Source organism: Lagenorhynchus albirostris, chromosome 2 (genome assembly GCF_949774975.1).
Source record: "Lagenorhynchus albirostris chromosome 2, mLagAlb1.1, whole genome shotgun sequence".
Taxonomy (NCBI): Eukaryota; Metazoa; Chordata; class Mammalia; order Artiodactyla; family Delphinidae; genus Lagenorhynchus; species Lagenorhynchus albirostris.
In genome coordinates, this window is record NC_083096.1 from 70,394,096 (window position 1) to 70,536,175 (window position 142,080).

At 44.0% G+C, this 142,080-nt stretch overlaps 6 protein-coding genes and 1 non-coding gene across 15 annotated transcripts in view; 4 read left to right on the top strand and 3 right to left on the bottom strand.

The window, feature by feature from the left end:
- VANGL2 (VANGL planar cell polarity protein 2) overlaps positions 1-7,575 on the bottom strand; it is a 24,342-nt gene extending 16,767 nt beyond the window's left edge. The window contains exon 1 of the mRNA XM_060142256.1: positions 7,291-7,575. The gene's annotated coding sequence lies outside the window, so the exon portion shown is untranslated. The remainder of the gene's footprint in view (positions 1-7,290) is intronic.
- Positions 3,385-3,493, top strand: LOC132516655 (U6 spliceosomal RNA). Its single transcript, XR_009539462.1, has one exon. It is a non-coding gene; the product is annotated as a U6 spliceosomal RNA (small nuclear RNA).
- Positions 7,576-30,048: 22,473 nt separating the features above from the next.
- Positions 30,049-30,538, bottom strand: NHLH1 (nescient helix-loop-helix 1). Its single transcript, XM_060142257.1, has one exon. It carries the CDS (start codon positions 30,536-30,538, stop codon positions 30,137-30,139), a length of 402 nt encoding a protein of 133 aa, XP_059998240.1. The 3' UTR covers positions 30,049-30,136.
- A 10,995-nt stretch (positions 30,539-41,533) lies between these two features.
- NCSTN (nicastrin) lies at positions 41,534-54,479 on the bottom strand. 3 transcript variants are annotated; one of them, XM_060135157.1, is made up of 18 exons: positions 54,322-54,406; positions 53,816-53,843; positions 52,981-53,085; positions 50,937-51,060; positions 50,384-50,572; positions 49,812-49,957; positions 48,908-49,058; positions 48,504-48,613; positions 48,092-48,244; positions 47,315-47,419; positions 47,054-47,131; positions 46,014-46,186; positions 44,439-44,541; positions 44,229-44,324; positions 43,835-43,922; positions 43,416-43,570; positions 42,964-43,176; positions 41,534-42,335 (listed from the first exon to the last, which is right to left on the bottom strand). In XM_060135157.1, exons 4-18 carry the CDS (start codon positions 50,986-50,988, stop codon positions 42,213-42,215), a joined length of 1,935 nt encoding a protein of 644 aa, XP_059991140.1. In that variant the 5' UTR covers positions 50,989-51,060; positions 52,981-53,085; positions 53,816-53,843; positions 54,322-54,406; the 3' UTR covers positions 41,534-42,212. The 3 variants fall into 3 exon arrangements, with proteins under 3 accessions (XP_059991140.1, XP_059991131.1, XP_059991151.1); XM_060135148.1 differs by lacking the exon at positions 53,816-53,843 and having other exon boundaries at positions 50,384-50,505; positions 54,322-54,479; XM_060135168.1 differs by lacking the exons at positions 50,937-51,060; positions 53,816-53,843; positions 54,322-54,406 and having other exon boundaries at positions 50,384-50,505; positions 52,981-53,074.
- Positions 54,480-54,517: 38 nt separating this feature from the next.
- On the top strand, positions 54,518-104,625 carry COPA (COPI coat complex subunit alpha). 2 transcript variants are annotated; one of them, XM_060135124.1, is made up of 33 exons: positions 54,518-54,671; positions 57,429-57,542; positions 57,731-57,804; positions 61,546-61,626; positions 63,418-63,494; positions 64,225-64,334; positions 69,515-69,624; positions 70,973-71,072; positions 71,671-71,806; positions 72,487-72,569; positions 84,155-84,305; positions 85,242-85,308; positions 86,256-86,331; positions 88,224-88,306; positions 89,127-89,266; positions 89,831-89,916; positions 90,005-90,170; positions 95,906-96,068; positions 96,171-96,317; positions 97,085-97,274; positions 97,397-97,492; positions 98,651-98,739; positions 98,933-99,056; positions 99,926-100,015; positions 100,196-100,305; positions 100,706-100,783; positions 100,947-101,015; positions 101,577-101,713; positions 101,975-102,161; positions 102,260-102,370; positions 102,689-102,850; positions 103,512-103,706; positions 103,970-104,625. In XM_060135124.1, the coding sequence occupies exons 1-33, from the start codon at positions 54,632-54,634 to the stop codon at positions 104,027-104,029; spliced, it is 3,702 nt and encodes a 1,233-aa protein (XP_059991107.1). In that variant the 5' UTR covers positions 54,518-54,631; the 3' UTR covers positions 104,030-104,625. The 2 variants fall into 2 exon arrangements, with proteins under 2 accessions (XP_059991107.1, XP_059991116.1); XM_060135133.1 differs by having other exon boundaries at positions 90,032-90,170.
- Positions 104,626-107,788: 3,163 nt separating this feature from the next.
- Positions 107,789-114,634, top strand: PEX19 (peroxisomal biogenesis factor 19). 2 transcript variants are annotated; one of them, XM_060135280.1, is made up of 8 exons: positions 107,789-107,868; positions 109,265-109,374; positions 109,807-109,972; positions 110,410-110,495; positions 110,709-110,870; positions 111,601-111,777; positions 111,944-111,988; positions 112,122-114,634. In XM_060135280.1, exons 1-8 carry the CDS (start codon positions 107,799-107,801, stop codon positions 112,230-112,232), a joined length of 927 nt encoding a protein of 308 aa, XP_059991263.1. In that variant the 5' UTR covers positions 107,789-107,798; the 3' UTR covers positions 112,233-114,634. The 2 variants fall into 2 exon arrangements, with proteins under 2 accessions (XP_059991263.1, XP_059991253.1); XM_060135270.1 differs by having other exon boundaries at positions 112,157-114,634.
- A 12,426-nt stretch (positions 114,635-127,060) lies between these two features.
- DCAF8 (DDB1 and CUL4 associated factor 8) overlaps positions 127,061-142,080 on the top strand; it is a 45,003-nt gene continuing 29,983 nt past the window's right edge. The window contains exons 1-3 of one of the 5 annotated variants that reach the window (XM_060135218.1): positions 127,061-127,132; positions 128,192-128,264; positions 141,791-141,865. In XM_060135218.1, the coding sequence (XP_059991201.1) occupies positions 141,817-141,865 (49 nt within the window). In that variant the 5' untranslated portion in view covers positions 127,061-127,132; positions 128,192-128,264; positions 141,791-141,816. The other 4 variants (XM_060135208.1, XM_060135244.1, XM_060135226.1 and 1 more) reach the window with 4 other exon arrangements.

Sequence of the window (142,080 nt, forward strand, 5' to 3'; positions counted from 1 at the left end):
ACCTGTCCCTGACCCCAAGAGACCTTCAAAGCCTGCTCACCCAGGGCCCGCCTCGGGGGGAGGGGGGGCGAGTAGAAAGCAGCCCCTCGGGATGAGGAGTCAGCCAACCTTAGGTCTGCACGTGGACGGGGACAGCTGTGACGTGGGGACCCTGGCAACAAAGGTCGGTTTGTGTGGGGAAAGCAGTAGGGAGGGCCTAAGGGTGCAAGACGCAGTGTGACTCGGGGTGCGGGTGGCAGGCCTGGCTCTCCCTGGGTCTCCCCGTTCTGAAAACCTTCTCCTCCTGCTTCACTCCAGGGCCTCTGACCTGGTAAATCAGCCGGTTCTTATCTAGGAAAACCGAGCCAGCTGAAAGGCCCAAGCACCAACCAACCCCCACTGTCTTGACAAACCCACCACCTGAGGTTTTCACTCTTTCTGAGGAGCCTCAACATCCCCCACCCCTTAAATCTGCCACCCCAATCTTGGAGTAAAGCAGGGGACAAAAATAAGTGTTTCTGTTCACACTCGGTTGCTTTCCAAGTTACTGCATTCACACCTCGGGCTCAGCACCTGTTCCTGTGTACCTCCACTCACCCTAAAAAGCCAGAGCCCCCTCCCCAGACCCTCACACACAGACACACTCTCTCTGCTAGCCAGAATGGGGGAGCCACGAGCTCTCTGGTGAAACTCTCTGGGGTCTGAGGGATATTGTTAGGGCGTTGCTGGAAAACTCTACCGACAACGAGGGCCAGGCCCTTCCAATCAAAACAAGACTCCATGGGTTATGGTGGCCGGAGCCCCCACGTGTGAAGTGACCCAGCAGACAGGAACAGGCCAGCCCCCCGGGGATGTTCTGCCCAGGTGGCAGGCCTGCCCCAGGCTGTGACAACAAGGTGCTCCTCCTAGGAGACCCCATTCCTCCAGCAGACTGACACCCTCCCTCAAGGGTAGAGTTCTCTACTCCTCAGGCTGACATCTGGACTCATGTCTGCTTTTCAGGAGGTAGGGGAATTATTCAAGTTCGAGATGAAAGGCAATAATGAACAAAACCTGAACTAAATGAAATGAGAGGAGGGAAAGGTGGAAAGAGCACTTTGGGAAACGGAAGAGAAACGACATCAGATAGACCTAGCATAGCCTCTGAGGAGCTATGTAATCTTAGATGAGTTGCTTGCCCTCTCTAAACCTCAGTTTTCTTATCTGTAAAATGGGGATAATTGTGCCAACTTCAGAAGGTCGAGCGTTCAATGAAATAATGTATACAGAATATCACGGAGTCAAGTATGTAACAGATGCTCAATAAAATGTTAGTTTCCACCTCTTTCTACTATAGAGGGTGCACAGCCAATCCCCTTCACTCCCTGTTCCCATAACCTCATTGTGAGAAGTAAGACCCCACCCAGAATAAGATGGAAACAACACTTTGGCTACAGTGCTGGCCCCAGCCCCCAAATGACGGTCCCTCTCTAACTTAGACCACACCCAGGTCTGAGAGAGCAGCCAAAACCCCTCATCACACTCTCTGCCTCTTTCCTCAGGGGCTCCTGGATCCTCCAGCCTCTCTCTTCCCCTCCCTCCTTCCACATTTACAGTGAGGCAGGGCCTGGGCTCTAATCACCTCCTTCTCTCCTGCAGGCGCTAAGCTCAGCTGTGTGTGGAGTGGCAGGAGAAGGGGGCCCCAAGCCTCCCGCCCCACTCCAGCCCCCAACTTCCCACTCTCCCCTCTCACTGACCCACCCTGATTACCGGGAAATCCTCAGCTCTGCTGATTCTAAGCCCACTTCTCCCAAACCCGTTCCCAGCTGTCATGTCTGTAATTACCAGCCTTGCCAGGGGCATCAGACAAGCACAGCAACACCTAATTTCCAAAGGGCGCCACCACACAAGGCCTCTGCCTCCTACTCTGAACCAAGCAGTGTGGAGAAAGGGATGGAGAGAGTCTTCCTGACCCACCTCATTTCTCTCCACATCACAAGACAAGAGGTGACAGAAGGTTGCCCAAGGGCTTCCCTGGTGGTGCAGTGGTTGAGAGTCCGCCTGCCGATGCAGGGGAGGCGGGTTCGTGCCCCGGTCCGGGAGGATCCCACATGCCGCGGAGCGGCTGGACCGGTGAGCCATGGCCACTGGGCCTGCGCGACCGGAGCCTGTGCTCCGCAACGGGAGAGGCCACAGCAGTGAGAGGCCCGTGTACCTCAAAAAAAAAAAAAACAACAGGGAAGGCTGCTGGGGAACGAGTGTGAGTAGGATTTACTCCCAGGCCTTTTCCTTCACCTCTGCTACCAAAATCTCCCCATGAACAGGGTTACCCACCTGGAGAGCGTGAGAGAAATTTCAGGTCAATTCAGAGAGAGGGGAAGTCAATGCCCAGTAAAACAGGAAGACGGGTACCCACAGGGATGAGGGCAGATGCATACTGGAGGGAGCTGCCCAGGAAAGAGGAAGAAAGAGCAAGTTTTAAAAAGTCCCATCTGCGACCCAGACTCTGAGAAGAGGCAATAAAATATCCCAGCCTCTCCTCTCCCTAATGCCTCCAGCCCCAGCCAACCACAAAGGACTTCATTTTATAGGCAGGGAAACTGAGGCCAAAACCCCAGTTAATACTTCAAGATCCAATAACACCAGCAGCATTTGGCTCACCAGCACCCCGGGTTCCTTCTAGCTCATGCTCAGCCTCTACCTGCAGCACCCTCCCCAGGCCCCTCCCTGCCTGCCTAACTCATCCTTTAAATCCAGCTAAGGTTGGTCCACACAGTGGAATATGATTCAGCCACGAAAAGGAGTGGAGGTGTGATGCTACAACGCGGATGAACCTTGAAAAAATTATGTTAAGTGAAGGAAGCAAGACAGAAGGTCACACATTGTATAATTCCATTTATATAAAACAGCAGAATAGGTAAATCCATAGGGACAGAATGCAGATTGGGGGTTGCCAGGGGATGGGAGGTAAGGAATGGGGAGGATACATTAACTTGTATCCTTAATGGGTACAGGTTTCCTTTTGGGGATAAGGAAAGTGTTTTTAGATAGAGGTGGTAGCCGCACAACACTGTGGGTGTACAAAGTGCCACTGTTCACTTTAAAATGACTAATTTTAGGGAATTCCCTGGCGGTCCACTGGCTAGGATTCCGCACTTTCACTGCCGAGGGTGCGGGTTCGATCCCTAGTCGGGGAACTAAGATCCCACAAGCCGCACGGCGTGGCCAAATAGATAAATAAATAATAAAATGGCTCTTTTTTTTTTTTTTTTGCCCACACCACGCGGCATGCGGGATCTTAGTTCCCCGACCAGGGATCGAACCTGCACCCCTTGCAGAGTCTTAACCATTGGACCACCAGGGAAGTCCCTAAAATGTCTAATTTTATGTGATGTGAATTTCATCTCAGTTAAAAAACATCCAACTGTGCTCACTTCGGCAGCACATATACTAAAAAATTGGAACGATACAGAGAAGATTAGCATGGCCCCTGTGCAAGGATGACACACAAATTCGTGAAGCGTTCCATATTTTTGAGAGGCCCGCGTACCGCCAAAAAAAAAAAAAAAAATCCAACTAAGGTCACATCTCCTCCAGGAACCCTCCCTGACACCCATGCCAGGACCAAGCACTCTTGCTCTTCCGGTGGCCCCCTGAACACACCTCCATATACTACTCACTGGGTTTCAGTGAATTGGCATGTTTATGCACATTTTCCCTAGGAAAGCCAGTCTTATTCACCCCTCCATCCCTTGTGCTTCACACAGCACCTGGCAAACAGTAGGCAGTGCCCAATATGGTCTGCCAGAAGAAGTGCAGAACCAAGGCCTAGCTCTCCTCCCCAACCCAGAACTCATGCCTTTAATAATCATCAGTCAGAACCCAAACCATTCCAGGTAACGTTTACTGAGGGCTTCCCAAGTGCCAGGCACTGTGTGAAGTACTCTCTCTATATTACTTCATTTAATCCTCATAAACCTAAGAGGTAGGGCCTATTATTAACTCCATTTTACAGGTGAGGCTTCAAAAGTTATCTACTCTATCTGAGGTCTCAGAACTAGGAAATGGCCAAACTATAATTTAAGAGCAGGCTAAAACCCAGGGAAGGAGGCCACTAGAGGTTCCTGGAGGAAGGCCCAATCTGGGGAGGGAGGATAGTGCCTTTTTTTTTTTTTGTAAATATTTATTTATTTATTTGGCTGCGCCAGGTCTTAGTTGCGGCAGGCGGAATCTTTGTTGCGGCGTGCAGGATCTTTTAGTTGTGGCATGTGGGTTCTAGCTCCCTGACCAGGGATCGAACCCGGGCCCCCTGCACTGGGAGCACAGAGTTTTAACCGCTGGACCACCAGGGCAGTCTTGAGGATAGTGTCTTAAGACATCTAAGAGGCTGAGGAATAGGTTTTAAGAACCTGCCCAATGTCACAACACTATTAAGTACTAATTCCAGCCAACTCTGCTGGACGCTTCCCTTTGGCCTCACAGTGTGGGGAGCTGCTCAGGGAGGAATACCAAGGAAAACTGAAGACCCTCAAGCTCAGGGGATGATGGGCATCCCAGATCTCTTCACTGTTCCCCACAAAGCTTCTGTTAGTCAAGTTGATCCCCCTCTAACTGAAAGGACCTCTTGGAAACCAAGTAAGCAGATAAAAGTCTGTCCTGCTCTAGGGACAGGGAAGGGGGCCCTTCCTCAGATCTCGAAGGAGCAGAGAAGCAGAGGGGGCACACCAGAGAGGCCGGTCCCAGAAGAATTAGGGGGAGAGAGGGCAGAAGCAAGACAATGGGGGAGGAGGGGGCAACGCGGCCACTAGTTCCAGTATGAAGTACTTTCAGAGGCGGCCTTTCCCAATGTCTGACCACAAGTCCTCTCCTCCTTGGAAGAGCCCCCCAACACACACCAGTATAATACATCATGCATGCAGTGAGAGGCCAGGAGCAAACAAGGTACCCTGGAAGGTACCCCAGAGCACACCATCCTAGATGCAAGAACCTCACTCGCCCTGGGAACCTTACCCATCAGATAGGTGTCAGGTTTGGGGCAATCATGCATTTTTTTTAATCCAGTCTTTTCCTTCTCTGCCCCACCCCTAGTCCCAACATTTTCTGCTCTTAATCTGGGGGCTTAAGAAAGGTGGGGAGCCCTGAGGGCTAAAGAGGGAACATTCCAATTGCACATGCCCATTAGGAACTCCCATTAGGGAATTACCCAGAGACCCTAATGGGCCTGTGCATTCACAGCCTCAGCTCCTAAAACTGGGTGCCTCGATCTAACCTCTGGCAGCAAAAGGAAAATGACTGAGAGTGAGATGGGCAAACAAGGCATGCATCCCAAAGATGGCCAGCCCCTTCTCTTCATCCCAAAAGAGAAAGAATGAAAGAGAGAGAGAGAGGGAAAGAGACAGAGAACGTAGATGCTGCTTCTCTGGGGACAGATACATCCACTTCCCACCGCACCATCATGACGGTGAGTACAGCCCTGGATGAGTGCCTGCCCCTTCCCCACCACAGGGACAACTGTCCTCCTGGCAAGCTCAGCCCCTATTCCTCACCCTGAGACCTGGTCCCAGACCACAGCTCCATCCCAGTCATGCTTCTCACCAGCAAAAAGAAAGTGTGATAAACCACACAGACACACCTGCAGACACTCCTGAAGAAACACCCTCCACTGCCCTCCCCAGAGCTCCCATGCTACCTTCTCAACCCCTTCCCTTCCCTTGGGAAGGGAACCCAAGATGTTACGCACCGGCTCTCCTTCCTCCGGCCTCCATCCCATACCAAAATCCCAGACTCCTCGGGAACTATAGGATCCTAGAGGCAGGGCAGTTTTTGGACTCTGAAACAGCAAACTCCAAGATGGCTTTACAAGAAAACTGTGGCCTGAGGGGCCTGAACTTGGGCTGGGAAGCCAAGAATGTAGCCTCTCCAAGCACTGGAACCCTATCTATAAGGTGGAATAAGAGGATGTCCCTCTTTTTCTTCTCCCTGACTCCTCCAATCCCCCAGATTCCTCTAGGACTACAACCTGAACCCCTGTTCCCTATTCCCCACAACACACACCCTTGTCCAAAACAGGCACCTCATAAAATGGCCCACTCACTCCCACCCATAGGTCTCAGATACTTAAGGCACTACCCTCAAAACCAGGGCAGGGCCATCCAAGAAGCCTCAGGATCCTCCAGGCAGCCCTCCTTTGGGGCTCTCTGCCAGGAAAATCTGCCTGCAGAGGCAAGTGGCAGTACCCCCAATACACACTCAGAAATACACACACCACCTGTGTGTGGTGTGGCAGGCACACGCTGGTACTTATCTATCAGCACAGGTTTTACACACAAGAGAACACATTCACTCGCATCCCTTTCCAGTACACAGATGCACACACACCTATCCAGGTATGCCCCATTCTGCCCCACACCCACCTTCCTCAGTACCTGTCTATCTCTTTCCCATAAACCCCCACCCAGTTCACACACATAGATACACACCCCTTCCCCACAGTATACCCATAAATACATATCCAAACACACCACAGATACATGGTCAGCTCCTCCCTGGGTGCACACACACTCAGGCACAGAAAAACACCTTCACCTCCAAACCCACCTGCAGGAACACGCAGCACGTCAAGGTGCACACACACACACAAAAACAAAGAATCATGCACATTGATGCTCCACCAGGCCTTTAAAACTCACCAATGCAGAGCCCACAGCCCCTGAAATGGGTAAATATGAGTGGAGAGAGGGATGCCGGCGCCTGTCCTCTGGGCCCCTATAGATAACACAGTGTCCGGGTCTCTGGCCTCCATCCCCATCCTCGACCTGCACGAACACCCCCTATACTCTCCTCGGGCGGGTCTCCCCAGACTCCACATCACACCCTCACTGCATACCTGCCCCCGGCCCTCCCCACACTTCTGAGGTGTGCATGCACCCCTAAACACCCTCGCCTTCCAACACCTCCAGATTTCGATCCTTCCACTGCCTCTCCCCCCACCTCCAACACACACTCCCAGCCTTTGACTTCAACCGGCTCCCCCGGTAACATTAAGGCCCCCGCCGGGCGCCGGACCCCGGGCCCAGGAAAGTCCCCGGCTCTCCAGGCCCGGGCTCCGCCCCCTCCCCACGCGCCCCTTCCTCTCCCCAAAGTTGGGGGGCACTCTGCTGTGCAGTGGGGGAACGGACCGGAAGGGGGTTATCCCGCGCCCCCCTTCCCCCATACGCCACCCCACTCGCTGGGGGACTGGGCACCCCCTGGCCCCTTGCATGATTGTCCCCTTTTCTGTTTCCTTTTTTTTTTTTGCAAACTTTGCCCGCGCCCCTTCGGCCCGGCACTCACCAGCCGCTGCGAACTGCCGGGTGGGCTCCGCCGGCGCCCCACTCGGTCCGGCGCCTTTGTATCCGCAGCGTTCCGGGTCGCTACGAACTCCGCGCTCCCGGACGGGCAGCGCGGACGATGGGGGGTGTAGAGGGGGGCTCCTGAGTCTGGTCGCCCCCTCTCCGTCCCAGATCGCAGTCTCTTCCCCCTCAGGGCCCCAGGGGCAGGGGGCCGGGGGGAATGCGGGGCGCTTAGGCTCCCATGGCGGGACCAAGGATCAAGGAATCAGGGATCAGGAATCAGATCGGGAACCGGCGGAGGAGGGGGAGGGGGCGGAGGGGGAGGGGACGAGAGCCGAGGGGGTGCAGGGGGCGGGGGAGCGCGCGCTCCCGGGTGCCGCCTCCCGGCTGTTCCCGCAGGCACCGCCCCTCCCGCCGCCGCGTCCATTGTCTGCGGCCCCGCTCTTCCAAGAGTCGGCGCCCCCCCCCAGCCCTTCGCCTTCAGATTCCTGGCGGCCCTCCTGGATCCCGGGAATTGCCGGCGGGACTGTGACCCCGGCCCCGAAAGGTGGTCTGGGGGATGCCTCGATTCCTGTCCTGGGCCCACCCCGCAGCAACTCCTGGGGCTGTTTTTCTCCACCCGCCTGTCGGAGACAGAGCCCCCCGACCCCGAGGGGTGGCCGTGTTCAATTCTTTAGGGCCCAGACCCGGCTACACGAAATCCAGTGCAATCTGGGACGTGGAGAGATTGAGTTTTTCCTCCCTCTAGGGCTGCGAGAAGAGAAAGTCATCCCTGATTTTAATTAGTGGCGAGAAATGCTCCCTTCTTCCCATGCATACGGGGATTTCCCTGACACAGTCGCCACCATATCCCCCGGCTTCCAAAAATAATTTAATTACTTGGTGTTCTAGCTGCGAGCGGCGACCGCTCAGTCAGTCTGGGACGCTCTCTTCATTAACACTTTTTTCCTCCCCTCTGGTTTGAGCGTTGGGATTAATTACAAAGGAAACCCTGCCCTGGGGGAGTGGGGGAAGGGAGACGACGAGGGCGCCGGGAAGTTTGGATGGCAGGGGAGAGAGGCCCTTCTCCCAGGAAACCTCCAAGTGTAAAAATGCGTTGGCCTATCGGGTCCCTAACCCCAAGCAGGCAGAGTTCTTGGCCCCAGGGTTTCACGTACACTGGAGTTGATGGCGCTACGCAGGGATTGTAGGGTATCACAAGTATCCGACATAATCGGGCATTTCTGCTTTAGAGTATGCCAAGAAACCAGTTGAGTTTCATGAAGTGGGGCAATAGCTTTGAACCCACCAAGATTGACCCCCCACTATAAAAGTCTAGGCTTGTGAAAAGTACATGTACTCCTTGGAGTGAGTGAAAGCAAAAGTATTATTATAATGTCATTAGTATTGTGTGCAACCCGCACTTACCTAGAATAATAATACTTCAAAAGCACCTTTGCACACTTCACCTCTGGCAGGGCAAGGCTCTCTCAACATCTCAGCGTCTTAGGGCTTCCAGTCCTGATACCTTCTCACCCAACCCTGTGATTAAAAAGTCTCAGGGTAGGAGACTCCCAGCCTCTCTGTTCCTGACTTGTTGGGGATTTTTCTCCTCTCTGATGAAAAAATTTTTTCTGAGACATAGTCTCAGACTTTTTGGTCATCCATTCTAACCTGACCAAAGATGAGAACAGAGTCATCTTCACCTGCACTGTGACCATTCCAATATGTCATTCTTTAGGTCTTAATAGAGCCTTAAGACAGACTTCCCTTCTTCACCCAAACCCTTGCCTTTCCTCATACAGTACTCTCTTCCCACATCATGGGTCAGCAAGTGACTCAGCACCAAGGCTGCATGAAATATGCAGAATCATCATTTCAGGTACCCAAGTCTCTGCATGCATTCAGGTGTTCATTTGCTTGGCGCCTATAATATGCCGGGCGCTGGGCTGCAATGGAGGTCCTGCCGGTGTGGGGGACGTTGGCAGGAGAGCTGGGGAAGGGTAAAGGGTGGTAGAGAGGGCTTAGGGTGCTCCCAGCCCCGCCCAGAGCACACCCCCGGTGCTGGGCAGCAAGTGTGTAATTTGACACAGTGTGGGGAATGTCCTAGCTGCCACAGCCCCAGCTGACTATCCAGCAGGTTTACTGTGAACTGTGTTCACATGATGGTAGCCTGTTTCACAGACCTCAAAAGGGCCCAAAGAATAGGAAACACTGCTTCTGATGCCAGAATTACAGATAGCTCTGTAACCTCCCCCCACCTAAAGCTTGAAACCTAAGTCAGGATGTCAACAAATGAAGCGTCAGGATTAGCAGAAATCAGGCATCAAACTGCAGTAAGCTCTGACCCTCTTTTCTCTCTCTGAGGGTGAGATTGGGGGCTTTCTATTATATCTCTATAACAAAAACACTGGATTTCAGAGGAGAGGTCCAACATTAAATCTAATTGGTGTGGTGTGTCCCATGCAGCTATTCTCTGAACTGTCCTCCACCCTCACCCCTAGGATGGAAACCCATCTGGACTTCACACATCCTTAATTCACAGAATGAAGAAATGGATACACAAAGAAGAGGCCCATGTGCCCTGGGGCCCAAGGGAACTAGCCTAATTCTTTAGGAGGGAGGAGAATGCTGAGGTGACATCCAACCAGGATTTTCCCAAAGACGCCAACCTACAGTGACAGAGGGAGGACAGGAGCCTGAAGGACAGCAGAGTGGAACAGGTTGAACTTCAAAGGCACAGCTCTTGGCTTGGAGCACATGGGCAAGTTTCTTAATTTCTTCAAGCCTCGATTCCTGCATATAATATGGAACTAATAAGGAAACAGAAGGAACCCCCTCTGCATACCCATAGTGCCCCAGTCAATTCCCAATCAAACTTCCCCTCTCTGTTATATGACTTGGGGATTCCTAGTGCTTTGGGGAATCCTGATCAAGGAGGGGGGCTCCCAGCCAAAAGCCGGGGTCCTCAGTAAAATCTCTTTCAAATCCTCACCAGCTCATGGGCCCGGGGCAGCAGTGATGGAACAGGCCGACCACAGGCCTCTCAGGAGCCCTGGGAGGTTGAGTCTCCCGGGGAGATGCAAAGGGCTCAAGACATGGCAGTGGACACTCTCCAAGGGAAGGTCCCAGCTCTGAAGAATTGCCTGCTTCCCGTACACAAGAAGCTGTTCCTTGAAGTAAGTCCCATACCAGAGTGGCAAAGGTTAGGTCTTCTAGTCTGGTGAAAAGTAGAGCCCTTTTCCAGCTCCACTGCTGAGAAAGAGGAATCCTTAGTATCTTGCTCAGACATAGAAACTTCACAGCCTACGGGATGGCCATGAAAGTTTTCCAATGTGAGTGATTAGCAATTTCACCCACCTCCCAGGTACAGGGACCCCAGTGATGAACCCCCCATGTGGGACAAGAACCACCATCTTCTTGTAACCCTGTTGATAAAACTGGGGACAGTTCAACCTCTCAGGATAACTTGAGCTCTCTCCCCAGCACCCGCTTTCCTAGAAAGGCTGTCTCAATGCTTACAAAAGTATTCCCAGACCCAGTTTGTACTGTGAAATAACTGGATTTTTTTTCACTTTAGTGAAAAAGGAAACAAAATAGAAAAAACAAACAAACAAAAAACCCTTAGCTGATTAAGAACTGTAGGATGGGGCTTCCCTGGTGGCACAGTGGTTAAGAACCCGCCTGCCAATGCAGGGGATATGGATTCAAGCCCTGGTCCAGGAAGATCCCACATGCCGCAGAGCAACTAAGCCCTTGTGCCACAACTACTGAGCCTGTGCTCTAGGGCCTGTGAGCCACAACTACTGAGCCTGACTGCCACAACTACTGAAGCCCGCGTGCCTAGAGCCCATGCTCTGCAACAAGAGAAGCCACCGCAATGAAAAGCCCGTGCACTGCAACAAAGAGCAGCCCCTGCTCAACGCAACTAAAGAAAGCTCGCGTGCAGCAACAAAGACCCAATGCAGCCATAAATAAATTAATAGATAAATAAATAATTTTTTAAAAATAAAAAACTTAGGGCTTCCCTGATGGCACAGTGGTTGAGAATCTGCCTGCTAATGCAGGGGACAGGGGTTCGAGCCCTAGTCTGGGAAGATCCCACATGCCGCGGAACAACTAGGCCCGTGAGCCACAACTACTGAGCCTGCGCGTCTGGAGCCTGTGCTCCGCAACAAGAGAGGCCGCGACAGTGAGAGGCCCGCGCACCGCGACGAAGAGTGGCCCCCGCTTGCCACAACTAGAGAAAGCCCTCGTACAGAAATGAAGACCCAACATAGCCAAAAATTAAAAAAAAAAAAACAAAAAAAAACCAAATAAAATAAAAAACTTTAAAAAAATTTAAAGAAAAGAACTGTAGGATGTAATAGGTTTGTTTTGAGGTGTCTCTCTCAGATAAGCTGCTGATCTCTTTGAGAACAAGGACCAAGCCTCACTCATTTCTATATGAATGGCACATAAAAGTCACTAAGTTAGGATTAGTCCCCTTCCCTTCTAACTTCCTTCACTTTCTCTATTCCTAACCTATCCCCAAACTTTACACCTCCCTTGCCTAGGACTAATCCCCCCAGGTTTCATTAGATCCTATCCTTTCCCACCTCCATTCGTTATCCCCAGTCTCTACTGTATCTAACTTCAAACTCTTGTAGCAAAATAAAATAGCTCCCTCCACTCTGCACCCTCCTCTTGCTTCAGCCCTCTCTTCTTTTCTTATCATCCAGTCTTCTCAAAAGAGTAGGTTCCTCACCACTATCCTTCATTCCTCAGCTCCTTGCAACCCAGCCATCCTCTCAATATCTTTCCTCTTCCTGACTTTGAATATCGATATTTCCCAGAATTCAGCATTTGGCCCCTTTACTTCTCACCCTACATCCTCCCCCAAAGTAATGTCATTCTCTCCCTTGCCTTCAGTCAGTGCTTACTTATTAATGCTCCTAAATCCAGATCTCTCTTCTGAACATCAGACTCAAATTTCCAGCTTCCTATTGGACATTTTATTGCCTATTCTTTTGGGTACTTTAAATATAATAGGTTTAAAGGGAACATATTATCTTCCCTCCCCCATCCCAAATCCCTTGGCTTATTCAGACCTTTCTCACTTCCAAACTTGTATCATGCCCTTCTAATCTATCTTTCTATCTGTTGCCAGTGTGATTTTTCTGAAAGAGAAATCAGACTGTCCCTCCATTGCCTAAAACACTTCAATGACTCCCCACTGTCTACAAGATGAAATCGAAACTTCTTGGCACTCTATGCAAGGACTTTGAGTCTCCCCCTCCAGCCTTATCTCCTGTTGCTCCCTGGGCATTCAAATCCCAAACATGCAGCATACGTTCTAACTAGACCCATCTACTGGTTGTTCTGCCAGCTTAGGGCTTTGTTACTGCCTCTTCCTTTCTGAGGTGTTTTCTTTGCCTGAAATCCCATCCCTGTCCTCTCTGCCTAGAAAATTCTGTACATCCTTCAAGACTCCACTGCGGTCTCCTCTCTGATTCCTCCCCAACTTTCCCAAGCAGAGTTAGACGCCCCTTTCCCCAGAGAGCCTCCTTTGTGCTCCCAGAGTTCTGCATTTTATGGCATTGTATGGTAATTTCTTATTTACATATCTGTCAGCCCAGCTGGTTCTGTGAGCTTCTGAAGTGGAAGAAACACAGTGCTTTAGGTATCTTTCTACCCTCAGAACTTGGCTCAGTGAGTGGGACACAACAGTAAATGTTTGTCTACTGAAACCTAACAGAGAAGAGACTGAGAGGAGATAAACTGGAATATTTGATGTCAAAGGAATCTTTCTGTATTTTACAGATAAGGAAACAAGGGTGGAGCAGGTAAAGCCACTGCCCCCAAATCGTACAGCTGATTAGTTGGCAACACCAAAATTGGAACCTAAGTCTCCCGATTTCTTGTTCAGTAGTCTGTCAACTATATCATATTAACTGAGCATTAATTGTTTCACATGAAATAAAGATACAGGGCAGATGGACCTTAGCTTTTTGTGGACCGGTGCTCTCTTTGAGACTTCGATGAAAACTACAGGCTCTCTCCAGAAAAATGCACATAGAATTTCCCATCCATTTTCAGGGGATTTAGGGAGTTAGTTGTTGAGTGAGGGATGATTGGAAGCAAGAAGGATCTAGAAATGGAGAGACCAGTGAGAAGGCTAATGCAGTAGTTGAGGAGAAAGACAGAGCAAGCAGGCTCTAAGAGTAGGGGGATAGAAAAGAAAGTTCAAATTTCAGAGGTGCCCTGCAGGTCGGATGGATAGAGTTGAGGAACAAGGAAGCATTTAAGATGACTCTTAAAAAAAAAAAAAAAAAGACTCAGGCTTCTGATGTAGATATTAAGGAGGATAGTGATGCCACACATCAAATTAGGAGCTACTGAGGGAGAGTAGGTTTGAAGGGCAGATAATGTGTTTGATTTGACAGGTGTCTTAGATGTCTGCAGGCCATCAGGGTGAGGATGTCCATAGGAAACTGGCAACAGCACAAGTACCTTCCACATCTCCTGCCACTCTTCCTCAGACCATCTGGATGATCTATTTTTCTCTGAATCAAATACATACTTTCCTGCCTCCATCCCCTTTGTCTATCCCATTCCCTCTAAATGGTGTACCTTACATTCACCATCACCCTTACCCAAATTATTTCAAGGTCCAAATCAGGTGACAGTTTCTCTGTTAAGTTATTCCTGACACCACCGATTTGACCAATTTAATCTCTCCCTTCTCTAAAATCCCAATTTTTTCTCTGAACCTCTCTTACCATATTTTATATTTTGAATTTCAGTTATTTGTGTTATTGAGAAAAAGACATTAAAAGAGAGAAAAATAAACCAAGGATAGACAGTAAAAATAAATGACAAATAGCAAGATGAAAAATGTAAACCCAGCTATATCAATAATCACATTAAATGTAAATGGTATAAACACACCAATTAAAAAGCAGCATTGAAAAAAAAAAAAGCAGCATTGATCAGATTGAATTATAAAAGTACTATCTTACTATACACTGCCTACAAGAAACCCATTTAAATATGCGAAAAGGATGGGAAAATATATGCCATGCTAACACTAATCAAAATAAAGTTGGAATGGCTATATTAATACTAGATAAAGTAGATTCCAAGGCAAAGGTATTACTAGGAATAAAGAAGGTCATTTCATAATAATAAAGAGGTCAATTCATCAGGAAGACATAATAATTCTAAACATTTATGTACCTAATAACAGAGATTCAAAGTACATGAAGCAAAAACTGAGCTCTATCAAATCCACAATTATAATCAAAAATGTCAATACCCGGGCTTCCCTGGTGGCGCAGTGGTTGAGAATCTGCCTGCCGATGCAGGGGACACGGGTTCGAGCCCTGGTCTGGGAAGACCCCACATGCCGCGGAGCAACTAGGCCCGTGAGCCACAACTACTGAGCCTGCGCGTCTGGAGCCTGTGCTCCGCAACAAGAGAGGCCGCGACAGTGAGAGGCCTGCGCACCGTGATGAAGAGTGGCCCCCACTTGCCGCAAGTAGAGAAGGCCCTCTCACAGAAACGAAGACTCAACACAGCAAAAATAAATAAATAAATGAATAATAAAAATAAATAAATAAATGAAAAATAAATGAATAAAATTTTAAAAAATAAATGTCAATACCCATCTCTCAACTGATAGGACAAGTAGACAGAAAATCTGTAAAGATATAAAGATCTTGACCATCACTATCAACTCACTTGACCTAATTGACATTTATAGAACATTCCACTCAACAGCAACTTAATACACATTCTTTTCAAGTGCACATGGAACATTTTCTAGGATAGAACATATTGGGCCATAAAAATAGTCTTGATAAATTTAAAAAGAATCAGATCATACAAAATATATTCCCTGGCCACAGTGGTATTAAATTATATATCAATAATAGAAAGATATACAGAAAATCCCCAAATATTTAGAACGTAAATAATACAATTCTAAGTAATTCATGGATAAAAGAAGAAATCAAAAGGGAAATTAAAATTTTTGAACTGAATGAAGATAGGAACACAACATAATCAAATCTGTGGGACGTATCTAAAGCAGTATTGAAAGGGAAATTTACAGCTCTACCAGCCTATTAGTAGAAAAGAAAAAAGCCTCGAGTGAAAGATATAAGCTTCCACTTTACAAAATTAGGGGAAGAGTGCAAATTAAACCCCAAGTAAGTAAAAGAAAGGAAATAATAAAGATCAAGTAGAAATCGATGAAATAGAAAACAGAAAATTAATAGAGGAAAATCAATGAAATCAACAGCTAGTTCTCTGAGAAGGTAGGTAAAATAGATAAATCTGGCCAGACTGATCAGAAAAACAAGAAAAAAATACAGATGACTAATATCAGTAATGAGAGAGGTGACATCACTACAGATTCTAAAGATATTAAAAGGATAATAGAAAAATATTATGAACAGCTTTATGCCAATAAATTTGACAATTTAGATGAATGTAAAAATCCCATGAAAGTACCAAAATGTCAAACTCACTCAAGAAGAAATAGATAATCTGAATCACCCTATACCTATTAAAGAAATTGAATTGAAGTATAAAAGATTCTCACAAAGAAAACACAAGGTGTAAATGGCTTTACTGGTTATTTCTACTAAATATTTTAAAAAGAAACAACACCAATTTTATACAAACTCTTCCAGAAAATTGAAGCACAGGGAATACTTCCCAACTCATTATATAAAGCCAGTGTTGCTCTGACACCAGAATAAGACAAAGAAATTACAAGAAAACTACATATCAATATCCAGTATGAATAGTTGCAAAAAATCCTTAACAAAATTTTAGCAAATCAAATCCAACACTGTATAAAAAGGATAATACATCACGACCAAAAATGCAAGATGGACTTAACATATGAAACGTTGAAAACATTTTAAAAGATTAAAAAAAGAAAAAACAAAAAGAAGGAAAACACATGGTCATCTCAATATCTATCAAAAAACATTTGACAAAAATTCAATATCAAATTCTGATTAAAAAAAAAACTTTCAATAAATTTGGAACAGAAGGGAACTTCTTCAACCTGATAAAGGGCATCTACAAAAAACTATGGATAACATCATATTCAAAGATTGATTCTCCTAAGATGAGGAAAAAGGCAAGGATGTATGTTCTTACCACTTTTACTCAACATTATTCTGGAGGTTCAAGCAAGTGCAATAAGGAAAAAAAAAATGGTATGCAGATTAGAAAAGAAGAAGTAAAATTGTCTTTATTTAGAAACGACATAATCATCTTTATAGAAAATTCAATGGAATATTTTTTTTAAGTTACTAGAACTAATAACTGAGTTTAGCAAGTTTTCAAGATACGAGATCAATACGCAAAAATCAATTATATTTCTACATATATTTATATTTCTACATATATTTATATTTCTACATATATATTTCTAGCTGTATTAGTTTCCTAGAGTTGCCCATAACAAAGTATCACAAACTGGGATGGTTTAAAACAGCAGAAATGTATTCTCTCACAGTTCTGGAGGCTAGGGATCTGATATCAAGGTGTTGACAGGGCCATGTTCCCTCTGAAGGATCTAGGAGAGTATCCTTCCTTGCCTTTTTTAGCTTCTGTTGTTTTCTGGCAAGCCATGGGTTCCTTGGCTTGTAAATGCATCCCTTCAATCTCTACCTCTGCTGTCACACAGCCATCTGTTCCCTGTGGATTTTTACATCATCTTCCCTCTCTGCATGTCTGTGTCCAAATTTCCCTCTTCTTATAAAGACATCAATCATATTGGATTAAGGCCCCACCCTACTTAAGTAAGACCTCATCTTAACTCTAATTACATCTGCTAAGACTCTATTTCTAAATCAGTTGACATTCATAGGTACTGGAGGTTAGAATTTTAACATATCTCTTGCAGTGGAGGGGGGACACAATTTAACCCATAACATTAGCAATGAGCACTCAAAAAATTAAATTAAAAAATACCATTTATAGCATCAGAAATATAAAATATTTAAGGTAAGTGTGACAAACTATGTGCACTAAGGGACTTCCCTGGCAGTCCAGTGGTTAGGACTCTGTGCTTCCAATGCAGGGGGCGTGGGTTCGATCCCTGGTGCGGGGAACTAAGATCCCACATGCTGGGTGGAGCGGCCAGAAAAAAATATATATGTGCACTGAAAACTACAAAACATTGCTCAGATGAATTAAAGATGACCTAAATAAATGGGAAGGTATACATTGTTCATGGATTGGAAGACTCAATATTGATAAGATTTCAATTCTACCAAAAGTGATCTAAAGATTCAATGCAATCCCAAACAAAATCACAGCAATCTTTTCTTTTTTATAGAAATTGACAATCTGATTCTAAACATTAGATGGAAATGTAAAATACCTAGAACAGCCAAAACAACTTTGAAAAAGGAGAATAAAATTGAAAGATGTATATTATATAAATTCAAGATTTATTATAAAGCTACAGTAATCAAGACAATGTAACATATGCATAAAAAAAAGATAAGTAGATCAATGGAACAGAATAGGGAGTTCATAAATAGATCCACATACATATGGTCAACTGATTGTTGACAAATGTGCAAAGGCAGTACAGTAGAGAAGAGATAGTCTTTTTAATATAGGACAGTTGGATATCTACATGCCCAGGGAAAGAATGTCAATCCACACCTTGCATCATACACAAAAATTAATTCAAAATTGATCACAAAACTAAATGTAAAACATAAAACTTCCAGAAGAAAACATAAGAGAAAGTCTTTGTGACCTTTGGTTAGAAAAAAATCCCTTAGATGTGACATTAAAAGCATGGTCCATAAAAGACATAAAATGATAAATTGGACTTTACCAAAATTAAGAACTTGTGCTTTCAAAAGACACTCCTAAGAGGTGAAAAGACAAGTCACAGACTGGGGGGAAGTATTTTCAAATCACATATTTGATAAAGAACTTGTATCCAGATTATATAAAGAACTCTCAAAACTAAAAAAAAAAAAAAAGTAATATATAAAAATATTGCAAAGGAAAAAATAAAATTGCTCTTTTAATTTAAAAAAAGATGGATTGTTCAATAAATGGTATTGGTAGAATTAGGTAACCATTGGGAGAAAGCAAAGTTGGATTCCTACCTCATTTCTTATATCTAATGAAATGTAGATAGATCAAAGGGCCAAAGATAAACAGCAACAACACCAAAACAATAATAATAATATAACTACCAGAAGAAAGCAGTGGAGTTTCTTTTTTTATCTTCTGATCTTGGAGCAGGGAAGGCCAAGGCCCAGAATACAGAATCCAGAGAAGAAAAAAACTATAAATTTGACTAAATAAAAATGTTCTGCATGGCAAAAGAGTTAGTATCCATAATCCTATAGATTTTACAATCCTATAATCCTAGAGATACTGCAATCAATTAGAAAATTCCCAACAATCAAACAAAACAATAAAAGAATACTTATGACTTTACATCTACCTGAACAGCAAAATTTATAAGTTGGATAAATCAGGTGCTAGTGAGGTGGTAGGAAATAGAGATCATCACAAGCTGCCGTGTGCAAAGATGAGTTGATATGTTTTGTAACACAATTTAGAAGTATCTCATAAAATTGAATATGTGTATAGTCTCTAATCCAGTTCCATTCCTAGGCGTGTATGACAAAAATGACCCTGCAGGGACTTTCCTCGTGGTGCAATGGTTGAGAATCTGCCTGCCAATGCAGGTGACCTGGGTTCGAGCCCCGGTCCAGGAGGATCCCACATGCTGCGGAGCAACTAGGCCTGTGCGCCACAACTGCTGAGCCTGCGCTCTAGAGCCTGTGAGCCACAACTACTGAGCCCGTATGCCACAACTACTGTAGCCCGCGCCCCTGGAGCCCCTGCTCCACAACGGGGTGGGGGGCCACTGCAGTGAGAAGCCCGTGCACCGCAACAAAAAGGGTCCCCCTCTCGCCGCAACTGGAGAAAGTCAGTGCTCAGAAACAAAGACCAAACGCAGCCAAAAATAAATAAATAAATTTATAAAAAGTAATAATAATAAATGTTAAAAAAAAAATGACCCTGCAAAGGATAAATGAATTGACTTATTCAAGGATATCCATTGCAGAAAAAAACTGGGGGAGAAAAATCTTATATAATAAATACATGGTATTGATAGAATGCACATATGGTATATGCAGTTAAAAAAAGAACTAGTCAAAAAAAAAAAAAAAGAACTAGTTCACCATATATTGTGTTTTAAATTCCATCTCATAAGAAAAGCAGAATAGAATTTTAAAACACAATGCTCAGTAGGAAGAAAAAAGAAAAGGAAAAGGAAAAGAAACAGACTGAGATGTACATCACAATATTGTCCTGAAATATAAAAACATGTAAAATAATGTAATGTACAGATCACGGATACATACGAGTCAATAAAGGGATGAAAGGGAGATTCAAACACATGCACTAAATAAATGAGTAGATTCCTATTGGAGGAGTGGCAAGGAAAATAGGGTCAAGGATGGGAAGAGGAAGCAACAAAAAGGGAGGCATGGACGAATTATTTACTGTGCAACAAACTGAGGAATTAACTTGATTATAGCAGTTGAACAAAAGAACAAAAACATTTTTGTTTTCCTTAAACTCAATTGTATTTTTTAAAAGAAAAAATATTGCATAAAATTTTTTTAAATAGTTTTTTTCACTCGAGAACCAGAGAAGCTCATGAGGAGACCACCTGAGACTAGATGAAAGGAGTGCAGGTCCTGCGTGCACCCTGATCCTTATCAGCAGCCCCACTCTTGAACTATTGCCATAAAACTCCTCACCAAATCCCCCCAGGTTGGCGCACACAGTTTTTCAGGGCACGAGCCTGCTGTGTCCCCCTTTGCCTGGCAAAGCAATAAAGCTGTTCTTTTCTACTTCACCCAAAAATTTAAAAAAATAAAAAATAAATAAACAGTTTTTTTCAATAGGCCAGTGATATGAACAGGCAATTCACAGAATAAATACAAATAAGCATATGAAATTATTATAAGCATATGAAATTATAAGCATATGAAATAATCATATGAAATTATCTAATAAACATATGAAATTATTATCATCAAGCTCAAATAGGGAAAATTCAAATTAAAGAAAAATTTGATATTTCTTTTGCCCGTAAAGTTGGAAAGAATAAAAAAGAATGATAATATCCATTGCTATGAAGGGTGTGAAGAAATGTAGACTCTCATGTATGGTTGGAAATAGTGGAGGTCGATAAAGACTTTTTGGAGGGCAATTTGGAAGAATCTATCAAAATTTTAAATGTTCATTCTCTTGAATCCAGCGGTTCCATTTCTAAGAATCTACCCTCCGAAAATGCTCACATTTGAGTGAGCAAATATATACATAAGTGCACAGATGTATGCATAGAATGATATACACTGCAGCATTATTAATAACAAAAGATTGGAATTAACCTAAATGTCCATCAGCAGGAGGATGGTTATATGAACTATCATACACATGTCCTATGCAGAAGTTTAAAAAGTGAAGTTAGTCTGTATGTACAGACAAAGAAGATTTTTATAGTGTGTTGTTGAAAAAAAAGTAACAGTACATATTAAGTTAAAGTCTAACAGTAAATGTACAATATAATTTTAAATGCATGCACCTATGTATTTATATACATTTGTAATGTAAAGTTTGGAAAGATGGTTCAGACCAAATGGTTAATACAGATTTCTTTGGGGGAAGGTTATGTAATTCATACCTACACAGTTGGTACATCTACTTTTAACTCTATGTACGTATGTTAGTATTATTTGAATTTGTTACAATAGGCATATATTACTTAGGTAATTTTTTTTAACTTGCCTTTTTAATTTTTTTTAATTCATTTTTGGCCGCGTTGGGTCTTCGTTGCTGCGCGCAGGCTTTCTCTAGTTGCAGCGAGTGGGAGCTACCCTTTGTTGAGGTGCACGGGCTTCTCATTGTGGTGGCTTCTCTTGTTGCGGAGCACAGGCTCTAGGCACTCAGACTTCAGTACTTGTGGCTCGCAGGCTCTAGAGCGCAGGCTCAGTAGTTGTGGTGCACGGGCTTAGTTGCTCTGCGGCAAGTAGGATCTTCCCAGACCAGGGACAGAACCCATGTCCCCTGCATTGGCAGGTGGATTCTTAACCACTGCGCCACCAGGGAAGTCCAGTAATTTTTTAAACGCTTTTTAAAAATGAGTAATCCTATGGCTTCCGGTGGAGTGAAAAGATAAGACACAGCTTCCAGAGGAAAATAACATATGAGAACCCCGTCTGAAATGTCAAATGGACTGGAATAGATGAATACGTATTCTCAAGGTGAATGGTAACAGGTAGATGTTGGGACAATACAGAAAACTGAAGTGGAAGATAATAAAAGCCATAATTTGTCTTAATATAACCACCATTTATTGAGCTTTGTTATGCACTGGCATGGGGCTAAGGGCTTAATATGTTATCTCTAATAAGGAAACAGATGTTTGGAGATTTCAAGTAACCCACCCAAGGCACACCAAAACCCATGTGATAGTAGGTAAATGATTTCAGTACCATTCAATGTGGGGAAGGCAATCATAGAGATGTGCATAGAAAGCTAAGGGGGAGCAGGAAGGCTATAGGAGGGTTTCCTGGAAGACGGGACATCTCTGTTGTCTTGAAGGATGAGTAGGACCTACATAGGTGAAGTAGAAGCAAAGGAACAGAAGTTAGGAACAATGTGGAACGTACCAGAGAGCTCGTTATAATGTTAGAGGACAAAGTGTGAAGGACGGAATAGCCGTCGGGGTGGAAAGACTTGCAGGAGCTGCACCATGAAGGGAATTTCACGCCATGTTGAAGAATTTGGATTTTATTCAAGAAATAATGGGGAGCCATTAAAAGGATTTGAGTCTAGCACTGTCGTGATTAGATTTGCACTGGGGGTAGGTCACTCTGATGGCAGTCTGGAGGGTGGATTTAAGGAGAGGGGGCCAAGAGGCAGGGAGACAGCTCGGCAACTGCGCTAGTCCAGGCAAAGGAAAGCAGGGGTGGTACTGGTGGAAATAAAGAAACGGTTCCAAGTCTCGTTTAGAAGGCAAAATGGATGGATGTTGATGACGGATTGGAGGTGGGAGCCAGGGCAATCGAATGCTGATGGTGCCATTTCGTCATCTGAGGAGCAACAAGGGAGAAGTCGGGATGAGGGGAGGAGAGAATAAAGAGGCCAGTTTGGGGATGTGGAGCTGGAGATTTCTGCGACACGTCCTAGCAAAGAGGTCCAACTCTTTAGTCACAAACCCAGAGAGCCAGCTTCCTTCTGGACACTCCATGGGAAGACTCCTCAACAGCTCTTGTTCAATGTGTCCTTAGTATGTCACCACTGCTGCCACCATCCCCACCACAATCCCTCACAGTTTCTCCTCCTATCTGGTCTATTTTGGAAGGCAGTGCCACTGTTCATCCAGGCTTCCCAGACAGAAACCTGGGAGTTCTCTTCTAGCCTCCCACATTTAATAAATCGCCAAGTTCTGTTGAATCCACATTTAAACAGCTTTTCCTAAATCTGTCCTCTCCTCTCCATTCCCTCTGCCACTGCTTAAACAGACTCTCTTTTTCTCTCAGCTGACCTTGCAATAGCCTTCTAAAACTGTTCCCTGCACAGATCTTACCCTTGCTCATCTGTCTTCAGAATCGTCCTTAAAGTGACATTTCTAGAATGTAAACCTGACGGCATTTATCCACCCTACTCAACAATATTTATTGGTTTCCCATCATTATGTGGTGAAGGACAAGCTCCCTAGGATAACACATAAGGCCTCTCCTGCCTGGCCCCTGCTTACCTCTCCCGCCGTCCTCCATCACTCTCCTGTCCCACCAGCCCCTTATATTTTATGTCCTAACAATACCAAACTGGTTATGGTGTGCACTTGCTCACAAAGCCTCCTCAGGCCTCCATGCCTTCGTACCTACAGTGCGTTTCTACCTGGAATATCGCTGTCTCAGGTAGAGTTCCCTGGGAAAGAGATTCTTACACTCTGAAGTATATGCCAGAGGATGCTTTCAGGAGACAATACCTGTGAGGTGTGAGAGAGGCTGTATTAAGCAGAAAGCTAAACTGAAATGCAATGGGATTGCAGTAGAGGCCTCTGGGATTCCCATGGGGGATCTCAAGCTGGGACAGCCCTTCATGGTTGTCCCTGGAATGGGGCTGTGTAGCCCCATGCACCAAGCAGCCCTTGCATGTACACTGCCTAGGGAGGGAGTGCAGTCTTAAGCAAGGCAGCTTTCCTCCTCCAAAGGCAATTCCTGGAGAGAGACTCCTCGGCTGTGAGTCAACACTCCTGCATCTGGGGAGGTGAACGCCCTGTCCAGTGAAGGAGGAAATTTGCAAAGGGGGTTCCTGACAGCACACCGCAGAATTTTCTGCAAGCACCTTCGCAGACCTGGCAAATCCCTTTCAGTCTTTGAAGCCCAGCTCAGGGTTTACCTGCTCCCTCCTTCCCCAGCACTCCCTCTGAGTTCATACTGACTTCTGATCCTTGCATATGCTTTTCACCCTCAGGAAACGGATGCGTTTCCATGTCTGTCTCCCCAGTAGATACTGAGGAGAGCCTGGGCCTGTATTTCAGAACCTAGAACAGTGTCAGGCACACATTGGCTAGTTAATAAATGTATGGTGCACTGAATAAAATGGGAACGACTGGTGAAGGAGACAGCTACAAGGTTGTAAAAGGAGAAGTCTGGAGTTTAAATGCCAGTAAGGACAGCAGAGAGGTGGATGGCAAAGGGGTGCTGATCTCAGGGCTCTCCCTCTCCTCTCACTTCACTCGGGAAGCAGGTTAAACCCAAGAGTCCCAGGTTAAAGCGGAACAAGGCTCTGCTCTTGGAATGATCAAAGCAGGGCAGAAGCCAGCAAAAGTCTGTCACTTGTAAATAACCATGTGGCTGATGGAGCTGGAAGGCAGAGGTAAAACCTAGAAGGAAGGATGTCATGGTCTATATGGGAAGAGAATCTTAAGAAAGAGTAGATATATGTATATGTATAACTGATTCACTTTGCTGCATACCTGAAACAAACACAACATTGTAAAAATCAACTATACTCCAATAAAAAGTAAAAAACAAAACAAAACAAAAAACCTAGAGGGAAGGAGAGGAAGTTAAACACAGGTCTCTGTGCCATACCTGAAAGTTGTCACTCAGATTCCAACATGAAAAAGGGCACAAAAACAAGCACACTGATGTAGGCGCATACAGAGACCACAGAAGCAGGCAAGCACCCTCAGAGTAGAACACACACACACACACACACACACACACACACACACACACACACACACACACACACACACACACACACCCTGAATGGAATGGACACAGGAAAAAATCAATCCGAAAATTATAAACCATTAATATATGTAAATGAAACACTATGTATCCCTAGACAGCAATCAACCCTCATCCACCTTCCGGAAACCTCTGACAAGAAGAGAACTTTGGATTGCAGGTCCCACCACATCTCCTTCACCCTTTGTCCCCAGTCTAGCACCATCTTCTCATTTCCCATTTCTTAGCAGCTCCCAGCCGGAGAGGGGGAAGAGTGAGAACATCTCTAATCACGGACAGCAGGGGGCAGTGCTCCATAAGCAATAATCAGACCTGGCTTAGAGAAACTCGCTTCAGGGAGGGAACGGGGGAAGAGGAGGAGCAATGGGTCCGCCCAGCACAGCGTTCTGATCATATTCCCCGACCCAGGTCTCCCTCTTTTTCTGTTTCTTCAGCACCCACCGCGCTTTTCCTCAGCTGCTATGTCTCCATCCTCAGTTTAGCAGATTTCAGGGTTTGGCTCTACCCAATTCCCCAGAGAAGCCTGAGCTAAGGGACCCACAGCCTCTTGTCCCCTCCCACTCTATCTTGGTTTCCAAGGTGACCAGGACTCCTAAGTTTTTGGTTGGACTCTTGACTGATGCTCGGGAGCCCACATGAGGGGCTTGATTCTAAGGCCACCTCTTGAAGGATGCATGCATCCTCACTGGCACCAGTGGCACAGCTGGTGTGGTGGAACAAGGGCTGGATATCAGGCCCCTTCACTGCCCTGGCCTGGCACATTGTACAGTGCACAGACTGTGCAACAGTACAGGTTGGCCCTTGTACTTGCTGCCCCTGAGGTACCCTAAGTGAGAACTAATCATGCTAAGCACTGCCACAATGATCTCGTTTAACCTTCATAACACGCCTTTGAGGCAGGTCTTATTATCTTCCCCTTTTTGCAGATGAGGAAGTTGAGGCCCAGGGAGGCATGTGCTTTGCTCATTATGGTACAAAGCGCAAAAGGTAAGTATGGAGCTGGGACACATGTCCTCCGGCTTCCAGGTATGAGCTTTCTCTCTCCTCTAGCACAATGTTGCTGCTTCTGCTGCGGCCACCACACTGCCTTCCTTCTCCCCAACTCCCTCTCTGCTCTCTTCCTTCTTCTCTCTGGCGAACTAGCATTTGAGGACTAAGCTTCCTGTTAGCTTCTTTCTTCTGTCCCCAATCCTTACCCAGCTGGATTTCAAGAGCTTAGGAAAGGACATAAGAAAGCAAGAAAGAGTCAGAAAGATGAAGGAAGGGGGTGGCCTAAGGGGCCTTCCAGAAAGAGGAAGAAGAGAAGGCAAAGAAGTCGGGCACTGCATTGGGAAGGAAGGAAGGTGGGTGAAATGAGGGAGAGGAGCCCTGTGCCCAGACTGGAAAGGGGCACAGGCAGGGCCTCCATTGTGTGGGCACAAAGGGGCCATATGCCTGGCAGCCTACACAGTGTGTGTTTGTGTGTGTGTGTGTGTGTGTGTGTGTGTGTGTGTGTGTGTGTGTGTGTAAGGGGAGGAGAGGGAGGAGTGGCTAAGAAGTCCCCCCCATTCCCTCAAACCCCTGGGGCCCTGCTGTCTGCTCTGTCACTGGGGGTGGGGTTTTCTGAGAAAAAGGTCAGAGGGGAGCAATTATGACAGACAGCATGGGAGGGTCAAGGCCAGCGGTAACTGGGGATGGAAGAGGGCATGGAAGGCTCGAAGGGGCCTGATGGGGAGGGGCTAGAAGAGGGAGGGGTGAGGTGCCAGAGCCCCACTCGCCAGGTGCCCCCCAACCGCCCCTCCCCCACCCCACTGGCCCACTTGCTGGGGTTTGGTGGTTGTGAAATGAGGGCCCCCAGATGCATCCTCTTCTAACCTTCCGTTCCTCCCTCCTCACAGAGTGCTAGACCCGGAGCGCTCTCTTTTACCCTCATCCAGGGACTTCTATCTCCCTGACAGTCTCCTCTCCCAGGGCCTGGTCCCCTGCTCCCTTCCCCCTCCACTCCCCACCTCCTTCTCCCATCCTGTGGAGCAGAACGGCAGCCGAGGCCAATTGATTATCTGAAGAAATTCGGAGCTAGCAGTAGAACAGCTGCAGCCGCCCCCTCTCACCATCCCCAGGCCCTAAGGGATCCCTGAGGGGAGGGGCCCAGTAACGCCTTCTGCTTTCCAGCGGGGCAAAGTGATGAGAGGGAGGCAGGGCGCTCAGCGGACTGAGGCTGCTGTGCGGTGGAAGGCGCAAAGCACTTGGGGCCAGGTAACCCCAGTCCGCCATCATGGGTGAGCCCCATCACCTTTGTGGACAGCATTTCACCTGCCTTTCAAACAGAAGTGTTGGATTCAGCTATTTCTGTGCTCCCCCTTCCCACCCTGGCCCCTTGTAGTCCTCAGATTCTCCGTGGTCTCTGTTCAGCCCTCCCTCTTGCCAGGTTCTGGGCAGAGTACATGTCATCTAAATCAGATGGGGAAGGGAAGATGTCAACCTCTTCCGGTATGGGAGTTCTTCCCTAAGTCTAACTCAAACCCCTCTTGCTGCTGATGTCATTCTTTGCCCATCAGAGATGAAAACAGCACCCTTCAGAGACTGAAGGACATCTCAGCATCTTCCTCCCTGTGTTGGCATTCAGCCTTCTCAGAAGGCCTTCAGCCTTCTAAAGTTTGGATAGCATCTTCAAGTTCACCTAGCCAGGATTTCATCCGGCAGGAATGGCTCCCTGGCAGCTCTGCCTACAGTGTTTTCTTCAGCCTATTTGGACTCCTCCTCCTTGAGGCAGGCGCTTCCACTGCTGGACAGCTCCAGATGTTGCAACGCTTTTTGGAGTTAAAAATCTGTTTCCTATCACTTCCACCTACTGGTCTTTGTTCTGCCTCCTGGGACCACATAGAATGTCTGTTTTTGTTTTTTCTTTCAATATTTGAAGATGGGTATCATATTGTCCCTAAATCTATTCTTGTAAAGACACATATCCTCAGTGTTTCAACTATTCCTTCTGTGAAGTTGTTTCCAGACCTTTTGTCTTCTTGGCCGCACAACTCTGAATACTCTCTAGTTTATCAAAGTTCCTGTTAAAATAGGGAGTCCATAGAGTGTCACCTGTCAGGCTGGCTCATTTCAGAGAAGCAGAGGGGCATTGGCAGTATAGGACAAAAAGAACCTGGGTTTGAACCTTCTCTCTGCCCTTAACTAAACGTGTGACCTCGGGCAAGGTCCTTCTCCTCTCTGGGCTCTAGTTTCCTCATCTATAAATTGATTTTAGAGTCCCTTCCAGGATTCCTTTGGTATTCCTTCAGCACTACTTTTTAGCCCTTTCCCTATTCTTCTCTTAGTACCAGGTCCTCCACTGTGTTCTCTCGAGTATCTGAAAGTTGGGGAACACAAAATGGGCCAAGAACCATGATTGCAAGGAATTTTGATCCAGCTCAGAGACAATAATGGGGAAGGCCATGTTTCATAGCCATGGCATGAAATGTTTCATAACCTAGCAACGTGGACCCACAGACACATGTTTAACTTGGGTTCCACTGGGACACTCAGCTCCTTCCCTGATCCATAGAGACCAGGAGCAGAAGCACAACATCAGAGGGGTCAGAAAGTTTCACTCAGTGGGTGCCAAGATGGAAGTACATGGTACTTTAGGTGGAGAGGCCTGGGACCTGTTACACCCTCCCCTGCACCTCTTTACTCTGTGACTCCTTCTCTCTTTTTTCATTTGCTCACCATAGTGAGCTCTCATGATCCCATCAGGAGAGCCTTCAAAGCTTGGGACCCTCAATGCCCACTCTATCATAACCTGCAGTCCAGCTTCCCAACCCAATTGAATAATCCACAGCTGTACCTGGTGCTAGAACGAGGTCACTTTAATTCTTCTTTTTGTATGAAATCAGAACTGCAACAGGAGGAAATCACACACAGGACACAGGACACAGACCTTTAGGGCCCACTGTTGGGGGTCTTAGGAAGAAGTGAGGGTCATGGGAGAGGGCTGGAGAGAGAAAAGGAGCAGGCAGGACTGGGGTGGGATTGTCTGGGGATGGAGGGAGCTGAAGAAGGATCCAGGAGCCCTGGAAGTGGGGGAGGGGTGCCATCCCAGAGGACTAGGGTGTCAGGACAGATGGATCCCAGGAAGGGATATGGGTGCGGTGAGCAAAAGGGATCCCCACACACACCTGGAGTTACAGAAGGAGCAAGAAAGGGAAGGGAATAACTAGGGAGGAAGCAAGAGAGACCTGGCTAGGACAGCCAGGAGCTCCCTCACTCGACCCCAAAGTGCACGACTCGGCAATAAATAGTAATATTTATAAATAAATACGTAAATAAATAGATGAATAAATAAATAAATACGTAAATAAATAATATCCTTGTAGAGCTAGGAGTTTGGTGCGAGGGAGGTGGAAGCATGGGAAGTGCGGTGAGCTCATCTCTTCTACACAGGTCCTCAGGCCCTTCATTCTGCCACAGACCCTGGGCTACTGAGCAGGGGGCGCTCAGCAACGTGGGGGTAGCGCAGAGAGCCACGAGGTGGGATGGGGTAGGGGGTTATCTTCCCTTGCTAATAAAGGCAGCTTAAGGAAGCAGAAAAAATATAATAAACAGGTCCTAGGGTCGGGAGAGCTGAGCTTTCCCAGAGGGCAACAACAGGGCATCCCCCCTGCATCCGAGGGAGGAATCAGTGTGGGTTTTGCACATCTTTGTGGTGGACTGGGATGGAGGAAGCAGACATGAGATTTGGCCCACTCACTGCCTGGGCCTTTTGCAGATGCTCTGGGCTGATTTGGGGGACATCACCCCCTACCCCAAGATCTAGGTTCCCTTTCTCTAGCTGCACACAAAGAAGAAGAAAATTGGGATGGTTGGGGTGGGAGGAGATAGGGAGGGGGCCAAATAGCTCAGAGAGGGCAAGGCACTCACTACCAAGTAAGATCCGAGGTCTGTATATGCTAAGCCTCAGGAACAAGATAGAAAACAGGAAGAGTTTTTCCATAATCCCCAGCTACTGAGATTCCCCTCACAGGAGTTACCTCACCATGCCCCTGCCTCCCAAGGGCTAGACTGAGATGTCTAAGAAAAAGCCCACACCCTCTAACCCCAGCCTTCCCCTTTCCTGTTCCCATGCTGCCCCTCTACCATGGGCAGGAGAAGCTGCAACAGGGTGCAGACAGGATGGGAGACAGAGTCGGGGTCTGGGGAAGGGGGTGTGTCTCTGAAAATTCGGATGTAGGAGTAGAAGAGGCAGCAGCCCATGAGCAAGCCCAGGGGAGATTCCAAGACTGTATACCCACCACCCAAGCAAAAACATTTCTAACCGGCTGGGTCCCAAACACAAACTGTAGAAGGTACCCACGAGAAGAGCCCTCCGGCTGCCTAGGTGAGTAAAAGGAAGTCTCCTTCGACCAATCGACCAACCGGTGGGCACTCTGCCTGAGCCCAGGGCCAGTGGGTACATGCTATGCCAAGGTACAGGGACTCAGGGAGGAGAGGCCGTTCTAAGCAGTGAGCGGTGAGGAGGGACCCCAGCGAAGCCCCGGGGAGAGGAGTGAATCCAGGGCGGGAGGCAGGCAGTGTTCAGACGTCCAGCACGTGGTTCAGGTAGGAGATGTAGCAGATGGCCAGGCGCAGGATCTCAATCTTGGAAAGCTTCTTGTCGGGGGGCAGCGTGGGCAGCAGCTTGCGCAGCTCGGCGAAGGCCAGGTTGAAGGCTTCCACGCGAATTCGCTCGCGCGTGGCGTGGGCCGTGCGGTACTTGGCTGTGGCGCGCCGCCGGCGCCGCCGCTCCTCACGGCTCAGGTGCTGCAGGTCTTTCCGGCCCGGCTCTCCTGGCTCCAGGACGCGAGCCTGGCCCCCTCCCGGCCCCCCCGGCCCCGCCCCGTCAGGCCCCGCCCCGCCCCCACAGTCGCTGAAGCCTGACTCGGTCTCAGAGTGGGTGGGAGGCAGGTCCAGCTCCATGGTGTCTGAGTTGAGCATCATGATGGATGCCCCTCGCCCTGTGAGATCAGGATCCCCTCCCCACCCCTCCCTCTGGGAGCCTGAAAGCTGGTTGCGGGAGGGGCAGGAAGGGCCTGGGGTGGTGGGGTCTGCCACTGAGCTCAAGGAAGTGAGAGCCACTTCAGGGTTCCATGGTCAGCGTTCTGGTCGGGAGCCTGGAAGAGAGAAGGGGAAATTGGTAAGGGCAGAGGGAGGAAGGAGGGGACAGCTCAGAGATGGGGAGGGGTGAGGAAGGTTTAAGATGGGCTGGGAGAGGGGGAGGTACTGTAAGCTTGGGGAAAGAACAGCAGAAACATGGGGAGGGGTGGAGGCAGTGAGGCAGGAGAGACAGGCAGGAGGCCATGGTGTCAAGGAGTAAGAGGAAAGATGGAGAGAAGGGAAGAGATCCAGAAAGTCGGCAACTCGAAAGGAGAAGAAGCAATGAGAAGGACAGGGTCAGGATAAAACGGAGCAAGAGGATTAAAGACCTAAGTGTAAGACTTAAAACTGCAGCTCCTAAAGAAAACACAGGGGGAAAACTTCATGACATTGGACTTGGCAATGATTTCTTAGATGTCACACCAGAAGCACAGGCAACAAAGGCAAACATAGACAAATGGGACTACATCAAACCTACAAACTTTTGTGCGTCAAAGGACACAATTAACAGAGTGAAAAGGCAATGGGAGAAGTTATTTGCAATTCATATAGATGTAAGGGGTTAATATCCAGAATATTATAAAGGACTCCCACAGCTCAACTTCAAAAAACTAAATAACTAGATTAAAAACTGGACAAAGAGCTTGAAGACATTTCTCCAAAGATGATATATAAATGACCAGCAAACATGAAAAGATACTCAACATCACTAATCATCAGAGAAATGCAAATCGAAATCACAATGAGATATATATGACCTCATACCCATTAGGATGGTTACTATCAAAAAAAAAAAAAACAAAAACCCAGAAAATAACAGGTGTTGGCAAGGGTGGAGAGAAATTGGAACCCTTTGCCCTGTTGGTGAGATTGTAAAATGGTGCAACTGCTATGGAAACAGTATGCAGGTTCCTTTAAAAATTAAAAATAGAATTACCATATGATCTAGCAATCCCACTTCCGTGTTTATGTCTAAGGAAATTGAAATTGGGATCTTGAAGATATATCTGCACCCCCATGTTCTTTGCAGCATTATTCACAATAGCCAAGATATGGAAACAACCCAAATGTCCATCAATAGATACACAGATAAAGAAAATGTGGCATATACATACAATGGAATATTATTCAGCCTTAAAAAGGAAGAAAATCCTGTCACAATGCTACAACATAGATGAACCTTGAGGACATTATGCTAAGTGAAATAAGTCAGTCACAAAAGCATAAATATTGTATGATTCCACTAATATGATATATGTAAGTATTCATCTTCATAGAAGCAGTATGTAGAATGGTGCTTACCAGAGGCTGAGGGGAGGGTGGGGAAGGGGAGGTGTTGCTCAAAGGGTATAGAGTTTCAGATTTACAGGATGAAAAAGTTCTGAAGCTCTGTTTCACAACAATGTGAATATACTTAACACTACTGAACTGTACACTTAAAAGAGTAAATTTTATGTTATATGTTTTTATCACAATGATTTTTTTTTAATAATTAAAAAGGGGTGGGGGGGAACTGAGCGAGACCGGAGCCACAGCTGCAAGAGAGATTGGCTGTGGCTCTAAACCTTTCCCAGTCATGAGGGGAGCATTGCAAGCCTTGGCCCTACCATCCCCTCCCTCCCAGGGCCTGTCTCCACCCTGGCTGCTTCTGTATGTGTGTGTGGAGGGGAGAGGATGATAAACACACAGATTGCCCTTTGTAGAGTGGACTGGGGCATATGGAGCTCGGCACAGCTGCCCAGTTCAGTCCCTCCCAGCCCCCAAACCCCACAACAGGACCATTGCAGACACCAGATCCTACCACCCCGACCACTAGAATCAGGGGGAGGTATCTCCTCTGGCCACAATCCCCCTGCTCAGGACAGTCCCTTCCTCCAGCTCTGTCCTCGACACCCTCAACCCTTGCCATTCCCTGGCCGTTTTGGCAACTCTGCAAGGAAGATTGGGGAAAGGGAACATAATCAGCTTTCCACTCCACATCCTCCCCCAGCCCAAGGCCAGTTCAGATGTGGCGGGCAGAGACGGATAGGGGTAGCTTTTGGAGGCCACCATTTGGGGCTTGGCGAAGCTTGCTTGTCCCTGGGACCAGAGGAAATCAGGAAGAGGCAGCAGGAACATGGTCTGGGGGAAAGCTGGGGAAAGGGCTTTGCTGTGGGGGAATGTCAAGTGGGAACAGTGGGCCACTCACTGTGAGCTCAGCCGGACTAAAGTGGCAGAAACAGAAGCACAGAGGTTCCTTCGCAATCACCATATCCCCTTCCTCACCAGTCCGGGTTCTCCCGCCTGATGGACACCTTCACAGGGGTCAGGACTCCCCAGGCTTGCCCCGCCCCACCATGCAGAAAACAGGCTCAAATGAGTAGTCCACTAACAGTAAGCTCTGAGGTTGGGGGTGTGAGATCATCAACATCTGACAGCATGTACGCACACAGCCATAACACAAAACAGACGGGGGTGAGTGCTGAAATTTAGAACACACCGCATATTCCAGGGTCCAAAGGAACATGAGGGGATGGATGGCAATAGCGTGGGAGGCCCCGAAGTCAGCACCTCCCAGTATGTGTTTAGTGCACCAACTCCCCACCCCCATGACCCAGGAATTCAGCTATGGGGCTCTCGGCACGTCTATCACAGCCCTGCCTGGTCCCCATGTTCCTTCATCCCTGATCACTTGGCCCTCCCTTCCCCTCTTCTGCTCCCAATCTGACCCCAGTCCCATTTCCACCTGGACCCACTGTCTTCCCCAGCTCCAGTCCTGGCAGCAGCTTCTATTCACCCATCAAGTCAGTCCTCACCCCAAAATCCACTTCTGGTTTCAAAGTTGCAGGTTCCGAGGATCAGAATTCCAAGCATCCAGGATAGGACTTCCTGCCCCACTTCTGCCATCCCCAACCCGACTGAGAATAGATAGGCACAAAGAGTCAAAGGGGAGAAGTGGGGAAGAGGGAGGTGCAGGGACAGAGAGAGACACAGCGTGAGAGAAAACTAGAGGCAGGCTCTGGGAGGGGACTTGAGCCAGAGAGTGGGAGGGACACGCCCACCCCTCCCCAGCCTTTGGTTCCCCCTTTACCTAGGAGGAGCCTGTGAGGGGATCCAAGCTGGCAGGACAGGGGGGCAGCGTTGACAGCCCCAGTCTCCTCTGGCTGCTCAGAGCTCATCCGTCTGCAAAGTTATTGACCAGCTTTCTAGACCTCTCCGGGGCAGCGTGGAGTGGCTGTACAGGCTCCGGGGCATAGGAGAGGGGTACACATGTTGGGGATATAGGGCCCAGGTGGAGGGGTTGAGCTTGGCTAGGTACTGGGGACACCCGCACTCACACGCACACACACACCACACGCTCACAGACACATACACACCTGAGCTGGCCCAGCCCTATGTATATATATGGAGATACACACACACCCCCCCAGCTCTCCATTGGCTGGCCCAGCCCCCCCCCCTTATCAATATTAAACAGTAAGGCCAGGCAGCCATTGGCAGAGGGATCTGGGAACCCCCCTGGGAGCTGGGGGTGGGGCTGGCCCTGGGGGGGGGCGAGGAGTGGGGGAGCAGGGACATCTGTTCTCCATGCATATTTCATAAGCAAGAAATGGAGAGCTGGGGAAGGGGTGGGGCTGGGGCGAGAGCCAGGGCAGGATCACAGATGAAACCCCTCAGTCTCCCACACCAGAGGCGGCAGGGACAGAGGCCCCCAGCAAGCCAGGTTTAAGTGCCATGGTCCCATTCTGAGTCCCAGCTGGGCTTTGACAGCCCCTTCCCACATCTCCTTTTCCCTGGGAAAAAGGCTCTCCAAGGTACTAACAGGGAGATCGAGAAAAGGGCAAGTGGACAGCACGAAAACGCAGAAGAGGTCCCTAGAGTCCTTGCCCTCACCAAGCTCTCATTCTTCGTAAAGCTGGTTCCCACCAGCCCCTTTGCCAGGCTGCCTGTGGCTACTGCTCAGGCCCCTGCGCTTGTCACCCTGGGACTCAATAACCCCACACCCTCTTATCCCAGCCTCCAGCCTCCCACCTTCCCAATCACCAGGGGAGGAGTGGGGTCAGATTCCGGACACAGATCCTACAAGGAGTTTTTCTAGGCTGGCTGGCCCAACCTGACCCACTGGGAATTGGGGGCTCTCAGGAGGAAAGAGGTAAAGGCTAAAAGGAGCAGGATACAGGAGTGCGGGGAGAGGAGGAACCAGGGTTGGATGGACACTGGGGGAGGAGGGCAGGGCACCCAGGCAGGCTTCAAGCATGCCGGGGCATCAAATGAGCAATAAGAAAACTAGCTGCAAAATCATATGCAAATGGGCATTGATTAAGTTCACATCAATAGCTCAGCTGCCTCCAGCCTGTGTGTGCATGTGCATGCGTGTCTGAGTGTGTGTGTGTGTGTGTGTGTGTGTGTGGTGTGTGTGTGAGATACAGGCTGGCAGGAGCAGGGAGCAAGGGAAGCACAGAGGCAGTGGGCTACATTTCCGTATCTGAAGTTCTCTTCCCCACTCAGCTGTTGAATGTCTTCGTTGAACCTCTGTGAATATCGAGAAGGAACCATGGCTGGGAGGACTGCAGAGACGGCTACACTGCTACAGTGAAGAAAGCTTTGTCGGCTGTGTGACCTTGGATGAGTAACTCAACCTCTTGAGCCTCAACCTTCCTTCTCTGTAAAATGGGATTAAATATAGCTGCCGCTTAGGTTGCCACGGAGATTAAGCGAGATAATGCACGTAATGGGTCTGGACCTTAGTAGGAGCACAGTCCACCTGCAGGCTTTTGGAAGCATTTGCCATTTCCCTGTTGCCGATCAACCTTTTCTGGGCTTTCTCCAGGGTAAGGCATTCCCTAAGGGGAGTCCTGTAATTCTTCCCCAAGCTCCCCCACCCCCAGGTCTGGGAGGTGCCAACTCCCACCTGGGCAGGCCCAGACAGGTGCCCAGGCGCCAGCAGATTGGCTGAGCTGGAGGGGAAAGGAGGCTTGAGGAGGGGGGCTGGGGGGCAGGGGATCAGGTGGCATCTCAGTTCTTGCATCATCATTGCCATGGTGCTGATTAAAAACCAATCTCTACCTAATGAGCCCCCAGCAACAACAATCCTACCTCCCCCACCCTCTTGCCCTCTACCTCATCCAAGAAAATTGGGAGACAGAGAGACTCAGGAGAGAGGGCCATGGAGGAGAGGAGAGATACGGAACAAATGGGAGATGGAGAAGAAGCAGAGGAAATGAAGGGGGAGACGTGGGGAGATGTCGAGACACACACAGAGAGGAACAAGATGAGAAAACAGAGTCATGAGGTTACAGACATGGGGAAGATACAGAGAAATGGGAAGACTCGTTACCGGGAGATGGAGACGTAGGGGAGACAGAGAGATAGAAGAGAGAAGGTGGGAGCAGAATTGCCAGGTTGCCAAGGCTTTGTGGAAGATTCGGGGATGCAAGATACAGGGGGATAGAGACATGGGGAGAGACATGAAAAGAGGAGATGGTTAGGGAGACACAGACCTGGGTGAATTATGGATGTGGAGAAAACATGGATATTCAGGGATGGACAGGTACTGATACTGGGAGAGGGTCCTGAGGGAAGCCCCAACACAGGGTGGAGATATACAGACATGTGGGAAGCAGAGTGCAGACAGTTGTGAGGAAACAAAAAAATACTGGAGACAGGGAGACAAGGAGGGGAGACACGACAAACAGCTATAGAGATGAGGGACTGTTACTGAAATGGGGAGGCCTGGTTCCCCAAGGGTGAGACATTAAGAAAAACAGAAACAGAACCTGGAGAGACCGCAGAAGCAGAAGGGAACCTTGGTGGGGTGGAGATGGGAGAGAGAAACCAAATCCTTGCTCCCGGCCTCCCTCCTTTTAGGCAGTTCGGCTCAGATACTTCAACCCTGCAACCTCCATCCTTGAAGCACTCAGCCCAGGCTGCGCCCAGTGCAAGCTGAGGGTTGATGGTACATGGGGGTGGGAGAGTGCTCTGGGACCACCTCTGTCTGCTTCCTCTGCATCTGTCATTCCAGGGTCCTGGACTCTGGGGCCCCCAGCCCCAGTGTTCACTCAGGGATTCAGTTTTTGCACCTAGGGGTTGTAGCTAAAAAGGACATAGTGTATGATAAAGAGGAGGAGCTAAAAGCATGGCGTGGTGGGAAGAACTACTAATTCTACTGAACTTGGGGCCAGTAGACCTGCGTCCGAGTCCTGGTGACCTTGGACACATCATTAACCGTTTTCTTTCGGCTGCGCAGCCTTGTGGGATCTTAGTTCCCCAACCAGGGATCGAACCCAGCCCCTCGGCAGCAAAAGCATGAAGTCCCAACCACTGGACCACCAGGGGATCCCCTGGACCTATCATTAACCTTGACTGAACCTATTTTGTCATCTGTGAAATGGGAAAAATATTGCCTTCCTTGTAGGGCTTTTGTCCCACCGTGCGTGGGAAAGTGCTAGGTACCCCAAACCCTTACATTTGTGCAGTGACTCAAAGGTGGCAAGAAATCGTCCATGCGTGTATATGAGGCATGGTGATTGAGGGAGGCTGGGGAGAGCTCTGAGGTCAACTCAGGTTGCCGGCAGCTCCAGGCCCCGCGGGGGGAGGAGAACCCTGGGAGTTGTGTTGGGGTCTTTGCTGTAAGCAGGGCAGGAAGATGCGGAGGGGGTGGGAGGATGAGTGGGGCTCTGTGGTTTATTGTTATTTTGCATTTGATAGGTGTTCAATTTTTCAGATTGTTACTCCCCATCTTTTTTCATCGCCACACTGCCTGCCTGTGAGTTAGATGGTGGGGGAGTGAGGTTGGGATGTAGGGAAGGCATGGGGGCAGGGGGCCTGGTCCTTGAGGGTGGGGGCAGGGCCTGGAGGAGCTGGGAAGCCGTGGGTTTGGCAGGAGAGGGGGTGACATATGTGGGGAGCCCTGGGGACCCAACCAGGCAAGCGGCTGGCAGAGAGAGCAGACGGCATTAACCCTCACTGTGCCACACTGCGCGACCCGTCCTGGGAGTGGCCCGGGGCAGGGGTGTTATCATGTGTGTTCTGGGTCACAGGAGCTCCTGGGCAGGATCTGTTATGATCCTGGGAAGCGGTGGCTCGTCTTGGGTCTTCTTCCCTCTTTGAAGTTCCCTCCTTGTCTGCTTCCACGTGTTCTCCCTCAGTCTGTCTTTCCCTGTCTCCACCTCTCTGTGCCTCTAGGTGACAGCGGGTCTCCACAATCTGTCCCCTTCTCTGCCTCCAGCCCTGCTGGAAGCCCCTTTTCAGCGCCAGGCCCTGAGCCCTCTCTCACCCCCGGCCCCCTAGGCCTTGTCGCCTTTGTCTCCTAAGGCAGCCTCTCCTTTCTTCTCTCCTCTCTGCTCACCTCTCCCCAGCTCCAAGCCCATCCCAATCTCATTAGGCCTCCTCCGACCACTGCCCCCCCACCTCTCCTCCTCCCTCCCCCATCCATCTGTCTTCCCCGAAGCCCTCCTCTTTGTGTCCACCCATCTGTCACCACCAGCTCTGGGCCCACTCCCCCCACCCCCGCCTGGCCTCTCTCCCCTCAGGCTCAGCTCCCTCAGAGCACTCCCAGCCTCCTTCCCTCCTTCAGCCCATCAAGGATTGCCTACTTCCACTTGCCCTTCACTCATTTATTCTTTTTCCAGATACCCTCTTTCATCTCTGTTGTTCCTTTTTCCCCTCCAGTTTCTCTAACTCTTCCTCAGTTGATGGGGGGAGAGACAGGGGACTCTAGGGTCCTGGCCCCCAGCCCCTGAGCAGCCAGCCAGCCGGAGCCAGAGGTTGGTAAGATTTACTCACAGTTGCATCATCTCCTCAAGCCTCCTGAGATGCCCCCTCCGCTCCTGTCCCATGTTCTTCTGGTCGGGAACAGGGGCTCCAGCTGCCCTTCTCAACAACAGGAGTGTGCCAACCCCTCTACCTTCTGAGTGTGGGACTCAGAAAGGAATCAAAAGCTGACCTGAGGCCCACATGGACCCTGACCTTCCAAGGCTCTCTGCTTCCCAAACTCCCACCAACTCAACAACTCCCACCAAGCTTTTTTGAGGATGGGATGCTGAGTTTCAGGATGGCTTTTCTACAACATTATGCCACTACCCGCAGTCTACTGTCCCCGGGTTAGAGGGCAATCAGTGCCCCCCAGGCCTCCCTCTCCAGTGGGAGAACTTTCCAACTACTTTCAAAAGCTCATGAATTGGCCAACCCTTCAAGCCATCCGCTGCCCTGAAGGGTTTAGGATGAAAGGGAGAAGGGAAGAGAGGCTGACTGTCAGAGCAGGGCGGGGCCTCAGACAGCAGCCTCCTCTGACTCCACTTTGTGCAAATGAGAACACTGTGGCCCAGAGAGGGGAGTGCCCTTTCCAAAGTCACACAGGGCATTAGAGGCACTCCAGAAAATCTGGTCCTGAGCTCTTCCCACAACAACATGAAGCTTCTCCTTACTGGCCCCACCCAAAGCAAACCCTCCATCCTTTGAACTCGGGTAGAACCTTTTTATAGCACTGATTTTGCATGGAACATATGCTGCCTGGCCTGGTTATTTATCTCGTGTCATGTCCCATCCAGCCATCTAGACTCTGGATCCTAAGTCTCTAAGGGAAGGTGCTATATCTCATACCCTTTTACAATGCTGGGACAGAGTGCCCTGCCTGTAGTCAGGCTCCATAAATGTTTATTACCACTGTAGCTACCAGTGCAGATACAAGAAATGTTCCAGTCTCTGCTCTAACATGCTGTGTAACCTTGAGCAAGCCACGTCACTCCTCTGGGCTACTGTTTCCCCCATCTATCAAATGAGTTAGGCCATACACACAATTTCTCAGGGCTTATCATATGGTCCCAGGGCTTATCATATGCTCCCTGAAAAAGGTGGAATCTTGGTACAGAACACCAGACTCTGGGTGAAAATTATCTCCTCCCAGGATGTGCCTCTGGGATGTGGGAGACAGAAAAGAGTAAACCCTTTACTCAGAGAAGCTGGGAAAGAGAAACCAGCTAATAGAAAAGCCTTCGGTGCTAGTCTCGAGGGACCAGGTGTCACAAGAGGTAGAGACAGGACAGACTGGGTCCTGGAGCAGGGTGGTCTGTTATTCAACAGTTCACGGGGGTTGGGTGGAAGAGAAGATGCCGTGAGAACTAGCAGTGGGTAGGATTAGGGAGGGAGGGAAGCCCTGTGGGCAGAGGAGGAGCTGGAAAATGACAAATTTCAGGTGGCACAGAGGTAAGCAGGGCCTGGAGCAAGCAGGAAGAGGGAGGCTAACGAGTTAAGTCTGTGGCCCTAAGATGCTGCTAGCCAATCGCATGCGGTCTCCAGGACACAGGAGGTGGCTGGGGAGGAGTTAGACTGTGGTCTCAGAAAGAGGGCCCCAATGGGTTATCTGGGGGTCTATTGCCCCTTCCATGGAGCCTGGTCTCCTCAGGAGACATGTTTTTTGGTTTTGTAATTTCTTTTTTGGGGGGAGGGGGAGGTAGGGGTAGCATGGAAGGCGGAAGACAAGCTGGTGCTGAAGATTCCTCCCCAGGAGGAGACCGGAGGACAGAAAACCCTACATCCTGTACCCTTCTCTTGCCCACCCCATCCACTGATTTTGCCTAACTCTCTGCTTCCCTGTTCAGCCCTCTCACTGGTTCTCAGCCACTTCCTCGCTTCCAGAAGCTGCCAGCAGGATGAGGGAGCTTGGCGCTCTGTCCACTGGGAGACCTGTTGGCCGAGGGAGGCATGGAGTGGGCCCAGGCGATGGTGGCAGCTGTGCTCAACTCCCGCCGGCACGGTGCACAGCTTCTCCAGCTCAAACTGGGAGGGGTGTGGTGGAGGGGAAGCAGCGGGGTATAGTTCCACACCCCAGAATCCCAGACATGCCCCCGAGGGAACTTGGAGAGAAACCGCGAGAAAAATCACCTCCCCTCAGCAGGATTTGAAAAGGTAGTCTAATCAGGAAACTAAGAGGAGTGCTTGGGACTCTGAAAATGGCCAGGTCTTTTCCACCTCTGCTGTCTTCAGGCATGTTGCAGACAGGCCCTTGGCCAGCAGCTAGCGGAGAAGGCTGGCTTCAGGCGCCACTCCCACTGGTTCGCGCCCCCCCTCAGTTGACTCAGCCCCTGCCCATCATCTAGCAGTTCTGCTATCCTCCAGAATCCTGCCTCTGTGAAGACCCAGGGAATGAGAGTATCTCCAAAGAGCAGAGATTCCCTTTCTAGAAGGGTCCAAAACTACCCGTTTTGGTCTACAAAACGCCCACTGACAGCACAAACCACTTAGCGTGCCACCCAAGGGCCTTTGTGACCTGGCCCCAGCCTGCCTGCGGATCCTCACGGCTCGGGAACACTGAACAACCTACCATTCTCAAGCGTGAGCCATGCCTTTTCTTGGCTCGATGCTTCCACACCTGGTGAGCTCTAAATCACCACCCAAGTGCCTCCTCCTCTCTGCAGCCTTTCTAAATTCCACCCCCACTGCCCTGAACCCCTCCATGTGCTACCAAAGCACTCTGGAGAGGCTGCAATTTCTCCATTTACTACACCTAGTTGTGAGTGTATGTTTCTCCCTTTAGCCCAAATGTGAGCTACTCAAGGGTCAAGGCTGCTGTATCCCCTTCATCTCTGGACCCCAGCCCGGGCCTCAGATAAGGAGAGAAATGTCTGTCGAATACAAAGTGGGAAGAAACCGTGCTAACGTCGCTCCTGTAGAGGGAAACCGGGATTCCAGGGCTCCACAAGGAACCCTTCTGCCAGAACTTCCACTGTTGTTGACAGAGCCTTACTACTCGGGCTCTCTGGGGACTCAGAAGAGAGCATGTGAGGTTACGATTCCACAACTCCAATCTGGGATCACTGAACAAGGGGGCTCAGGAAGAATAACAGGCAATGGTACAGGACATGTGGGAGAGTCTGTTTTAATGAGACTCGTTATTTATATATTTGTATACATGTACACATACACACACAAAAAGAAAAAAGAAAACAAAAATAGATATTACAGCTTAATAAAAATTACAACTGAGCACTGTGGGCTGGAGGTGGGATACCCACCCAGCAGCACACCCACCCTGACGTGCCATCTAAGGGCCTTGAGACGGGACAGCAGGAGGGAGACAGGAGGCTCAGCCCACAGATGGCTCCTGTCCTCCTCAGGGCTTCCTTGCACTTTGTTCCTGGCATTCACCCCTTCATGTCCTTCCTGGTCAGGAAGGGGGCGAGGGGCGGGGAGCAGAAGGAGGTATAAGGTGGGACGGAAAAAGAAGAGGGATCCTGAAGAACGGAAAGTAGGATAGGTAGCTAGGAGTCAAAACAGGAGCAAGAAGCTTCTATTTGTCATCCCAGGATTTGGCAGGGGTGAGGAAGAAGACACAGGGAAGGGGAGATGGGAAGGGGAAGATGGGGGCGGCAGGTAACTCGTTTCTCTCTCACTGTCTCTTTTGGGCAGTTCCACTTTATGTTAATGTCAGTCCGAGCCAGGCCCAGAGAGGTTCCAGTGACAAACTAGTGGTTTATGTCCCAGTGGGATAGATGATCTAGGAAGTGAACTGCAGAGCTGGCAGGAAAAGCTGGGGTCCTCTTCAGTAAGACACAGATCCTGGTTCCCGGGGAGCAATGAAAAGGACATCGGCTTTGGCATTGATGCAGTAGGTGACGACAAGAGAGAAGATGAGGACGCCGAAGCCCACCATCAGGGTGATAAACTGCAGGAGGGGGTGGGCAGGGAAGGAGAAAGGTGCTCTCAGAACTCAGTGTAGTTGTGGGTAACTGCTCGGGGCTGGGAGCCAGGGCACTGGAATTCCAGAGCTGGCTCCAAGCACCAAGTACTGAGCAATCATAGGCAACGTCTCCCCATTTGAAAAGAGGAGTAAAGTACCTCTGTCCTTGCTTCTGCCTTTTTCACTTAGATTTTAAGCATCCAGAAGGTAGGGCCCACGACTTTGATTCTCTTGTGGCCAATTACGTGACTGACTCACTTGTGACAGGTGCTCAGTAAGTTATTAGATTGACTCGTCCTAGCGATGGCTCGTGGACATACCGGATGGGAGTGGAGCTGCGGAAGGGCTACATAGGGTCCACAGGGGAAGGCATATCTCTTTGGGTCTCCATGGGAACATATGTCCAGAATGAACACATACGTAAACTATCAGTGAAGACAAGCTTCCTAATGGTGCATGCTGGCTGACCAGGGACAGATTTGCAGCAGGTTTTTGTGGCAAATCTGGGGCAAATGGGAGATGGAAGGGGGTAAGAGACAAGAGGCAATATAAAGAGGTCAAATAGACCTCTGCCACCTCCCCCACGCCCCACCCTCCCCAACCCGTGTCTCACCTCCAGCTCTCTGCTGGCTATCAGAAATATCCGGGCGCGGATGTCTTTCCAGCGGCTCTCAGTCCATGTAGAGTATTCAGTAGAGCCCCACTGCTTCAATTCAAAGGCAGGGGACAAGGCCCTGGCGAGTCGTGCCGTGGAACGCACACACCGGGGACGCCGGTCTGTCTCATTGGAATTCAGAGGGCCCTGAACCCAAGCGTACTCGTACAGCTGCACAGAAGACAGGCCACAGCAAACGGGCTGACAGGATCCTCTCCCTCTCACTCCCTTTACCCTCTAGATGGTCTGTTTTTACCCAGGTTACTGCCTCTTCAATACTCAAGTTCAAAGGGCTACAACCCTCCACCTCTCCTTCCCAATCTCTTGGGTCCAATTGGGCCTAGGAGATCCACCAACTTTCCCAAGGGAAGGGGACCCTTGGGGCGCCTCCAATGTCCACTACCACTCACATCCTTGTTTTCAGTGGGGACTTTACTCGGATCCTGGCACTGCTCTCGGGTAAGGTCGATCACCTTGCCAGTCAAATTTGCCAAGGCATACTGTACAACGTAAGTGGTGTTGGTGGGGCTGGAGACGGCGATGTAATGCTGAAGAGGCCCGTCACCTGACCAGATACCACAAGGGAAGGGAGGATTTGGTGGGTGGAAGGTGGGGTGCAGATGGGCAGGGATAGGAAGAGCCCAGGGACAGGCAGGAGCCAGAGAAGAGAAAGTTAAGAGAAAACGATCCAACAGATATCAGGAGGAAGAAAGGAAAACAGGGGGTAAAGAAAATAGGAAAAAGGAGAAAGGAAAGATTAAATCAAAATGATGACTTTTTCTCTATCCCTTCCCTTCGTTAAGGGTCCCATCACACACCAGGTGCTTACCCAAGTAGGACCTTAGGTCCGGCCTGAGGATAGACTGGAACCACGAGTTGTTGGCTCTAACCAGGAACCCATAGAGCAGGCGGGTAACCTAGGATTGGGACAGGGAGAAGAGAGACCCCTGTGACTTGGAGCCCAAGGAAAGAACTATTAGTGGAGATCCAGTCATGGGGTAGGAACCAGACTGGCCAGACACTGGGGTTGGGGAGACGGTGGCTGGTCACAGGATGCAGATGAGGCTCACCCGAGAGCTCTCTGGGGCATCAGTGATCCTCACCTGCACATCCAGGGCCGCTGAATGCCAAGGTTTGGGAAACTAGGCAAGGGACCAGGATAAAGGATGGGGTAGCCTGCTGTGTAAACAGACGGAAAGGAGCCAGGGCCCACTTGCTCTTACCGTTTGGGGATCGGCCTGAATGGTGTCGCTGAAGTTGGTTCCTCCTGCGAGCTGGTACAGTGCACGTCCCAGCACCGTGGCCACACCTGCCAGAGCCTGTAGTAGGTGAGGAGGTGGCTGAATGGCCCAGGTTCTCTGACCTCCAACACGAACATGCTAGCCGTCTGCACTGTGTTCCCCACGCTCCCACCCAGCCCGGGTGGGTGCTACCTTGGCAGTATCTGTCACAAAGTTCAGGTCCTCTTCAGGGCTCTGCCCTTCAGGGTAGGTCACATTAATGTTCTCAGCAGTGTCGTAAATGCTCTGGTAATAGCTGCCAGGAAAGCCAGCATGAGCCTTGGCTGCACTCAGCCAGGGCCCTGCCCTTTCCTCCCTCAACTGTCCCTTCTGCAGGAACTTGGGATCTCAGTTTTCCTCATACAGGGAGGAGGGAAGAGAGAAAATCAGGATTCCACATTGAAAAGGCGTAGAGAATGGCGAAGTAGGAGTGAGCGTGGGAGTGCTTAAATACAAAGACTCGCCTGACCGACAAGATAGAAAAGGTAAATAAGATCACAATGCAGGAACCGTTCCTTCCTGGGTGATCTTTAAACGTAAAAGACACTTCCGTGTCATTTGGGTCGGAGATACAGGAGGGTGGCTAAGACGACTCTCAGAGAACCCTGCCATACGTTATCAGAGCAATCATATGATTGTTTCAATGTACATTCATACTGAAGGTGGCTGGGAGTAGAGGGGGACGAGCAGGTCTGTCCACAAATATGTAACACTACACTGGGTCAAGCCACCCTGATGCTCCTTGGGAAGCCCCAAGACAGATCTTAGAAGAGAAGCTAAGAGGAGAGCGCTCCCAGCCTCTACCATCACTGAATGCCTGCCCCCCACAGAATCAAGTCAGCCTCACGGCCAAGTCCAACATATGTTCAAATGATGAATCACCCCTCACCACAAAGTGATACAGAAGACAGGTTTGGAGAAGAGAGCTGACCCTATGTATCAGAACCGTCACCGCCCTAAATAAATGAGAAGGTGCTACTGGGTGGGGGCTGGAGAACCAGAGCTTATGCATTTTTACTCAGAAACTCACTTGGCCTGTTTTGAGAAGGGAAGGAAGGCTGGGGGCTTAGGAATCCAGCCTGAGTCAAGTCCCCTGTTACCCTAGGCCTCAAGTTAGGGGCAGTTTAGAGGTGCCTAGGACCAGGAGAGAAGTGATTACCAGGGCCTCATCCTTTATTGCTGGAGCCCCCTCAGCTGTAGGGACATTTTTACACCGACACTGAACCACGCGCACTTACCACATGGCAAGAACATGTTACATTTCACAGAGTATGAGTACTGTCTGCGGCACCCTTGGGCGGGCCATAGGCACCCTTGGGCGGGTCATAGAGAGCAGGGACAGCTCTCTGTGCTCCAGCCAAAGAACCTCCAACATCATTCCGCCGCGCGTTTGAGATGATGCCCTCTGCTGGCAGCCCTGGGGAACTCAGGCCCCTGGAGAGCTTTGGAGAGGTGGAACCACAAATGAGGAGGATTGTGCTAGGAAAGGGCTCAGGGTGAGGACTGTTTTCTAAGATGAAATGTCAAGTCAAACGCGGGGACCAGGTTAGATGTGAAAAAGACACTGAGCAAAGAACACAGATTGACCTGAGATTTTGGTGAGGGTCGTGTGGGGACAGGGGCGAGCAGTGATCTCTCTTGACACAGAGACATTTCTCTCTATGGACCTCTGGCTGCAGAACAGATTCTCTTTGGGAACAAAGAGGACGCAGGCTAGGTGACTCTTACTGGTTTTGGAAGACAGCAGAGTGGTCAGCAAGAACAACGCCAGAGATGTTTTGAGCTCGAAGAAATCGCTGCAGAGAAGATGGTGGGAGAGGCTGGGACCGATTCAGCCTCCTGAGAACTACAGTAGGGACGCCAGCACCGCTCTTCTCCAGGGTGGTCAGGAGCTCCTCCACCTGGGGGATGAGGGGCATTAGCTGATGGGATGCACTGGGGAGAGGAAGCAGGAAGGGTCTCTCTTAGACCTGAAACACTCTCTACTTCAAGTCCCCAATCTGTTGAGCAGCCCTAAATTCTCCTAGATCTAAATCCTTCAAGCCTTTTGGGATCAAGGCTCTCTGAATTTTCCTGCAGCTCCCACCATCCTGTTTAACTTACGGCACAGAGAAGTAAGAGGCCTGTGGGTTCTTTTTTTTCATATTTACAGGTAAACCCCACTGTCCTCAGGACACTGTCTTATCCTCAGCTGATGTTTTACTTATTATTTGCTGTGTAGAACTGGAGGAGCAAAAACTAATACAAAACAATGCTGAATGCCACACCAATAGTCCACTCTGTAAGGGCTGTAAGAAGCCAGAGCAGGGATGACACTGAAGCTGGCATGGCAGGAAGAGGACCTCAGGGAAAAAAACAGACCTATTTTGAGGGAGAGAGGGTCTTGAACAAGGAGTGAGGAAAGTGGAAGACAGTTTGGGTAGGGAGTCTTACACAGCCAGGATGAGGAAGGGCAGCCAGGACAGCTGGGTCCCTGGGGCAGCAGGAGAGAAAGGAGCCACTCACATCCTGTCCTTAATGGGCAGTGATAGTTCACTAGGCACCGAATGATCAGAGGACCATCCATCCCAGGGAACCAGTGACAGAAGCTGAACTCATGGTTCTTCCCGGGGAGCTGTAACAGCCGGGTGTTCACCCTTTGGCCAACACCCAACCTAAGGTCCTGTTTCACAGGCCCTGGAGGCTGGTGCGGATAGGGCCAGGGCGAGAGGGTGCCCATATTCTGAGCTGTTGAAAGGGGAAGTGAGGGGAAGAGATGCTCAGATTACCTGGTTCTGTACAGTTTCATTCTTCTGAGACATGGGGTCTGTGTGCATCCAAAGCTCTAGTGAATTTCTTAAGGCCACCTGAGGGGAAGATGAAGAAGCAACATTTATAATTAGTCTCCCATTCTGGCCCATATCGGGGAGAAAAGAGTGGGATCAGAAGTCAAGGGAAGAGGTGGTGGCACCTGCAGTGGGTACAAGAGAACAGCAGAGGTGAAGCTTTAGGAGGTAGGAAGGAAGGGGTGGAGGATACATGCTGCACACCTGTCCCAGCTCCACAAATGAGTCAATGTTCTCTAACTGCACAGGAAACTTGCCATTTTTCATATCGTAGACCATTCTTGAGCTGCCAATGTAGTCAAAAGTTTCCTGAGGGATGGAGATGGGTGGGAAAGGGAACAGAGATTCCAAAGTGTTAGGGCAGTCTCAGTGCCTTGGGGCCAGATCATCAAAGCTGTAGTTACAAAGGTTACTGTCTGTGTCATCTCAACTGCTGTCCAGCTTAGTCATGTGACTCTGCCCTCCTCCCTACCCCAGCTCCCAGCTGTGGCTATGCCTCACATGTATGTGTCACAGGACTTCTCGAGCCCAGATGTGGGGAGAGCAGCCTAAGTGGAGGCCCAAGGCAAACATCAGCTGCTAACCGTCTGCTTTTTGCTTCTCCCCCACCTCCGCCGACTGAGCCACGGCTGCTGTTCCTTTACCCTAGGGCCAGTCTGTGGTGGCAGTGGGGAGAGGCAGGAGCCTCAGGGCTCCTGGGTGGAGGTGGCAGGGAAAGGGTCCAGAGAATGTAAAAGAATGTTTCAAATAGACCGTATCCGTGGGGGAGTGAGGGAGTTGGCAGTATACCAATTCCAGGTCAGGGTGCAAAGGCTTCCTACAGTGGGGGAATCTGAAAGGGAGACACACATAGACACATCTAGAAGCTCTCTGGTGAATAACAATTAAGTCAAGTGCTGAGATCTTCCCCAAACAACGGCCACTCCCATCTTTACCACCCGCTCCTTCCCAGCCATCCCACCCCAGCCAAAGAGCCCTCACCCCTTGGAAGAAGACAAACATGACATTGCGGGGCAGGGTGGTCACATCGGGCGCCTTCTGCAGAGCTTCAGCTGCAGCCAGCTGAGTGACGAAGGAGGCAACGGCACTTTCAGCCCCTGGGGCCACATTCCAGAAAAAGGAACGACTGTCCAGCTGGGCATGGCAGACAAGGCAGGGGAGGTACACTTTGAAAATGGAAATTCGGGGCAGGCCCCAGTCCCCCTCTCCTGTTCTGGCCAAGAAAATATTCATATCCTGCGGCGATGGCTAGAACCCCAGAGTCCCACAGCCCAGATCCCTCTCTGTCTGAGGCTCCCCACTGTAGCAACTCAGACACCTGATATGCCCAAAACAGGCCTGCCTGCCCTTTCTGTGCCAGCCCTGCTCACCCTGATCAGGGGCCAACACTCACCCGGGTGGCAGCCACCACAACCTTGTCATCGGGCTCCAACGTCTCAGAGGTATTTACAGGCTTAAGCATGCTCCATACGTTGTAGTCGGACAGGGGGTCACAGACGATTTCTGAGCAGGACATAGACAGTGAGAGATCAACAGGTAAGGGAGAAGGTAGCTACAGAGAAGGCCCAGAAGACCTCTCTGTAAGTCATTTTCTGTCTCCACTCTTCCACGTTGGTTTCTCTGCCACTGTCCACTTCTGGGACAAGCTGCCTCGATTGTGTAGAACTGTTTCCACTTCTCCCACCCAGTGCTCCCTACCTGTGCCCACTCTATCTCGATAGTGGTCTCGCCCACATTCCCTGGCCTGACCCCTCCTCCCCACCCCAGGGCACCCAGCTCGCCTTGGACCTGTCCTACCTGGGTTGATGCTGAAGGAGCTCTGGATGAAGCTGCGTCGCATGCAGGTGACGGTACTGATGACGGCGTGCATGTGTGAAAAGAGCTGCATGGCGCACAGTGGGAAGGCCGGTGCTGAGCCGTTCTGACTCAGGTTGTGATCGCGGTAGCACTACAAGGGGAGATGAACCCTGATGAGGCAGCTAGCTGTGGAGTCCATCCCATAACTCCCAGAAGGAGGAGGGCCCAGCTCCATTCCCACATCTGTCCCTGAGCTAAGTTGTCCTGGTACAACCACAGGACCCATAAGGTCAAAGAGAAAAACTCACCAAGAGGTGCCAAGGGGCACAGAGTCAATGACTTAGTTGGGGCAGATGAAATTACCCTATACCAATGGCCTGCCCCAATCTGGAGCTTCAGCCACTGTTCCTAATGTGATTTGCTCTAAAGAGCACCAAATTGAGAGATGAAAAATGAAATTCAAGATGTTTGCACATCAACTCACCATGTAACTTTGGACAAATCTCTTTAACTGCTCTATGTATCAAAATCAGAGAACATTAGATTAGAATTAGAGAACATTAGAGCTAATAAGAATTTCAGAAATTACTGAATTGAATCTCTCAATTTCTAGTCCAATGCTCTTTCTTACCACACTAAGGGTTCTTAACCAGGACTCTATACCTTATCTCATATTAAGTATTCTTTATGTTTTCTTCCAGTCTAAATGTTATATTTAATGCTATTAATTTCAGGCAGGAGAGAAGACAGGGGAATGTGAGAAAAATAAACCTCTTGGCTCTTCCTGGAGCAACTGTTTTTCAGAGGGTGTACTAGTAGAATAAGACTCTCTCTAAATAGGAGAAGAGCCTAAAAAATCATTCTCTTTCTAAGTGGGATTGCTAGGAGTTGGCAGAGTCATTACCTGCTTAATGACATTGGTTTCATTTTCATCTTCAAGAAGGAAGATGGGGAAACTGAAGTCTTCATAAGCCAAGCCATCGCCCAGGGGGTTCCATGCTATCTCTCTGCAGTGAGCAAACTCTGGCCCATAGGAGTTGGAGTAAACACCTGAAAGGGAGGACAGGGGATAGGATGTTGGGACACCAAGCACTCAGGGACCAGGTAAGGAAGGAGGGCTAGGATATCATAGGATTGGGACTAAGAGTTCTGAAGGAGGCGGTGACTCAAAGCAAGTATCAGCCTATCACCACCTACAGTAAAAGAGACACTGGTATCAGGGAGCCCTAAGCTGGGCAGTTAGGGATCTGAGCATGTGACAAAAAGGGAGGATGGAAGGTAAGCAGAAGAAAGGTGAGCAGGAGAGAGAAGGGATGAGTCGTAAAGACAAAGAAACGAATCTTCTGTTTGGGAGTCAGTTGCTCACACTATACACAGACAGACGCACACCTCTTCCCAAGCCCTCCAAGATGTGAGAGTGAAGCAACAATGAGCTTTGGGTGACAGCAGGCTCCCCTGATCCCTTGGGGCTCTTACCAAACCCATCATTGGGACACTGCACACTAGGAGAGAAGCCTGAGGCAGGACTGGGCTTGGCTAAAGACACTGCAAGACCAGCAATTCGGCTGGTTCTCCCCTTCAGCTTCTCCATCAGATTCCTGGAATAGGGTGAAAATGCCATGAACAAAGGCAGGGAGGTTATCAGGCAGCCCGACATCCTGCCCCCTAGGATGGAAACAAATGGGGAGTTAGGGGAATCAACACTGTCGACTCATTTCTTGTCTTTTCGGTCTCTTAGCTTCTGAGTGAGAACCATGACCTGATCTGAACTCAGGGCTTAATCTCATCTACCCTGTCTCTGTGCACCCCTTCTTCCTCCCTGGGGTCCGTATTCAACTAGAGCTCTACTTACAAGGTCACCGAGACGATTCCTTTTAATGGCCCATCTTTTCTTCAGAGGATCACTCCACCCCCTGCCCTGATCGGACCAGGGCAGCCAAGGGAAGTTTTCACTCACAAGTGTGAGGACTGTTCACTGACACTTCCCCTCTCTGGATGCATTTCCTCAGCAGGAACACAGAGTTCTTACCTGGTAAAGAGCGTGCCCTCCAGCAGAACGACATAAGGGGGGTTAGGGCCATCGGTCAACACCCACTGTAGGTCTTCTTCCTTCTGTACTACGTGGATAACCCCTGTGTCCCCACTGACGGAAGCTGCCAGAACAGAATGGGTCAAATTAAAGCCCCCACAGCTGACCATTCTGACTTTGCTTCACTGACTCTGCAGATCATTTATCCCCCCCCCAAAATGTCACAAGACATTGCGTAATGCAGCCAACTCTGGACGTAACTGAAAGGCTGAACTGCCCTGGCTCCATTTGAAGGCTACTAGGAGGGAATGGAGGACAAAAGAGGCCCGAAGTCTACTCATTAGAGGCCTTGTTTGTTAAATGTCAGAAAGGCTCTACGATCTTCATTTTCTTGCCCTCTTCCCTCAACCTCATTTAGCCACATATACAAGATTCTGTAACAGCAGACACCAAAGTCTTTACACATGCATTTTCTCCATGAAATGGCAGGATCTAGATCTCAAGCTTAGAGTTCTAGCACTGAATCTTCCTTTGTGAAAACATATGTGTAGATTTCCTTGACCTCATAGCCTCCTTGGATCTCCATTCCTTTGCCCTATTTGGAAATGACTTTACTTGCTTTTGGCCAGTTTTGGGAAAGGTTAATCAAGAAGTTCAAGGAGTTCTGTAGAATAGTTTCCCAAATGATGGGCCTTGAATAGATTAGGTGTGCTGATATCGAGTCCTCTCATTGCTGGGGACCGAGGGTTTCCAAAAACCCTACACTGGTCACCCCAGGCCAGGAGCAGACTCATCCATTACCCCAGGATGCTCTACAAATAACATTTTCTTTTATTTTAAACATTTGTTTATTTATTTGGTTGCACCTGGTCTCAGTTGTGGCAGGCAGGCTCGTTAGTTGCGGCATGCACGTGGGATCTAGTTCCCTGACCAGGAATCGAACCTGGGCCCCCTACATTGGGAGCTCAGAGTCTTAACCACTGCACCGCCAGGAAGTCCCAAATAACATTTTCTATATGCTTCATGACAAAGACTGGAAGGCACCGCTCTAGAGGATGGACGATCCAGTCCAGAATGCCTTGAGTTCTATGTAGCAATACCCTCAAGTCCCTAGTGATACATGTAGAGACATCCTAGGATCTCCCCACAAGTTTTCTCCCCACTCAAAACTGGATGTGTTACTCATAAATTGTTTTAGAGCAGTACTTCTCAACCCTGGCCAAATATCAGAATCACTTTGGAGTTTTAAAAAATAGAGATGCTTGTGCTTTACCTCAGATCTACTCAATTTAAATCTCTAAAGGTGAGACCCAAGCATGTGTAATTTCAAAACACATCACATGGTCCTTTAGTAGGCATGAGAATTATGGCTCTAAACCAAGACACTGGAATACTTGTCATCAACCCGTACCACATTGACAGGGTAGCCTGTCTTGGAACACATTTACAAAACATAAAGACAAATCTAAATACTTTACTATTTCCTTTTGTAACTATTTGGTTTCTCGATGCCTTCTTCTTCAAAGAGTTCACTGCCTTAAGGAAGCCCATTTTGGTTCCAAAAAGAGCATTCAGAGTGCAAGTGATGAGTGGACTTCACAGAATAAGAGGCTTTTACTCCTTACAAAAGACTATAACTTTCTATCTAACCAACTGGGTGGTTAAGAGTCCTGGTTTAGAACTTAGACCACTGGGGCTCAAAGCCAAGCTTCATCACTTAATAGCAGAATGATCTTGGAAAAGTTATTCAACTTCACTAAGACTCAGTTTCATCATTTGTAAAATGGGGGTAATAACAGGACCTACTTATGGGGTTGCTGTGATGGTTAAATGAGATGTACATGTAAGAACCTTGTATGTAGCATTTCCTAAATGTTTGCTCTTATTAATTATCTCACCTGGTTTGACAAATGGTTCTCTATCACCTACTACCCACACCGCCTAATTTGTGTGCTACGACTCCCAAGCAGGACTTGGATTATTATACCTAGGGCACAGACTGAAATATCAATGGCCACGAACACAAATCCCAACCTCAACTCACACTGGCAGCCAATCTGATGAGTAGCGTTGAGCAGACGGACACAGGGAGCTGTTTTATTTAAGGGGATGTAGATCTTCTTCTCCACTGAGTTTCCTTCACACAAACCTGATCAGAAGATAAAAAGTATAAGAAGAAATTGAGAGACATTGGTACTAGCCTTCATCATGTCACAAATTTGTTGTATGGCTTGAGTATATCATACTTTCTAAAATGGGACTAATGTCTATTCTTCTCACCTCCTGCGCACATTATTGGAACAAATAAATGCACCCAGCTATGCACCACAGAGAGTTACTACAAATCATAAAGCAACTGACATTGAAGCTAAAAGACAAAAAACTTGATTTGTCAAAGGAAAGGTATTTAACCTCAGGTGTACCTGCTTCTGGTTGCATGGACAACCACACTTCTGCTTTTCTCTTCTGTATGTACATGACTAATTAGTTAATAAATGGGTGCCAGTCTAAGAATATAGATCACAACAGCAAAAAAATCTTCTTGAGACATTTTTCCAGGGGTCTGAATGGAACTGGGAGAAAACTTATGCCAAACACACTGTCAGTTAATCTAACATCAGTAAGTCATTTGTGTGTGCCCACAGTGTGAGGCAGCTAGTTTCTCCTTTGGGGATTTTTAAAACAAACAATCTCAATTTGGGGGAAGATATCGTCGTGGTTATAAACAGGCATGTTTGTATTTTAGGGCTTGACCAACTAGAAAGCCATATACCAGAAAATAAATGGGTGTAAGCAAACACCTGTGCACATTATAAATGGCTAAAGTTTCTTGAGTCATTATTTCACGGCATAGACAGTTAAGAGAACTAATATCTTACCTTAGTTTCACTTTATTGATGGGACAAACTGAGGTGAAGGACAGGGACGCGGGTTTACAGTGGAATAACAGAGAAAGAAATAAGGCATTTACCTTCCTAAGCGCCGCAATGCACCCACAAAACCAAGCGCTTTTATCTTAAAAGTCTAAACGCACTGGGAAGAAAGCTGAACGCTAACTAACACCTGTCCTTTCTGATTGTGCGTGGGGTGGCTGGGGCCGTGGGGGAAACGAGATACCCGGACAAAGTAAGAGAAAGTGAGGCTGGAAGTCCAGGAAGAGGCCTGGAGGAGGAAACTGGTCTACACGACGTGCCGCGGGGGAGAAGGGACCTTCAGGTCCAGGCAAAGGGGGAACTTCTGTCGTGGGAACGAAAGAGAAAGAGGATTTACAGGGTGGGGGGACGGAGGGGCTGCGGGGACCAGAAGGGAGACGGCAGCGCTCGGGCCGGCCAGATCCGGAGGATTCTTCTTACAAACTGGAGCTCACGGGCGGGGTAGGTCTCACCTGCCAGTAGGACGCAGAAAGACACAAGGCGAAGAAGACTCCGACTTCCCAGGTCGGCCACATAGCCGCCGCCATCTGTGGCCATCTTGCGTCTCGGTTGAGCGGAAGCCTTGGTTCCCTCCTTGTCCGGCAGTGGCCTCTCTAGGCCAACAATGGCGTCGTCTCTGTGGCCCGGAGCTCCTGGGGCCGGAAGTTCGTGTCTGGGGAACTTCCGGGAGTCGCGGCTGGGGGACGCTGACGTGGAGGCAACCAAAGGACAGCAGGGAGTGTCAGGGCTCGGATTAACAGGTCGAAGCCGGAGATCTGAAGGATGCTAACCAAATTCGAGACCAAGAGTGCGCGGGTCAAAGGTAATGGAGATTAAAAGGGGGAGAACGGAGGCTGGATGTCAGGGGCGGGCGCTGTCACCGGGGAAGAGAGAGAAGGTAGACTTAACGGGCTGAATTGGGCCCACCGTGCGAACCAGAGGAAGATGGGACCGAGGGAGGTTAGGCCTGGCGGGCGGTTCACCTGCAGTCCTGTCTTCTTTGGCGTGCCCTCGGGATTTGATTTTCCTGTAGTGGTTAACGAACCGCAAGGAGGTTCCTTAGCTTCGCTTTTCCTCCCCTCCTCTCCTGGGGCCTGTGCCGCGACTTTTATTCTGCTCCCAAGGCCCTGTGACCTGTTGGTTTTTTGATGATTGTGTTGTAGAGAGTGGCCCTGGGGATCGAGTCTCGACCTCTGCTATTCGTGTCCAACTCTAGGTTTTTCAGAGACGAGCACTGGCTACCTCTCTTAAGGAGGCCTTGGACTGCACCGTATCGACATCCAGTGCCTCCATTGGGCTCTGTTGCCTACCTGGAAACAGGACATTGTTAAGTCTCAGTTTGCACAGGTTGCCGGATTAAATAGAGGGTGCCTAATTGGATATGAATTTCAGATAAAAAGCGAATAACTTTTTAGTATTGTTCACTTTTTATCTGAAATTCAAATTTAACTGGGCATCTTTATTTTTATTTCCTGAATATGACAACTCTAAAACTTGTGCATCAGTGGATGGAGGTGGAGGACAAACAACTGAAATTGCAATAGTAGTCTCTTAGAATGTTAGAATGAGAAAGGCAGAGACTTGGGGAAAAGATTTGTATCTTGAATATTTAGTAATATAAAATAAAAAAAATTTTAAATGTAGCATAGTAGAGTGGTTAGAAATTTGCTGTTTGGAGTCAGGTGGGCTTGCTTTGGAATCCTGAAACATTCGGTAACGAACTGCACGACCTTGGGCAACTTAACACTTCTAAATCTATTTCCTCATCTGTAATATGTGAATAATTAACATTCTTTTATAGAGAGAATTAAAATGAGAAACTATATGAAAGGTGACTGGCGTAGACTCAATAGCTCAGAAACTGGATGCCATTATTAATGTAAGAATAGATTCTGAGCAAATTCTAAGTCTCTTGGGAATCTTGGTTATGAAGAAGAGTACCATTAAGAATTCCTGGATGGGTGAAATGGGTCTTTATAATCCTCGAGTTTCTCTTCTGCTCCTAATTTCTTATTGGGCAGTAGGGAAGGAAAGTCGGGGTGGGGGAGAGGATATCAAAATATTTGAGAGTAAATATCCATTAATGAGTGTTCCTGTATATAACGGGGGGATAATGAACAACCTAATGGAAAGTTTAGAAGAAGAAATTAAAATGTTCAATAAATAAATGAAAATACTCTTTATCTCACTAATAATGAAAGAAGTGGTCTTAGATTAGTAAAGCAAGCAAAACAACAAATAGGTGATAACGTCCCATGTTGACCAATGTGTGCAAAATGGGTACCTTCAGAAACTTGGTGAGACTGTATGTTGATACAGTCTTTTTGCAATCAGATAGTATCTACCAAAATGTTAAATACACATACCCTATTCCTGAACAATCTCATTTCCAGTCTTTAGTCTAAATCAGTAATAATGCAAATAGGCTAGATTATGTGTGGAAGCATCTTCATTAGGTCCTATCTTCTGGTAGATAAAAGTTAGGAGAAAAAACTTAAATGCCCATGAGTAGAATAATTTTAAAATGTGGTGCATTTATATCTTGCAGTTATTAAAAAGAATGAGTCTACATTTATATGTACTTAAATGTAGTGAGATCCATTGTATATAGTTAAGTGAGGAAAGAAGTTTGCAGAACATTATAATGGTATCTCCATTTTCATAAAATGATATGGATTACATTAAAAACCTGAAAGACTACAGTCCAAACTGTTAGCAGTTGTTACTTCTGTGGACTTCCATTTCCAGTCATGATGGAGTAAGAGAGACCAGGTTTATCTTCCCACCTTAAATACCTGCATAACTGAACAAAATGTGTGAAACAAAGGTTTTCAGACATTGGACAACAGGCAGTGCGAGAGTGATTCTTGAGAGAAGGGAAATAAACAAGATGAGTCCTATGATTGTTTTAGCTTACTACCTGGAGAGAGTTTCCAGGCTGCAGTACAGGGAGGGGGGAAGAGCCCCGTGGTCTCACTGAGGAGACAGAGTTTAGAGTTCAGGGAAGTCAAGACAGCTAGAAGTTGCTGGGCAAAATACTAGAGAAGAGGGAGCTGCACAGAGAACCATAGAGTTCTGCAGGGGATCCTGTCAGGACTTTGAGTACTAATCTGCACATGCATGTGAAGAAATGGCCCAAAGCCTGGGAAAGAACCACTAGAGAGGAGAAGGCAGAACAATCCCATATTGAGCTCACATACTGGCCAATATAGACCTCCTGATACTACAGGGCATGATATAGAGATTTCAAATGGGTATTGCTTTAATAGTGGTGCCAAATTAGACCTAAGCTAAAGGCTGCTATGGACCCATCCTAACAAAACTTAAAAAGCAAGCCTCAAAAGGACCAACTAATTCCAAGTAACTGCATCCTAAACCAAAGCCCAACGGTATCTAAAGAAATATAACAAAAAATCCAGCATGTTAATACCATAAAATTCACAATGTGTGGCATCCAATCAATGAATGTATGAACCTAGGGTCAACCTAGCTGTCCTGTTTTCTTATCAGAGTTGGCAGGAGGTGACATCGTGGGGCTTATTTAACTCATTGGATCATTGTCTGTTTTTTTTTCCCCCAGGACTCAGTTTTCACCCCAAAAGACCCTGGATCCTGACCAGTTTACACAATGGGGTCATTCAGTTATGGGACTATCGGATGTGTACCCTCATTGACAAGTTTGATGAACATGATGGTAAGATAACAGTTTCTAGGAGGAAGCTAAAAGAGATATAAATATTTATTGTCTTCTGGAGTAGTTTCAACTTTCTTTAGGATTATAGAGCATGGGAGGGATAGAACTGGAAAATTCTGAATAAGAATCACCTTAGAGACTAGGAAGCATAACTCTCTTTAACGTATATTGCCTGCCTTCTTCCCCAGGTCCAGTACGAGGCATTGACTTCCATAAGCAGCAGCCACTGTTTGTCTCTGGAGGAGATGACTATAAGATTAAGGTATAGAGGGTCTGTCATGACTGGGAGTAAAAGACAGGCAATGTGAAGTTTGGGAATTATGGAAGGGACTAAAAACCCAGACATCTCATTCATACAGAGCTCAGGCTTTTGACATTATCCAGAGCACTTATCCAGCAGACATTTATTGAATGCTTACTGTGTAGCAGGCACTGTTTTATATTTTTGGAATTCAAAAATAAATAAGAAATGGTTTCTGCTCTGAAGAGCTTTTGTTCTAATGGAGGAGTTAAATATATAGCCAAATAATAGCATGTACAGTTTAGTGAGTAATACAATAGAGAGATAACCAAAGTGAAATAGGGAAGGACAATGTTGGTACAAAGACAAAAAGGTATGACATAGCTGGATACATTTGAGAAACTATAATTAGTTTTGTGTGGATAAAATCTGGACAAAAGGTGAGAGAAGGAGCAGAAGATGAGAAGGGCCAGATTATGGAGCATCTCTTTGTAGTGCTCAGAAGTTTAGATGTTATCATACAAAAAACAATGAGTCATTAAAGGCGTTTAAGTAGAGGAGTGACATCAGATTCACATTTTTTTGAAAAGGTTACTTGAGTGGCAGTATAGAGAAAAGATTGGATGAATTGGGCAAGACTGGAGGCAGATACCAGTTAGGAGACTCTTATAAAAGTCCATGTGGGAAATGAACAGAGCATGAGCTTAGGCAGTAACGTTAAAAATGGAGAGGAGATGGGGGACTTCCCTGGTGGCACAGTGGTTAAAACTCCACGTTCCCAATGCAGGGGGCCTGGGTTCCATCTCTGGTCAGGGAAGTAGATCCCACATGCATGCCACAACTAAGGAGCCCGTGTGCTACAACTAAGGAGCTGGTTAGCCACAACTAAGGAGCCTGTGAGCTGCAACTAAGGAGCCCGTGAGCTGTAACTAAGGAGCCTGCCGGTCGCAACTAAGGAGCCCACGTGCCGCAACTAAGACATGGCACAACCAAATAAATAAATAAATCGGACTTCCCTGGTGGTGCAGTGGTTAAGAATCCGCCTGCCAATGCAGGGGACACAGGTTCGAGCCCTGGTCTGGGAAGATCCCACATGCCGCAGAGCAGCTAAACTCGTGTGCCACAACTACTGAGCCTGCGCTCTAGAGCCCACAAGCCACAATTACTGAGCCCACGTGCCTGGAGCCTGTGCTCCACAACAAGAGAAGCCACTGCAATGAGAAGCCCATGCACCGCAACGAAGAGTAGCCCCCACTCACCACAACTAGAAGAAGCCCGCGCGCAGCAGTGAAGACCCAACGCAGCCATAAATAAATAAATGAATAAACAAACAAATAAATGGGAGAGGAGATGGTTGTATCTAACTGAACCAGAAAAATTTACTTCATGAAAAAAATAGTCTTCATAAGTTACCTCAGGGAGTTATAAATTATACAGAAGAACTTAGGTGACAGGCATGAAAAGTGACAGCTGCCTGTAGAGAAAAGAGGCATTAGAATTATAGGAAGGACAGTTCTTTCTGGTTTCTAGGTTTTAGGCACTGATCCCGGGAGCAGTTAGTGGAAGCTCAAATCACCTGATAGGCCTCAAAAGCTCCTAAGGGTATCACTTCCTTGTAATATTTCTAGTAGATTGATGACCATTAAATATTAATAATGGTTAACTTGGGTTCCTTATGATCTGTTTAAGAGAAAGACTGAGTGACATTGAAGAAAAAATTGTTTTTCCCCAAATCATTAAATTTTTGAAAAGGAGTTATCTTTCATTTGTACAAAATATCCAGATCAGTAGAGACAGAAAGTTGATTAATGGTTGTCTGGAGTTTGGTGGGGGGTTGGGAGAAAATGAGGACTACTAATGGGTATAGTTTTCTTTTGGGGGTGATGAAATGTTCTAAAATTTATTGTGCTGATGGTTGAACAACTATGAATGTATTAAAAAAAACACTGAATTCTATACTTTAAATGGGTGAATTAGATGGGATTTGAGTTATATCTTAGAGCTGTTATTAAATAAAGAAATTAGGTAGCTGTTGGGTGTGTACTGCTATTATGCTGTGGTTTAAATTTATGTTTCTCTAATGAAAGTGGGATTGTCTCGAAAAGTTATGTTTATGGACCATAATATTGTTTGCTATACTCAGATAAATGTAATATTAGTATAATCCTGATTTACAAAGAGAAAGACAGGAATTACAAATGGCCAAGGTCTAAAAACCCTATAGGTCTTTCAGAATTCACAGTGCTGGAATTTGATAGAGGACTATAAAGGAGTCAAGACAGTTTGAAGCTAGAAATATGAAAGTTTAAAATACTGAACTCTATAAGAGGAAAAAAAGCTAGTTACAGGGCTTCCCTGGTGGCGCAGTGGTTGAGAGTCTGCCTGCCGATGCAGGGGACACAGGTTCGTGCCCCGGTCCGGGAAGATCCCACATGCCGCGGAGCGGCTGGGCCCGTGAGCCATGGCCGCTGAGCCTGCGCGTCCGGAGCCTGTGCTCCGCAACGGGAGAGGCCACAACAGTGAGAGGCCCACATACCACAAAAAAAAAAAAAAAAAAAACTAGTTACAGAATAGTATTTATGGTATGATCTAATTTTTGTGTGAAACTCAAACTCCACTGTGTACATGTATATTTATTTATAGATGACTCAACAGATGAAGGTGAAGGTACTGGAATATTTTCACTTTTTATGTTATTTACCTTTTCTCATTTCTGCTGCACATACCTTTTGAGCATGTACTAAGTGTTAGCTGCTATGTTAGGTGCTAGGGGTATAGTGTTGAGCATGATGGACAAGGACCCCACCTTTAGGGAGCTTACATTCTCTTTTGGACAATCAGACTTAAGGGTTATTCAAATTTGTTACAGGAAATGGGATTACCTTTTGTGATTTATGAAAGAAAATTTAACAGTTTTTAAGTAAAAATAGGAAAGAATAGTAACAAGCTGGCCTAGATAGATTATAAACAAGTGTTAAATGTTATAGAAGGAAAAAAAGGCATCTGACCTCTTATTTTTACATTTTTGGGAGTTTTTCTGGATGGGAAGTGTGAGCTGTTGTACACTTATGGTCCTGGTTTCAGCGTCTTCCTCAATTGTGTCCATTGATGCCTGATACTTTGGTAGTTGGCTTAATTTCTTATCTGAATATGATGTTTTTCTGCTTAGCTCAGCCTAACTGAGCAATGCAGTATTTTCCATAGTGATGAGTTAAAATATGTTTGCATGATAGATGAGTACAGACCATGAATGTATGGGCATCATTTGCCATCAAGTTAGGAGTCTAACGAAAGATGATGCTATATATTATATCATTGTTTCCTTTGCAGTCATATCCATCCTACTTTGTCTTATCCTGAGCTAAGGTGATAGGTAAGCACTAAGTAAGGGATCTGTATTCAAGCGAAGAACACAATAATGCAGTAGAAAGAAGAATTTCAAGTTGAGCCTTAGATAAGCATCTTGTCTTACGTTATCAAATACAGATGATTTCTTACCAGAAAAAAAGAAAAACCTTTCCATAATTTTATTTTTAGGTTTCCCTAGCCTTGCCCTTTTTCCCTCCCCACATTTTGTTTAGCTGACTTATATTTTCATTCATGGTCTTTTCCCCTCAAACCTTAAACAAGATTCCCTATCAAGATTCTTACCTATTTAAAAATGACAAAATATAAATCCAAACTTGTTTATTGAGAAACCTGGGCCTTATAGAGGTGCAAGACCTTATGTCCTATTCCTTAGTTGAATTTTTCTCTTTGCAGGTTTGGAATTACAAGCTTCGGCGCTGTCTCTTCACATTGCTTGGGCACTTAGACTACATCCGCACTACGTTTTTTCATCATGTAAGTAGCCATTGTGGCTCTTGTCTTAGAGCATTCTTCAGTTTCCCTGTAGGAATCTTCTACTTGCTCCTCAAGCATCCATGCTTTGATAACAGAATTATGTTATTTGTTCTTCTAGGATCTGTGAGGTGTTGACCTTTCTGCTTTGTTTCCTTCTTCAAGAGGAAGCACTCAGGGTTATATTTGAATTTAATTTAATTGGATTCAGTGGGCTTTATGAGGAAGGCATTGATTCTCTGTAGGGAAAAGCAGAGATTTGATTTTAGGTTTGCTGAGCTAGCACACAAAAGTTGGCAGGCTAATCACATGTAGGGTATTATTAAATAGTGTGTCTAGAGGAAGGTCAAGGTAAGATGCCATTTTGATGAGCTAACAAATGTTTTGAAACATTAACAATCCTGTGCTTTTATCCTAGGATTTTAGGGTCTGGTAGAGGCTATTCCTTTAGCCAAGCTTACTACCTTTCTTGATCTGTTAGGTATCATAGTAGACAGATACTGAGTTACAGATTAGAGACTCCCAACCTTTTAATCTAGTCCCAACCTGACTGGATTTCTCTATAATTATATGCTATTAGAATTCTACTATTTCTTGACTCTGAGTAAACTAAGTCTCTTGAATTAAGTAAGAAAGAATATAATGAAATAAGCAATAAATTCCTGGCTAATAATGCTTTATTTCCTTTTTTAAAATTAAAAAAATTTTAGGATAGAATAGGAGACGATGAATGCTAAAATTATAGCTGAAACATTTGAGAATGAGGGCCATTCAATAAGATAATTTACTCAGAAGGAACTAATCGTCATTGCCATTCAGGGCTTGCTGAAGGCTCTTGCCTAGAACAAGTTGCCATTCAGCTGGAAAGTTATGAAAAGCTTATTTCCTTTTATTTTTTCAGTTTAATAAGTATATGTGTACCTTGTGCTTATTAAGTTAGTTGCTGAACACTGGAGATAGAACTGTGACTAAGAAATACTTCCTTTTCTTAAAAAGCTTGAAGACTCTAAAAGGGCTGAATTGTTTTTACACGTTACTTTCTGCTTTGTTTACTGAGACTTGGGAATTTTTTGAGACTGGATGGTCTGACAGGGAGAAGTCAGACTTTAAAACAGTATTCCGGGGCTTCCCTGGTGGTGCAGTGGTTAAGAATCTGCCTGCCAATACAGGGGATACGGGTTTGAGCCCTGGTCCGGGAAGATCCCACATGCCATGGAGCAACTAAAGCCCATGTGCCACAACTACTGAGCCTGTGCTCTAGAGCCCGAGAGCCACAACTACTGAAGCCTGCGTGCCTGGAGTCCATGCTCCGCAACAAGAGAAGCCACCACAATGAGAAGCCCGCGCACCGCAAGGAAGACCCAACACAGCCAAAAATTTTTTTAAATAATAATAAATAAATAAATTTATTAAAAAACAAACAATATTATAATCTTAGGGTTAAAGAGAAGAAATCCTTTCACAAGATCTTAATTTACAAGATTATTTATAAATATAAATCATATATACATATGCACATATGTAAATGTAAATATGTTTTATACTATTTGCCTCTGAGAACCTATTATGTCTGGCTTCCGCTCTTAAACCTTATAGCTGAAAGTGCCGAAGCTGGGAAAAGCTGGTAGAATGGTAAGGAGGAATAGATAACTAGCCTGATAAGTCAAAATCGTTTAGAAACTAGCTGAGACGTTAGGCAACGGAATATTTCCTCCAAAGAGAGAAATGGGTTACAGCAGCCTGGAAGAACACATTTGTTTCATGTTCAAACCCTTTGTCTGGAATATTTTTCAGGAATATCCTTGGATTCTGAGTGCTTCAGATGATCAGACCATCCGAGTGTGGAACTGGCAATCTAGGACCTGTGTCTGGTAAAGCAGGAGACAGCTCAAAAAACTTTCATTTCCTAGTATTTTCATAATCAGCTTCTCTTCAGAATAATCATCTCCCTTCACTAATGGGCTATGTCCGCTGATTAATTACTGATTATATTTGTAAGACACTCTTGTGTATAAAATGATAAATACAGAAGCAATCTCATTAGTAATATATGAACCTGGATTTACTGGTCATTTCTTACCAGGCAAAGGAGGTCATATAGCTAGGCTTTTAGAACAAAATTTTTGGCTGGTTTTCAGTTCTGTTCCCGTGAAACCTGAGTCAAGATCTAGACTTCTGTCCTGCTTTGTATTTGGGTGTAGAGCTTTCCATAAGTATGTAAGGACCATTTAAAGTTACGGCCTTTAAGAGGGATACCCCACTAAAATCTAACATAGCTTCCAGTATGAATTACTAAGATTTCATTTATTTTAGTATTTTAATGCATCTTTAATCTGAGAGGAAAGCTGTACAGTCTCAGTTCTCCTGAAGTTAGTAATATGTAGATACTAAAACATTACAGGCAAGAAGAGAGCCACTCTTGGAACAGCTGACCTTGCTTATTATTATTAGTTCAGAATTGTTAGGATGACTTGCCTTTGCCTCCAAAAAAGTATAATTGGACCTGCATCTGCTCAATATGGAACATGGTATTTTTAGCATGTAGGAATCTGTAGATTCCTGCCTCTAATTTGGTATTGTCTTTCTTTTTTCCTCTTGCAGTGTGTTAACAGGGCACAATCATTATGTAATGTGTGCTCAGTTCCACCCCTCAGAAGACCTGGTTGTATCAGCCAGCCTGGACCAGACTGTGCGCGTTTGGGATATTTCTGGTGAGCTGCCCAAGTTCAGGGGACAACCTAGTGGTGTCTGGCGCAAAACTGCAATTGCTTAAAATAGTGAGGGTAGTTGGCTTAGAACAGGAAAACTTAGAATATTCTGTTCTCATGTAATAGTGTCTTTGATTTTGAGGGTATTAAATCTGCTTTGACGGTTCTTCATGTTAGAGGTATTCTAAGAAAAGTGGCTGCTCTAGAAAATTCATTTTACGTTGAAGAAAATTTCACCTTTTAGTTCAGTTTTAGGGAGTATTTGATTAAGAATCGAGCTTTCCACTAAAATAAAAAAAATCTTTGACAAAAATAAATTTTGGGAGTAGATTAGTGCAGGGAAGCAGGGCTCTTGGATCCTGTGGCTTCATTTAGAAATAGGAAAATCCTTCTATTATATATCTTCTAGTGTAAGGAGCATGAGGGTTGAACGAGGGATTTTCACGTCCAGAAAACCTTTTAACTGGCAGACTTCTAGATGAAAAATAACTTGTAGATTTTGGAGTGTTGTCATAATCCCTCCTTTCACAGTTTGTATACAGTGTCTTGATTTTGGGATAAGGATTTAAATTTTTAGTGCTTTATAGAGGAGAACTGAGAATTTAAATGCAGAGGAAGGACTGTACCTATGAGATTGACATGCTGGAAAAATGGAAGTGCTTTGTTGAGAAATGGAATAGGGAAATGAAATTCTAAACGCTATGGTTCTCTGCCCAGTTAAATTTACTTATCACTTCCTGAATTGTTTCTAGTTGTTTGTTGCCTTAGAAATTCTTAGAGATTGGGTTCTCTGAACGGTCCATGACTAGACCACAGAACACTGTTTTCATTCTGTAAAAGGAAGGACTCCTCATAGGTCCTTGCCTGGTTCTTTGTGGTAATAAAGAAAGTTGATAACTTTTCCCAACTCCCTTGTGGCATGATGGGCTGGGGCAGTATAATACTTGCTGTTTTAACAAGCAAGATAGACAATTTGGATTCCTGGGTGTAGCATTTGAAATGTTATAATAGCAGGTGTTTAAGATTCATGTAGTATAGAGACAAGCCAAGGGGAAGATGAGGACAGTTGGAAGTAGAACCTCTGCATCATGCTGTGTTTGCAGTTTCAAAGGTTCAGAATTAGAAGGGAGTGGTATAAACAAGACTGTCTTGGAGATAGGGCAGTTGTCCTCTCTTCTGCTAGGGCTTTTGCCATTGCAGTTTTTCGTCAGACTGGCTGGGCTTTTTGAAGTACACCCAGATGTGACCAGCCATGCCAGCAGAAGGTGTTAGGTACAGGCACTGTGAGCCTGTGTCCTCTCCTCACTGCTAGTACCAGGGAGCTTACTCTTCACTCCCGCAGTAACCTAGCTATGGCTCTCCATGGTTTTTCACTGTGCACGCATTCAGAGCACCCTCTCTGTCTCAGGATATGGGAGCCTGATGGGGTTGGATCCCGGGTCATGCTGTTCCAGCTGATCAGGGGCAATTACTTAGAATAGCCTTTCCCAACTGGGGATCTGTGGGAGAATTATGTGCTACTCAAACACTTTGAGTGACTGTTTTCTCAGTTCTTCTAAGAATGGTATACAGGTAATGCCATTCTAGATCATAGAGAAGTTCATTTGTTACATGCATAGACTGGTGGTTTGGCCACTGGGGCTTAATTCTTTCATAGTGCATCGGGTTGGAGGGGCCTTATACTGCTCCACTCTTAAGAGTACTGTTTATGCCACCTGATTCTGGCAGAGCAGGTTCCCTGTGGCCTAGCTAAAGCAATTTGGGGCACTTAGGTGAATGGATTCTCTTTGGTCATCATGAAATGCCCAAGGCAAGAAATCCTTTTCTTCACTTTTGTAGGAAAACATATTTGCATCAGAATCAAAGGCCCTAAAATCAGAGAAGAGAGGGAGAGGGTCTGACCCCATTGGGTTTATGCTTGCTCTTGAATGTGTGAAGTGCATGGATTACTATATAATAACATTACAATTGCTATACCTAGCATATGTGATACTGAAATTTTATGCTAATGTTACTAATGTTAATTCTCTCTTTACCATTCTAAGTGTTTTTCTGTATTCACAACTCTCTTGATTTCCAGTAACCCTTTAACCAGAGTGGAAGGAGATGCTTTGGTATTTAACCAAGTGGAAGGAGCTTTTGGTTAGACTTACGCATTCTTTCCTTTTCTGGAAGTCAGCATACTCTTTTTAGCAGAGTTATTTTGCCTGGGTTCAAATAAATCTGAACACAGGAAGAGAAATTAGCAGTCAGCTCTGTTAGGAACCAGAGTTAATATTTCCAGTGTTTCCAGGAGGGAAAAAGTTAGTTCTGAGTCAGAGAACAAAAACCCTCAAATTTAGAGGACTGGTGAAAATTCTAATCTTTCTGAGTGACTCTCTTTGAAGGGGGACACTCTCTGAACTAAGTAAATAATAAGAAAACAGAGGTCTTAAAGGAAAACCTGTCTTCTTGATACCCCTCCCATTAGGATTAACCCACAGGGCTTAGCTTAACTTGATCTTTTGTATTAGCCTGGCAAAAAATATTTGCTTAAAAGGGAATATATTTACAACCTAGATTTAAAAGATAGGTTACTTTTTTAGCTTGAGCTTCCAGGTAAACTGACAGTGAAATTATTTTAATGTGCTTATACTTTTGCATGTCAAGCCCATATAATTCAGCCTTAATCTTTGAAATGACTACTAAAAAAGTATTAATTTGCTGCCAAATCCTGTCCTCATCCCTCTCTTTTTACTACTTCCCGTGGTTCCCACTGGGAAGTGTGCGTCAAACTGGTCCATTCTGAGTGTGTCCTCCCCTCCCTCTGGATCTGAGTAGCTGCTGTAGAAATTTTCCATCTGTCGTTCAGTCCTAGTGAGTAGCTTGTCGAAGGCTCAAGTATCTTCACTGCCTGTCACTATTCATCTCTGTTTTTGCTCTTCCCCTTTTCCTGGATCATTACAAGCAAGTGCAACAAAGGCTTCCATTCTGTCATACAGCTTTCCTTTTAATGTGTTTGTTGAAGCTTATTGGAGGTGAAGTTCCTTGCAGCTGTCGTTGTATCTTCCTTTGAATCTGTTTCCTGCACCAGACTCATTAAAAAGTTGACAGATCCCATTAAAGGGATAAATGAAATAAGTGAAAGGAGACATCCCTATGATGATGTACTTTTGAAACCTTAGGAGAATGAATTTTTTTTAAAGCATTGGTTTTATTTCTTTCTACCTGTTGGCTAAATGCTTATCATGGACAGAGTACAAGATAATTAAAACTGTCATGTCCTTTTAGGCACTTGCTTCTCTAATGCTGATGTTTAGGTGCCATTGTACTAGAAGAGATACATTGTAATTTTAAAACAATGGAGATAAATACAATCATTGAACTTAAGTTTTTGTATTTTCTTACAGGTGCCAAAATTTAGGCTTAAAACTATGTAGGTTTTATTTTAAGTGATAGCTTTTATTTCCCCCCTATTACAGATATTTGTTCTTTTTACTTTATAAGTGCCAGGTAGTTTCATCTTCCTCTCCCCCCACCCCCAAATACTCCAAAAGATAGGATTTTAGTCCCAATCCTATTTTCTCTCTGTAAGCTGGTATAATTATCCCTGCTTGCCTACCTCGAAGCGTCGTTACCCAGATCAGCTTTGAAAACACAAAGTGCTTTTCACCTGTAAGGTAGTAGTGTTACTGTAATTTTGGTTCTGACTATAGCACAAAATATCAAATTTTAAAGACAGGTTGTGGTTGAGCCATAAATGTGGGCCCTATACAAATAAGACTCTCCTTATCTTGGTGTCTTTTTTGTTTTGTTTCGTCTGGTTTCTTCCTATCCTTCTATCTATCTATTTATTTTTGGCTGCGTTGGGTCTTTGTTGCTGTGTGTGGGCTTTCTCTAGTTGCAGCAAGTGGGGGCTACTCTTCGTTGCAGTGCACGGGCTTCTCATTGCAGTGGCTTCTCATTGCAGGGCACGGGCTCTAGGCGCACGGGCTTCAGTAGTTGTGGCACACGGGCTCAGTAGTTGTGGCACATGGGCTTAGTTGCTCCGCAGCATGTGGGATCCTCCTGGACCAGGGATCAAACCTGTGTCCCCTGCATTGGCAGGCGGATTCTTTTTTTTACTTTTAATTTTCTTTTAACATCTTTATGGAGTATCATTACTTTACAATGTTGTGTTAGTTTCTACTGTATAACAAAGTGAATCTGTTATATGTATACATATAGGCAGACGGATTCTTAACTACTACGCCACCAGGGAAGTCCTTTTCTGTTGTTTTTGAATTATGGGCTGATTTCTCCCTTTAGTCTCCAAAAGTTTTAATAGCAAGATACATATATTCAGATCTATAACCAGTCTTTTGAGCAAGTGTTTAAAGGGATATGACAGTTTTAATAATTTTTGTCCCACGCTCAAGAGTCAAGAAGAAGATATGAGTACACTTTTTGCACAATTTGTAGTTTTACAATATCATCCACCAAATAAGCTGTTTTATATTTGATAGTTTTAGTTTCCTTAACTCCTTTGGAACTTCCTCATGAGTTGCCTAGAAGCTTCTAGTTTGAGAAACACTGAGCTGCGTCCTCCCCAAATGACTTTTCTTTTAAAATTTTTTGAGATGATAGAAGAAAAGTTGCTATAGATTTCATGAAGTTGAAAGTAGAAATTGAATGTTTACCATTTGAGACCAAATTTCAAGAATATTGAAGAATGGAAATGGGTGTTATCTCAAGTAGACAGCTCTTGAGATGAGGTTTGTTGAAGAAATTAGCTATGTCAGAAGTTTGGATTGTCCTCCTCTGGGAAGAAGTCCTAGTAATGGGTCTGTTAAGGGAGGAGAAGAGAAGATAGTGAATATACTTCACTATTTTGAACAGGTTTTTTTTGTTTGTTTTTTGTTTGTTTGTTTTGGCTGCACCGCACGGCACGTAGGATCTTAGTTCCCCAATCAGGGATTGAACCCGTGCCCCCTGCAGTGGGAACGTGGAGTCTTAACCACTGGACCTCCAGGGAAGTCCCTCGAACGGTTTTAGAAAGAGATAGATAGAAGCTCTTGCATCTTTCTTTAGTCTCTCTAAATTTCTTTTTCCCTTCTTTTTCCTTAATGTTAGTCTATCACTGTACCTTTCTGCATTTCTGTCACTGTGCTCTTTTTGGTAACATTATGTTTACATTTTTCATCCCACTCCTTACCCCTTCAAAGGTCTAAGGAAAAAAAACTTGTCTCCTGGTGCGGTGGAGTCGGATGTGAGAGGAATAACTGGGGTTGATCTGTTTGGAACTACGGATGCAGTGGTGAAGCATGTACTGGAGGTACTTATCTCTCAGGGAAACAGTGACAATATGCCGTTCATTTATTCATTCCTTCAACAAAGACTTATGCAGGGTTTACTGAGTGCCAGGCACTATTTGAGGCACTGAAAATAGAATAGTGGGTGAGCCAACAGAGAAATGAAGCTTATGTGCTACCTGAGGGAGAGTCATGTTACCTTATAAACATGAAAGCTGGCATAAGCTCCATCACCATCCCAAAGCAGAGCCCATTGTCAAGCCTCTTGAAGGGGAAGGGGAGGATAGTTCATCAAAGTTATTGAGAACCAACCATGTGTAAATAACTTGCATGCATGGTGGGAAAATAGAAAAGCATAAGGGAAACAAACTAGATTTTAAAAAATAATCCTTACAGCTATTTACTGGTAGAGATATTATTAACCTCATTTGGCAGATGAAAAAATTGAGATTTACAGAAATTAAGTGGTTTACCAAAGTCTACACAAGTCTACTAAGTTGAAGAACTAGGCTTTGAACTTGGATCTATCTGACTCCAAACCAAGCTGCTTTTCACCGCAGAATGGTACCTCTCAAAAATACTGCTAATTCGAAACTACCTTATCTGTGATTCTGTTATGATACAGAGTATAAACTTACAAATAGGGTAAAAGATATCTTAAAATCAGCAGTTCTTAAACTTTTTGGTCTGAGGACCTTTTTATACACTTAAAAGTTATTTAGGACCCGGAGAGTTTTTGTTTATGTGCATATCTCAATTTTTATCATATTTGAAATTAAAACCAAGAACTCTTAAAACATGGACTATATAAGGATAAAGTCTTTTAGCCACCAAAGCAGTGACATCATCACATGTCATGTAACCTCTGGAAAACTCTGCAGTCATGAGAGAATAAGAGTGAAAGGGGCAAATAATGTTTTGGTGTTATTACGAAAATCGTTTTAGACCCTGCAGATTTCCTGAAAGGTTCTTGGAGCTCATCTAAGAGTTTCTTGAGCACACTTTGAGAATTTCTTCATTAAGTTATAAAATTGGCTTTATTCTTGAGATGCTAATAACTAGTTGGAGAAATAAAATATAAGTAGACAAGTAACAAAACAAGGTAGCATATCCCAAATGCAAATGAAGCTGAATTTGGGAGTAGAAGGATTTGGGAATTCCCATGAGAATTTGGGAATAATATTAGATAGATTGATATAGTAATTCTCATGGTCAGATCTTAGAGCAGCAGTCCCTTGAGTCTTTTCACATGAAGAGTAAAAATCAGAGACATCGTTTATAACCACTAGCATGGTCCATTGGTTTGCTTTGAGTAACAGATATAAAGAAGAACGACTTTTTTAGTTTAGAAGAACCACCTTTTTTGTACAGGGTCATGATCGTGGAGTTAACTGGGCTGCCTTCCACCCCACTATGCCCCTCATTGTATCTGGGGCAGATGACCGTCAAGTGAAGATCTGGCGCATGAACGGTGAGTGAACCAGTGACAGTATCACCATACCTAAAATATTGGCTGCTGGCCAGCAAGGTGAAGTAGCCAGGTTTTCCAGATTTAGTGACCCATTTTCCTACCTTAGGTTGTTAAGCTAATCCTGGGAGCATGACAATTGCCTTATTCCCTTTTTTTCCTTTGATGGCATCCTGATTTTGAGGAGTGTGAACATAATTAAAAATAAGAATTCATTTATTCAACAAATATTTATTGAGTACCTACTTTGTACTAACCATTGTTCAGGGTTCTGAAGATAACAGTGATGACTGAACCAGATAACATTCCTGCCCCATGAAGAGTCCATTTATTCTATAGTGGCAGCTAGTGACAGAGCAGGGTAAGGAGATAAAGAATGACAGAGAAGAGGTGTTATAATTGATAAGAGGGTGAGAATGAAATAACAAAGAAATATGTAAAGATTCAGAGTCTTAAATGAAGAAAATTGCCCTATTAGAAAGGAGTTGGTAACAACATTTTGTAGTAATACCTAGCATTTGGTTAGAGGATGTCATAATTTGAAATCCCAAACTTAAAGTAGTAGGAAGTTGTAGTGACCTAATTCTTCTTTGTCCTTCAGAATCAAAGGCATGGGAAGTTGATACCTGCCGGGGCCATTACAACAATGTATCTTGTGCTGTCTTCCACCCTCGCCAAGAGTTGATCCTCAGCAATTCTGAAGACAAGAGTATCAGAGTCTGGGACATGTCTAAGCGGTAAGGGGGTTACAATGGTGTGTGACCAAACCCAGGGGAAAGCTCCTTTCTCTCTCTTACTCTCTCTTTTTAAAAATTAGATTAGAATACTTTTTGTTTCTCATCATCCTCAGCATGTAGAAAAATCAAATAACATATTATGAAAACGTGAAGGGACCTAGTGTTAGCCAACATTTACAAATCTTCCATGAAATAGAAATTTCTGTGTATGTTCTTTTTCTCCTCTAAATTTAAGCAGGTTCTTCTGTAGCTACAGAAATAAGAAATATTAAATGAAAACAGTACAGTAGAAAATTATGATGAGTGGGGCGAGTTGTAATATCAAAATAGTAGAGTCAGTTTGAAGTCCTCTTTTGTTTTTTTTTTGTTTTTTTTTTTCCTTTGGTCATGCTGCACGTGGCATGTGGGATCTTAATTCCCAGACCAGGAATCAAACCCAAATCCCCTGCACTGGAAGTTTGGAATCTTAACCACTGGACCACCAGGGAAGTCCCTGAAGTCCTCTTTTTGTTCCTTGGTAGAATTTATCATGACTGTCTTTATTTAGAATATGCAGTTCACTGTCCTTGATTTAGCTTTTTAATCAGTGTGCTGGCCTACCACTTAATACTCTTGTATGTGATAAGCTGAAGTTTCCTTGGAAATTAATATTTTTCTTTGTGTACCTTTTACTTTCCTAGGACTGGGGTTCAGACCTTCCGCAGGGACCATGATCGTTTCTGGGTCCTAGCTGCCCACCCTAACCTTAACCTCTTTGCAGCAGGTAAAGGCCATTTCTTCTTTTTTCCTTTGGTTCAAAGTTTATAAGACTTGAGAGTGATTCTCCATTAGCTTTGTCTCCAGCAAGTACATAGTAGGATGACAAGGAAAAATAGAAGTCTCAGAGCCACCTAGTTGAAGCTTTTCTCCTTTTTAACTCCCTTACCTTCTTGGTATAGTGTTCTTTATCCACCAAAATTCATTTAATAATAAAGCCCATTCTCTCCCTTTTTTTTTTTCTTTTGGCCATGCCGCATGGCTTGTGGGATCTTAGTTCCCCAGCCAGGGATTGAACCTGGGCCCTTGGCGGTGAGAGCACTGAGTCCTAACCACTGGACCTCCAGGGAATTCACCTAAAGCCCATTCTCTTTGATTAGTTCCTAGGAGACTTAGAGGCTAATACTGGACACTTGAGGTTCCTAGACTGAGGAGCTAGAAGCTGAGTTTTATTCATTCGTTTAGCAAATACATACTGAGTATCAGCCCTAGTCTGGGTGCTGGTATTCTAGCAGTGCATAAAACAATGTCTCTTACTTTATAGAACTTAATTTTGAGTTATAATTAACTTAAAATATTTTATTAGTTTCACAACATAGTGATTTGATTTTTTTTTTTCTTAATTTTATTTTTTTGTCTTTGGCTGTGTTGGGTCTTCGTTGCTGCACACAGGCTTTCTCTAGTTGCGACAAGTGGGGGCTGCTCTTCATTGTGGTGCGTGGGCTTCTCATTGCAGTGGCATCTCTTGTCGCGGAGCACAGGCTGTAGGCGCATGGACTTCAATAGTTGTGGCTAACGGACTCTAGAGTACGGGCTCAGTAGTTGGGGCTCACGGGCTTAGTTGCTCCACGATATGTGGGATCTTCCCGGACCAGGGCTCGAACCCGTGTCCCCTGCATTGGCAGGCAGATTCTTAACACTGTGCCACCAGGAAAGCCTGATTTGATATTTTTATATATAATGATCACTACAATAAGACCAGGCCACAACGGTGAGAGGCCCGCGTACCACCAAAAAAAAAAAGTCTGTTTCTATTTTGTTTTGTTTGTACATTTGTTTTTGTGGTTTTTTGGCGGTACACGGGCCTCTCACCGTTGTGGCCTCTCCTGTTGCGGAGCACAGGCTCCGGACGCGCAGGCTCAGCGGCCATGGCTCATGGGCCCAGCCGCTCTGCGGCATGTGGGATCTTCCCGGACCGGGGCACGAACCCATGTCCCCTGCATCAGCAGGCAGACTCTAAACCACTGCGCCACCAGGGAAGCCCCGTACATTTGTTTTTCAAATTCCACATGTAAGTGAAATCATACAGTAATTATTTTTCTCTGACTTATTTTGCTTAGCATAATACCCTCCATGTCCATCCATGCTGTTGCAAATGCAAGATTTCATTCTTTTTTATGGCTGAGTAATATTTCATTGTATATGTATACCACATCTTCTCTATCCATTCATCTATTGATGGACACTTAGGTTACTTCCATATCTTGGCTGTTGTAAGTAGTGCTTCAAAGAACATTGGGGTACATATATCTTTTTTTTTTTTTTTTTTTTGTGGTACGTGGGCCTCTCACTGTTGTGGCCTCTCCCGTTGTAGAGCACAGGCTCCCGACGCGCAGGCTCAGCGGCCATGGCTCACGGGCCTAGCTGCACCGTGGCATGTGGGATCTTCCCAGACCGGGGCACGAACCCGTGTCCCCTGCATCGGCAGGCGGACTCTCAACCACTGTGCCACCAGGGAAGCCCTGTTTCTTGTCTTTTTGATAATAGCCATTCTGTTAGATGTGAGGTGGTATCTCATGGTTTTGATTTGCATTACTCTGATGATTAGTGATGAGAATCTTTTCATGTGCCTGTTGGCTATCTATATGTCTTCTTTGAAAAAATATCTATTCAGGTATTCTGCTTATTTTTAAATTGGCTTATTTGATTTTTGATATTGAGTTGTATGAGTTCTTTATGATTGTTTTTTTTTTTTTTTGGCCACACCACACTGCATGTGGGATCTTAGTTCTCTGACCAGGGATCGAACCTGGGCCCCCTGCAGTGGAAGTGTGGAGTCTTAACCACTGGACTGCCAGAGAAGTCCCAGTTGTATGAGTTCTTCACATTTTGGATATCAACCCCTTATCAGATATATTGTTTGCAAATATCTTCTCTCATTCAGTAGGTTGCCTTTTTGTTTTGTTGGTGGTTTCCTTTGCTGTACAAAAGCTTTTTAGTTTGATGTAGTCCCATGTGTTTATTTTCGTTTCCCTTGCCTGAGGAGACATATCCAAAAAAATATTGCTAAGACTGATGTCAAAGAGGTTACTGCCTACACTTTCTTCTAGGAGTTTTATGGTTTTAGGTCTTACATTTAAGTCTTTAATCCATTTTGCATTTATTTTTGTACATGGTTTAAGAAAGTGGTTCAGTTTGATTCTTTTATATGTAGCTATCCAGTTTTCCCAGCACCATTTATTGAAGAGACTGCCTTTTCCCTATTGTATATTTTTGCCTCTTTTGTCATAGATTAATTGACCATGTGAGCATGAATTTATTTCTGGGCTCTCTATTCTGTTCCATTGATCTATGTGTCTGTTTTCGTGCCAGTATCATACTGTTTTGATTACTATAGATTTCTAATATAGTTTCCAGTCTGGGAGCATGATACCTCCAGTTTTGTTCTTCTTTCTAAAGAATGCCATGGTGATTTGGCAACTTTTGTGGTTCCATACAAATCTTAGGAGTATTTGTCTCGTTCTATGAAAAATACCATTGGTATTTTGATAGGGATTGCACTGAATCTGTAGGTTGCTTTGGGTAATATGGACATTTTAACAATATTGATTCTTCCAATCCATGAGCATGGTATATCTTTCCATTTATTTGTGTCATCTTCAATTTCTTTCATCAGTGTCTTATAGTTTTCAGAATACAGGTCTTTTACCTCCTTGGTTAAATTTATTCCTAGGTTTTTTATTCTTTTTTGATGCAATTGTAAATGGGATTTTTTTCTTCATTTCTCTTTCTGATATTCCAACAGATTTCTGTATATTAATTTTGTTTCCTCCAATTTTACTGAATTAATTTATTAGTTCTAATAGTTTTTTTGTGGAATCTTTTGGGCTTTCTATATAGTATTGTCATCTGCAAATAGTGACAGTTTTATTTCTTCCTTTGCAATTTAGATACCTTTTCATTTTCTTGCCTAATTACTGTGGCTAGGACTTCCAATACTATGTTGAATAGAAGTGACGAGAGTGGGTATCATTTTCTTTTTCCTGATCCTAGTGGAAAAACTTTCAGCTTTTCACCATTGAGTATGATGTTAGCTGTGTGTTTGTCACGCAGGGCCTTTATTATGTTGAGGTATTTTCCCTCTATACCCACTTTGCTGAGAGTTTTTATCATAAATGGATGTTAAATTTTGTCAAATGCTTTTTCTACATCTATCGACATGATCATATGATTTTTACCCCTCATTTTGTTAATGTGGTGTATCACATTGATTTATGGATGTTAAACCATCCTTGCATTCCTGGAATGAATTGTGCTTGACCATGGTGTATTATCCTTTTAATGTATCATTGTACTTGGTTTGCTAATATTTTGTTAAGGATTTTTGCATCTATGCTTATCAGGGATATTGGCCTATAATTTTTGGTTTCTTACGATCTTTGCCTGGTTTTGGTATCAAGGTAGTGCTGTCCTCATTAAATGAGTTTGGAAGTGTTTTTTCCTCTTCAATTTTTGGAATAATTCAAAAAGGATAGATATTAACTCTTCTTTAAATGTTGATAGAATTTACCTTTGAAGCCATCTGGACCTGGAGTTTTGTTCTTTGGGAGTTTGTTGATTACTGATTCAGTTTTGTTAGTAATTGATCTATTCAGGTTTTCTGTTTCTACATGACTCGGTCTTGGAAGATTGTATGTTTCTAGGAATTTATCCATTTAGGTTGTCTAATTTGTTGGCATATCATTGTTTGTAGTATTCTCTTACAATCAGTCCTTTGTATATCTGTGCTGTCAGTTGTAATTTCTCCTCTTTCATTTCTGATTTTATTAGAGCTCTCTTTTTTTTTTTAATGAGTCTGGCTAAAAGTTTGTAGATTTTATCTTTCAAAGAACCAACTCTTAGTTTCATTGTATTTTCTATTGTTTTTTTAGTCTCTATTTCATTTATTTCTGCTCTAATCTTTATCATTTCTTCCTTATACTCACTGAGCTTTGCTTGTTCTTCATTTTTTCTTTTTTTTTTTAATGCGGTACACGGGCCTCTCACTGTTGTGGCCTCTCCCGTTGTGGAGCACAGGCTCCAGACGCGCAGGCTCAGCGGCCATGGCTCACGGGCCCAGCTGCTCCACGGCATGTGGGATCTTCCCGGACCAGGGCACAAACCCATGTCCCCTGCATCGGCAGGCGGACTCTCAACCACTGCACCACCAGGGAAGCCCTGTTTTTTTTTTAAATCTACTTTTAGATTGCTTGAGATTTTTCTTGTTTCTTGGGGTAGGGCTGTATCACTATGAACTTCCTCTTAGAACTGCTTTTGCTATGTCCCATAGATGTTGAACACTTGTGTTTCCATTTTCATTTGTCTTCAGGTATTTTTGATTTCCTCTTTGATTTCTTTGTTGACTCATTTGTTGTTTAGTAGCATGTTGTTTAGTCTCCACATGTTTGTGTTTTTTCTAGTTTTCTTGTAGTTGATTTCTAGTTTCATACTGTTTTGGTGAAAAAAGCACTTGAAATTATTTCAGTCTTAAATTTATCAAGCCATGTTTTGTAGCCTAGCATGAGATCTGTCCTGGAGTATGTTCAATATGCACTTGAAAATAATGTATTTTGCCGCTTTTGGATGGACTGTTCTCTCTCTATTAATTCTATCTGGTCTAATGTGTCGTTTAAGGCCAGTGTTTCCTTGTTGATATGATCTGTCCATTGATGTAAGTAGGGTGTAATGTCCCCTAGTATTATTGTGTTATTGTCAATTTTTCCCTTTATTTCTATTAATATTTGCTTTATATATTTAGGTACTCCTATGTTGGGTGTATAAATGTTTGCAAATGTTATATTCTCTTGTTGAATTGACCCCTTTATCATTATGTAATGCCCTTCTTTGCCTTTTGATATGATCTTTGTTTTAAAGTTTATTTTGTCTGATATGAGTAATGTCCTAGCTTTCTTTTCTTTCACATTTGCATGAAATATCTTTTTCCATCCCTTCACTTTCAGTCTATGTGTATCTTTAGATCTGACTTGAGTCTCTTGTAGGCAGCATATAGATAGGTCTTATTTTTTTATCCATTCAGCCACTGTAAGTCTTTTGGTTGGTGCATTTAGTCCATTTACCTTTAAAGTAATTTTTGATAGGTATGTGCTTTTTGACATTTTGTTAATTTTTTTCTGGTTGTTTTTGTAGTTCTTCTCTGTTCCTGTCTTGTTCTCTTGGTTTCTTCCCTTGTGGTTTGATGGATTCCTTTAGTGTTACATTTGGATTTGTTTCTCTTTATTTGTTGTCTATCCATTGTAAGTTTTTGTTTGTGGTTCCCATGAATTTCATAAATATTGAACTGTGTATATATATTTGTCTATTTTAAGCTGATAGTCACTTAAGTTCAAAGGCATTGTAAAAGCACTACATTTTTACATGTACCCCATTTTATGTATTTTATTTCATAGTTTATATCTCTATTTTGTGTATACCTTAACTATTTTTTGTAATTATAGTTGATTATACTGCACTTGACCCTTTAACAACATGGAAGTTAGGGACACTGACCCTCTGTGCAGTCTAAAATGTGCATATAAGTTTACAGTTGACTCTCTGTACCTGTGGTTCCATATCTGCAGATTCAACCAGCAGTGGACTGTGTAGTATTATTGTACATATTTAGTGAAAGAGAACTGTAAGTGGACCAGTGCAGTTAAGATCCATGTTGTTTAAGGGTCAACTGTTCTCTGGTCTTTTAACTTTCATACTAGCTTTTTAAGTGGCTGATCCACTGCCTTTACTATGTATTTGCTTTTATCAGTGAGATTTTTCCTTTGATGTATTTTCTTTTTTTTTTTTTATCTTTTAAAATTTTTTTTAAATTTATTTTTTGCTGTGTTGAGTCTTCATTGCTGCACATGGGCTTTCTCTAGTTGCGGTGAGTGGGGGCTACTCTTCGTTGCGGTACATGGGCTGCTCATTTCGGTGGCTTCTCGTTGTGAAGCATGGGCTCTAGGTGTGCAGGCTTCAGTAGTTGTGGCACATGGGCTCAGTGATTGTGGCTCGCTGGCTCTAGAGCGTGGGCTCAGTAGTTGTGGCACACGGGCTTAGTTGCTCTGCAGCATGTGGGATCTTCCTGGACCAGGGCTTGAACCCGTGTCCCCTGCATTGGCAGGCGGATTCTTAACCACTGCACTACCAGGGAAGTCCCTCATATATTTTCTTATTTCTAGTTGTTGCCTTTTCTTTTCTGCTTAAAGGAGACCTTGACATTTCATGTAAGGCTGGTTTAGTAGTGAACTCTTTTAGTTTATGCTTGTCGGAGAGACTCTTTCTCCTTCAATTCTGAATGATAACCTTGCTGGATAGATGCTAAGTGGTAAGTCTTTTCCTCTCAGCATTTTAATGTATCCTGCCATTCCTTTCTGACCTGTAAAGTTTCTGCTGAAAAATCAGCTGAGAGTCTTATGGGGTTTTCCTTGTATGTGAGTAGTTGTTTTTCTCTTGCTGCCTTTAACACATTATTGACCAGAGATGTATTAATACATCTTTCGTTACCTGAATGTTATTGACTGGAGACGTATCAATACGTTTTTAGAGAGTGATACAATTAACATCACCATGCAAAGTTGTTAGAGCTTAAAATTGATCAAGCGTTCATTATACAACTTGTCGATACCATTTGCATTTTGCTCCATTAGGTTTTTGTTCCAACCTTGTGTATATTATAAACACAAGTTTGTTACCATAAAATTTTCAAAAATGATGCATCGCAAGATTTTGAGTGAAGAAGAATTTTTCGGTGAATTTTACGCAGATACTTTCTCTGATTGTCCAAGTGACATATATACTAGTGTCTCAGAAGATGATGGTTCTTCAGAATATAGTTCTGATTCAGACAATGTGAATGTTAGACCAACAAAAAGACAAAAAAACTTAGTGATTGATTCTGATATGGAAAGTGAAAATGAAACTCATGGTGCTGGAGAATGCTCCCTTGCTTCTGCAGAAGAGTGGATTGCAGACAACATTTCATAAAAATTAGAAGACTTTACAGGTGTGTCAGGTGTAACTATTGAATGTAATAATTTGCAAAGTGTTAGTGAAATAACAGAATTAATTTTTGGTAACAACTTTTTTGAGTTGGTTGCTTCTCAAACAAACTGATATCACCAACAGAATGAAAAAGCATATAAAAAGTATGATAAGGCTTTAAAATGGACTGATGTAACCAATAGTGACATGAAGAAGTTTCTTGGATTAATAATTTTTTAAGAGGTATGAAGCTTCCTTTATTTATTTTTTGAATTTTATTTTATTTTATTTTTTTATACAGCTGGTTCTTATTAGTTATATATTTTATACATATTAGTGTATATATGTCAATCCCAATCTCCCAATTCATCCCACCACCGCTCCATCCAGCCACTTTCCCCCATTGGTGTCCATACGTTTGTTCTCTACATCTGTGTCTCTATTTCTGCCTTGCAAACCGGTTCATCTGTACTATTTTTCTAGATTCCACATATATGCGTTCATGTATGATATTTTTCTCCTTCTGACCTATTTCACTCTGTATGACAGTCTCTAGGTCCATCCACGTCTCTACAAATGACCCAATTTCATTCCTTTTTATGGCTGAGTAATATTCCATTGTAATATTCCATTGTGTAATATTCCATTGAGTAATATTCCATTCCAAGTAATATTCCATTGTAATATTCCATTCCATTGTAATATTCCATTGTAATATTCCATTGTGTATATGTACCACATCTTCTTTATCCACTCGTCTGTCAATGGGCGTTTAGGTTGCTTCCATGGATTAATAATTTTGATGGGACAAATAAGAAAGTCATACTGGAAAGAATATTGGCCGACTGATCCCTTACTTGAAACACCTATCTTGCCAAAGATTATGACGAGAAGAAGGTTCGAAAAAATAATGATGTTTCTTCACTTTAACAATAACTCAGAAACTCCACTTCCTGCAGACAGAGGTTCAAAAGTTAAACCTCTTTTGGATTATTTTCTACAAAAATTTCCATCGATCTGTATACCCAAACAAGAGCTATCGCTTGATGAGGCAGTGATAAAGTGGAGAGGATGACTCAGATTCAAAACCTATAATCCCAGAAAACTTACAAAATAAGTTTGGTCAGGATGGTTAACAAAGTGAAACTGGGTATATATGCAACCTTGAGATTTACATGGGTGAAGGATAGAAACTACAAGAAACAATCTTATAACAGCCTTATCTTGGTTCGTGGCACCGTATTTACCAAGACAATTGTTACAACAGTGTGTCCACATCTGAAATATTGTTGAAAAATAAAATCAGAGTTTGTGGGACTATAAGAGAGAATCATGGTCTACCAAACCAATTAAGAGAAACGTAAAAATCTACAGAGGGAAGAAATGACATTCTTATGGACGGGTAAAGTGATTTTTCTTATATGGAAAGACAAAAGGCTAGTCTGCATGGTGACAACTATTCATTATGCCTCCATAGCATCTACAGGAAAAGAAGACAGGAGGACTGACCATCAGATGACTAAGCCCACTTGTATATTAGAGTATAATAAATCTATGAAAGGAGTTGATTGATCCAGTCAATACCTGGCAAACTGCAATATCCTCTGGAAAACTTGAAAATGGTTTAAGAAAGTGGGTTGCTATTTCAGTATTGCAGTTTATTCAATGCGTTTAAAATTTATTGTAGCCTTAATGCACAGAATAAAATGACTTACAAGCAATTTTTGTTAGCAGTAGCTAGAGAATGGGTAATTGACCATTCTGGTGAATATAGTGGTAGTCCCGCACCTGGTCCTTCTTGTGGTGTTTCTAAAAGAGCCCTCCACAAAGATCCACCTTGTCAACTATCAGGTAAAATAAAAGAACATATTCTAGAGGAAATAATACCCACATGACTAAAAAAAAATGCTGCGGGGCTTCCCTGGTGGCACAGTGGTTAAGAATCTGCCTGCCAGTGCAGGGGATACAGATTCAAGCCCTGGTCCGGGAAGATCCCACATGCCGCAGAGCAGCTAAGCCCATGCACCACAACTACTGAGCCTGCGCTCTAGAGCCCTCAAGTCACAACTACTGAACCTGCGTGCCATAACTACTGAAGCCCAAGCACCTAGAGCCTGTACTCTGCAACGAGAAGCCACCTCAATGAGAAGCCTGCACACTGCAACAAAGAGTAGCCCCCACTTGGCGCAACTAGAGAAAGCCCGTGTGCAGCAATGAAGACCCAATGCAGCCAAAAATAAATAAAATTTAAAAAAACAATGCCGCCAGAAAATGTAGAGTCTGCTCTTCCAGGGGAAAGCACAGTGAAACAGGATATATTTGTAATAGATGTTCTGTTCCCCTGCACAGAGGTGCCTGCTGTACTGCCTGTCACACGCTAATGAAATATTAGAATGCTTTAGTAAGACATGTACAAAGTTTCAAAAAAATACATTAAGTGCAAAAACAGTTGTTGATAATTATACTCAAACGTGGATGTTTCAGTATTCACTTACGTAACAAATCGCTGGCCACAGGCACCAGTTTCTGCAAAAATCCCCCGGCCAATAATGGGTTAAGATTCTCTCCTTCTCTTTAACTCTTGCCATTTTAATTATAATATGTCACGGTGAGGATCTCTTTGGGTTCATCTTATTTGGGAATCTCTGTGCTTCTTGGACCTGGATATCTACTTCCTTCCTCAGGTTAGGAAACTTTTCAGCCATTATTTATTCAAATACGGTTTCTGTCCCTTTCTCTCTTCTCCTTTGGGAATCCTATAATGTGAAAGTTAGTATGCTTGATGTTGTCCCAGAAGTCCCTTAACTCTCCTCATTTAAAAAAAAATTCTTTCTTTTTGCTGTTACAATTGGGTGATTTCCACTGTTCTGTCTTACAGATTGCTCATCTGTTCTTCCATATAATCTAATCTGCTGTTGATTCCCTCTAGCATATTTTTTCTGTTTTTGTATTCTTCACTTTTGATTGGTTCTTTCTTATATTTTCTAAGTCTTTGTTGAAGTTGTCACTGAATTCTTCCATTCTTCAACCAAGTTTGGTTAGCATCCTTATGACTGTTTCTTTGAACTCTTTATCAGATAAATTACTTATCTCTGTTTCATTAGGGTTTTTTTCTGGGGCTTTATTTTGTTGTTTCTTTTGGAACATATTCCTCTGTCTCCCTTTTGTTTGACTTTTTGTTTCTATGAATTTAAGCAAAACAGCTACCTCTCCTGGTCTTTTAAGGAGTGGCCTTAACGGGTGAAAGCATTCCTGTGTAGATTGTTTGCACCTGGCAGCTTTGGCAGGCTTGCTGGGGCTGGAGTGCATCTGGGCAGGCATAGTCCCTGGGGAGTGTGGTCTCTTGGTGGAGTGCCTGGAGCTGGAGTGGGCGTGGGGCAGTCCCTGGAAAGCACTACACCTGAGGCCATGGAACTTTTATTTGTAGTGAAGGGAGGTAGACCCATAAAACAATAAATATATAAAACAATGTATGGTGAAAACTGCTTTAAAAGAAAGTTAAGCAAAAGTAAGTGGGATAGAGAGGGAAGAGTGTAGGGACTGCTGCTTTATATTGGGTGTTCAGGAAAGTGAAGGAGAATGATAAATACATTGACAGTGGGAACAGCAAATGCAAAGACCGTGATATGAGAAATGTTTAACATGTTTGAGGAACATCAGAGTGGCCAGCTGGAGCACAGTAAGGGGCTAAGTAATAGGAGGTAAGACCAAGCCAGATTGGGCATTGCCTTGTAGGCCATTAGAATTTAAGACTTTATTCTGAAAGAATGGAAAGCCATTGGAAGGTGTTGGGTAGGGAAGTGACATGATCTGATTTATGTGTGGAGTGTATACTAGGAGGACAAAGACTGAAGGTTTTTCTGAGTGATGGATAATGTTAGTAGGGAAAAGCAAAACATTTTTAAAAAACAGAACCAGAAAGGCTTTTTAAACTAGCATCCATTTGTTCAGCACTTACTTTTTATGTTTGTTATTTGATAGTGACTGGGGAAGGATGGAAATTATTGTAATTTCTCTTTTCAGGGAGCTCAGTGTATACTGGGGATGATATACCTAAACAATTACAGTGCAGAATGGTACGTGCTGTGACGGAGGTTTGTAGAAAGCAGTTAGGAGAACATAGAGGAGGGTTTGTCTAATGTGGCAGTATGATAGAGTGAGTATTGGTAAATGATTTACAGGTGTTTACTTGAATAAAGATTCCAAGAATTGTGAGAATTTAGGCAAATAAAGAATGCATTTAGGTGTCTTAACTTTGTTTTTAGCATACATATACAGTAGTCATCTTTGTGTATCTCCTGTTTCCAGTTTTCTTTCTTGCCTACAGCTAATTCTTCCTCCCTTTTCCCTGTGGCCCAGGCCATGATGGTGGCATGATTGTATTTAAACTGGAACGGGAACGGCCAGCCTATGCTGTTCATGGCAATATGCTTCATTATGTCAAGGACCGATTCTTACGTCAGTTGGATTTCAACAGCTCCAAAGATGTAGCTGTGATGCAGTTGCGGAGGTAAATCAGACTTGTTTCTTCCCTCCAAAGTGTCTCATCTGTTACCATGAAACAATACTCACAAACTGGAGTCTGTTCTTTTAACAACGTTTTGGATCTCATCTCCTGTCACAGATAGAATCCCCAGAAGCGTGGTGGTGGCCATGAGGCCAATGGGGGCTTCCCTGTTGGCGATGCTAGAGACCCTGTGGAAAGGAAATCATATTGCCAAGCTTGCCAGGTGTCTTGAAAACCAGGGAAAGTTTCCTGGTTGAGAGTAGCCCAACTTGGTGACAGGCCTCTTTGCCTTTATTTAGCATTTTTTTTCTATACCTCTCCCTTTGCTTTTCAGCAAAATGCATGCAACTCTAAACCAGAATATATGTCTCTGGAAACTCTTAACTCTGAAGATATGATAATATCTAGGGTGCCTGGCAAAAGGAACTATCCTCTTGGAAAGCCAGATGTATCAGCATGCTGAAACATTCATGGTGGCAGGCTTTGGCATAAGGGTTTGATAACCACCCTCCAGCGTTACTACAATAAAAAAATCGGTTTGTGTTATCACTCCAAGGGACAGGAGAAACTAGCCAGAGACAAATCACATCATGTTACTCTGTGGTATCCACTGCAATTATGTGTAGGAATTTGTACCCAAGAAGAATCAATCCCACTCACTACAGTGAGTGCTAGCCATACCTTCTGTTGAATAAGTAGACTTGTACTAGGTGTGCTTTTTTAAAACTCTATGCTCAAAGCTGAAATAGGGGAGTCCCTAAGCCTTAAAGGAAGGAAGAAATAGATGCAACATTCATTTATTTTTATTTCTGATTATAAAAATGATAAGTATATCTGTAAAGATGAGGTAAGTAGGAGGTGTAGGAGTAATTCCTTTTTTCCTATTGTCATTATATCTTTTTACTAATTTCTCTGTTTTTTGTATATATATATCTCTAGTGGTTCCAAGTTTCCAGTGTTCAACATGTCGTACAATCCAGCAGAAAATGCAGTCCTACTGTGTACAGTAAGTAAACCTCCTAGGATCTCCTCATTTCCCATAGGTCTCTTTCTCATGCCCTTAGAGGATCTCTAATGGCTTCTTTGAAACCATTTAATGGTCATTTTGAGAGAGCTGAAACAGTAAACAGAGACTCAAACCAGGTAGGCTTCAGCTGTCATAAACAAGTTAAGGGTTTGTGTACTTATATCGTTCATATGGCTAACAACTTCTAAACTTAATGGAGCGTTGGGATGAATCACCCAAATCACTGAAAGTAATTTGAAAGAATGTTTGGGACTATATCCTATTCAAAGGAGATGCTTATCTTGATTCCCTCCATTTGGGTGAAAATAGTAGAGCTGATTTTGAGAAGAGTTCCTTTCAGTGGTGTTACCTTTGGGGGTCATCAAGTAGCCCTCCACATTTCTTGCCATACAATTAAAAAAAAAAAAAGAAGGAAATGGCATTCTAATTTTAGTGCCTTCATTGCCAAGTCAGAAGAATGAAAACCTGTCTTTCCCGATATGACGTCTAGTGTCTGATCCCAGTTCTTCTTCAATATCTAACAGCCCCATATTTTCCTCCTGGCACTTTTCTTTAATGTTTTTTCTTTGATGTCTTTTTTTTTACCTTCAAACAGACTTTTAAGTTGATGAATAAACTCAGGTGGGGCACTGGAATATTGGGGTCTTAGTCTGTTAATTTGTGGAATAGAGAGCAGTCCTTGCTTTCATTCAAAAGATATCTACATCTTTGGAAGATAAAAGAAAAATAAGGTGACATGAATGCTGAATTCTTTGGCAACGAGCCCTATAATTTTTAGCTGTAGAAACGTTCAAATGCCTTCTGAGTGAAAGGTGTGAAAAGTATAGTTTCAGGTTGCTGTCTGTATAATGGTGCTGTTTTCTATGTCAGAGTAAACTGGTATCTGGGGTGCTCTCTTGCTAACAATTCCTCCCTTTCCTCTACAGAGAGCCAGTAATTTAGAGAATAGTACCTATGACTTGTACACCATCCCCAAGGATGCCGACTCCCAGAATCCTGATGGTAGGCATTCTCTTTGTATACCCGACTCTGCTCCTAGCTTTCCTCACCCATATCATCACTCCTCTTCAAGTTTTTCACATTCTGTCCCCAGGCCATGGCCACATCACTCATGTCTGTTGGCAGGTGCTGCTGACAGTTGCATCAGAGGCAACTGTGGTGTGAAATATTCATGTTCCTTCTCCATTTTATTACTCCAGCTAGATATATATATTTTATAATTTGGTTATTAGAAACTCTCCATTTTCTCTTTCAGCACAGCATGTTATCCTAGTTTATTGTCAGCTGATGTGACTTTCACCCTGGTAGTTTCATTTATTTAAAAACATGGTTCCAATCTTGCAGTGTCTCATCCTGGGACTAGGGATTTATGCTCTCCCATCCATATCCAGATCCGATTTGCTTCCTTTTGCATGTCAGAAAGATGAGGCTGTTAACAGCCTCTCACCGCACCAGGGATCCCGGATCCAGCTGAGACCCCTGCCTACCTCTCCCATCACCACCATCCCTTTTTAGTCCTTTCTGCTAGAACTTGCTGACAAAACATTCTCAGAATAGATTTGAGTCTCACTTATGCTCCTTTTAGTGTACTCCCTCCAGTTGGTTTGTAGGTCAGAGGTTTGTTCCTCAGGTCCCCACTTTTAGTACCATACTTTCATGATATTTTAGACCGAATCAACAGATTCTGAGAAATATTTTGCTAGCTCTGTCCTATTGTGGGTGCCACTGTGTCATTATTGCTGCTAATATCATCACTCTCCTATAAGTGTGGTCATGGTGGAAAGAGAGAAAACCTGTATGTCTTTGATATCCATAAATCAAAGTCTCCCCTATAAATTAATCAGTCAAGACATTTCTGACCAATTTTTTTTGTTTGGTCCTGCTTACCCATCCCCTTCTTTTCCCCATCTGTTTACAATTAATAGAGTCTAAAATATTTTTGTTTTGTCTTATAACCACTTTTATTTTATCTTCTCCATTTTTTTGAGGGAGATAATAATTATTAAAGGAATAAAGGTACAGCACAGCGGAAGAGAAAGAGGAAAGGCTTGAATAGTGTGGTTCTTCGGCCCTTGGAAAATGGGAGTGTTGGTTATGATAATAATTAATTTTGTAAATTGCCTGACACCCCTGGTTGTCAAGGGGTGGCCTGGCAAGGCTGGCCAGCACGTATTGTCCAGTTTTTTGCTGATACTAATAGATAAAATAGTATTTCCACGCATCCTTCTGTGTATCTCCTTTGAAGTTTCCCAGAGTGTGGAGTACCCATTCGGAATTCTAATCATCCAGTGAAATGTTTGGGAACTGAGAAACATGTTGTAACTTTGTTGAGTGAATGATTGACATTTATGGAGCATCAGCTTGGTGCTAAATACTGCCCAGCATAGAGCTGCCTGGATTTAGTTAGGAGCACTCTGCCCCATCCTACTCTACTAGGAGGTCTGCATTTGCATGTTAAAAGCAGCAGAGCAGCTGCGTCCTGGAGAGGGGGCTCTGTCTCTACTCCAGCTTGTTGAGATAGGAGGTCCAAGACACTCACAGGCTGCTTGCTTTGTGCCGCAGCTTGGCCAGCGAGGCCCTGCTCATTAGCTTGATGGAATGTGCTGTCTCCCAAGATGGGGGTGGTCCTTCTGCCAGTATATGGTGTTGGCTGAAATGCAGTCACTTGGCCTAGAGAAAAGAGGCTTGGCAAGGGTGGAGGTTGGAGTTTGGAGGGAACTGGTGGGGAAAAGTCACTGACAATAGCCTCAGGTTATGGCTGAATAAGTTAGGAAGCAGCTGAACTGGCAAAGCCAACATGGCAGCCAGCAAGACTGGCAGCTTCGTGGCACCTGACTCTGTCACCTGGCAGTAGCTTACTACATGTTCCTGCCCTTTGGTTTTGCTCTTCTCAGCTCCTGAAGGGAAACGGTCCTCAGGCCTGACAGCTGTTTGGGTTGCTCGCAATCGGTTTGCTGTCCTAGATCGGATGCATTCGGTGAGTTAAGACTAAAAAGGGAAATTAATTTGGAGAGTGTGGTGGCAGTGGCCTGTGTATTGCAGAATAAAGAGCATTTTTTTTTCCCTTACTCTGCCCTGGGCAGCTGTGGTCCTCGTGTATTGGCTGCTTTCTCCTTAACTCTACCCCAAACCCCTTGGGAAAAAAAAGGCCTTAAAATTGATTTGATTGGGTGGATTATCACTGTGGCTCTGGGCTTAAGAACCAAGCTAAAGTCACTCTTGATGACACAGGAGGCAAAAAACATCAAATTTGAAATAGGTGAGCTGGGAAGTCCCTGACGGTCCAGTGGTTAGGACTTGGCACTTTCACTGCTGGGGCCCGGGTTCGATCCCTGGTCTGGGACCTAAGATCCTGCAAGCCACGTGGCAAGTCCCCACCCCCTCAACACCAAAAAAATGAAATAGGTGAGCTAGATAAGAAGTAGATCCTCTTATCCTACTACCTCTGATGGTACTTAAAATGTAATGGGTCCTAAAAAAGTTAAGCAAAGCTGTCTCAAGAAAATATTTAACAAAAATTTAAGCCTCAGAAGTGCTGTATTCTGTCCCTGGTTGGTTGAGGAATTTAGATTTTAGTTGGACTTCTCAGGATATTTCAATTGAAAAAAAAAAAAGCTATCAAGACCCTTGGAGAGGATCTTAGTTGGAGTGGTCTGCGTAGAGTGGTGATTGAACTGGACAGACAGAAAAAAAAATACTTTGTTTATTGAAGCTAAGGAATAATTGCTGAGGGACATTGTCAGCTGGCATCATCTTACATGTATTTCTCTTAACCCCACCTTATGTACTCATTTCAGCTTCTGATCAAGAATCTGAAGAATGAGATCACCAAAAAGGTACAGGTGCCCAACTGTGATGAGATTTTTTACGCTGGCACAGGCAACCTCCTGCTTCGAGACGCAGAATCCATCACGCTCTTTGACGTACAGCAGAAGCGGTAACATGTCAGATGCCCCTTAGCAGACAGGCATATTGTGGGGGAGAGCGGAAATCTTTAGTGGGAGCTTTTCTTCCCCCAAGTGAGTTTGACCTGGGCTTAGCCACTTCTTGTGCTGTAACTCCAAGACTCTTTCTAACCACTTTTTTTCCTCTGTGATCACTCTCCATCCTGTACATACACACTAGCATTACAACAAGGGTCTTATTTGTTTTCAGAGCATTTATCTGAACAAAGAATGCTCTTGCGACTTAGAATAATAGGGACACAGAAATGAATAACATAGTTCCTGTACTTAAAGGAGCTTACAGTCCATTGGTGAAAACAGACATACACAAGTCCCTAATAATACATGGGAATGAGGGGCAGGGAGTTGAGGAAGAAGGAAGTATACAATGTGAGCCAAATGTTTAAGTCACTGAACTGTAATACAGAAAATGTTTATTTGGTATTATTTTAAGAAATTTCGGTTTACATTAATTTGGAGATGAAAAGGAGTTTAGGTCATAACCTGGAATAAGGGAATCAGGTCCACTCATATTTGCCCTTCTCTCTCTATCCCAGGACTCTGGCATCTGTGAAGATTTCCAAGGTGAAATATGTTATCTGGTCAGCAGACATGTCCCATGTAGCACTACTGGCCAAACATGGTAAGTCTTCATTATGTCCACCCTGATTTAGAGACCAGTCCCTCCCTCCCCATCGCTGCCAGTCTACGTCACTCACCCTGTCCAGCAGAGCACTCATGTCCTTTGCCTCTTACAGCCATTGTGATCTGTAACCGCAAACTGGAGGCTCTATGTAACATTCATGAGAACATTCGTGTCAAGAGTGGGGCCTGGGATGAGAGTGGGGTATTTATCTATACCACAAGCAACCACATCAAATATGCTGTCACCACTGGGTAAGTTGATTATCTGAGATACAGAATGGGAGAAAGTGGCTTCTTAAAATCACTGTCGTGTCTCAGGAGACATACTGAAGTCCTCCTTGAACTGTCTTCATGGAAAAGCTTTGTCTGGCATATATGTGCTAGGAGCATCAAAACATTCTTTTTTCAACTCTTTTAAAATTGTGAAATATGACACAAATATAGAAAATTACATAGGTTATAAATATATGAAATAGCAAATAGTTACATAATGAACATCTGTGTAACTGCTACCCAAGTCAAGAAATAGAACATTTCTGGCACCCCAGAAGCCCTTTGCCATGTGGTCCCTATTGATCACATCCCTCTCTTCCTCAAAGATAACATTCTGACTTTTATGATAATTTCTTTCTTGCTTTTCTTTGCAATTTTACCACCCAGTGTGTGTCTTAACATAATGGTTTAATTTTGCCTGGTTTTGAACTTCATGTAAATTAAATCATGCTGAATGTATTATTTCATATTTTGCTTATTTTGCTCAATATATTGTTTATAAGATTCATCCATGTTGTAGCTCTAGATTATTTGTTTCTGCTGTTGTATAGTATTCTATTATATAAATATGCTACAGTTTATCAGTTCTATTCTAGAGGGATAGTTGGGTGATTTCTAGGTTTTGTCTATTATAAATGATGTTCTTTTAAACATTCTTCCATGAATTCTGGTTCATATGCACATACATTTCTCTCTAGGGGAGAATTGCTAGGTCATAGAGCGTGCTTATCTTCACATTTGCTAGGTAATGTGAGAGTGGTTTTACCAATTTGCATGCCAACCAGTGTTGTATAAAAGTTTCTTTGCTTGTCACACTGGCCAGCACTTGGCCTTTGTCAGACTCATTTTTGTCTGGTGGATGTGCAATGTATCTTGTAATTTTACTTTGCTATTCTCTGATTCCCCAGGAGATTGGACAACTTTTTATTTAGCCATCCATCAGGATTTCCTCTATCTATGAATTCTGTTCAAGTCTTTTATCCTTTATTTAAATGAGTTATCCTTGTTCTTTTGTTATAGGAGTTCTTTATATATTTGAATATCAGTCCTTTATCAGGGCTATGTGTTGCAAATATTAATATCTCCTCCCATTCTATAGTATGTCTTTTGATTCTCTTTTGATATCTGTTAATGAACAGAAGTTCTTAGTTTAATGTAGTTGAGTTTATGAATCTTATTCTTTATGGATATCAGGTTTTGTGTCCTATTTAAGAAACCTTTGTTGACTCCAAGATAATAAAGGCATTCTTTTATATTTTCTTATGAAAACTTTATAGTTTTACCTTTTATATCTAGGTCTATAATCTACCTGAAGTTGATTTTTTTGTATGGTGTGAGGTGTCGTGAGCTCAGCTTTACTTTTTCCATAAGGACACTCAGTTTTGTACCAACATCATGTATCGAAAAAACCAGCCTTTCCCCATAGTTCTGCAGAGCCATCTTTGTGATATATGAATCACGTTTAAAAAAATGTAAGGATCTGTTTTTTGTTTTTGTTTTTTTATTTTTGGCTGCATTGGGTCTTTGTTGCTGCACGTGGGCTTTCTCTAGTTGCGGCGAGCGGGGGCTACTCTTCATTGCAGTGCGCGGGCTTCTCATTGCAGTGGCTTCTCTTGTTGCAGAGCACAGGCTCTAGGCACGCGGGCTTCAGTTGTTGTGGCACGTGGGCTCTAGAGTGCAGGCTCAGTAGTTGTGGCACATGGGCTTAGTTGCTCTGCAGCATGTGGGATCTTCCTGGACCAGGGATTGAACCCGTGTCCCCTGCATTGGCAGGCGGATTCTTAACTACTGTGCCACCAGTGAAGTCCCAAGAATCTGTTTTTTGTGGTCTGTCTCTGATTGAATTCTACACTGTCTTAAGTATTATAGTCTTGTAAGTCTTTACAACTGGTAAAGCAGTTCCACAAATCTTACCCACTTTGTTTTACTTTTTTTTAAGTTATTAGGCTATTTTCAAATTAGTTTTGCCTTGAAAAGGCATATTTTCAAGTAATTTTTTGTCTTGAAAAAGTATAAATTTTAGATTAGCTTGTGAAATTCCATGCCAAAAACAAAAAAAGACAAACGAGAGTTCCTCGGCCCTGGTCGAGGAACTAAGATCATTTTTTTTTTTAAAAAGTTGATTTTTCTCTCTCTCTTTTGTTTTTAATTAATTAATTTATTTTTGGCTGCGTTGGGTCTTCGTTGCTGCATGCAGGCTTTCTCTAATTGCAGTGAGGGGCGCACTACTCTTCGTTGCAGTGCATGGGCTTCTCATTGCAGTGGCTTCTCTTGTTGAGGAACATGGGCTCTAGGCGCACGGGCTTCACTAGTTGTGGCACACAGGCTCAGTAGTTGTGGCGCACGGGCTTAGTTGCTCCATGGCACGTGGGATCTTCCCAGACCAGGGCTCGAACCTGTGTCCCCTTCATTGGCAGGGGGATTCTTAACCACTGCGCCACGAGCGAAGCCCCGGGAGCTAAGATCTTGCAAGCCTCACGGCATGGCAAAAAAACCCCAAAAAAACAGAAAGCAAAAAACCCTATTGTGATTTCAGTTGGGATTGTGAATCTGTATGTGATTTGGGGATTTTGGGTGTAATTGTTATCTTTACAATATTAAGTTTCCTAATTTGTGAACATGATATAGTAGTTCTTCATTTATTTAGGGCTTCTGAAACATCTTTAAATAAAGCTTTATAATTTTATCCATAGAGATTTTGCATTTTCTTTGGTTAGATTTATTCTTATTTAGATTTAGATTCTTATTTAGATTTATTCTTATTTATTTATTCTTATTCAAAACAAATTTAGTCTTATTCAAAACTATTCTGATAGTTTTTAATGCTATTTATAAATGTATAGTATCCATTTAAAAATTCAATTTTATAATTTTTCCTGATATTTAGAAATACAACTAAGTTGTTTTGGGGGTTTTTTGTTTTGTTTTGTTTTGTTTTGTTTTTTGCGGTACACAGGCTTCTCACTGCTGTGGCCTCTCCCGTTGCGGAGCACAGGCTCTGGACACACAGGCTCAGCGGCCATGGCCCACGGGCCTAGCCGCTCCGCGGCATGTGGGATCCTCCCGAACCAGGGCATGAACCCGTGTCTCCTGCATTGGCAGGCGGACTCTCAACCACTGCGCCACCAGGGAAGCCCCATAACTAAGTTTTAAATTAATTTTATCTCAGAGACCTTGCTAGACTCTTATTAATTCTATTAATTTATTTATATTTTCTTTTCAAATACTCATAGCATCTGTAGGTAATGACACTTTTGTTTCTTCTTTCCAGCACTTATTCTTTTTTTTTTTTTAGCGCTTATTCTTTTATGTATTTTTCTTGTCTTACAGCACTGACCAAGATCTCCAGCACAGTGCTGAATAAACACGGTGATAGCAAACTTTCTTGTCTTGTTCCCAATTTACAGTGTCACTTTTCAGTGTATTGGCATTATGTAAGCTTGCTGTAGATTTTTTTATAGATACTTTTTATCTACTGAGGAATTTCTTCGCTATATCTCAAATGAATATTGAATTTTTTTAAACCCCTTTTCTGCATATATTGAGGTAGTCATGCAGTTTTTCTCCTTTTGTTGATTAATGTAGTGAATTAAATTGATTTTTTTTTAAATGTTAGACCAACATTGTATTCCTTATACAAATCTGACTTGGTCATGATGTTTTACCCTCTTCAAATATTGCTTGTTTCAGTCTGCTAATATTTTGTTTAGGATTTTGCATCTTTGTATATATATGTGTGTGAGATTGCCCTGTGATTTCCCTTTTCCTTTCTGTCCTTGTCAGGCTTTGGTATTGAGGTAATGCTAATTTCATAAAATAAGCAAAATAATATACTTTATTCATCTGTTCTCTCATTGAGTTTGTATAAGATTGGAATTAATTCTTCCTTGAATGGTAGGTAGAATTTGCCAGTGTAGTCATTCAGGCCTGGTACTTATAGGAGGATTTAAAAATATGATTCAATTAATTTTATGTAATAATTACAGGACTGTAGGAGTTTTCTGTTTCTTTTTAGTCAATTTTGGTAAATTTTACTCTTCTGGGAATTTGATCATTTAAAAACATTTATGCATATCCTCATTCTGCAAGATCTATAGTGATATCCCTTTTTGCATCCCTATTATTGCCATTTCATCCTCTTTTTCTTTTTTTTTAAAGAAACTTATTTATTTTGTTTATTTTTCGCTGTGTTGGGTCTTCGTTGCTGCACGCAGGCTTTCTCTAGTTGCAGCAAGTGGGGACTACTCTTTGTTGCAGTGCATGGGCTTCTCATTGCAGTAGCTTCTCTTGTTGCAGAACACGGGCTCTAGGCACACGGGCTTCAGTAGTCGCAGTGTGTGGGCTCAGTAGTTGTGGCTCGCGGGCTCTAGAGCGCAGGCTCAGTAGTCGTGGTACACGGGCTTAGTTGCTCCGCAGCATGTGGGATCTTCCTGGACCAGGGCTCAAACCCGTGTCCCCTGCATTGGCAGGTGGATTCTTAACCACTCTACCACCAGGGAAGTTCCCATCCTTTTTTTCTTAATTAGCTTCATGAGAGGTTTATCAGTTTTACCCAGCTTTTGCCTTTATTGAACTTCTCTATTGTACTTTTGTTTTCTATTTCTTAATTTGTACTATTGACTTTATTTTTTGCTTCTAAGTACACTCTTTGTTTTAACTTTAGAAAGAACCATAAGGGCTTCCCTGGTGGCGCAGTGGTTGAGAGTCTGCCTGCCAATGCAGGGGACACGGGTTTGTGCACTGGTCCGGGAAGATCCCATGTGCCGCAGAGCGGCTGGGCCCATGAGCCATGGCCGCCGAGCCTGCGCGTCCAGAGCCTGTGCTCCACAACAGGAGAGGCCACAACAGTGAGAGGCCCACGTACCACAAAAAAAAAAAAAAAAAGAACCATACAGTTTTTGAGTTGGATGCTTACTAATTTTTAGTCTTTCTCCTAATATTAAGCATGTAGACCTCATTAATTTTCAGTCTTTCTTCTAATATAGTATATGCACTTAACACTATAAATTGTCCATCAAGTATTGTGTTAGCTATAGCCACAAGTTTTAATCTGTAAACTTTTAATTTTTATTCAGTTTAAAATATTATGTGCTGGGCTTCCCTGGTGGCACAGTGGATGGGAGTCCGCAGGTTCGTGCCCCGGTCCGGGGGGATCCCATGTGCCGCGGAGTGGCTGGGCCCGTGAGCCATGGCCACTGGGCCTGCGCATCTGGAGCCTGTGCTCTGCAGTGGGAGGGAACACAGCAGTGAGAGGCCCGTGTACCGCAAAAAAATATATATATATATTATGTGCTTTGCATCATTTCTTTGTACATCAGAAGTCTTCACATCTACCTCTCTTCCACTTTCACTTATAACTTATAAGGAAGGATTTAACTGTTCATAGTGGCCTAGTGATTATATATCAGAACTTAAGATTTAACTTTTAGGTCTGGTTCTGATACCTGTGTCTGTTAGATCCTAGAGTACTAGCTTATAAAGAGAAATCATACCATCTGCCCCATCTTTTCCCACTTCATACAAGAGAATAAAATAAATTAATTTGGTTCTGCTCTTTTTTGAATCACTTCCTATCTATACTATTGTTTAAATGGCACTTGACAAAAGGGTAATGAGAAGATAAAAGGCTGGGTCCTAGGCTTGTTTTATTTCTTTACAGGCTGGATTTACTCTTACACTGACTTAAAGCTGTGCTCTCTAACTCTTATTCTTAGGGACTATGGGATCATCCGAACTCTGGATTTACCTATCTATGTCACACGGGTGAAGGGCAACAATGTATATTGCCTAGACAGAGAGTGTCGTCCTCGGGTGCTCACCATTGATCCAACTGAGTTCAAGTTCAAGCTGGCCCTGATCAACAGAAAATATGATGAGGTATGAAATGAGGAAGCATATTAGGAGTATTGAGAAGGGCAGCACTCCTTTTTTCCTATAAGTGATCTCTATTTCCTGCCCTAACCCTCCCCAAATGTCTAGGTACTACACATGGTAAGGAACGCCAAACTTGTAGGCCAGTCTATCATTGCGTATCTCCAGAAGAAGGGATATCCTGAAGTGGCACTGCACTTCGTCAAAGATGAGAAAACTCGCTTTAGTCTTGCACTGGAGTGTGGAAACATTGAGGTGAGAGAAGTATGGTTATAAGCCCCATATTGGTAGAGGAGGTGAGAGGGTTAGGGTGGCATTGGGAAGACATTATTCTGGGCTTGCTTCTTCAGCCAATATAATGGAATTTAGAATTTTTTTAGTTGTTAGATTGAGCTATCTTCCTGTTGCTGTTTGGCCATCTTTGCTTCTGCCCCAGCATTTCTATTGTTGTTGTCGCTCTGAGTTAGTCTGAATTCAGTAACTTTTAGAACAGAACTAAGATAGCATAGAATTTGGAAAATTTCATTATTTCCTTGACATTTGACTTGCTAACTGGCGGCTTAGATGAAGGAGTACTTATTAAATGTTGAGGCCTAGAGTCTATAGGCATTATTTTTAAATGGGGAGAAGCCTAAGGAAAATTGACTTTCTTACTTCTGAACTTCCTTCTTATTTCTTCTGAGGAGCCCCTGTGGATCTTCAAACCTGGCAAATGGGAAATATGATAGCTAAGCAAGAATTGGCCTTATGGAATCAGCAACTGCTAGAAGATGATTTTGTTGTAAAAGTAAATTTCTGAGGAGGAGGATAATGTGATGTGATTCTTCTATCCATGGATCCTAAGGGATCTTATTTGTTGATTGAATTTTCAGTACTATTAGATTGAAAACAAAGCTAGGAGGATTGAAAGTGTAAAGAGTTCCTTGGGAGATTTACTTAGAGACAGACGTTTTGACTGTAGTCCCTGGTTTTGAGTCACAATAACCTCCAACCTGTTAACTCTAATTCTGGGGATTCTTTAGATTGCTCTGGAAGCAGCCAAAGCACTGGATGACAAGAATTGCTGGGAAAAGCTGGGAGAAGTGGCCTTACTACAGGGGAACCACCAGATTGTGGAAATGTGTTATCAGCGCACCAAAAACTTTGACAAACTTTCCTTCTTGTACCTTATCACTGGCAATCTAGAGAAACTTCGCAAGATGATGAAAATTGGTGAGACCCCAGAAACTAAGGATGGGAAAAGGGGTCCTTGGGGGAAGGAAGAAGGCAAATAGAGGCAAGAGAGAACTTGAGAGAGAAGACCTAACTTGGTGTCTCTTATTGACTTGGTGCAGCTGAGATCCGAAAGGACATGAGTGGCCATTATCAGAATGCCCTCTACCTGGGAGACGTGTCAGAGCGGGTACGGATCCTGAAGAACTGTGGGCAAAGTAAGTATCCAGGACTCACTTCCTTTGGGGCCTTAGGAAGTATTTTCTCTTTATGGTGAGTTATTCATATGTAGTAGTGAGGGATTTCCCTTCATTGCACATTTTTTCAAGACTGCATGCTCCTACCATGCTCAGAGACTTTCTTCAAAGCCAAATGGAGGGACAGCCAGAAAATATAGTTTGGCTAGGCACTCTTAGGAAAATAGTTAATATCTTGGGGGAAATGGGTTTTAAAAGGTCCTGGAGCAGATACCGTAGTAAATGTGGTTGGTTGAATGCCATTAGAGTTTTATCGTTTTACTTCAAATCTGGAGGTTTCTTTTCGCCCATTTATTTATTCATTTTATATTTAAGGGGTATTTTTTGAGAACCCACTGTATACCAAGCATTATACTAGCACTTGAGATACCTTAGGGAATAAGACAGGTGAAAGATGTGGTGTGGACCAAGGTGCTAGCTGTGAATGGGTGAGCAATGGTCAGATTCGGCATATATTTTAAAGGTAGAACCAACGTGATTTGTCGAAGGGGACTGGTTGGGGGGATGTGAGAGAGAGCAGACTGGGATGAGTCCAAGGTTCTTGTTAACACTGATGATAGATATTAAGGATAAGCAACTGTTTTAGTTATTTATTGCTATATAACAAATTACCCAAAACTTAGTAGTTTAAAACAACAAATGTTGATTATCTCAGTTTGCAGCATGACTTAGCTGGGTGCCTCTGGCTCAGTGTCTCTCATGAGGCTGCAGTCAAGGTGTTGGCCAAGGCTGCAGACATTTCAAGGCTCAAGTAGGGGAGGATCCACTCCCACATTCGCTCTGTGGCTGTGGGCAGTCCTCAGGTCCTCACTGGCTATTGGCTGGGAGACCTCAGTTTTCTGCTCTGTAGTCTTTTCCATAGGGCAGTTCACAGTATGGCAGTTGGTTTCCCTTAGAGCAAATGAGGGCACCCAAGATGGAAGCCATAGTCTTTGTATCCTAATCTCAGAAGTGACATCCCATCATTTCTCCCACATACTGTTCATTAGAAGCGAGTCAATAGATCCAGCCCACACTGAAGGGAAGGACTTATGCAGGGACTTGACCAGGAGGCAGACATCAGGACACCAGTATTCACTTGGAAATGTACCTATACCACAAAGTCTGTTTTCTTAACAGAGTCACTGGCCTATCTCACAGCTGCTACCCATGGTTTAGATGAAGAAGCTGAGAACCTGAAGGAGACATTTGACCCAGAGAAGGAGGCAGTGAGTCTTTATTTACATAAGTATCTCTGATTACAGGATTAACTCTGAGATCTTGGGACTATTTAAACCTATAAATGTTACTCCCCACCTGGTTACCAGGAGAGGCAGAGAAACAAATGAGATCAAAGGAGGCTCCATAACCTTCCCTAGATGGTTCCTGAGAGCTGTTTGCTTTTAACCTTGTATCTTTCAGATCCCAGACATTGACCCTAATGCCAAGCTGCTTCAGCCACCTGCACCTATCATGCCATTGGATACCAATTGGCCCTTATTGACTGTATCTAAAGGGTTCTTTGAAGGCTCCATTGCCAGCAAGGGTAAGTGCCCACTTCTTCCATAGCATTTTTGTTGTGTGCTTGTTTTCTGAAAAGCTGTCCTAGAGAGTACCATTAACTATTCTATCCTTTTCTTCTCTCCTTTTTTCTGTGTGATGCCTCATGCAACACTGAGATGCCAATTAAAGTTAAAGTCTTTTAAAAACTAAATAAAAGCATTATGGCATCATTAAAATTTGGAAGATAGGAGGGAAAAAGAGAGATGTTTCTTAGTCCATGCCTCTAACAACCACTGTTAACATTTTGGTGTATTTTCTTAGATTTTACCATATATGTAGTCATACTCTCCGTTCTGTGTTTTATCATTCATGACATACAATCTTAAGGTATAACTCAGCTACCTCAATTCTGTCACGTGGGTATACCCACTACCACTCCCACCCTTACACTCCTGTTTTCTCGGCTATGTCTACTAGTTTGTTTCTCCCAGCTGAGAGCCTAACTAGACCCTTGGGCATTTCGTGCCCAGTCCTGCTCTTTCTTCCATATCCTCTCATCTAGCCTTTGTCCTCATGCCCTGTACACACTGTAGTGGTGGTAACTTAGCAAAGATCTCAGCAAGAAATGCCAAGAGTTGGCACCAAAGGCTGGTTAGTAAGAAATTGTTTGAGGCAGTTTTTGGTAGCAGGAAGGCCAGTTGTTTTCATCTCTCTTCTATTCCCTCTCTCTGTGAAACCTATGCTAACCAGGTTAGCATAATATAGATATCACAAAAATAAACAAAAACAGTAAGTGGACACAACATTGGCACCTGCTTCTGTAAGGATGCAACAGTTTGCCTGCAGAGGAGGCCATATCTTAGACTTAGCTGGCTGTAACCAGCTCCTCCTTTCTGTTCCTTCCCTCTGTAGGGAAGGGAGGAGCACTGGCTGCTGACATTGACATTGACACCGTTGGTACTGAGGGCTGGGGAGAGGATGCGGAGCTGCAGCTGGACGAAGGTATGCATGTTCTTCTAGGAGTGTTCTGGGCAGATGGGCTCCCTGGAGTGGGACTGGGTTGTGGGGCAGTTCTGCAGGGTGCTGGACCATAGGACCAACAAGGATCCCAGTGTTTTTCTTTCCTTTGGCTAAAATTGTGTCACTTTGAGAATCTATGTTGAGCCTGGATTTTCCTTACAGATGGGTTTGTGGAGGCTACAGAAGGTTTGGGGGATGATGCTCTTGGCAAGGGACAGGAAGAAGGAGGTGGCTGGGACGTGGAAGAAGATCTGGAGCTTCCTCCTGAGCTGGTATGTGGAATTTTCACCCTTGTAAGGTTCTCTCCATTTCTCCCTGTGGAGGCCGGTGGCCTTATCAACCCCCCAACACCTGTCCTGAGGTCCCTGAACGGGAGGGGGTCTGGATCCTCCTAGTCTGATGCTTAACTCCCATTTGAAAGAAAGAATAAGATTAACTAGGGTAGTGCCAGTGTCATCTTATGAAAAGGCAGCAAGCTTTTTTGCCTGATTGGCGCTTTTGGTGTATCGTTTTGTTACTGGGAAAGCTTCTCCTATTTTGAGAGTCATCTTCCACAACCACCACCCCTCTTCCCCAACAGAGGCTGGGAATAAGGTAGAGTTGTGTTTAGATTTATCAAGGCAAATTGCTTGAATGGCTTAAAAAATGACTCACTCTTTATTTTTCCCCTAGGATATACCCCCTGGTGTAGCTGGTGGGGCTGAGGATGGGTTCTTTGTGCCCCCCACTAAGGGAACCAGCCCAACTCAGGTAAGCAGGGAAACAGTCCTGTAGGGATAAGTGTTTCTGAGCTGGCTATACTTGATTAATGTGTAAAGAATATCGACACTCTTCTATTACAGATATAGAGTAGGACTGTTGGGAAGAGAAAGACCAAAATTTCACTTATCTTGGGTTTTCTGTTTCTTGTTAGATCTGGTGCAATAACTCTCAGCTTCCAGTTGATCACATCCTGGCAGGCTCTTTTGAAACAGCCATGCGGGTAAGTCTTAAAGCTACCTTGGCTTTTGTTGAGTGTGCCTTGCCTACGGTCCCAGGGGGATGATTGATTCATCTTAACCAAATGGAAATTATTATACCCACAAGGGCAGAGGTGTATATTTAACGTGGAAGTCTTTGGTCTTGCCTAAGGAAACTTGCCTCATAAGGCCTTCCTCTTACGTGCTTTCAGTCTGGCTTAGTAATCTCATAAGGTGGATTCTTCCAGCCATCTTCCACCCATTTATAGCGTGCTTTCTGGCTCACATCAGTGAAGTGAGCACCCCTTAATTAACAGGTGTAGTTTTTGAACACTAAGCCATCTGCTATCGTAGCAATAACAAAAACAACCACAACTGCAACAGCCACTAACATTCAGTGTTGACTGTGTGCCAGGCATTATCATAAATGCTTTATGGGTATTATTAAATGAGGTAGATCCTATAATTAAATATAATTTACTGATGAGGAAACAAGTACAGAGAAGTTAAGTACCTTGCCCACTGTCAACTAGTTTTTAAGTAGCAGAGCCCAAATCTTATGTTTCTTTCCTCTTGTATTCCAGCTCCTTCATGACCAAGTAGGGGTAACCCAGTTTGGCCCCTACAAGCAACTGTTCCTGCAGACCTATGCCCGAGGCCGTACCACCTATCAGGCTCTGCCCTGCCTGCCCTCCATGTATGGCTACCCTAATCGCAATTGGTAAGGTCCCTTGCTGCTGGCTTCTCTCTGTTCCAACTTAGGGTAGATATTTCAGATGGTAACCTCAGAGACAGAATTGTCCCAGAGCTGAGGTTTCCTAGTAGGAAAAGATCTTTGGCTTGGCACTCTGTCAGGTTTGGTTTACACCTGCTGCATCCATTTCCCTAGTTTCTTTCTCAGTAGGGTGTTGTGATCATGTTGCCAGAAGAAGAGGTTAAGTCCTAGTGGGCCCCTGATCATCCTGTCTTCTTCCCCTTTCAGGAAGGATGCAGGGCTGAAGAATGGTGTACCAGCTGTGGGCCTGAAGCTTAATGACCTCATCCAACGGTTGCAACTGTGCTACCAGCTCACCACAGTGGGCAAGTTTGAGGAGGCTGTGGAAAAATTCCGTTCCATTTTACTCAGTGTGCCACTTCTTGTTGTGGACAATAAACAGGAGACTGCAGAGGTAAGAGCAGTCATAGTGTCATAGTCATACTTGTCATAGTGCTGGGCACCCCCACCTTCTTGCCTCTGTACCATGACCTTCTTTTGCCCCCTCTCCAGGCTCAGCAGCTCATCACCATTTGCCGTGAGTACATTGTGGGTTTGTCCATGGAGATAGAAAGGAAGAAGCTGCCCAAAGAGTCTCTAGAACAGCAGAAGCGCATCTGTGAGGTAAGACCTCTGGGCCTCTAAGCAGTACAGAGGCGTCTTCCCTTTTACCCACTATTAGGTCTGAATTCTTTAGGTCTCAATATGGGGAGTAAGAGAAATTTGGGCCCATTTCTGTGAGGAAAGGATATATTTCTCCACCTGTCTTCCTCATCTCATCAGTCCTCCATAACTAGGAGGCAGAAGATTTCTCTGCTTCATAGCCAGTCCTGTTTTTATTTGGTTGTTTTGCTGTGTTTCTAATGCATATGTGACCCCTTATAAATGACCTATCCCAGCTTTAGCATCAGCATGGCATGTGTTCCTCCTTCTGTCCACCAGATGGCAGCCTATTTCACCCACTCAAACCTGCAGCCAGTGCACATGATCCTGGTGCTGCGTACAGCCCTCAACCTCTTCTTCAAGCTCAAGAACTTTAAGACTGCTGCCACCTTTGCTCGGCGCCTGTTGGAACTCGGGCCCAAGCCAGAGGTGGCTCAACAGGTATATGGGAACTCCTTTAGTGAGCGTAGGGGAACTAGATCTGCTCTAACGTGGAGGGAGTCGAAGACCAAGGTCCTTGTCTCTGAAACAAAGTGCTGTATAACAGCATTCAACAAAAAGAGCCAACAAAATACCATCCTCTACTTACTGGCATGGGGACCTCCTTTTGTTCCTGGAAACTGAACTAATATCTTACTCAGATATGGCACCACTGTGAGAGTGTGACCTGCAATATGGAACAGGTCCTCTGTACCTGAAAATCAACCCAGTCCTGTCCTTAAGTTCTAGATTTCCCCTCACCACCACCACTAGCCTCCATATACATGTCCCATTACTTGTGTTTTCCAAAAGTTTTCTATTTGTGCAGTGAAAGCCAGTTTTAACCCTTTCAGGGCTAACCCTGAGAATTCTCAGACTTAGTGGAGGAGTATGGGTCTAGATCCATGGAGCCACTTTGGGATAGAGAAGGAGAAAGCCTGATACAACAGGAATGGCAACTGTTACCCCTTCACATATGACCTATACAGAGGACGTGTTCTGTATTCATTCAGTACAATTGCATCTACATCAAAGAAACTACTAAACTATGGTGATGAGATCATTTGAGTTGTGGTGTGCAGCTTTCAGTCCTTGTAAATAAAATATTCCTTCACTCTTTTAGACCCGCAAAATCCTGTCTGCCTGTGAGAAGAACCCCACAGATGCCTACCAGCTCAATTATGACATGCACAACCCTTTTGACATCTGTGCTGCATCTTATCGGCCCATCTACCGTGGAAAGCCAGTGGAGAAATGTCCACTCAGTGGGGCCTGCTATTCGCCTGAGTTCAAGGGTCAGATCTGCAGGGTCACTACAGTAAGTACTGTCCTTGAGAAATACATCTAGAATTCTGTCTTGAGGGAAGGACCAACTAGCATGTTGGTCCTTTTTGTCTCCTGTATTTCCCCCTCACACCTTGAGGCAGTGACACTGGAGGAGGGTAGAACTTCCCACTGCTCCTTCCAGTCAGTAACAATAACAAACCACTCTACTGTGCTCATTGAGGTGTGGAGGGAATAGGCTTTCTAGGCTTCTCACCCTCACAAATCCCTAACTTTCTTCTATTTCTTCTTCCATAGGTGACAGAGATTGGCAAAGATGTGATTGGTTTAAGGATCAGCCCTCTGCAGTTTCGCTAAGGCCTGCTTCATGTGTGTAGGGTTAAGCACCGTGTTTTCCCGCAGACAGTTAGTCTTTATATCCTTCTAACTCCTTCTTCCTCAACTACCCTTCATATTATTGATGTTTAGCTCTCTCTACCCTAAAACCTAATGTCCTTTTCTCTTCTTCTATGGCTAATCAAAATGTCTAAACCTGACCTTTTTTTTTTTTTGCCTCTGAGGACCTCTCATCTCAAGGTAACTACAGTTGTGGTCACGATTGGCCTTGCCTTCCCAGCTTAGATCTTTCAAAGAACATTTGTGATGAACATTTGTGAAATAAATTCCTGCTATATTTATTCCTTCCCTCCCCACCACCTTTGTGTACTTTTTGTTAGAAAGGAATGAGATGTAATAAATAAGATAGCATCTTTTACTCAGTCATAACAAGCTGTCAGCCATCCCCGTTTTCCTTGGGCATTTAAACTCCGAGGCAGATATCCTCTGTGTGGCCAGAAACTTAAAGTCTGAGAAGAAACTATTTGATTTTCCAGAAATGGACATCACTTTTTGTTGACTTGTTCTTTACAAAGATTGTTCTTGTATTTTGTTTCTCACACTAAATAAAGTAAATTTCTACGAGAGTTTTGTGGCTTGCCATTTGTTTCCTGGATACTGTCATATTCCTACTTACTCCATGTAGCTGCCCCATCAAAGCAGATACCTTTCCTTCAATAATTATTTTTAATTACAAAGGTATAAATACCTATATGTTTTTTAAAGTACATATTTTTCATAGGATATAGTGAATTGCTGTGAGAATGGTAGAAAGCAAGTAGTTCCCCTATTCCATTATTGACTGCAACCTTCCATCTATTGCTAATTATAGAGTGTATTCATTGAGCACCTGCCATGTACTTGGTACTGTTCTAGATGTTTTATGTGATATATATGTGATTAATTAGTAATACATTGTATATAGTACAGCAATTACAATGGCAATACAGAATTTTGCTTGTCATGTACTAAGATTAATTCCATAGAGTGATGTACTGTGCCTTTGATTAAAATATATACTTTTTTTCATTTTAAATTCATGTTTTCAATAAACAATACATTCATATAGTTCAGAAATCAGTAAATGTAAAAAGCTATTCTGTAACATCTTCCTCCCACCTTTTTCGTCAGCCACCTAGTTCCTATCGCCTTCCCCAAAACAGGTAACTGCCATTGTTAACTTCCTTATATCCTGCCAGAGATTTTTTGATGTATAAACAAGCAGTTATGAATATGTTCTTCCCTATCCCCCTGTTATACCTAAATGGAAGCTTACAAATGATTTTAAGTTGCCTTGTTATTCATGGATATGTGAGTTATTTCCATTCTTTGGATATTATATACAGTGCTGCAATGAGCAACTTGAACATACATTGGACGGGTGTGGAAAGTGAATCTGAGGATAAACTATAAGTGTAATTCCTGCTGTCAAAGAGGGCAGGGCTTTGTATCTTTTTAGCTTTAAAAGATACTTTCTTAAACAGAATCCCCAAATTAAGCCTGCCCTCTCAAAAATTTGCATGCTATTTTCATAACACTTTCTCAAGTTATAAACATTCTTTCTGTAACCATAGGCAAGTTGATGAAAAATTTGGCAAAATGGCAAAAATTTTCTGTAAATTTAAAATAAATTATAAAATTAATTCTGCATACCAACATAAATATTCTGAACTGAGGGATATGAAAAAAGTGGACAGTCCTCATGAAGCTTATGTAATTGGGGAAACAAAATGGATACATGTGAAATAATTAAATACCAGGAAAGAATTTGAAGTTGGTTGATAAACAGTGGAGAGCCATTAAGTCCTTACTTGAGAGAGTGATATAAAGAAAATGTTGTAAAATACTGTTTTGCAACAGTGTTCACTATACGTGAAAGGTGGGAGGTGAGTAAATACTGAGATGAGGTGTTAGGCTTATCAATAGTAAAGCAAGTTTAAGAAATAGTGCAAAGGAAGAATCGTGCTTATTTTCAACTCCATCTTAATTCTTTTATTTACCATCTGATGTTTTCCTTATTAACATACTGATATTACCGTATTAATGTAAAGCCAATATAAATACCTGTAATGTGTGCTTGATATAGTCATATTAGAGATTACACATGTAAGCAGTTTGGAGTTGAATGAGAAAGTTAACCTGGAATAGATGTTACAGATGTTTGGGAGAAAGAGATTAATCAGGGAAGGACCTTAGAGTCCCAAATGTAATGTTACATATTTGTAATATGAGTCCTAGAGTGGTGAAGGGTTTTGAACAAAGCAATTTAAGAGTTGGGACTGGAATTTAGGTCTTCTGACTCCAGAGTGTTTTCTCCCAAATCACAGTACTTGTGCCTGGAAGAACACAGTAGGTTTTGCACAGGTATGATTTTAAAAGTCTGTGCCCTGTATGTCAAGGAAAGAGTAAGTACCTAAACTGGTGCTTGACACAAGTACTCAAGTGTGTGTTTTGGAAGCTAAGGATGAAAGTCATGACGTAACTTTTTTCATTTAGTGTGATTTCTCCCTTTTAAACTTTATGGTACTTTATCCTTACTTCTTATAAGACACTTAACCTTGTGCCATACTTACTGTGTGTATGTCTAATCCTACCTCCAGCCTAATCCCCAGTCAACTACCTTACAGCAAGGGCTGGTCCTGATTTCTCTCTCTGCCCTCCACTGTGCCCAGCATAGGATATTAAACAACAGCAGATGCCTTCCAAGGGCTGAGATAGGTTTGTCAGGCAGTTGATGCATTCTCACAGATCTGAATAGCACAATTCCAGAGGAGGGAAGGGATGTCTGGAGTTGTCTGAGTGTCCTCCAACTACACTAGACTGAGTTCTGCGAAGAGAAAAGGAGATAGGTCAGGGAAGGCAGGTCTATTACCACTACATTCCAATTGCCTCCTTGCTTAGTCCAAGGTCCAAGAGTCGCTTTTTCTGCCTGATTTAATTAACGAACATTGAGTTCTAAGTTATTGGCACTGTGACAGTTTTAATGGGGTGCAGGGAAATCAGAGATATCCACTAGATTCTGCAGAGAAACATGCCTCATCAGGGCCTGGGAGAGCAAAGAGCAGCCAATGAGTGCCCAAGTTTTAGTCCCTAGCCTAGGAGCTGGGGATGCAGCAGTGAACACGACAGATGAAAATCCTTGCTATCATGGTGCTTAAATTCCAAGGGGCTTGAGAGGAGATAACGATAAATAAATAAAATATATAGTATGTCAGATAGTGGTAAGTGTTGAGAAAAATAAAGAGGAAAAGTGGATAGGAAGTGTATATGTGTGTGTGGGAGGGGTTGCAATTGTATTTAGTGAGGCCAAATAAGGCATTTCAGAGAAGATGACGTTTGAGTAAAATACTGAGGGAAGTGAGAGGAAACTACCATGTTGAGTATGCCGTTAAATATCGTTATTGATTACACATGCACAGCTTCTGGTTGTTCGTAGGCAGTTTGTCCCAATTTGGCCTACCCACAGTTCAGGAAGAAATAATAAGCCAGGTAATGCGGGCAGTTGAAAGAAAGGAGGCCAAGCCAGTAAGAAACCTGGCAGAAGGTAACAGTAAATTTCCCTCTGTTGGTTCTACGTTCCTAGAGAAAGAGTGGAAGAAAAAAAAAAGAAAAAGAATCGAAGCTTCCTGTCCCTTTAAAAATGGCGGCCCGGCACGGGGCAACAATGCCATTGGCTGCACGAGGCAGAGGGGGAGGGCGCGGGGGGTGGGGCGCAGAGTCCTGCCTCCTACGGCACGGCGGAGGTGGCAAGATGGCCGCGGCCGAGGAGGATGGTGGTGTTGGGGCTGAAGCCGACCGGGAATTGGAAGAGCTTCTGGAAAGTAAGAACCCGTAATGGGAAAGGCCCGAAGGGGGCGGGTGTAAGGATCCCTTCAGGGGGTTAGGTGAACCTGAGGTATTTGGGGCGGAGCAGGAGAGGTTCTCCAAAGGTTGGTCGGCGGCGGAGAGTCTGCGACCCCCGAGATAATCTCTGGGTCACCCTCTCCTTCGCGGCGGGAGCTGAGGAGCTCGCTTTGGGTCCCTGAGCGGCCCAGACCGTTGATTTCCTTGCTGGAGGGGAAACTAACCCAGAGGACGATGTTTCACGATTCCACTCCAAACTCCCCTTACTTTTTAGATTAGTAAGTTCTTAAAGTCTGACTTTCTCCCCGACGGCAGCAGCCTTCGGTCCTCGGTGGGCCGCGAACCGGACATCCACGGATCGCTTCCATTAACTCTTAGCGAGCCCGAAGTGCGTCCTTCTGTGCACTGTCCTGTTCTCCTTAACACAGAAGACACGCCTTTCCTTCTCCCAGTCCTTTCACCTTTCTCTCACCAGGCCCCTTTCCAGTTCTTTCATCATGTCAGAGCTCAAACACACTCCCTTCCCATTATTTTGAAAAACAGGGTGAGACGGCCTCTGGGGAAGACAATTCACCCTCTTAAAAGAGGGTGGCTGTACTTTTCCTCCTTAGCCCTGTTTCTTGCCCAGAGTGGGGCCGCTGCCCTCCCCTTACACTTAGAGTCTGGCAAGCAGAATGGTGGTGAGGACAGAGGCTTTTCAGGGAAGAGGTGAATATTTTTTTGTTTCTTGCTCAGTCACAGACAGAGTGGGCAGGCGGAAAGATGAACAGAAATTGTGAGAAGTGCTAAGTGACTGTGTGAGTCTGCAGAGAGGAGGCCAGAGGGAGCTCTAAGAGCTTTGGGGAGGGAGAGTGAAACTGGAAGATAAGGGAGTTCAGTGCCCTCCCATGGAGTGTAATATGGAGTCCCTCAGTTCATACTAGTACCAGGACCCATGGGGAGCTAGGTGAAACATCTTGTGGCTTCAGCTTTCTTGCCAAAGATTATTCCCTTTAGGGCTCCAGAATGAATTCAGGGGGTTAAGGACATCTGTGTTCTCTGCTCCCCTTGGATATCTGTATGGGATTTCTAGGAAGGCACTGTATAGATGGAGATGTCTCTGCAGAAGTTTTAACTCTCTCCTCCCAGCTCTGAGAGAGATGCTTGTTCCACCTTAAGAGATTTCTTCCCCTTTGATGACAATAAATTAGGTAATGGGGTGGGAAGTGGGAGGCTTATTGAGGGGTGGGTCAGGAAAGGGAGATTCAAAAAAAGGAGAAAATTTAGGAAAGTTGACAGTTTGAAAGATTGTCCTCTTAATGCTTTGCCCAGAAACTCCCCAGCCTTGCATCCTCATCCATCCCCGAATACACGCCGTGTTTCTTGTTTCTGAAGGTGCTCTTGATGATTTTGATAAGGCCAAACCCTCTCCAGCACCCCCTCCTACCGCCACAGCCCCTGATGCTTCGGGGTCCCAGAAGAGATCGCCGGGAGACACTGCCAAAGTATACGTTCCACCCACTTAAGGGATGGGGGGGCGGGCAGTGGGCATGCAGCTCTGAGCAGAGGTTGGGCAGGCCCCTGTAGGCCAGAGGGGAGGTGGGGGAGGTGCCCTGGCCTCACATTGCTGAGTGCTCTTGCAGGCCTCAGTCCTTGTGAAACAGGGACTTCAGATTGAGTAGAGGGATCTCAAGGAAGTTCTTTAAGAAAAGAGCAGATTTAAATGGTTGGATTGGGAGTGACACTCCATACTGTTCCCTCAGTGGCCAGATACCTTTTTGCTGCTCTTAGTAAGAGAGGTAGTCAGAATGTCCAGTGGAGGTGGGTAGGAGGGAAGCACTGCATTTCCCAGAGCCACTGCCTGTGACTTTTGTCAGAGGCCATGTGCAGCGGAGTGCCATATAAGAGATGCACTTAGGCCACGTTCTCCCCTGCAGGATGCCCTCTTCGCCTCCCAAGAGAAGTTTTTCCAGGAACTGTTTGACAGCGAGCTGGCTTCCCAAGCCACTGCAGAGTTCGAGAAAGCAATGAAGGAGTTGGCTGAGGAAGAGCCCCACCTGGTAGAGCAGTTCCAAAAGCTCTCAGAGGCTGCTGGGAGAGTAGGTGAGGAGGGTACCCCAGACAACTGAAAATGTCTGAGCAAACCTCCTAGGTCATTGTTGCTTGAGGACACCAAACTTTGTAAAGTTGACAGCAATTATGATACCACTGCCATGGGATGGGGGAGGAGATGGGAGGAGGCATGAGACCCTGTTTAATGAAAAGCATGAGATAAGTTGGAAAGTAACAGAAAAGATTATTAAAAAGTGACCATTTTAAAGGTCACAGTGTTAATGTGGGTGTCATTGTGGGGAACAAACTGACACACAGTTCATGTAGTTTTATGAAAATAACTATGAAGATAACCATAGAGTATTCAAAGATGTGGAGTGCTAGTGATTCCCTAATAAATGCTCCATATCCAAGCTGGTAACCAGGTCAGTCTAGGCAAGCAAACAGTTAAAATCCTAAATGACCTTGGCTCTTTTCATCTCCCCTAGGCAGTGATGCGACTTCCCAACAAGAATTCACTTCTTGCCTAAAGGAGACATTAAGTGGACTAGCCAAGAATGCCACTGACCTTCAGGTGAGGGGGAAGAGATAGGGAACCACAGGGGGCCCACTCCTAGACACTTCACCAGCAGAGTCTCAAAAGGCAGACTCTTGGGTATCATCTCAAGTCTGTCCCTGCCTGACTACTTTGCTACAGGCAAGTTTAAATAGTTCTTTCCCACCTGAAAGGTTGGTGAGCATCCCAAGAAGGTAGTATACTTGCTCACCTCCCTTCTGTCCTTTCTAGAACTCTGGCATGTCAGAAGAGGAGCTGACCAAGGCCATGGAAGGGCTGGGCATGGACGAAGGAGATGGGGAAGGGACCATCCTCCCCATCATGCAGAGTATCATGCAGAACCTCCTGTCCAAGGATGTGCTGTACCCGTCACTGAAGGAGATCACAGAAAAGGTTTGTGAACTTCTATTTATGCTTTTCCTCTTTGTTCCCCATTGTATCAGCTCCTGTGAGCTGCTTTGTCTATTTAGAGCCTGCAGAGATAGAGTAACTCAAGTGTACAGGTTCATCTATTTTTTTCTCCTTTATTTATTTGGAGGGGGAGAGTTAGGGAGGAGTTGCATCTCCAAGAGAATAAAGCTACCATACTGAGGATGTTTAAGGTAGAAGGGGAAATCCTTCAGCTCTAGTTTTCTGTAAATTGGTCTAAGTCTCTGTTGTTGTCTGATAAACCTTTCTTGCATTTCCAACTTCATTAATTTCTCCAATAAGGTTTCACTGAGGATTTACTGGCTTTATGCTGTTAACAATTTTTAAGAGTAGTTTAAATGATGGTCTCTGCCATCACAGAGCTTATAGTGTCACTGAAGAGATTTTTAAAGGTTGTTAAAACAAACAAAAAAGAAGGGATATGTGACAGAGATCATATGTGGCCCTTAAAGCCTCAAATATTTACTATCTGGCTCTTCACAGAAATGTTTACTGTCCTCTGGTGACCGTAAATGCTAGCACAGCCAGGTGATCTGATTGAAGTGAGTGCTACTTCTCATGCTGAACTCGCTGATTTAGCTTTTCCTTCTCCTATGTTCCTGTCCCCTTCATGTTTTACTCTTCCTCATATTTTATTGCCCTTACTTATTCATTGTTCACTTACTTCCTCCCCACCCATTCTCTCTTTGCTTAGTATCCAGAATGGTTACAGACTCACCGAGAATCTCTACCTCCAGAGCAGTTTGAAAAATATCAGGAACAACACAGTGTCATGGGCAAAATATGTGAGCAGTTTGAGGCAGAAACCCCCACAGATAGTGAGGCCACTCAAAAGGCTCGTTTTGAGGTGGTGCTGGATCTCATGCAGCAGGTAAGGCCTCCTCTTGCCGTCTGCCCGCTGCTGCTATCTGCTTCCGTGTTCAGTGGAGGAGGTGTCCTGGAAGGATGCCTCCCTGCCCAGCCAAGGTGGAGGAGGGAACACAGGAGAGGCCACATAGCATGGTCTTATCTCTTGTTCCTCTTTCCTTATTTTCCAGCTACAGGATTTGGGCCATCCTCCAAAAGAGCTTGCTGGGGAGATGGTGAGTATACCTTCTCATATACTTTAATCTTAGCCCCGGTTTCCAGTATTTTGTAACCTTTAATGATTTCACCTAAGGTGATAATTGTGGCTGCTGGGGATGGACCTTCAAAAGCTCTAACTTTCTGAAATAGGAGGAGTTATCTGAGTCCCTTCATCTCTTCTCCAGCCTCCTGGCCTCAACTTTGACCTGGATGCCCTCAATCTCTCGGGCCCACCAGGTGCCAATGGCGAACAGTGTCTGATCATGTGAAACACAACATGCTTTCTTCCCTGATTCCCAGCCGTGGGGGAACGTCTGGAGTCAGCAGAACCACTGGGAGCTGAGGCAGGAGTGTCGTCTACAGGAGTGGTCTGCCCACTGCCATCTGTCATCCCACCCAAGATTGTGCCATACCAGCGGAGGCTTTTTCTCTGTCTTTCTAGGAATAAGGCCTGTTCTGCAGATCATTTCTGTGAACGCTTTCCATTGTGGTTTCTGCTGCTAGCAAAGGCCCAGCTACCTACCAGGTGAAGGAAGGTGTCCCTTTTGGGGCATGCACCTTCTTTCCTCTCCCAAAATAATGTTATACAGGGCCACACTGAGTTACTTTTGTACCCAGGGTCTTCGTGCCTTGTGTCTACTCCCTGTCTTGGACCTGGGGAGCAGGAACAGAGTCCTAGGACTCTATATTTCTATAGTTCTCTTGGGCAGCACCTGTGGGAATGAATGGGGAGAAACTTAGCCTAGGCTGGGGGTTTAGGTCTGTCACCACACCCTCTTGCCTTCAGACTGTCCTGAATTCTCTGAAGGGAAAGTAAGTGGGGGGGCTTTTGCATAAAAATGCTACTCTTTCACAGTAGGTTGAAAGAGAAGCCCTGGGATTCTCCTCTCTCCAGGTACAGAGTCCTCAATTGCCTGTTCCAGCCTGAGAACTCAAGTAGCTGCCCTGTTCTTTCTATAATGCTATGTGATCTGGGTGAACTCAGCCCTTGACCTTCCTTTACCCCCTGCCTCTCCTCTCATCTCTCTATTTTAAATACCTCTTTATTCCAACCCTTCTCTGAGCCCGAACTGTGACAAAGAAGGGCCCATCCTGTTTCCCCTCATCTAGTCCATCCACCACCCTCACTGGCCCCCCTATCTCCCTGGCAAATGTATATAATTATAGTGTCAGGTCTAGGAAATGAATTACTGTTCTTCCCCAGATACATTTTGGCTTATTTGAGACATCTGATTCCTTTGAATCCTGTTCATTGATTCAGGGAGGTAGCTTGGGAAAGGGGGGGGTGGGATGCAGCCTGTGTCCTTTTTCCTGACTAATAAATATTCTGAGTGAGGGATTGAGCCTGTTTTTCATCCAAGTCTTTTCCTAATCTTCCTCAGCTTCTCTAAGCTGCCGTGTGAGGAATGTTAGCATAACATTGCATTACTGGGTTCTACCACCACTTCCCTTCCCCAGCTCAGTCTGCACCTCAGTTGGCAAAGGAGACTGAATGGCCATCTTTCCTCATTTTCTCTGAATATTTCAATTTGGGAAGCCCTTCGATTGGTGTTGTATTTTAACATTTCACAGTATTATTATTAATGTTAGTAATATATTGTTAACATGTTTACTAAATTATTTGTCTTTGAGCTGACCTTGCTTTTCTCTGTGGGAACCAGTGAATCTGTAGACCTTGGCTGCCACATATTGGTGGATACTCTGATCAGACCAGCTGGCTGTCCTGGTTCAGCACCGAGAAAATAACTTCCAGAGCAAATTTGTACTTACCATTTGTGGCACTTTGAGCTCCTGACATGTCACTTTCCCTTGGATTAAGACTTTTCACCCCTTAATATCCCACACATTCTGTGGTATTGGCGAGGAAGGAAATGTTCTTAAGGCCTGAGGTTGTTTGGGAAGGTCCAGCTACTGTACCTTAAAGTACAGAAGAGCCCGGGTCTGAATCTGAGACTCCTCTCCTCTGCAAGAGATGGGAAAGTGCAGGCAGAGTTGTGATGATGGTCACAGGACGTGAATGGCCAAAATTCTCTCCTTATAACTAGCAAAAACTGGATGAGGAAAGAGAAAAAGGAGGGAAGAACGAAAGGGCCTTGCACCTTGAGCTATGTGCCAGTTTTCCTTTACACATTCTCACTTCTGCTGGCCTGGCCAGGGCTTACGCCAGGAACCTAAACAGATGCCACCTTAGTTTTGTTCCCAGGCCATTCATTTTCATTTTGATTTTGATTGAACATGAACAAATTGACCTCAGGTTACTCTCTGTTCCAAAAATACTATTTGAATTATTCTAGGACTTGTGGAAAGATGGAGCGGTCCTTCTCAAACTGTGGTAAAGGACCAGGTTTTTTGTTTTATAAGTATCCTGTCCTTTGTCCACCAATATGTGTTCCATATGTGCAGTTCACACTGTGGGCTACCCACCACACAAGTTTGACAACACCAAACTGACAGACCTCTTCCACAGGATAAGGCCACTGATGATGCATTTGGATATTATAGCAGTCAAAATGCTAGGGACTTCCCTGGCAATCCAGTGGTTAGGACTCCGAGCTTCCACTGCAGGGGTCATGGATGGGTTCGATCCCTGGTTGGGGAACTAAGATCCCACATGCCCCATGACGCGGCCAAATAAATAAATAAATAAAAATAAAAAGCTAAAAGGTTTCTGAACACATTTAATTTCTAACTCATTCTTGTCGCAGACTGGTGAAAACTGTTCACAGACCAGTACAAATTTCCAACCACCTGAGTAGCACTGCTCTAGGGCCCTCCTCAGTCTCTCCACAGTTGCATCAGCCAAAGGGATACATTTCTATACTTGTTCCATGTTAGGGTTGCTTCTACTGAACCTTTTCTTCAGCAAGAATGTGTCGCTATAAGGACGTTTCTAGTATTTTTCTAGCCTTCCTTTGCTACTTAAAATAACCATCACAAAGCTTAGGTTTAAGCTGTAAAGTGTTTATGCTGCTCTCAAACTTTAAAGGAAGTGCCCCTTTGTTCCAAAATTCTGTACATTAGAAAACAAATTTGTAATTGTTTGGATGGTTTAATTAAGAATCAAGTTAGTACTGTGATAATCATGTTCCTATGATTCTGGAACATCCTGGCAGGGGCCCCATGAGGTGCTTATAATGTGCTGTTGAGATGGCTTTTTGGGAGCTTGGGAGAAACGATGGCCCACGGTAAATGAAGTAGAGATGACAGACCATATGAAAAATGATCAAAAGGCTTAGAGGAAGTGTGCATGCAAGAATGAATGTATATTTCACTGGAAAACCCACCTGCTGACTATGTTTCTCAGGAAGGCCTCAGGAAAATTTTGTATAAAAGAAAGGCACTAATGAAGGGGTCACCAGCATGTTTGAGAAGTTAAGAAGTGGTTGTCTCTGTGGGTGGAGGCTGATGGAAGAGGATGTTTAAGAACTGGTTTCCTTGGTAGTGGTGGGGCTAATAGGATCCTAGCATTTGGCCCTGATAGCAGAGGCCAAATGGCAACACTTAACTCTCAGAAGCAGGGTGGGTGAATTTCCATAAGGGCAGCACGGTCAAGGTGGAGGTGGCTAATGGAACGTGGGTGGTCTTAGGGACCATATAGATGGACAGTCAAGTAGGGTATTGATTTACATATAATTAAGAGTGACCAAGAATGGTTGAACAGAAGGCTGAGGTCAGTAAGTTCAATGAAAAGTCACAATTCCTTGCCTAGTTTATAGGCCTGAGACAGTTGTCGGACTCAATCTATCAATTGAATGCACAATTTACTTAGTTAATCATACACTAGGGAAAGAAGACTACCCAAAATTTTTGAGTTGGAAAACCAGGGATACGGGGTCTGCGTTACACTGATACCAGGGACCCAGAGCACCATCACAGTACCTCCCATTCCTGCATTCCCCCCGCCCCACCTCACCCCAATTACAGTAGGAAAATATAGGGTCAGATAATAAATGGAGTGCTTGCCTAGGTCTGTCTCACAGTGGGTCCCAAAATCCACTTTATGGTCATTTTTCCAGTTTCCCTAGATAATCAGAATGGACATACTTGGTAGTTGGCAGAGAGCCCAAGTAGAAGTCCCTGAAACTGCACCCGCACCTCTGCCAAAATAGTAAATAAAAAGTAATATTGCATTCTGGGGGAAATGGCAGCAATTCGTTACACTCTTAAAAACTTAAAAGGGTGCAGGGATGTTGGTCCCCATCATATCCTCATTTAGTTTCACCATTCTGGTCCTTGCAAACATTGGGTGGGATGTAATGGACTACAATGGACTGCTGTAAACTTAAGCAGTTAGTAGTCCTGATTGTAGTACTGCGATGGATGTATTTTCTTTTTTTCTTACTTTTTTTTTTGCATTGTAACTTCATAATATGATTTTATACATTTATTCTGAGAAATAGAATAGAAAAGCAGCCACTGGCAAGCAGGAGCTGTTCTGGCCCTTACAAGTAGGTCTTGATATTTTTCTGTTGAACACAACCAATTTTACATCAGACAAGCTTCATCTCTGGCCTGTGTAGTTAACGAGACACTTCACCTGCAAAGACATGTTGAGTCCACACTCAGTCTGAGAAAACATCAGCTCTCTTTCCTGGTGTCAGGACTTAAGGAAGCTCAAGTTCTTGATGTCTCATCACAGAAAGAATTCAGTGAGAGAAAGTGATAGGTAAAAAGTGGATATATTTAGAGAAACACACTTCACAGACAAGAGTGTGGGCCATCTCAGAAGGCAAGAGGCCAGATGTATTTTCTTTACTGGAGAGTGACGCAGCCTCTGATATATTATGTGGCTATTAATATGTACCATCTGGCCTTTTTTACAGAAAGTTTCCTGATCTAGTGAATATATTCTTTCAATACTAATAAGGAAGAATCAGAAGCAGTTGGAATCGCAAGTGATGGGCAACAGTATATGTTCACAGTTCTTTTTTTAAAAATATTTTATTTATTTATTTGGTTGTGCTAGGTCTTAGTTGTGGCAGGCGGGCTCCTTAGTTGTGGCTTGCCAGCTCCTTAGTTGCGGCATGCATGCGGGATCTAGTTCCCCGACCAGGGATCAAACCCGGGCCCCCTGCATTGGGAGCTCGGAGTCTTAACCACTGGGCCACCAGGGAAGTCCCTATGTTCATGGTTTTGATCTAGAGCTATGTTAATTTTTCTCTCTTTCACAGTATAGTCCAAAAGGACCTGGATATTCTGTAGAATATCACATTTGTTTGCTTTATTAAGCTTATGCTACTCAGGTATTAAGGATATGCTAATCAGATCTGAGGAACAAGCAGTGTCAAGTATTCTGGATTCCTTGGTGAGACACATACACTGCAGAGGGTGAGAGAAATTCTTCAAAAGATGCAGGGCCCTGCCATGTTGGTTAGGTTTTTAGGTGTCCAGTGATCTGGAGCATTCTGGGACATCCTCTCTAGTAAAGGTAAGTTATTGTATCTTGTGTCTTTTACCATAAGAAAGTAGCAAAATACCTTGGTAGGCATATTCCAGTTTTGGAGGAAGCATATTTTTGAACTTGGGAATGCAAGAAAGGCCTCTACAGCAGGTCCAGCCTATGATGCAAGCAGTCCTGCTGCTTGGGCCATAAGACCCAGAAAATTCCATGGTACTAGAGGTATCTGTGGTAGGAAAATACGTGTGTGGATTCTCTGGCAATCCACAGTAGGAGAGTTCCAGCACAGACCTCTTGGGTTCTGGAGTAAGGTGATGCTTCCTGCAGTAGAGAAAGTTTTACCATTGCAAAGCATCTCCTGGCATACTGTTAGGTCCTGATAGAGATTCAGTGCCTAACCATGAAATATCAAGTGACTATGTGACCAGTTGCCCATATAAACAGCCTGTTATTGTCAGATGTTTCAAATCATAAGATTGGGTGGATACAATAGCAATACATATTAAAATGGAAATTGTACAGTTTGGAAGAAGCCCAAGCAAATTTGGCACAAGTAAGTTAAATTGAACAAAGGGCCCCGGGCCTCCATATTACCTGCATCTGTTGCACTAATACCTTTCTCTTAGCTCATGCCTATGGCAACATAAGAATTCCTTCAACCATTTGACAGAGGAGGAAAAAATCCAGGTCCGGTTTGTGGATGCTTTGTCTTGATCATGTTAGGGCAAGCCAAGTATGGACTACTGCTTCTCAACCGCCTCTTCCTGAGTGGTCCTGAAAGACAGTGATGAGGGGAAATTCTCTCAATGAGTAGGGCTTTAGGCAATTTACTTGACCATCCGCTTTGGAGAGAGTAGTGGCTGGAGGCAAGTATATACATGAACTCACAGTCAGTGGGCTGGTTGGTCAGAGGCCCAGAAGGAGCAAGATAGGAAAATGGGGTCTGGTGAAGAGCATTTGGGTGGATTTATGAGAGGGGGACTTATGAAAGTATTCACCAGAAGGGTGCTAAATTATAACTATGGATAGGATAATTTAGTTAGGAAAATTTCAGCTATCCCAGTTCTTGCACAGTGTGTTTATAAATAGAATCACCATGGTGGCAGAGGTGGAGGCTGTTTTTTGGCCTATTAACATGGACTCTTCTCTTAGCCGAGGCTGACTTAGCTCTGCTATTTCTAAATGTCCATCTTGTCAGCATCAAAGAACAATGCTGATCCCCTTGTTAAGTACCACTACTCAAGGAGAACAGCCTGCCACTTGGTGGCAAGTTGGTTACATCAAACCTTTTCCATTCTGGAAAAGACAACAGTGTATTCTGATCAGGACTGATATATATTTTGCTTTGCTTATAAGTGCCTGAGCCAGTACTACCATCCAAGGACTCAGAGATGTTTGATTTACCAGCACTGGGTCCTACATAATAATGCCTTGGAACAAGGTATCCACTTAATGGCAAAGCAGGTACAGCAACAGGCACATGACAGTGGGATCCACTGTTCCTACCAAATACCTTATCACCCAGAAGCCTCTGACCTGGTACAGTAGTGAGATGGCCTTTTGAAGGTGCATTTGTGGTGCCAGCAGGGATGGAGTGCTGTCCTTCACAATACAGTATAAACCTACATGACCATAATAGGGTGCTTTATCCCCAAGAGGTAGAATTCATGGGCTCTGCAACCAAGGGGTGGAAATAGGAGTAACCCTATTCAACATCACTTCCAGTGATCCACTTGAGGAATTTGTACTTCCTAGGAGTCCCTGCAACTTTAAATTCTGTGGGTCTGGAGGTCCTGTTTCTCAGAGTGGGGATGCTTCTACCAGGCACCGCATAAGAATCTCAATAAACTTAAAGGTATGGCTGTCATCTGGTCACTCTGGGCTCCTAATGTCAGCAAACTATCAGGCAAAGGAAGAAGTTGCCATACTGTCTGGGATAATTAACTCTGTTATGAGGAGGTAGGATTGCTGCTACATTATGAATGCAAGGAGGAATGTGTTTGATGCACATGTGATCCCTGGGTTGTCTTTTGGTCTTACTATACTCAGTTTTAACTGAGAATAAGTAAACAATTATGGCCTGATAGGGCATGATCTCCAGGGGCTCAGAACCCTCAGGGATGAAGGTCTGGATCACCCCATTAGGTAAGCCATCTAGACTAACAGAAGTTGTAGTCAAGAGGGAGATGAATCTGGAATGGGTGGCATAGAAGGAAGATGGTGAATATCATTTGCAGTTTCTGGACCAACTGCAGCAACTCGTCTTGTGTTTCCAGAAATTGTGACTAACTTGATTGCTGGAGAAACTGCATAGAGAGAGTGAACTTAATGTACAAAGCAAATGGATCTGAGCGGTGCTAGAGGTGAACTGTAGTAGACATTGTTGGTACCCTGTCCAGATCCCCTTTACCAGGAAGTGAGTGTCAGCTGCTAATAGCTCACTGCTGCATTTTCTTGAGAATCACCCTCTGCCAACAGGACCAACTTCTGGAAACTCCTGGAAGGTTGTGCCTTCCCAGGGATAACACCACAGCCAATGGAATGATGTCAGTTTCTGCAAAGAAGTCAGATGGGATTCTGATAGGGATTGCATTATCAGTGATGATATGTAATCAGTAATTGTGTTATCAGCAAATGACACTGGGGTACAGAATTCCTTCTTGCTTTCCTCAAGGTGGGACAAATGTGCCATTTATGTGCAAAGAGTTTCCAGTGGAGGCTAAACTTATCTGCTGAACCCATATCTTTGCCTAACTTGCCCCCTCTCCTATCTTGCTTCACTCACTCTATTCCAGCTTTTACTTGAGAGCACTCCCTCAATAGACCACTTGCACAGAATTCCTTTCTTGGACTCTGCTTCTAGGGAATCCAGCCTAAGGAGAACAGTGGCGGCAACTAAGAGATTTGAGTTTGACAGAAGGTAGAGCAAAGAGCAAAGGTGAGTTCAATTTAGGAATGTTAAGGTGCCATTGGCTGGAACAGAAGGGAATATCCTCAACCTGATAAAGTGCAACTACAAAAGATCTACAGCTAACATCATACTTAAAGATCAGGAACAATACAAGGATATCAGCTCTTCTAGTGAACATTATGCCAGAGGTTTTGGCCAGGACAATTAGGCAAGAAAAAGAAATAAAAGACATTGCGATTGGAAAGGGAAAAAAAAATGAAACTGTATTTGCAGATGTCATGATATAGGAAATCCTAAGGAAGCCACTAAAAAGCTATTAGAACTAATGAGTTCAGCAAGGTTGCAGGACTTAAGTTCAATATACAGAAATCAATTATATTCCTGTGCATTTGCAGTGAACAATCCAAAAGTGAGATTAAGAAAACGTCCATTCACAAAAGCATCAAAAAGAATACTTGGGGGAGGGGACTTCCCTGGTGGTCCAGTGAGTAAGACTCCACGCTCCCAATGCAGGGGGCCCTGGTTCAATCCCTGGTCAGGGAAATAGATCCCACACGCGTGCTGCAACAAAACGTTCGCATGCTGTAACAAAGAGTTCACGTGCCACAACTAATAATCCCGCATGCCACAAGGAAGATCCCACGTGCCGCAACTAAGACCCGGTGCAGCCAAAATAAACTAATTTATTAATTTTTTTAAAAAAATGGAATACTTGGGAGAGGGGGAGAATAGGAATACATTTAACAAAAGAAGTGCAAAACTATACTGTTAAAACTACAAAACATTGTTGGAAGAAGGAAGATGTAAATAAATGGAAAAACACCCCATGTTCATGGAGCACAAGACTTGCCATTGTTAAAATGTCCATACAAGTCTTCCTCGACTTATGATGGGATTACGTCCTGATAAACCCATCATAAATTGAAAATATCTTAAGCCAATACATTTAATACGCTTAACCTACCAAACATTATAGCTTAGCCTAGTCTACTTTAAACATGCTAAGAATACTTACATTAGCCTGCAGTTGGGCAAAAACAGCTAACACAAAGCCTGTTTTATAATAAGGTGCTGAATATCTCATGTAATTTATTGAATACTGTACTGAAAGTGAAAAAGAATGGTTGCAAGTGTATTGGTTGTTTACCCTCGTGATCGCCTGGCTGACTGGGAACTGTGGCCCACTGCTGCTGCCCTGCGTCATGAGAGAGGATCATACTGCTAACCCAGGAAAAGATCAAAAGTCAAAATACAGTTTTTACTGAATGTTTAACACTTACACACCACCATAAAGTAAAAAAATTGTAAGTCAAACCATTGTCAGTTGGGGACTGTCTGTACTCCCTATCTCCATACTCAATGCAACCCTTATCAGAACCCCAGCTGAATTCTTTGTGGAAATTGACTAGCTAATCCTAAAATTCATATGGAATCACAGTGGACTCAGGATAAGAAAATAATCCTGAAAAAAGCAATGGTAATCAAAACAATGTGGTGATGGCACATAGCTAGAATAGACATAGATACCAGTGGAGTATAATTCAGAGTCCAGAAATAAACCCATACATCTATGGTCAACTGAGTTTTCACAAAGGTGCCAAAACCATCCAATGAGGAAAGAATATTCTTTTCAACAATTGTGCTGGGACAGCTAGGTAACCACATGGAAAAGAATGAGTTCAATCCTTCACACCATAGGCAAAAATTAACTCAAAATAATTTAAACACCTAAAAGTAATAACTAAAACCATAAAGATCTTAGAATAACACATAGGGATAAAGCCTTCATAATTCTGGATTTGGCTAAGAATTATTAGATAGGACACCAAAAGCATGAGCAACAAAAGAAAAAAATAAATAAATTGGACCCCATCGAAATTAAAAAGTTTGTGCTTCAAAGGACACCATCAAAAAATTGCAAAGACAACCCACAGAATGGGACAAAATATTTGCAAATCATGTAACTGATAAAGGATTTGTATCTAGAATATATACTCTTATAACTCCATAATAAAAAGACAAATAACCCAATTTAAAAATGAGTAAAGGATTTGAATAGACATTTCTCCAAAGAAGACAAAAACGTCCAATAAACACATGAAAAGATGCTTGACATTGATAGTCATCAGGAAAGTGCAAATCAAAACCACAGTGAGAGACCGCTTCACACCCATTAGGATGTCTAGAGTCAAAAACTTAAAAAACATTGGCAAAGATGGGGAGAAACTGGAACCTTTATACACTGCTGGTGTGAATGTAAAATGGTAAAACTGCTTTGAAAAGCAGTCTGTCAGTTCCTCAAGTGATTAAACATAGAGTTAACCATATGACCCAGCAATTTCATTCCTAAGTATATACCCAGGAGAAATGAAATGAAACTTATGTCCACACAGAAACTTATACATAAACGTTTACAGCAGCATTTTTCATAATAGCCGAAAGGCAGAAACAACCCTAAGGTCCATCAACAGATAAACGGATGAACACATACAATGGAATAATATTTGGCTCTGAAAAAGAATGAAGTACTGATACATGCTGCAAAATGGATGAACTTCGAAAGCATGCTAAGTGAAATAAGCCCATCACAAAAGGCCACATACTATATGATTGCATTCATATGAAAGTCCAGAATAAGGAGATACATAGAGACAAAGTAGATTACTAGTTTCTTAGGGCTGGTGGGGGATGGGAAAATGGGGGGGGTGATACCTAAAGGGGACTGGGTTTCTTTTTGAGGAGATGAAAATGATTGAAAATTGACTGTGGTGATGGTTGCACATATCTGTGAATGTACCAAAAGCCATTCAATTGTACACTTTAAATGGATGAATTGTATGGTATGTGAATTTCATCTCAACAAAGCTGTTTTTTATTTATTTTATTTTATTTATTTTCGGCTGCGTTGGGTCTTCGTTGCTGCGCACTGGCTTTCTCTAGTTGTGGTGAGTGGGGGCTACTCTTCCTTGCGGTGCACGTTTCTTATTGCATATTGCGGTGGCTTCTCTTGTTGCAGAGTACAGGCTCTAGGCGTGCGGGCTTCAGTAGTTGTGGCACGCAGGCTCAGTAGTTGTGGCTCGCGGGCTCTAGAGCGCAGGCTCGGTAGTTGTGGCGCATGGGCTTAGTTGCTCCGCAGCATGTGGGATCTTCCTGGGCCAGGGATCAAACCCGTGTCCCCTGCATTGGCAGGCGGATTCTTTTTTTTTTTTTTTTTTGCGGTATGCGGGCCTCTCACTGTTGGGGCTCTCCCGTTGCGGAGCACAGGCTCCGGACGCGCAGGCTCAGCGGCCATGGCTCACGGGCCCAGCCGCTCCACGGCATGTGGGATCTTCCCGGACCGGGGCACGAACCTGTGTCCCCTGGATCGGCAGGTGGACTCTCAACCACTGCGCCACCAGGGAAGTCCCCCAAAGCTGTTTTTTAAAAAGTGCCATTGGCTATCAGGTATGCCAGTCTAAAGCTTGAAGGAGAATCCTGATTTGGAAATAAAGGCGTAGGAGTCATCATTATGTGGATAGTAGTTTGGACTGTAAGAATGGATAAGATCACTTTGGAAAAAAATGTAGAATGAAGAGGAAGAGAATCTCATGAAATAAATGGTCAGAGAGATATAAATAGAAGTATGGAATGTAGTGTCACAGAAATCAGTGGGATTGAATATCTAGAAGGGGTAATGATTATCACAACCTCAAACGCAATAGGAACGCCCAAAGTAAGAAAAAGAAGAGTTGGTAATAGCAATTGATTTAATGGTAATAGCAATGGTGCCTATCAAAGCAGTGAGCGCAGAAAGCACACCACAGAGGGGGAGTCTTTTATCTCCATAGCTCCACTTTAGTCCCTCTTGTCAAGGTCTTAAATAATCTCCATGTTTCCAAATCCAGTGGTCGATTTTCAGTCATCTTAGCCTCAAATTCTCAAACAGGAATGACAGTTTATAGTGCCCTTCTTGAAACATTTAAAAATTTTGTTTTCTAAGATCCCTTGTTCTCTTGGTTTTTAAATTCTATTTCCTTGCTGCTCCTTTTAAATAAATTTTGCTGGGTTTTCTGTCTGACCCCTACTAGTTGGAGTGCCTCAGGATTAGAGGGCTTAGTCTATAGACTGCTTCTCTTTTCTTCCACATTAACTAAGTGAATGTTCCCCATCTAGTGCTTATCTATGCCATTTATACCTTAATAGCTCCCCAATTTATACCACCAATTGTCTCTTTTCCTATGAGCTTCAGATTCATATTTCAATTGTTTACTCAGTAGCTCCATTTGGAAATCTAATAGGCATCTCCAGTTTAACCAGTTTAAGATAGAACTGGACATTTTCCCAAAAAAACTCTCTTTCTGAACCCCCACCCCCACCCTGAGCTCTATGTCAGTAAATGGCATTACTATTTGTCCTGTTGCTTAAGTCAAAAAACCTGAGATATCTCGACTCTTTCTCTTGTACCCCATATTCAATCTATTAGCAAATCACCTCTGCCACCTTCAAAGTACATCCTGAATCCAACCACTTCCTACCACTTCAACTGCAGCAGTAGTCTTGCAGGTTTTCTGCAATAGCTTCCTAACTGGTCTTTCAGCTTCTATTTTGCCTCCCTGCCGGTAGTTCTCAAAGAATCAACCAGAATGAATCTCTTCATTTATAAATCAGATCATGTCACTCTTACTCAAAACCCTCCATGGCTTTCTAGTTCTCTTAGGATAAAATCCAAAGTCCCCTTCTCGGCCTATAACTCCGTAAGTGATCTGGCTCCCATTGTGTTTCTCCAAACTAATTTCCTACCTGCTCTTTTGCCACATTAGCTTTCTTGCTGTTCTTTGAATACACCATACACTCAAGCTTCAAGTCTTTTTACCTTACTGTTTTCCTCTACCTGGAAGATTCTTTCCCTAGTGTGTATGACTTATTCTCTCACTTCAAATCTCTATTTAAATGTCACCTCAGCAGAGGGGCCTTCCCTGAACCCCGTATGTAAAAGAGCACACCTACTCAGGTTACCCACTTTTACCCTGCTTTATTTTCCTTTACAGTACTCTTCGTAATTTAATATTGTCTGTGTGCCCCTCTCCTCCCCCTACACTCTCAACCCTTGTGCAAATAAATAAGTTCCATGAATGCAGGAATCTTGGTTTGTTTTGTTCACTGCTGCAGCCTGAGTACCTAGAAGAGGGCCTTACACGTAGCAGGAATCCAATAGTTGTTGATGGAGTAAATGAAAGAATGAATAGAATGGTAGGGCAATAGATAGTTTGTGTCCTAGCCCTCCTAGGTGCTGGGGTTAAAAAGATGAAAAAAGACATAGCCCCTGCCCTTATAGAGCTTATATTCTAATAGTATTGTCAGATTACAAATATATTATAGGTTAAGTGTTATAGGTAAAAAATGGTATGAAAAAATGCAGAGTGAGAGAACAGAGGAAGATGGTAGTGTACAATTTTAGTTGGAATAGTTAAGAGCTGTGTCTCTGAGGAAGTAGCATTTGGGTAGATATCTGATTAAGTGGACAGAACAAGTCTAGTAAAGATACGGTAGATGAACATTTTAAGAAAAGGGAACAAGTGCAAAAGCCCTGGGGCTGTCCATGCTTTGGTTGGAGTGACAACAAGAAGGCCAAAAGGGCTAGAGCAGAGCTAGGTAGTATGGGAGAAAATGAAATCAGAGAAATAGGTGCCACATCATGTAGGGCCTTCCTTGGAGGCCCTTTTGATCATTTTGATTTTTACTGTGTGATGGGAAGCTTTTGGAGGTTTTGAGCGGGCAATAATATGACCTGGCTTACATTTTAAAAGGTCACTCTGGCTGCCTTTATTTAACTAGCAGGGCAATAATGGAAGTACACAAACCAGCTAGGTGTCTATTGTAATAGTCTAGGTAATATATAATGACTTATAATAGGATGGTAGCGGTAGAAGAGGTGACAAGGAACCTTTCACCCTGGCCTACTGGTTAGAAACCCCCTGGCCTGGCAGCTGGGAGTAACCTTTTCAGGGGCCTTCTGCACTCTTCCTTCAGGTGTCAGAACGAGGCAGAGTGTACATACCCCGTCCAATTCTTGGGCAACTTCAACACACTACCCCCCTTCAGAGGAAAGAACCTCCTGAACAGCTTAGCTACACCTCAGGCTTCTGAATCCCTTATTAAAAAATGGGAAAATGGGCTTCTCTGGTGGCGCAGTGGTTGAGAATCTCCCTGCCGATGCAGGGAACTCGGGTTCGGGCCCCGGTCCGGGAAGATCCCACATGCCGCTGGGCCCGTGAGCCATGGCCGCTGAGCCTGCGCGTCCGGAGACTGTGCTCCGCAACGGGAGAGGCCACAACAGCGAGGCCCGCGTACCGCAAAAAAAAAAAAAAAAAAAGGAAAATGGAGGTCTCGGGGGTAAACGGTTCTCGTGGGTATAGAAACCACTTAACAAGGTCAACCCCAAAGGAAATGGGGTTTTCAGAAGAAATCTTCTGGAGAGAACTGCTTGTTCTCAGTATAAAAAAACAGGGCAAAAATGGAGGTCGCCCAGGAGGTTGCCTGCCAGCCTGTTAGAAATAAAGCTGATTTCCACCACAATTCCGGGAGACGTCTAATTCGTATTTCTTTTCAGCATCAAAGTCAGCCGCCCGAAACACTGCGAAAACAACTTCTTTGCCTCCTCAGTATTGCGCACGCGCCCCTCGCTCCGTTTTCCATTGGTCTTAAGCCCCGCCCCCTGTGCGTCCTTCGAGGAGGGTTGGGAGCGGAGAGCTCGCGCGACCGCTCTTCCCCCAGTCTTCTCCAGCACATCGTCGCAAACGGGGCCGGAAAGCGTGGCGGCGCAGGCGCAAGCGCAGAGAGCGGAGGCGGTGGTGGTGGCGGCCGCTGGCCAGTGTAAGATGGCGGCGGCGGTGGTGGCGGCAGTGGACGGGGCGGCTGGGCGTGGAAGAGTCGGAGCAGCCTCTGGCAGAAGGATGACCCAAGACAGGAAGCAGGCTGCTGAGCCTCGCCGGCTCCCGTGCTTGTAACTGCCCCAGCCGGACACCCCCCCCTTGACCTACCCGGTCCGTGTCTCGTTCCGGCTTGGCCTGCTCCCCTCTCCCCTGGCCCACTCCTCTTCAAGATAGGTTTGACTCCTTTCCCAAGCTCCCAGGGCTCAGGGCTTCTTCCCCTGACCTGAGTCACCGCCGGGAGGATTGGCTGCCTTTCCCTCAGGTCAGCCCCAGGGTTGACCTCAGGAGCCTGCCCCGCAATCTACAGGGACGTCTTGCCTCGTCGGGTGACCCATTTGTGTGCGCTTTTCTCCCCTTTAGATGGGGGGACGCGGCTTCCCCTGCGTTTCCCCGTCACCTCAGGACCACCGCGCAGTGTGCCCCCTCCCCCATCCCGAGTTCTCGGGCCCAGCACCTTGTACGGAAGGCCGAGGTCCAAGATTATCCCGCAGTCAGTTGTTGCTGTCTGTTCCTGTACCTTTTGTAATGTAATTCTCGTAGCCTGCTTCCCCTCACCCCTAAATCTTTCAGGACACCGTAGAACGGTCCCATTTGGTCCCTGTTAGTTGGAAAGCATCTGGTGGCTTGAGTTTGTGACTCATATGATTGTTGCTGGAGTCTCTGTAAACAAACCGGCATTAGCGCTATCACGTTCTCTCCGGGATTTCCCCCCTGCTCTGTGGCTTCTTGTTGAGAGGTTTGGTTAGGGGTTAGCGTTGAAAAGATTCAGGTTTTCCTTTTAAATGACTTATACGTTTTAGTGGAGCTGGGAGATTACTTGCCTGGTTCCTTTAATTTCTGTAACTGTAAGTTATTTGTTCAGTAGTCAGAATTAGATAAATTACGGTGGTTCTGAATAGTTCTGAGGAGGTCTAAAAAATACTAACACGTATTCATACATATTTTTTATTATGTTTAGTAGAAGAGACACCTTTGCCATTTAAACTTTAACTTTTCTCAGTCCTTCAGTGAATATACAGACCTATTTTCTCAGGAGCTCAGCCTGGCCCTACTTCAGTGATAAAGGAGGAAAGGTGAGTAGGAGTTGAAGGCATTTAAATTCCTGAGTGCAAGACAGACCCTACCCTGGTGCTCAAGTGCTGACCACTAGTCATAAAATTCCTACCACAGTTTCCCAAAGAGTCGGGTATTGTTCTTGGCTTTGTTCCAGCTCTGGTTAAATTACTTTTACAAGTTTAATTGGTTCTGCGCCTCTTGACTTTCTGTCCTAAACTATTGCTGTATATCTTCACATGACTACAGTTAAGCCTAGAAGTGAATGTATCTCCCTCTTTCTTTATTCATTTGCCTTGTGTTTTGCCTTTGTGCGGATCGTGTTTCTTACACTGTTAAAAGCTGGGAACTAGTTTGCCTGAGTTCTGTTTAGCTTTTTGTCAAATCAAGTCTCTTTGCCTCTCAGGACTTTAGATTGTCATTTCTTGCTATGGAGAATATTTAGCTGCTTTTAACTAAAAACTAGTGAGTGATGAGTGGTGCTGCCTTTAGTTGGTGACTGTGTCCAATCCACCTCAGAATTCCAACTTTTCAGGACACAGTGATAAATTTTGGGTAAAAAAAAAGAAGTAGTGGTGCTCTTTTATATCTGGTCTGAAGAATTCTTGGTTAGCAGAGGAATCATCCTGTGCATTCAGCAGCATGGGCCAGTGCCACAGAGGCAGTTAGGACATACTTGTAAACGTAATTTTTGTAAGGGTGTTGGATTTCTGGTAGCAGAGAATAGTGCTGTGGTTGAGTTTCATAGGCTGTGACGGGAGAGCTGAGTGGCTCTGGAAGGTAGGCCTGGCAGATTCTTAATATCTTTATGATTTGTAGTAGGAAGAGTTTGAGTGTGACATTGGTGAGTTTTATTCCACACAGTGTTCTGATTAGAAATTGCTCATTATGAACTAGAATAAGATTATTATTGGCAGTATGTGTGTGTATCAATAAGATAAAAAGGGGAAAATACAGTCTTTAGAACTGGGTAGGTTTGGGTTTAAATACTGTACTAAGATTTATTAGCCATGTGACCTTGGGCAAGTTACTTAAACTTTTCTGAGTCTTAATTTCCACATCTGTAAAAGTGGGATAATACTGCTTATGTCCTAGTGTCATTGTCAGTATTATATGAGGAATATTATATAAAGGTCTTAAATTATGCCTAGCCCAAGATGGACACTAAAAAAAATACTTTCTCTTTTCTTTGCACATCATTGATATAGCTTTGAATAAGTTATACGTTAGTTTACACTTCTTTGCATTTTGCTTTTGAACACGTTTTTCTGGTTAATTTTTCAGATTCATTTTTTTAAAATTAATTGATTTTTATTTTTGGCTGCGTTGGGTCTTTGTCGCTGTGTGTGGGCTTTCTTTAGTTGTGGCGAGCGGGGGCTACTCTTTGTTGTGGTGCACGGGCTTCTCATTGCAGTGGCTTCTCTTGTTGCGGAGCATGGGCTCTAGGTGCGCTGGCTTCAGTAGTTGTGGCACGCGGGCTCTAGTGCACAGGCTCAGTAGTTGTGGCGCACGGGCTTAGCTGCTCCGCGGGATTTGGGATCTTCCCGGACCAGGGATCTTCTTAACCACTGCGCCACCAGGGAAGCCCTTCAGATTCATTTTTAATTGGTCAGCTTAGATGTGTTCTTTGTAGGTGCCCACCTAGGGTTGTCTTCTGAACATGATTCAGTTTAGTCTGGTGGGAGTTCAAGACCAGAGGACAGGAATATTAGATGTTGATGTATGTATATTTCTAAATGCATTCTTAAATTAAACATCAATAAGTTTCCTTTGTTCTTTGCTCCTGCCTCTTGGTCTCTGTTTTAGCTCACCTAATCAGAGTTGACCTAAGTATTGTAATTCCTTTCCTTCCAGCTTCAGTGTTGTTCACCACCTCAGCTCCAGCTACCTCTTATGCCTTTTCCTTTTTGCCATAGAAGGAATACATTTTTTTTCCAAGCTGTTGGGCTCTGCAGTGGTCCTCATCAATAGCTAATCAAAGAACTAGACCATGAAAAGGTCTCCTTTCTTTCTGAAATAAATCTGGGCTAGGGAGTTAGGAATGCAGAGTTTTTTATTTCATCTCCCCAGCTGGACCATCTTAATAATATGACAGCACAGATAAAAAGTTTTTAACCTCTTGTTGGTTTTTCTTTCACATCTTTTTGAGGGAGGTAAGGGCACATGAAAATTAAGAAAGTTGTTGATAATAACATTGCTATGAAAGCAACTGTGTTCATTTAGGCCAGTGATCAACTTAGAGTTGACCAACTTTCATTACCACCATCTAGGGTCTAAATTCTCTCTGTTCAAAGGTAAAGACTCTTGGGGTGGAGGGTAGTGAGGTGCATTTTATTGTTTGTGTTATTTATGAGGTCTAGAGTTCTGTGTTCAGCAGGGCGAGAGTGGGTGTGGGAGGAGAAAAGGCAGTATGTTGAAAGAGGCATAATTTTGACTGTTCCTTATTACTGTATGTGCTGGGTAAGAACCCACTCCCACCATCACCACTCCCAAGAAGGGCTTCACATTTTATGCTCCAGGTGACACCTGTGTATACAGTGAATCAATATTTTTAGTCTTTAGACCATAACTGTAAAATTCTTATATTTCTGAAGATATTTATATTTCAGGGTGTTGCATAAGAATTGTTGCACCTTACTAAGAAGTATTTCCTACCGTGGCTGCAGTGGGAGGCTAGGTGTGCTTATGACCTTAGTTCCCACCACCAACCTGACAGGGCATTTTATTCAGCAGCCTGTTAAATGTATAAGAATCAGCCTCAGTGCTATGATCCTTAGTTTTGACTAGGATCAACCTAAGACAGAAGCTTGTCTTCAGAGAAAGCTAAAAGAAATGTCTTTTTGTTGCCAGTTTAAAACAATACTGGCATTTCAAAAGCAAACGGACTCCAATAGAAGACGTTCTATAGAAGTATGCCCTGTTGTGGGAGACTGAGATCTTCAGAGTTTCATGGTCTAGGTCCTGTATTCTATCAGGTGAGTTACAGGCTTTAAAAATCATGAAGTGACGGGTTGACCTTTGTTTTCAGTAGATAGATTTATTTCTGGATTATTTCTACTGTAGAAAAGTTATTCTAAACATGTCTGGGAAGTGTCCAGATTATAAAAGACAGAGTTATCCAAACAGCTTTTTATTGCATGACATTGGTGTTAGTTTTTAAGATTGAATTAGTTTTTTTGTTTTAAAGCAGATTATCAGTGAGCCAAGGTAATCTGGTATTTACCCTCAGCCATTTGGAACCCAGGCAACTGAAAGAATTGAATCAGCAACAGTCATGGAAGTAGTGACTATGTATATCTTAGTTTCAGAGCCAAATGCTGGTGATTTTAGATTAGCTTTACAGTAATATTGAAAGCTTTTCATCTTTCATTTTTGTGAGTATATCCAAGAAACTTCATCACTGTTAAAATTGGTCAGAAAAAGGGGCTACCTGTTCTTGTTTACTGATTCAGTTATTCTTGGAGTGAGAAGAAAGTCCTTGAAAGGTCTTTAAAAATTAGAGTGTGATACATTTTATGAATTGGTCACTTCTTTATAGCAGTCTTTATCTCTACCTCTACAGGACGTAGTTTCTGGGCCAGAAGCCCAGTTTCTCAAGTACTGCCTTAACCCAAGGAATGTGTATGCCAAAGATAAACTAATGAATTAAGGCTGCCCTGAGTTTGCAAACAGGGCATGGTGAATGATTAATTTGACAAAGATGGCATCTTATTAATGAATCGTAGTGTGTCTAAATGGATTGGGTTATTGCAAAAATTTTCTTCATTGTATCTGAGAGGTTAGATATTTGCTCTTATCCTCTGAGGATACTATTTAAGGAGGTCTGGGCAAGTTCTAATGTGAAGCATCCATGCTTGCCTCACATCTTTTTTTTTTTTTTTTTTTGTTAGCCATCTTGAAAGCTATTATAGGATTTACCTCTAGTGGTAGCCAAGAGGCTATATTCCTCTGGTGCACTTTAAGCATTGCCACATTATCAGGTATGTTTTTAACCTTACTTAGGACCCACATTATACTCTGTTCTCTAGTCTCGTGCAGATAGGAGGGCACTTCGTGATGTTTTTAGCCTCTCTTTCTTTATTGTTTTATCATAAGTGTACCCTTTCATCTCTGTAGTGTCCTTTCAGACAATTTAAGAAAAATTTGAAATGTGAATGGCGAAAACTGGTAATGGGGACTGGATTCTGATGTAGATATAAATCATTTCATAGTGGAAACACAATGAAATTTCCTAAGAAATGGGTTTTCCTTAAAATGATTTAAATTGAGATGAATGTGCTTAAATGTTATTATAAAACATTCCTTAGCTCTGTTGCTAGAGATAGCACTTAGTGCATTCCTAACATACTCTGAAATACTGTTAGTAGAATTAAAGCCAATAAACTATAAACACAGGGCATTTGGTGTTACCGACAGGGAGAGAAGGCATGATATGATATTCAATGATATTCATCCAATGGAGGAACAGAGCTCCTTGTTTGTAGTATAGTTGATGTAGAAATTCTTACCTTCCTCATCATCATTTGTGATGATTGCTTTGAAGTTCTCATCTTGGCTATCTTCTGAACCTTAGAAAGGGAGAAGACTTAAAGAGACTTATGCTGTGGCCTCCTGTGTATATTGCTTTACCCCAGTTCATAGAACATGAATGTGCTCAAAAGAAGGTATTAACGGAGTTCTCTGAATTCTTTAAAAGGCCAGTGAGAGTAGGTAAGCAGATTTTATAGACTTGGAGCTGTGTGTTGATTTGTGTACAGTGTTTGGAGGATCATTGTTGAGTGGTGAAGAAGCCCAGGCTTCTCTAGGAAATGCAGTCTGAAATCAGAGATGAGAAGCTAGAAAAATAATATAGATGCCTACCACGTACAGACAGCTAGTTGCAAATGTTGTGTTTAATCCTCTAAACCAGCTCCTTCAGGGTAATGATATTGTCCCATTTTACAAAAGAAGAAACAAACTCAAGGGTAGATGGTTGAAGTAGAATTCAAACTGAGGTCTGACGGACACCAAACCTCTTTTCTTTCCCTTATACCATATGCTGTCTTTAAAAACCAGGGCTAGGGCTAGGGCTTCCCTGGTGGCGCAGTGGTTGAGAGTCCGCCTGCCGATGCAGGGGACACAGGTTCGTGCCCCGGTCCGGGAAGATCCCACATGCCGCGGAGCGGCTGGGCCCGTGAGCCATGGCCGCTGAGCCTGCATGTCCAGAGCCTGTGCTCCGCAACGGGAGAGGCCACAACAGTGAGAGGATCGCGTACCGCCAAAAAAAAAAAAAAAAAACCAGGGCTCTTCAGTGCCAAGTGATGAAGCAAATTGAGCTGAAAGGTAGATCAGTACTTTTATTTTAATTAATTTATTGTTTATTTTTGGCTGTGTTGGGTGTTCGTTGCTGCGCATGGGCTTTCTCTAGTTGCGGCGAGCGGGGGCTCCTCTTCGTTGCGGTGCACAGGCTTCTCATTGCAGTGGCTTCTCTTGTTGCAGAGCGTGGGCTTTAGGCACGCAGGCTTCAGTAGTTGTGGCATACGGGCTCAGTAGTTGTGGCGCACGGGCTTAGTTGCGGCATGTGGGATCTTCCCGGACCGGAGCTCAAACCCGTGTTCCCTGCATTGGCAGGCGGATTCTTAACCACTGTGCCACCAGGGAAGTCCATCAGTACTTCTTATAAAAGTGTATTTAAAGTATAAAAGGTCTGTCCAAATGACAATATGAATGAACACGTTTTTGAATTGTTTAAACATGGGTCTCAGGTTATGATTAATTGGTAGCCTAATAAGTTTTTTATGGAAATAATTTTAATGGACTTAACTGAAGAGATAGCTGAATCCTTTTATTTTATGATACTTGAATAGGGAGAAAACCAGCATCCATTCCTGAGGTAATTCCATGGAAAAGCAGTTCTGAGTCTTACAGCCTTTTCTCAGTTTGCACCTTTCTGTACTCTGTAGCATTTGAAACAAGAACCATTCCCACTTTCTTGAAACCTTTTCCTCTCTTGACTTCCAAGTCATTTAAAACTGTTACTCTTTCAACTTCCCTGAGCATTTCTCTCCCTCTTTCTTTTTTTGAAGGATAGGTATTCCCCAAGATTTTTTTCCTTTCTTGAGTCCTTAATTTATTTTTGCTTTTTAGTGAGGTATAATTTACAAGGGATTTGATTTTGAAGCTTATCTGTACAAATAATTCTCAAGCCTGTATCTCTGGCCCTAATTTATTTCTCAGATTTCAGACATACATTGATTTTCCACTTACTTTCCTGACGTCAACTTGGATTTTAAACGTAATCAAAATCAAATTCCTCTCTTCCCCCACATGCCAGTCTCTCGTTTATGGCACTAGATTTCCTCTGTGCACCCAGACTCAAACTTGTCTTTTTTATTTTTTGAGCTTTGTTACTGCTTATTGAGCCAAATTCTATCAATTCTGCCTCTACAGTGTTTCACACGTTGACCCCATTCTTTTAATTTCCTCTGCCATCAGCCTAAGACAGGATCTCATTGCTTCTTAACTTTGGCAACTGTACATTTCAGTCCATCTTATTATCCTTAACAAAATCTTCCTGCACACACACACACACACACACACACCCCTTCTACTATACTTCACACACACACACACCCCTTCTACTGTACTTCTTAACTAATGAACTGTACCCCAGCATCTAGCCAAGCCAGACTACCCATGTATTTTGTTGAACATAATCAGGTTTTTCATCTTCCATGTCTTTTCTCATGGTGGTCCTGATGGGATAGCTTCCTCAGTTCTACCCATTGAAATCCTCTCCTTCCTTCAAAGTCCAGTTTAAAAGCTAATTTCTCCATAGAAGCTTTTCCTTTCTCCCTGACTAAACATAATCCTTTACTCTGTTGAACTACAACAACATTCTGTTTATATTTTCTTTTTTTTTTTTCCTTTTTTGGCTATGCCACTCGGCTTGCAGTATCTTAGCTTCCTGACTAGGGATTGAACCCAGGCCATGGGAGTGAAAGAGCTGAGTCCTAACCACTGGACTGCTAGGAGATTCCTTTTTTTTTTTTAAGATGGTACTGACACTTGTGTCTCTTGTATCATAGTTGTATACCTGTTTTCCTAATTGCTTATTGGCTACAAAAGGTATTATGACTGCCTTATTTATATTTGTAGATCCTGTATTGCCTTGTACATTGTTGCATTACTAGCATGTCTCTCTACAAATGGGCCACTGGGTGGTGCCAGAGGCCTATAATTTAGAGAAAAAAGGGAGGCTGGAGCTGCTATACAGTTGGGCTACCCAGTGCTGTTACATCTTCTGCAAGATAGGAATAGAGATTAATTTCCCTGATCCAGAAACGTTTATAGTTTCTGCTCCTCTGTCCCATTTACCAGAGGAGACAGTGTAGTATATTTAACTCCTCCGAGTACTTTAATAGAGAGTAGCCCAGAACTAAAGGCCTGCCCCCCTGTAAACATGTTTATACAGTATGAGTTTCAACTTCCTTGGGGTCATCCTTTGAATTCAGTGTCTGAAGTTCTCTGATTAATAAACACTGTACTATTAGAGTGGGGCTGGCAGCAGGAGTTGGGAAAGTTGGCTTGGAGAAGTGTTTATTGTGAAGTAGAAAAACAGTAAGGTAAGGAGAATGAATTTAAATTGAGCCATTTCAGCTTAAAAGCAAAAACTGGGGATGGAGAAAATAGGACTGGTTGATTCCAGATGGACTGTGGGACCTAAGACTGAAAAGCAAATTTGTACTTTGGATGGAGATCAACCCTGAACAGCTGTTCAGTCATGAGTGGTGTGGGACATCTGTCCTCCCAAGAGGAACCAGGGATTGTGTGGCTCTCAGATATGTCTTACTAATAATTGAAGTAGTTTCTACCATCACCTTTCACTTTAAGAGGAAATTCTGAAACCTTGTCTCATTTAAACATGGGTGTCTGTGTAAGAGAGTTGGGCACTTCAGTTGCAGAATGAGACATGCCAAACGAGGCAGCTGGACTGACCCAGCTGGACTGACCCAAGAGAATGCTGAGATTATGTAACTCAAGGGAACTCACTGAGCATGAGTTCAGGTCTTAGTAAAGGGATCAAGGACAGAAATATTATTTACAAGTTGATGTTTCCATTGAACCTGAGGTAAGGTAGAGTTATCAGACCAGTTTCCATAGACCCTAGAGTCCAAAGGAGTTAAAGTGAACTTGAGAGAAATTTAAAAAATAAAAATAAAAAGCGTATGTATACAAATTAATAGTACAACCGTTAGAACTACTTTGGACTACTTTAAGCTTCTGATATTCTTAGTTGTCACCTAGACAGTAGGGTTGAAGACTTTTTATGAGTTCAGGATTCATCTTGCCTTTAATGTGGTTCTGATAAGGCAGCTTTGTTTGCAGCAAAAATTCTTCCACATTTTAATTTTCAAGCAAGAAGACCAGACATTTTGCTCTCTTTTATTGTGGCCTATTGACCAGTGTTAGCTAACTTCTATTAATAGTCACAGGCTTGAGAATCTAGTATTTTTTTTTTTTTTTTTTTGCGGTACGCGGGCCTCTCACCGCTGTGGCCTCTCCCGCTGCGGAGCACAGGCTCCGGACGCGCAGGCCGAGCGGCCACGGCCCACGGGCCCAGCCGCTCCGCGGCATGTGGGATCCTCCCAGACCGGGGCACGAACCCGCGTCCCCTGCATCGGCAGGCGGACCCCCAACCACTGCGCCACCAGGGAAGCCCGAGAATCTAGTATTTTTAATTGTTCGGTTGTATCTGTCATTTAACACTTTGCATGATTCTTTCCCCCCTTCCCCCCACTCTCTCATTCTCTTTTCTGGCCAGATTGATTGATTGATTGATAATTTACATACAGTAAAATTTACCTTTTGTTTCACTGACCCATTCTTTGGATTCTAACAAATGCATAGTCATGTAACACCACCATGATGGAGGCATAGAACATTTTAATCATTCCAGCAGGTTTTCCATGACTGTTTGTAGTTAGTTCCTTTCCCCCAAATCCCAGAAATGACTGATTTGCTCTCTGTCCCTATAGTTTATCTTTTCTGGAACGTTCTACAAATGGAGTCATGTTATGTAGCTGTTAGAGTCTTGCTTCTTTCACTTAGCATAACACATTTGAGATCCATTCATGTTGCTGTATATGTCAGTTCATTGTGTGATGGACCACAATTTTTATCCATGACCTGGCTGAAAACCACTTGCTTTTAGTTTTTGATGCATCTAAGTAAAGCCACTAAAACACTTACATTTAGATTTTTAGGTGGATATGTAGTTTCATTTTTCTTGAGTACATACCTGGGTAGGATTCCTGGGTTGTATGGTAAGTGTATGTTTAACTTTATTAAAAAAAAACTGCCGAACGTTTTTCTAAAGTGACTACCTACCATTTTACCTTTCTCTGAGCAGTGTGTGAGACATTAGTTGCTCTACTCCTTGTAAGCACTTGATAAAGTAAACTTTCATTATTATTATTTAAGAATTTTTAACTTCTAATAGGTGTGTAGAGGATTCTCATTGTGGTTTTAATTTGTATTTTCCTAATGACTAATAATGTTGATCATCTTTTTCAAGTGATTGTTATTTAGTTGTGAGAGAAATTAAATATATTCCGATTGCTGTCAATGTCTTTTTTTTTTTGCGGTACGCGGGCCTCTCACTGTTGTGGCCTCTCCCGTTGCGGAGCACAGGCTCCGGACGCGCAGGCTCAGCGGCCATGGCTCACGGGCCCAGCCGCTCCGCGGCATGTGGGATCTTCCCGGACCAGGGCATGAACCCGTGTTCCCTGCATCGGCAGGCGGACTCTTCAACCACTGCGCCACCAGGGAAGCCCTCAAATATGTCTTTTGCAGATATTTTCCTCTAGTTCATTGCTTGTCTTTTCGTTTTTTTATGTGTCTCTTGAAGACTAGATTTTTAATTTTGATATGTCCAGTTAATTAATTGTTTCTTTCATGGTTTGTGCTTTTTTGCATTCTATCTTAAGAAATATTTTCCTAGGGGACTTCCCTGGCGATCCAGTGGTTAAGACTCTGTACTTCCAATGCAGGGGGCGCGTGTTCGTTTCCTGGTCAGGAGACTTAAGCTCCCACATTCCTCACGGTGTGGCCAAAAAAAAAGAAATATTTGCCTAACCTGATGTCACAAAGATTATCTATTTTGTTTTTCTTCTGGAAGTTGTATTATTTTAGCTTTTACATTTAGGTCTATGATCCATTTTGAGTTAGTTACTTTTTGTATATTGTACAATGTCCAAGTCGAGTTTCTTTTTTTTAAATTTGGATGTCCTGTTGTTCTAATATACCCGGTTTCTTGTATAAATCTTTCATCAATATTAGGATAAGAAAGCAGCCCCGTTGGTTTTAAACAAGAGATGTTTGGTGCCTCTTCCACAAAGTACTCTTACATCCTGTTTTAACTCCCCCTCTGCTTGATTTTTAGTTAATATTTTGTCATGTATTTGGTTTAAAATTTAAGGCCTTTTTCTTATTAAGACAGGAGGAATCTAGGTCACTGGAATTTCTTAGGTAGAAATTAAAATGACACCTGGGTCTTTTTTCCCCATCCTCCAATAGTTTACTCTTTAACCTTCACTTTGGCAGGGGTTATGGTTATTTTTAGAGTACAGGCAGTAGAGCTAATCTAATTAAACTCCCCCAGCTACCTGGGGCAGTGAGCTCATCAGCTCTTCCAAGCTCAGATTGGTTTGCTCTGGACTGGATTTTTCATGGAAATTGATCAAGGTAAAAACAGTGGATTTGTTGGGAATGGAGTGCATTAAAGAGTGAAGAAGGTAATTTAAGTTTGGGATCAGATATGGTCCCTACCTCAGATTTATAAGGTTGTATTCTTTGGTGATGGAAGAAATTCTAGAGTGACTCCTGTACTTAAGACCTAGGGCACAGTCATAGCACCTTAGCCTGCTTTTGGGCACTTACTCTAATTTCTACCCCAGAATTGAGATGGTTTTAAGTTTCTTCATTTTGACAGACATTTATATGATAACAACTCATCCCCAAAGTAATTGTATTTTATCAGTGTCATCGAAGTTTCTTGGCTTTTTAGAGACGTGATCCCCGAAAATGGGAATGTATGTACTCCAAGGGATATGGAAGATGATCCAGTGGTGTATAGGGAGGGAATGTTGAAATTTTAAGTTTTTTCTAGAAAAATCAAGCTTAATATTTAATGTGAATTGATTAAATGTGGGTTCATGCTCAGAGTTTTCACTGATAGAAGTTCATAATCAGTTTTGAGATCACTGCTCTAAGAGTGTCCTTCTGCAGAAGTTTTAACATATAATTTTGTTTAACTGTACCATCTCTGGAATTACTAATACTGTTTTACAAAAGAAGAAAATGAAGCCCAGAGAAGATTAAGCAGCACATCCAAGGTCACATCACAAAGTTTGTTAATAACTTAGCTAGTACTAGAACCCTGGACTTCCAATTTTCAGCCTGGGACTACTTATACTAAACTCTGTGGCCCCTAAAATGTGACTTTTAGAAGCTCTCTGCCTATCAGCTTGGTGATTAAACAGAGTTGACATAAGCATTCATAGGTTTTGTTCTGTTTCTGAATTTAGGAATAAATTCTGTGAACTTTTTTCCTCAAAGAAAAGATCGCTTCTTGCAAGAACCTTAAACCAGTGTCCCAGAAGATGAGCTTTACAACCTCTGGGTATAGGTTCAACCTCATGGCTCTCCTTTTCTGAGAAGTGGTTCTCAGAGCTAGGTAAGCATTAGGCATTTGGCACCTCCTGCCTAGCAAATGTGTTTTCTAGAGCCACTATGAGTCTAAAGTTCAGGCAGTCTGGGCTTCTGTAGAAGTTGATGAGATTCAGTTTTGAGAAAGGGTCTCTGGAGCTGCTCAATACTTCTTCTCTAGGAGTGGATAACAGTGAGATGGGAAGTATGGTGTGGTTGACAGTCTTGATTCTGGAGGTGAGAAGGCATCAGTTCTCTTCTCAGTTGACCATAAGGTATGCTTATGACCTTAGTTTTAAATCTTAAAGTAGTACAATTGTTTTCCCTGCTTCATAGAACTTTTGCAATTAATGTAATTAATTTAAACCCTAGGTGAGGAAGAAGATATTGCTGAGCTACTGAAGAATATAAACAGGGACTACTGAGAGGAAAAAAACAAGTGTTGTGTGAGCAGTGCTGTACAAAAATACATCATTGAAGTAGGAGGAGGAAAACAGCCTGCTCTGCAAACAGCTCTTCACTGTTTTTCTTTATGTGGCTTCACAAATCTGTTTTTTGTTGGCATTGTCTTTCATCATCACCCTTCCAGGTGTCCCTCCCTCAAATTCAGCCTCAGTCCTGCTCTTGCATTATTTCTACTCACCCACCCTGGCCTAACGTGAGCAAGCTTTGGGCAGCTGTCTCTTGGCAGAGGACACTTTAAAAAAATTTTTTGAAGCAACTTGGATTTTTGTAGAGGAGAGAAGCGGGTAAAGATAAGGATGGGGCTGCTTCTGGGATAATTGTTATGGGAATGAAAGGACTGTTGAAAGATTAGAGGCCAGTGTGCCTGGGTACAAGGACTGGAGTCATAATCATACTTTGTCTTTTCAGTGCCTTTTGTCCAAGGCACTGAAAGGGCTTAACAAAATTCTGGTCTGAATAATATTATTCTTTGCTCTTTGGACTTTGCTTGAGGTGGGAGTGAGGCCCTGAAAAAATAATGACTGTATTATAGTGGTATAAAAGGAATAAAGCTAGGTACCCCGACTCCTAGTTAGGGCTTTGCTAAACAGACAAACCTGGTGAAAGTTGGTGGAACTAGGTGAAATAGTGCTTGCCATTTTATGAAATGGACTGAGATGGTTTTAATGGAAATGTTGCACTTTCTTTTCCAGCTTTGCACTTGGTGACTGACTTACTAGTCATAAAAGGGAAGAAAAAACCTTTTAGGTTCTTTTTTAGGGGTAGGATACTCCTGAGTTCTAATTTGACTCTGCTTCTTATAATCCTTAGTTAATATCGGTGCCTGTATGTTTGAAGCTGGGCATCTGAATGACCATAAAGCTCAGGCTGTTATCCCAAGAGCTCAATTTCTTCTATCTCTGCTGTTCTGTGTGTGAAATGATATTCAGAGTCTGACCTTCCTCTTCATGTTGTGAAGGCAAGTGTTTCATAGAGTTTGTGGATACATACGATGATTATTTACAACAGAAAGTTTTTGCCTTAGAGGGTAGTGCTGAAGCTAGCTTTTTGAATTAAGACTCTGCTTGCTTGCAATACATGTCACTTGATATAGACCTGCTGTTCCAGGATTTATTTCAGTTCCTTCTTTCCCATCTGAAAAATCACTGCCAGTTACTCAGTGAGAAGAAATGGCAGTTAGCCTCCCAAAGATATGTCTCTTTATGGAATTTAGACATGGGGGGATAATATCTGGCATAATTTTCAGCAGCTGAGAAGCCCTGCTGAGAACACACAAAAAAATCAATTTTGTAAAAATGACAAAGGCTGTACATTGTTAAATCTCCTGGTGCCTTTTATCATCTTTCCCAGATTGTTTCCTAATTGTTTCATTTTCTTACTCTTCTCGATCCAGGCTGGCTGCAGTAAACATCATTCAAGATGTCCAGCAAAGGGAGCAGCACAGATGGCAAAACAGACTTAGCTAATGGTAAGGGGCCATAATGAAGGTGAAGCTATTTTTGCTATCGACTGAGGTTCTCCTCCTCCCGCAAAGAGAGTGGAGACTTGGATTTTAGCGGAGGGAAGGAAATCTTTCCTAAGAATGAACTCTTGGAGGGAGACGCAAGAGGGAAGAGATACGGGAACATATGTATATGTATAACTGATTCACTTTGTTATAAAGCAGAAACTAACACACCATTG

Bases quoted from the DNA above. Each gene is read 5' to 3' on its own strand.
- PEX19 (XM_060135280.1), top strand. From the start codon at position 107,799: ATGGCCGCGGCCGAGGAGGATGGTGGTGTTGGGGCTGAAGCCGACCGG. The intron at 107,869-109,264 runs GTAAGAACCCGT...TTGTTTCTGAAG, and splicing joins ATTGGAAGAGCTTCTGGAAA to GTGCTCTTGATGATTTTGAT. The intron at 111,989-112,121 runs GTGAGTATACCT...TTTCTGAAATAG, and splicing joins AAGAGCTTGCTGGGGAGATG to GAGGAGTTATCTGAGTCCCT.
- NCSTN (XM_060135148.1), bottom strand. From the start codon at position 54,406: ATGGCCACAGATGGCGGCGGCTATGTGGCCGACCTGGGAAGTCGGAGT. The intron at 49,958-50,383 runs GTAAGAGCCCCA...CCTCCCTTTCAG, and splicing joins GTGTCCCAATGATGGGTTTG to GTGTTTACTCCAACTCCTAT. The intron at 46,187-47,053 runs GTAATCTGAGCA...CTCATCCCCCAG, and splicing joins ATGAAACTGTACAGAACCAG to GTGGAGGAGCTCCTGACCAC.
- NHLH1 (XM_060142257.1), bottom strand. From the start codon at position 30,538: ATGATGCTCAACTCAGACACCATGGAGCTGGACCTGCCTCCCACCCAC.
- COPA (XM_060135124.1), top strand. From the start codon at position 54,632: ATGCTAACCAAATTCGAGACCAAGAGTGCGCGGGTCAAAG. The intron at 84,306-85,241 runs GTAAATCAGACT...ATATATCTCTAG, and splicing joins GCTGTGATGCAGTTGCGGAG to TGGTTCCAAGTTTCCAGTGT. The intron at 100,016-100,195 runs GTATGCATGTTC...TTTTCCTTACAG, and splicing joins GGAGCTGCAGCTGGACGAAG to ATGGGTTTGTGGAGGCTACA.